Genomic DNA, 144179 nt, shown 5'->3' on the forward strand with positions numbered 1-144179 from the left:
AGAGCAACACCATGATAGTGGAGAAGAAGTACTAAGGTGTGGAAGAAGGGGGAAAGTGATGGTGGGGCAAGAGGAGGCAAAGGGAAACAGAGGCAAGCTCTAGGAAGCAAAGGCATAGATAGGGAGATTAACTGAGGTGTCCACTTATGTAAATACATCAATCCATAAAAATAGTGCTATTGGCCTATGTACATATATATATAAAGCATTACAGTGAAGCTTCAGATGGGCCTTGGGTCTCAGCTCATACCCTCCCTCAATACAAGAACACTTTGTTCTAACAAATTGCCATTCTGTGATGTTCACCCCCCCGCCCCCACCCTGCTACATGATCACTGAAGATAAAATGGGTGCATAAGCAGATGTGGTGAAGACAAAGGATGATTCCCAGCTATTAAAAGATATAGTGTCTGGGGTTTTAAGGCTTGAAATTAAACAAGCGGCCATCCAACAGTGAAGCAACAAGCCCATATGGAAGAAGCACACCAGCCTGTGTGATCATGAGGTATCATCAGAAGACACAACAAACAAACAAAAATGCATTGGTGAGATTAGAGGTGGGTTGGAGTGGAGATCCAAAGCCCATCTATGGACAATAGAACATCCCCCACACACACACACACACAGAGAGAGGAGTTGCAGGGAGGGGCTGAGTCAATCAGGGTGCAGTAGAGCATTAATGGGTCACACAATACACCTCTGACCCCTTAAGGGCTCCTCACCCCCACCCTCAATCCCGCTATCATGACCTCAGTGCCACCTCCCAAGCTAGACCAAATGGGAGCATGCACATAGGTAGAGGCAAGAGATAAAACTCACAACACATGGAACTCAGGCACAGGAATGGGAATAGAGATAACAAAAGGTAGGGGGATGAGGGGGGTGGGGGGAACAGGTAGAGAGGGAGGGGGGACACCGATCACAATGAATGACACATAACTACACACCCCCATCCAGGGGGAGAACAACAGAAACCAGAGGGAAAGGGAGAGAGTGGTCAGTGCGAGATTTGAAAACAATTAACACTCTACAAATCAAGGGATCATGAGGGGTTGAGTGTGGGGAGGAGGAAGGGGGAAAAGAGGACCTGATCCCAAGGGTTCAGTGAAAAGTGAATGTCTTGAAAAGAACCATGGAATATATGTATGAATATGTCGGATACAACTGATGTATGGATTGTAACAAGAGTTGTAAGAGCCCCCAATAAAATGATTATTTAAACAAAAAAAGGTGGTGGAGGAGTGTGGAGTGTTTTGCTCTAGTTTGCATAGGGGCACTGTGGGTGAGAGCTGGCTTGATAGCACCTAAGAACGACAGCAACCAAAAGATTTAAATTCTTAGGAATCAATCATACCAGCCAATTAATTATTCATTAATACAAATAAAATTATAAAACACTTCTTCAAGAAACCAAAAGAGACTTATACAAATGGAAGTATGTTCTAAACTCACAGATGAAAGACTTAATATCATGAAAATGTCAAGTTTAGTAACATGAAAATGTCAATGTTACCAAAAGAACTCAGTAAATATAATGCAATTCTGATCCAAATCCTAGTACAATTGCTAAAAGGAATGGAAAACTAATCACCAACTTTATATGGAAAGGAAAGAAACCCAAGATAAGTGAAATACTGTTTTAAAAAAAAACAAAGAGGATTGTCACTCCCAGATTTCAAAATTTATATAGCCACAGTAATCAAAACAGCTAAGTACTGGTACAATGATAAAGCTGTAGAACACTGGATTAGAACAGACAACCCAGAAACACAACCAGGTACCTATACCCAACAGGTATTTCATAAAGGACTAACACACACTAAGTGGGAGAGACAGCCTCTTCAAGTGGTACTAGAAACATTAGATCTCCAACTGCAAAGAATGAACAGGAGCCGTACCTATACCGTGTACAAAAACCAACTCAAGATGGATTTAACTAAGACCAAAGTTAAAACCCTAAACCATAAGGACCACCAATGAAAAGATAGGGACAAGCTTAAGGGCCCTTAAACAAGGTGTAAATACACGACCACACATAATGAAAAAAAAAACCACACTACAGAAGACAGAATAAAGAACGATTAATATACTTCTATAAATATGATACTTATATACATCAAAAGACTTCATCAAAAGAATACAAAGAGAATCTGCATTTTGGGAAATAACTACCTGGCAATGACAGATAAAGGGCTAATTTCAAAAAATCTATAGAAAACTTCATACTTTCATAAGAAAGATACATATAACCCAATCAAAATTGGACACATGGTATAAATAGACAAATTACTAAATATGACATCCAGGTGGCAACTGAAGAAATGCTTGGGTTCATTATCCATAAGAGAAATATAAATTAAAACAACAGTGAGATCCCACCTCATATCTACACTCTTACCAAAATTCAAAAAAACAGAAAACAATTAATGCTGGGGAAGATGTAGAGAGATTGGAACCCTCACACATCATGGTGGGATTGCAGAATTAAACAACCACTGTGGAAAATAGTACGGTGCTTCCTTAAATAAATGCAAATGCAAATACCTTATAATCCTGCGATCTCTTTATTCGGTAAATACCCTAAATAAATATCAAAACACGAACCAACATATGCCCACCCATATTTATTGCAGTAAGTTCTATAATAGAAAAAGATGTAAACAATCCAAAACCCTTTCTGCAGGGGACTGGATAAACACACTGTGGTACACACATACAATGGAACACTGTGCAGCCTCAGAGACGGCGATGACTCTGCCACTCATTTCAGCACATGGACAAAATAGGACATTTTGCTCAGTCTCATAAAGATAAATATTTTATCGCACAATTATTATAAAGCAAAAAGAAAACTGGTTTTCACACCAAAGGAAAAGACTCTGGCAAGGCCAGCGAGGAGGGAAAGGACAGGAAATTAAGGAGGAAGGATGGGTGGGAAAAGGAGGAGGAGGAACAGGAACGAACTGTATGTACAGGGGCTTATGGGATGCTACCATTGTGTTGACGAGATAGGTGGCGCAATCAAACGTGGCACCATTGAGGTGCCATTCTTCTCGAAGGAATTCCTAGGTGGTGCAAATGGTAAGCACCGAACTATTAGCCTTGGAAGTCACCTTGGAAGTCACGCAGAGGCATATTGGAGGTAGGGTAGGTGTGGCGTATGCCCTAGGCCCCACTTGAAGGGGACACCACTGAACAGTTCATTTCCAGCCCAACACACTACTGTGAGCACAGTAGACACAGAAGAGTAACCAGAGGGATGGAGTGCAGAGGAGGTGCCAAACAAGGCAGGAAATGACATTCCAAAGTGCCACCAATAGGAAGGCAGCCAGACAAGAAAGGGGAAGGCATTTCTGCTGACAGGCCACCACTATCAAAGTCCACTCATCTTGAAATGAGGATGGTGTTGCCCTGAGAGAGGCCATGACTTAGCAACTGTCTCCATTGGCTTCTGAAAGCTCTCAGCCTGGAGACCCTGTGGAGTGCTTTTGAAAAGGCATCTTTTTGCAGCGTAATTACCAACAACACCCCTTCTTGAGTCTGTCAACAGCCATTGTTTCCCTTCAGGCAAGCTCTGAAAAGCCAAAGCAGAGAATCCAAAATCAACTTTCCTCGCCAAACGATTGCATAAAAATGACTTCTTATCAGCCCTACCTTGTCTTAGATGTGGACCACCTACCAGCACCCACCGTGGCCTTCCGCAGCTCACATCCCTGCTCAGGCCCCTAACATATGCTTGTCTGCAAAGAATTGGGGCCAAAAATAAAAATAGAGGAGCATATGATTACACTTTTGACTGCTCCACATACAGAGTTTTTTTTCCAAATAGTCATATCTGACTATTTGTCACTGCACTTTGTACCAAATTGCGATTGTACCATTTTGTAGCATTGCAGCTACCAATTTTCTGCTATCTAGTTAAGTTTCGCCACCTCTGTAAAGAAAGCAGGCTAAAGAATCTCATCTCCAGGTGGCAGAATCAGAAACAGAATCCCAGAGCAGTCAAGCCAAATAGGAAGCCACCGCAAAACTCGAGCATAGGTTCCATAATCACAATTAAACCAAACAACTTATTCTATTATCGTCACATATTCACTTAATATGGATTCTACCATGTTATGAAATCAGTCAATATTTCTGACAAATAGATTTCACTTTCTAGAGAAAGGGAATTAATATGCACACACGGTCTTTTCAAAATTATCTATCAGATATGAAGAGCCTCTATAAATGCATATGTCTAATAAAGTCCTACCTAGAGACTTGCTAATAGCTTCATACTTTGGTCTGTGGATTGGATTTAATGCAATAAGCCTGTCAAACAGCTCGTCTTTAGCACTGCGCCCTGAATCCAGTGCACACTAATTCCACCAAAAGTCAGGTGCAAAGTAGAGTACACATACTCCATACTTATCAACATGGTTAGCTTCCAAAGAGCAGGTCATTATGTGAAAATTGGTGTCATATGGACATGAAGAATCATCACATAGGATCACAAAATGGAGAATGACTACATCATTATATAACTGCCAAATTGCATCATTAACTACTTGCCAAACCACCAAGAGTATGTCCCAGCCAAGTTGACATACAACCTTAACCACGGCCAGCATTACCCTCACTATATCCTGGCCTTCACTATTTTCAGATGTACATCATTACTACACAAAGTCTTCAGGTTTTGTACTATAACCATGAGAATGGATAAGTGAGGAATCGATACAGTATCAATTTGGAAGAGGTGGATGAATTGGAGAAAAGGAACCTTGGAAGGTGGGAAGGAGTAATGTTCCCAATGATCAAATTCAGAATCACCCATACTTCCACTTGTTCCTTCTCTCTCTCTTTCTCACTCGTTCTCTCTTTCTCTCTCTCTCTTTTCCCCCTCCTTCCCAGCTTCTGTGCGTCTCGGCTCTTAGTAATATCAGTTCATCCAGCAACGCCTGGCACCCAAGAAGCACACAAGCATTTTCACAAAGCGAAGAACCACGTATTCATCACATATGCTTTGTCTGCAACCTTATCTTCCCCACAGCTCCGCCAGACAGACAGGCTTTCCATGTAGCAAGTGGTACAACTCAGGATACTTTTCAAATATGCCCAAAGATTCTCTGGAAGCATATTTATCGAAGGTGATATTGGCGATGACTGAGGAAAGGAATGGATAACATATCTAAGTCTTAAGTGATTGGCATCTGCCTCTGTCATTGTTATATGAGGGGTACCATCCCCCCCCAAAAAAAGTGATGCTTGTTTGTTGTTTTTTATGTTAGCGGGATAATGCATTTGATGTTCTTTCCACCAGGTCAGACCATTAATCAAGCTTTCTATTCAGAGATTCTGAAAAGATTATGTAACCATGCGCAACAACAAAGACCTGATCTGTGGTTGATGGGGGACTGGCTTTGCCACCACAACAATGCACCTGTTCATGCAGCCATCTCAGTGCACCGGTTTTGGGCAAAAACCGCATGCCTCTCTTGCCCCATGCACTTTACTTACCTGACCTCGCTCCATGAGACTTCTTTTTGTTTCCACAAATGAAGAGGGACACATAGGACAGCGATTTTATGACGTCGAAGAGGTCAGGAAAGAAAACAAGGGAGCCTGGGGTGGCTCTCTCCTGCTTTGCTGTATTCAGTAACAGCAATGATTCACCCCCGTTTTCCATTTCTCTCACCGAAGTACATGCCGCAACCCCAAGGAAGATCTGATGGATATGGACATGAGCCCCCTGGGGCCCCCAAACTCTCTTCTTGGTTGTGAACTAGAAGCTGGCCAAGATGGTCACTTTCAGGTGGATAATGATGAAAATGAGCGCCAGTTCCCTTTAAGAATGGTCCGTTTAGGTGCTGGCACAAAGGATGGACTGCACACTGCAGAAGCAGAGGCAATGGATTGTGAAGGCAGCCCAATTAAAGTAACCCTGGCGACTTCGAAATGTCTGTGCAGTCAATGGTCTCCCTTGGGGGCTTTGAACTAGCACCTCTTATGGTTGAAGTGTAGCTCAGGGCCTGAGCATCGTAGTGGACGGCATTTAGTAGCTGTGGAGGAAGATACGGTCAGCTGATGAAGAGGAGGAGGATGCGAAACTTTTAAGTATATCAGGAAAGCGGTCTGCCCCACAAGCGGTAACAAGCTTCCACAGAAAAAGGTAAAATTTGCTGCTGACGAAGATGATCATGATGATGATGAAGATGATCATGAAGATGACGATGAAACTGGGGAAAAAAATCTCCAGCCAAAAATGCACAAAAATCAAACCAGAATGGAAAAGACTCAAAGCCATCAACACCAAGATCCAAAGGTCAAGAATCCTTAAAAAAAAAAAAAAAAAAAACCTCCCCAAACACTAAAAAGACTAGTTCTGTTGAAGACATTAAAGGAAAAAGGCAAGCAAGTATAGAAAAGGCACATAGAAAAGGCATTAGTGGTAAATTAAGCCCGAAGCTGGGAAGAGGAGAAGGAGAGACAAATATAGTCCACACGGAGTATCATCAACAATCCAGACAGAAATCTTCTGATATAATCGCCAGCCCCCTTTCCATCCATGCCTCTTTGCAGGTGGGAAGCAGTCTCACTCTACTTACCTAAAGCACTCTCCTTTGACTCAGTGCACCAAACTCTGTTTTCATCTACTTACCTCACCTTTCTGATAATGGTTTATAACCTTTATATCTCCTAGGTGTTCAATAAATACTTGCATTTTTTTTAAAAAGGGAGAGAAACGAGAAAGGTGCTGTCAGCCATCCAACCAGATGAGTTTGAAAAATGTTTCCAATAATACAATCGCAGATATGACAAATGTATTAAGTGTAATGGTGAGTACTTTGAAGGTAATAAGTTGGTTTGTTAAAAAAATAAATAAATATGTAGCTTTGAAAAACAACCTGGTTTTGGAGGGGTATCCCCTCAGACATATTACCATTCCATCCATAATCTGGTAAGATCGTTGAAAGTGGAAAGCATAACAAATAACACTTACTGCCATTGGATAATTTCTACTCAGAGCAACACTATAGAGCAGAGCTGCCCTGTGGGTTTCCAAGACTGGAAATGCTTATGGAAGGCTTTAAGAAGATCTCCCCTTTCCCTGCAGAGCGGTCAGTACCTTGGAAGTGCTGCCTTCCCAATCAACAGCCCAACTCTCCTGTTATAATCTTGCAGCGTGATTACTATCATGTATCAAGTGCTTCCTAATTACCAAGCACTATTCTACAAACACCATTATACTTACTACTCACAAGAACCCAATTAACTAGGTATAATACTTATCCCCCATTTTGCAGAGAAAAAACAAATGGGACATAAAAGAGTTTTAAACCCAGATCAAATAGTTTGGCTCCAGAGCCAACCAAACAGTAAATCATTCTTTTGTCTCTCTCTTCATCTGCCCTCAGAGTAGCGGCATACTCCTCTCATCAGTTTTTTTTTTTACATTTTATTAGGGGCTCATACAACTCTTATCACAATCCATACATATACATACATCAATTGTATAAAGCACATCCATACATTCCCCACCCCAATCATTCTCAAAGCATTTGCTCTCCACTTAAGCCCTTTGCATCAGGTCCTCTATTTTTTCCCCTCCCTCCCCGCTCCCCTCTCCCTCATGAGCCCTTGATAATTTATAGATTGTTATTTTGTCATATCTTTCCCTATCGGAAGTCTCCCTTCCCCCATTCTCTGCCATCCGTCTCCCAGGGAGGAGGTCACATGTGGATCCTTGTAATCAGTTTTTTACGGATGTTTCTCTTCCATTTGATTGATCGGTCTTTGAGTTTAATGATCAAATCTTAAATTTTATAGGTGTGTTCTCAGTATACACACACACACACACAATGTTTGACACCTGAAAGGTACCTAATCTCTGTTTACCTAGTTTGCACATTAGGTAGCCAGGTGGGTCAAAACCTTAAGTGTTCAGTTACTAACTGAAGGGTTGGACGAAGTCATTCGAAGATGCCAGGGAAGAATTCCCTAAAGGTCAGAACCACTGGAAACCCCACAGAGCTCAGTCCTTCTCTGACACGCAGGGGTCAGCAGGAGTGGGGGTCAACTCGATGGCAGGTAGAATCTGGTATCAATTCCACATAACCACACGCATTTTTCTCTTAGTACACTCTCATTTTATAATGAGAAAGTATGGGTAATTTTAGTTGCATCGTTTAGGCAACAGGTTACCTTATCTTTGCAACTAGTTCTCAAAATGCATAAAAAAATCAACAGAGTCCTAGTTGAAACAAAATGTCAGAATTCTTATCGCAGGACAGGCTCTTCTAAACACTGTAGGTCCTCAGAAATAATTTATGGAATCAATGTGGTGACTCAATTTCAGACAGTCTCATCAGCAATCACAGATAAACTCCACCTGTGGAAAGCCAAAGAAAGATATCGGAACTTCTCTCCTACAAGCCTTTAACAAGAGCTTGTTTCAACTCAGACTTTCACTGAAGCCCCCTATGGAGAATTAAAAGATGAGCTAATGCCTAGGGCTCATCTGATAAGTTCTGATACTCTGACACACCCATCTAGTTTTAATGAGGAGCCATGTCTGAGAACCATTGACTGAATGGTTGCTGTTGTCAATCCATCTCATTATGGGCCCAGCATTGTAAAAAAAAAAAAAAAAACACAAGAACTGACACATTAGAATTGTGGTATTAGCAAAGAACATTGAATAGACCGTGACTGACAAAAGAACAAACAAATCTGTCTTAGAATCTATAGCCAGAATGTTCCTTAGAAGTGAGGCTGCTGAGACCTGTGGACAAGTTATCGGGAAGACCAAACCCAGAAGAAGTCATCGTGTCTGGTCAAGCAGAGGGCTGCCTGGTTGAGGCCCAGTACTCTGTATGCAGCATAAGCAAGGTGTGTCAGTAGAAAGAGTCAAAGGCCTTTCCTGCCATCACAGTCCCAAATGTAGGATCTCTCTCTGGTGAAATGGTGCCATGTTTTCACGAAGTGTTTCAGGGGCCTGTCATGAAAAAGAATACTGTGAGTGGCAGACCCCGCCCAAAGAGAAGGCAGAAAGTTGAGTTAACTCCAAGGCAGAGGGAAACCAGCAACAGGTAAAAGCTCCCAAGAGGGGGGAAAGGAAAAAAACCACCAGGATAGACTGGGGAAGGGAAAAGCATGGTGTAAAGGGGAGCTGCTATCAACAAGTTCAAGAAAAAAGAGAATGTTTCAACACTGATTGGGGTCACAATTGTACAGTCCTGCCTGATGTGATTGAACTATATGGAATGATAAGGTATCTGTGTTAGCTCCCAATAAAATGGTTTTGGGGAAAAAAATCCAATACCCGTTCATAATACAAACACTTAACAAGCTAGGAGTAAAAGGGAAATTTCATACTAAAGAACATTTGTTAAATCTCCTTAGCTAGCACCATGTTCACTAGTGAGAGACCGGAAACTGTCCACCTGAGATCACGAATAAGAGAAGACAGCTGCTTTCACCACCTCATTTCAACATTGCACTTCAAGATCTAACCAAAGTAATTAGTCAAGAAAAAGAAAATATATATACAATTGGAAATCATTGCTAGCCTCTCAATATAAAAAAATCTCAAATCATCCACAAGAAATCTACTAGCACTAAAAGTATAAGATCAACAAATGAAAATCAGTGGTGTTATACACCAGCAATGAACAACCTGTAAGAGAAAATACTTCAACATTCAATATAGTCTAATAGACCTAGGGATAAATTGAATTATAGAGAAAAAAAGACTTATTCACTAAGACTATAAAATATTGCTGAAAAAATAAGAGACCTAAATAAATGTAAAGACAACTTGTACTCATGGAATAAATGTCACTACTACCCAAAACGATCTACAAACTGAATACAATCCCAATCAAAATTCCAATAGCCTCTGGTCAAAATGGAATGCCAATGCTGAGATTTAAATGGCATGAAAAGGTGCATTAAATAGCCAAAACAATCTACAAAAAGAACACAGTAGGGAAATACACACCCAAATTATAAAGCTACCATAATCAAAACAGGCTAATACTAAATAAAGATACCAATGGAAAAGAATTGAAAGTGTAACCCTTTCATGGGGTTAACTGATCTTTTAGGAGGATGGCCAGTCTATTCAATAGAGAAAGAACCATCTCTTTAGTGAATAATCCTGGGAAAACTGAATCACCACATACAAAAGAATAAAACTGGACCTACAACTCATATCATATATTGTAATTAACTGAAAATAGATCAATGACCTACATGTAAGAACGGAAAACCATTCAATTGTTAGATGAAAACATCAGGGGAGTGCTAGATTTTTAATAATAGATTTTTTAGGTGTGTTATCAAAAGTTTAAGAAAAGATGAAATAGATAAACCTGACTTCATTGAAATTAAAAACTTTTGTCAGCAAAATTGACAACCTACAGATTGGGAGAACATTTGGGGGGACCAAATGTTGGATAAGGGTTTAATATGCAGAATACATACAGAATGTCTATGCCTTAACAACAAAAAGTCAGACAGCCCAATTGAAAAATGGTGCTGAGGGCGTAAAGGCATTTCTCCAAAATATAGAAAGGGCAAATAAGTACCAAACAAAAAAGATGTCCACCACCCTTCATCATTAAGGAACTGCAAATCAAAGTCATAGTGAGATACCACTTTATACCCAACTAACAGCTATAGCAGGAAAAAATGGAAAATAAAAAATGCAAGTAGGTGAGGATGTGGAAAAATTGAAACCCTTATCCACTGCTGGTGTGAAAGAAAAACGGTACAACTTTGTGGGAAACAGTTTAGCAGCCCCTCAAAAAGTTAATCATAGAATGACCATATGACCGAGCAATTACCCAGCGCAAACAATCTCAGAGAGTTGTACACTTAGGTTCTTGCAGCATATCCTTGAGAGCCAACAGTTGGCAGCACCCCAAGCGTCCATGAACAAATGAATGGATGAGTAAAATGTGATACACCCACACAATGGAATATCAGCTAGCCATGAAGAGCAATGAGGTTCTGGAACATGCCACAACACAGATGGACCTACAAAACACTAGACTGAGTAAAATAAGTCAGACACAAAGGACACATATTGTATAACTCCCCTTATGTGACACATTGAAAGGAGGCAAATGGATAGAGACAACAGTTTGTTAGCGATCACCTGGAGCTGGAGAAAGGGAGTTAGTTATTATTTAGAGTATTGGGTCTCTATTTAGGAACCATTTGAAAATGAATGATCATGATGTTTTCACAGCATAGTGCATGTACTCGGGGCCACTGAATTGCACTCTTTACAGTGGTTTGAGTGGTTTTATGATTATAGTCTTACCACAATTTAAACAAATAAACAAACCTGGCAGGCCCCTGCAGGTTCATCAGCTACAAGGTCAACCAGCACTCACCCAGTCATGCCATACGGAGACAGCTTCTGGTCTCCAGCTCCATCCCACCGTAGCTGATAAAAACCAACCTGGCACAGCATACTCAGTCTTTGGGAAATTGAGGGGAACTCACAAGCAGGAACAATGTCCGAATTGTTGCCGCTGTACACTCGGGCCTAAGTCCTCAATAAATGTTTGGTGAATGAGTAAAGAAATTGGAAACACTGCAGGCAAGAGAGTCGACAAATCACAGGAAACTTGGCAGGAGAATGACTTCAGTGAGTCAGGCCACAAAGATTGCTAACGCACTTGTAAACATTTGTTTAAACCAAGAAGCATTTAATCAGAGCAACTAACAGCTCAATGGCCCATAGAGTTTTACACTTTCATATTATTTTGTGCAGGCCCATGCTCAGCACTGTGAAAAAGATGGTTTTTATGCATGACCTAAGCATCTGATAATCCACAAACATTGGAGCTAGTTAATTCAATTTTACAAATGAGACAACTGCGGCTTCCAAAGTTCCGTCACTTAGCCAAAGTCAAAAATCTAGTGTGTAATGGAGCTCAGTTTCAAAATCAGGCCTGCTTAATACCAGACCTGTGCTCTCCCAATTCCACATTCCCGCAGGATGATGTAGATATTCTGGAGAAAAGACTTGCCTCCTCACAGAGAATTAGGAGAAAAAGACAAAAGTCTCCAAACTAGATCACTTAGCCTCTGTGGTATGGGGAGTCGACAGTAACAACATGACTTTGTTAGAGGTTGAGAAACATACTCATAAATCTTCCAGGCCTATCAAGAGTTAGAAGATCATCACAGAGGCAGAAAGCTCATTATTTAGTTCTTCCTGTCTGGGAACTTGCTCAGAGCCACGCAATAGATGGGAGCTAAGCTCAAGACAAGACTTCTGACAGAGGATCCCCAAGTTTCTGAGGTCAGTCATTCCTGAGACCAGCCACTCTCCCCATGCTGTTGTGGTTAGCTCTCATCAAGTCAGAGTGACCCCAACTCAGAGTGACCCCAAGCCAAACAAATGTTCCCCTGGTCCTGGGACAACCAATGATTGGTTGTAGATCAGACCATTGTGAGCCATATGGCTGTTATTGGCTGGTTTTCAAAAGTAGATCACCAGGTCTTTCTTCCTAGTTCATCTTACTCCGAAAGCTCTGCTGAAACCTATTCAGAATCTTAGTCACATATAAACAACTGCCAGAGAACATGTGGTGGCAGGGCATGAGGTGCACTGACTGGGAATTGAACCCCGGTTTTTTGATGGAAGGGGAGAATTCTACTGCTGAATCTCACTATCCATAGTAGAATCAAATACCACTCGGACCACCAGCATGGTCAAATAATCCATGAAGGCTGAGACAGGGGCATGTGACAGTAGAAAAAAGAAAACAGTGTCAGAATTCAGGCTCCAACAATCGCAATAGACCTTTGATGAGATTCTTACATCTCACTGCTTATGTAGAGTATAATAATATCCCAAGCAAGTCCTTCCAACTAAATATGATCTGCACTAACACAAGTGGCTCACGTGTAGCCAGTCTGTACCTGTCATCTCCTCTACAAAGTCTTCCCCATCCTAAACCTCCTTGTGCTCCCTCTCCTCAGCACTTTGCAGCCATCACATGGCAGTGTGAATCATTCCTTCATGCTTCTATCTCTCGTGCTAAGCTGGCATCCCCTCGGAGTAGGGTCCAGGTCTTAAGTGTCAACCGTTCTCCAAGATCTTTCCCGATCTCTGGCAAGAGATTGGTCCTCAAGTTGATGATCATTGTTAAGATCCAACCTGAAGGTAAAAGCAAGCAACATTACCCAGGTCTTAGATGTCAGAGCCCCTCATGCCTTTACCTCCACCCAGCATAAGCTATTAAAACATAAGCAAAATATGTGGGATCTCTCTTGGCTACTTTTCCATCCCCCAAGTCCTCTGAGACACTTCTGTATTGTTCCTGCCACCTCAGAATCTTCATTTCCAGGTTTCTGACTCAAGAGACATGATGAAGTAATTTTATCATGGCAGAGACTCTTATTAACACAGACATGTAAATTGGTTTGTTCCTTAGTGCACTTGAAAAATTAGACCTGAGAAAAGAATGACTTGATCACAGGCCAAAGAGTGTGCAGAGCTCATTCATCTCACTTATCTTGCTATTGTTCTCATGTTGTGAAGTTTACAATACCAGAATATGGCACTCTGAAGATGGGCAACGTTAAGCCAAGAGCTGTTCTTGTAGCTATTTGTCATCATAACTCCCTGTGTCTGTCTGCAGCAAACTGCCCCAGAAATAGCCAGTGCTCCTCTTGGATGCTGTTACATCCATGCCCCTTCACATGGATTTGGTGCCTTGTTTTTGAACTTCTGATATCTCTTCCCATAAGCACTTCATAATCGCACAGGCTGGTGTGCTTCTTCCATGTGGGTGTTGTTGATTCCCTGCTAGATGGCCACTTGTTTAACTACAAGCCTTTAAGACCCCAGATGCTATATGTTTTAATAGCTGGGAACCATCAGCTTTCTTCACTATATTTGCTTACGCACCTGCTTTGTCTTCAGTGGTCGTGTCAGGAAGGTGAGCATCCTGCAATGCCACATTATTGGAACAAACTTTTCTTGTACTGACATAAAATTTAAGTAAAGGCCCAAATTCCATCTGCTTCCTTGGTGTATTTGCATATACATATATAAACAAACACATTTTTTCTTCTTTTCTCTTTTCCTTTTTATTTTCTCCTACCCAGCCATTATGGTTACCCATCGTTCACCTCTCAGTAATTCCTCTCAGGTACAATTTGATTGATCAAATATGATCAGAAAAACTATACCCTCAACAGCTGATATTAAGGGCTCAAGTAGAAGACAAATGTTTTGAGAATGATGATGGCAACAAATGTACATATGTGTTTGACACATGGATGAATGTATGGATTGTGATAAGAATTGTACAAGCCCCCAATAAAATGATTTTTTAAAAACTATACTCTCCCTGAAATCAATTTTAGAACACTTACTATGCCCCTGTACCCATCATTGTTGGCTCCCCAAACACCTCCCCCATTCCTCCCCCCTCCCATGCCTCCCAGGAACTGTCAGTCCAGCAACTGTCTTCATAAGATTTCCTATCCTGCCTGTCTTGTACAGATAAAGACCAAAAAAATAAAAAGACATGCAAATAATCACAAGTCTAACAGGAATCCTGACATGGAGCAGATGAGTATCTCTCTGTTAAATAGAGGGAAGGACATGTTATAAACCATCAGCTAAGTCCCCCTTTCTTTCAGGGCTACATATCCCGGTCCTACTTACCTAACAACACATACACATACACATTCATGTCCAAAAAGCAAGCATCCTGGAATTCCCCGTTGCTATTCCTGCAGTCAGGGATAGAGCAGTCTAGTGCCCCACCCCTCCCAAGTCATGCCTTTAGACATTCGTTGTGGCCCTTTTTGAGTAATCCCCAACCAGTTCATCTGGGATGGCAAGTGCTGCCCCCCAAGTCTGAAGGCTACAATCAGGATATTTCAGGGGCTTCATAGCTTTACTTCCATCCCTGGTCTACTGTGACCTCATGTGTGCGGATCAGACTGGTAATGCTCCCCAAGATGTATCTCCAGGGCTGTCCTCTCCCTCTGTCATCTAGGGAGAGAAATCACGTCCCCTAGGGGTGAGGCTGGCCCTGCAGTCCTCGCTGGGAACCAGCTGCTCTGAACAGAAACATCTCCCTCATGGATTGGCACTCCAGAATGAGGTCTACTCTCGCTCTCACTATCCTATGGAGATAGAAACAATACCCCCCTTTAGGTGTGTTAGTGCCCTGACCCCCCCCCATTGCTGTCACTTTTCTTCCCCCACCCCTCTATGGGCCTTACGGACATATAGTGGGGGTAGGGAGGGGAGATGTCTTTCAGCACAGCTGCTATGTGCATCTGTTTTTGATGACATACGAATCATTGGATTTTCTTTATCTTATTAATAAAACTAGATTTGTGTACAATGTGTTTTAAGCCCGTCTCTTTCGCTATGTATCAGGAGTTGGTTAAGCAAGGAATGCAAGAAGTGGAACAGGAGCTAGAGCTGCCACGCCACATGAAGATCCCCCGGGAGCCGAAATGCACCAGAGCCATGAACATGGCTCCATGGCTGACAGAGAGAGCAATCCTGCTCCTGGAGCCATTGAGCCAAATTCGGACCTGTCATCTACACTGCAAGAAAGAACCCTATCTGTGTTAAAGCCACCCATTTGTGGTATTTCAGTGACAGCAGCACTGGATCATTAAGACACCTCCTAAGCATAGACATGCCCAAAGAATGGAAACCAGGAATGCAGCAGGGCGGGGGAAGTCTCAGCATCCATCAATAGATAAATGGATAAACAAAATGCCTTACATACATATAAAGGGGCGTTACTCAGTTACAAGTCCAGGTGAAGTCCTAAGACATGCTGCCACATGGCTGAAGCTTGAAGACATTGTGCTGAGTGACATCATTCAGTCCCAGAAGTGCCAATACCGCATGCTCTCACTTAAGCACAAGGGGAAAGTATAGAAACCAAAGTTTAATTAGTAGTTTCTATTATTAATTAAATTATTATTATTTCAAAAGTACGACTAGTGATTAGGAAGAAAAGGAACAGAAGTAGTTGTGGCTCAGGAGGCTCCAAGTTTCCATTAATCGCAGGAGAATCATTTGAGGAAGGAGGGTGGTAAGAGTTACATAACATGAGGAATGAATCATTGATAAATTGTTGAATCAGCAAATGTTTTGATATATATATGTTTGACCACAATAGAAAAACAGGAAGAAAGGCCTTGAGTTCTTTGTGTGGAATCCAGTCTTCAAGCCTGACGGCCTCCAGTTCATTCCCTGTCATCACCTGCAGGCTTGAAATTTGGGGCGTGTCATCTACCTTCTCTGGGCCTGTTTCCTCACCTGAGACGTAGGGCACCGTGGCCCTGGTGTGATGGGACTGTCGTGAGGATGAAGCTCACTGACAGGCACAAAGATGCTAGAGCATAGGAAGTGGGTGAAGTGTTAGGCTCTGTCGTGCTCCGTGAGCCTTACTGCAGTCACCTCCATCCATTCATTTAATGAATACCTACTGAGTCTGCGAGGGAAGCCCTGGTGGCCTTGTAGCTACTGAAAGGTTAATTATTTGAACCACAGGCTGCTCCAAGGGAGCAACATATGCCAGGCTGCTTCCATATGGATTGACGGCCTTGGAAACCCTACAGGGGCGGTGCCATTCTGTCCTATGGGCTTGCCATGAGTCAGAATGGAATAGATGGCAGGCAGTTTGGGCTTTTAAGTTTTTCATGTAGTCCACAAACAAAGGCGGGGTGAATGAAGAAGCACTCGATTCTAGACCTTTCGCTGGAGCTGGTTCATAAAAGATGGACAAGGGGCCGTCGTTTTGATCCCCACAGAGTAACTGACCAGCTGTTACATGCAAGGCCCTGTGCAAAGCAGCACAAGATACTTTTTTAAAGGAGACTTACCCAATCCTTTCCCTGAAAAGCCAAATGATGAAGCAAAATGGAAGGCCTTAGTGCCCATCTCCAGCTCTGCCAGCTGGTCCCTGACCCAGTGCCATTCCAGGGCTAGGCAGTGACGCTACAGAAGTCGCCAAGCTTCCAGAGAACCCAAGCACTCCGCTCCAACCACACCTTCCTGAAGCTTGACTGAGGACATCACCTACGCGTGCCCGGACCCCTGGGTTCTAACCCGCTTTGACCCCTTCTTATTAACCTCAAACTCCCTCAAAGGCAATCATCTTACCTCACATTTTTCTATGACCTTGGGGATACCTAGAGTGAATGCCCCCCTTTCCCCTTTTTGTCCACATCCTCTGCTATGTGTCCACATCAGTAGGAAACCCCACCCCAGCCCCTCTCCTCTGCTCCTCTGCTCAGGACTCTCGTCTCTTATGTTCACCTCTCCAATCCTTGCCCCTTCCCTCCAACATCTTCCCTTCTAAGAGATGTTGCTCCTCTGCTCACCAGGTGCTCACCTGCTCGTCCCATGAGAAGCCTTGGGCAATCCACCTAAACCTGTCTCTTAGGGGAGCTAAAATAATTCAGACACCACCAGTCTGAAAGAGCTTTGAAAAACCCGCAAAACTCACTGCTATGGAATCAACTTCAATTCATAGCAACCCTACAGGGCAAAGAAGAGCTGCTCCTGTGGGTTTCTGTGTTTACAGGTGCAGAAAACCTTATCTTTCGCTCTCATATCGCCAACCTAACCCACCCAAGGTTAAACCCACTACACCACCAGGGACTACAAAAATGGTAGTCACTTTGGTATCTTCCATGAGGGCAGAGATCACCTGTCATTTTTTTTCTGCTGTGACTCTCCCTCGATCTCCTGCAGTGGCTCTGACACAGAAGGAAGTCAACAGAGATGAATATCCAATTAGTGAGCAAGTCCCAGTATGACTGATCTAACTCCCTGTTAATGACTGATCAGTTGATCTCTGAGAGTGTTTGAGCTCATCACCTTCTCACTTTCCATCAGGTGAGAAAGTCCCCACTGGACTCTCTCGCTAGGGAAAAGCCAGAAACCAGGAGAGGCAGCCCAGGTATATCGCTGGAACCTAGTCAGGGCAAATCCTAGTGTGATCCTAGAATCTGAAATCGACTTTCCACCCCTGGAAAGAGCTGAGAGCTGAGCTATTGGGAATACTCAAGGTCCAGTGGGGCAGAGTTGTCCTTGGAAGTTGTCATCCATTTGTGAAAGAATGACCAATGACAAGATTTCAAATGCCACCTGTACAATAGAGCTTTAAACAGACCCTCTGTCTTGAATCTCCCTCCTGGGCTCCCATTCTTCCCACTCCATTTCTCTGCAGCTCTATCCCACATCGTATGACCCTCAAATTCAGATCTTACACTTCTGATTCCCTTTGTCATCTTCTCAACACTGGTGAGGACAAACATCTCTAGTCTCTGCCTCATTCAGAAGGTCTGAACCCCTCTACCAGGCTGTCTTGCCCATTCAACAGATCAAAAATGAGATGTTTCATCATCTTCACAAAACTCATTATCCCCCTGACTCACATTCCCACACACAGGCTCTATTATCTGTTCATTTGATGATGGCACAGACTGAGTGCCCCTCTGTCTAGGCACCGCCCTGGGTCTGGAGAGGCAGCAGTGAGAAGACCAAAGCCCACTACCTTATACATGGTAAGAATTCAGACAATACTCAAATAAATAACTATGAACTATACCAGATAGTATGCATGCGACGAAGGAAAGGAAAGCAGGCTTAGGAGATTGCAGTAATAAGAGAAAACCACCAAAAAAAATCCCACTGTTATTGAATCCATTCCAACTCTTAGCAACTCTAGGAGACAGACCAGAACTGCTCATCTGGGTTTTTGAAACTTCAAATCCTGATGGGAGCATACAACCTCATCTTTCTCCCTTGGAACAACTGACAGATTGGAACCACCAAACTTGCAGTTAGCAGTCCAATGTGTATTACAACACCACCAGGACTCCTTTATAGGAGTTAAAACCCAGACCCAACCCACTGCCATCAAGCAGATGCCAACTCAGAGTGACCCTGTGTAGAGTCTGAGATGGTAAATCTTTCCATGAGGAGACACCTGATTGGTTTGAACTACCAACCTTGTCCTGAGCAGCTCTGTGCTTAACCCACTGAACCACCATGGTCCTTTAAAGAGATGCGTCATGCAATGGGACCAGCAGAGCTCATCCAGTCAGTGAGCATGGGTGAAGAAGCGAAGATCAGACCCTGGGGCACAGCAACATCCACTCAGCGAAGGGCAGAAGTTAAAATGGAAAGGCCAGACAGACTGAGAAGCGGCAGCTGGGGAAATAGAAAACAATCAGGTGCATGATCCCCAAAACAAAGGAAAGGAAACACTTTCAGAAGAAGTGTCCACCGTGTCCTGAGGTTCATTAGGATGAATACTGAGAGTTCTAGCCGTTGGACTTAGTAATATGTAATTCCTAGGGATGTCTGGGGACGGTGAGGTTTTAGGGGGATCATGGGGCTGGGGTAGTGTGTTGCTCCCTTGCTCACGGGGTCCCTGAGTCAGAGGCCAATCTGATGCAGCTAGTAACAGCATCAGGCCCCGGGAGACAAAGCCAGAGCAGTTTCCGTGGAGTGCGGAGAGAAGGCCATTTAATCTGAGACTGAGATGCTATAAAACAGTAAGGAGAGATCACTCTTGCTGGCAGCTTTGATATAAAGAAGAGCAGAGAAACAGAATCAATCAAAAAGAAGCAAGTCTAGTATGCAGTGGGGCGGGGAGGGGGGGCGTTTGTAATGGGAAATTACAGTATGTTTGTGTGCTGGTGGGTGGGCATAAAACTTGAAGATGCCTGAGACAAAAAGGAGTAAATTTCCAAAGCTGAGCCCTGATCAACTTCAGATAGACTGCTCAGTACTTACGTAGCTCACCGGCGATATTCCTGACATCGTCACTGTCAAGTCAATCACCTAATGCGGTTATTGATTCACCCCAAGATATTCAGCTCATTGATCATTTGTACTTCACGCCCACTGCCATCACACACAACTAAATTATCATGTCTTTTTCATGAAGATTTTTCATTTAAAATATGATGTTTCCTATACAATTCCAGCTATAATCATGATTAGCCCAGGTGAACATGGTGGCCAGTCTCTTTCCATGATTCCATCTCCACATACCTACCAGGTCTATGAACCAGCCTGTGTACGGGAAATTCCAGCTGTCCCCGTGAGGTCAGCCACACAGTCACTGCCACCTCCTGCCCTTTCACTGCCTCACTAAAGGGTTCCTGCTGGAACCCAGACAAGGAAAGCCAGGCAAAGACAAGTAAGTCCCCATAGTCCTTGCTGCTGGGTCTAGCTCTCTCCAGACCACCGGCAGAGACCAAGACAACTAGATGTCTTTTCTTCTGGCTTGCTCAACCCGTACAAGCAGCCTGGGCTTAGGGGCAACACCACGGCTCTTCACATGACTTCTTTCAAACACAGCTCTAGTGAAGCCTTAAAGGACAGACCTGGTCCAGGCATGGAAATTTGCTAACTGGCAGGTACAAATAAAGTGCTACTTAAACTGCCACAACCTGGAGTCATTCCATGGGGTCAAGGGAAGTTCATATCAAAGTTGTTTCAGACCCCTTGTGACATAGTTAAAGTTTACTGTGCCAACCTGGCCGATAAACACCTGTGTGTTTTTTAATTAATTGAAGGGCAGTGAGATAAATGGCAGAGAGAGAAAAAACATGTTTTTAATTAATTGAAGGTTGATTGAAGGGCAGAAAGATAAATAGCTCGGTGAGCCTCATCTTTCGAGTTCTCGAATCTCTTCCTTTCTGATGGTCGGACCAGGATGCAGCTACCTTAGCAGTTCCCTGCTTCGGCTCGCATGGCTCACTTCTTGCAAGACATCTCGAAAGAGAAGCCACATGGATCTACCCCAATGCAGCTCTGGGTGCTGGAGCACCCACGTGGAGACCCCTGCCAAAGTTGGGATGCTTACACATTTACTGATTCAGCTTTCTTCCTGTAGTCAGCATCATAGTGTGTTTTGTGAGATGGAGAACTTTGTGGATTGGTGTCGGACATATGAGTCAATGTTGGACTTATGGGCTTGGGCAGCACTGGATTGGGATGTTTTCTTGATGTGCACCTAACCTTTATATAAAACTCTCTCGTATGCATGCGTTTCTGTGGATTTGTTTCTCTAGAGTACCCAGATTAGCACAGCTGAGAAAAAAGGTGCTCTCTTTGCCTAGGATATGGCTAACCAATAAAACATCAGTTTCTCCAGTAGGAAAATCCCATCCCTACCCCTTAAGGATATGGCCTTGGTCTTGTAAGCCCAGTAGAGAGTCATAAAATATTTCAACGTGGGTACTTTTTCTAGGATCTAAACGACTCAGTCCTATTGCTTGTTTATTAATTAAAGTAATTATAGATTCACAATAAACCTAAAAATATCATTGTTGTCATAAAGTCTGGTGGGTGATTGGAGAGCTGAGCATAGTTCTGCGCCACATAGCCATTCAGGGATCCAGGATCTATAAGACCCTACCATTTTCAACACCTGGTTTCCAAGGACACCTTAGGTACCAATATCCAGTTGTCAGATAAAGAGTAGAAATTGCCTGGAAAGTTTTTATAAGTCACACCTGGAGTTGATGTGCCTAACCACAAGAAAACCTTGAAGGAAGATGCTATGAAAGGTGATTACACTGGGAACTTTACTAGCCTGGCGCTTGCCCTCTGGGGATATGCTGAAGATGGGAGATGTTACATACAAAGTTTCTAAGTATATTTTTAAAAAAACCTCCAAAATCAACCCCCCCACCACCACCACCACCACCACCACCATCAAGTGAATACTGCCTCATAGAGACCCTATATAGGACAAAGTAGCACTGCCCTTGTGGGCTTCCGAGGCCAACTCTTTATGGGATTAAAGCCTCATCTTTCTCTAAGGAGCAACTGGTGGTTTCGAGCCATTGACCTTGTGGTTTAGCAGCTGAACATGTTACCATTGCACCAGCAGGACGCCTTTCAAGGGCTGAAAGTCTGCTTTTTTCAGCTATCTTTGAAACAACTCGGAGTGTGAAAATTGGTATTGGTGGATCATTGGGGGGCTCTTGTTATGAAGAAGTAAACAAGGAGGGACTAAGACACTGAAACATTGTTGCCTCCTTTATGAAACCATTTCCGGGATATAGAGAAAAGTGAGGCAAGGGTGAGCTTGTATTGTAACTCATGATTCCAAAGCGCCTCGGGTGAGGGCGGAGACTCCTGCCGTGGCAAAGGGACGGAAGCGCAGTCCGGCTACCGACACCATGATACCGCGTCCAAGGTGCTTCCTGGTGTCTGGTCCTGGGGGGGCTGCCGCCAGGTCAGCAGTTGAGATCTGCCACCTGTTCCGCAGAGGAAAGGTAAGACTTTCTACTCCCGTAAAAACGGACAGCCTCAGAAACACACGGGGACAGTTCGACCTCACCTGTAGGGTAGCCAGTGAGTCGGAACCAACCCGATGGAAGTGGGTTTGGTTTGGTATGGTTTGGCATTTCCATTCCTGGACATTGCCACCTGTACGTTCCTAAAGCATGTCACAGCGCCCTGGGTGGGCAAAGAGGCTTCATCACCCGGCTGCTACCCGAAAGGTCAGCAGTTCAAACCCACCATCCACTTTGTGAGCAGAGATAAGGTTGTCGGCTCCGGTGCAGATCTGACAGGCCCAGAAACCCAAAGAAGCAGCTCTAGTCTGTCCTACAGAGTCTGGGAGTCGGAGCCAACTGGATGACAGTGGGTTCTTTGGAAGACAAAGCAAAAGAGTGCTGGGGTGGGAGGGGAGCGGTTAAGTGCTCAGTTGTGAACTGAAAGGTCCCGGGTTCAAAACCCACCAGCCACAGCTCTTAGACTGATTGCAGCTTCAGGAGCCCTGGAAGACCGTAATACTATCCTCTACTGCAGTAAACCAGCTTAGCAAGACGAACTCCCTTTTGTTTTCAAAGGTCTTCAACCCCCCTGCCAGCAACTAGCTGTCCTTACACACACCTCCCTTCTTCCCCTCCCCAATCTCCTGACTGACCTTGAATCTCTCCAGATGTCCTCGAACTGTTCCGGGTATCCTGCCTGCCAGCCAGGTAAACATGTAACCGCCTGCATGCTTCCCCTCCCCTTTAAGCCAGCCCTGTGCCTTAAGGGTAAAGAGTCCTGCTTTCTTTGTTAGGGGTCGAGAGTATTTTTGATAAAGGCTGCTTAATAAAGGCTTTAATTTTAACAGAGCGATCCCACCTGGTCCCACACTGTGGTGTCACTGGCAGTGGGGTTGGGGTTTGAGGTGGAGTTAACGCAGGTAGGGAAAGTCAGCCCTCTCCTGCTGATGAGAAAACAAAAACGCGAGGCTTGGACAGATGTGGGTGCCGCCCCGAGTGTAGGCAAGCCTGTCATGGTTCAGGTCAAGCTCACCGGGAAAGGAGGAGCCCTCCGAGTTAAATAAACAGCACATGGGTGCTCCTGTCTCAGCGCGCACCCAGCGCCGATGGAGATGGAGACAGCCAGGCCAGCCTCGCCGCGCTCCTCCCACCGGAGCCGGGCTACCCGGCTACTGCGGGGCCGCGGGTTCTCATTTGCTACCAAAGCCGGTGGGTTTCCTTCCAGTGCATCCCGTTCCCCTCTGCTCTCTGTGGCCAAAAGCCTGTAGCGGGTAAATGCCCCTTTCCATCCGTTCAAGCGAGAACATGCACCTGCCATGGTAGTCTGCGCTTCGCTGGGCTGCCGACTTACTGTGAGAACTAACTCTTTCCTGCTACTCTACCTTTCTCCCTGGGGGCTCTGAAGCCCAAGACGGCCTGGGAGAACGACCGCAGGAGCCTCTTCTCGTGGGAGTGCAGCGCCACCTAGCCACCGCGTGTAGAACAGCCAAATAAGTAAATATAAATACCAAATAAATAAATAAATGGTAACCTTGACCAACGGGAAATGTTTAGGGCTCTGAACGCGCATTCTTCTCTTCTGACGTCAGAAAGCTTGCCTGGCAGTATTCAAGACGTGTGTTGTTTTTCAGATAAATAACTTCAGACATAAGACTCCAACACACACACACACACACACACACACACACACACACACGACTGAGTTAGTGCTCCGCTTGCAGACTCTGTTTCTGTTTCCAAGTTTAGTGGCTGCCATTTATCAAATATGAGCTCATGAGAGGACAGCTAATGCAGCTCCCAGGAGCCCAAAACAAACGTGGAGAGACACGGGCTCCCAGCGGGACCTGACGCAATCGCCTTGTCTGTATGGAGACCTTCAGTCCTGCACCTCTAAGCATTAGGAGTGAAGTTACCCTCACAGCACCCCTAGGGAGTATAGGCCTAGTGTTATTATTACCTGTGGGTTGCCACAGTGGCTCCTGCGTAGAGAGGTGAAGAATCCTTCCACCGTGGGGACTCAGAGGGGGCTTGCACCCACCCTCAGGTCGGTGCTCCATGCCTTGCCAATATGCCAAGAATGGAGAATCCTGGTAATATCGCCAGCCAACAGTGCTGACCCCCACCCCACCAGTTCGTTCCCATTATCTAACCAGAGTTTCTCCCCCTCAGCACCACTGAGATCTGCGGTCAGGTCACTCCTGTGCACTGGGGGGGGGGGGTGGGGTGCTGTTCTGCAGCAATACCCCACACAAACTCTAAACCAAATTCACTGCCCCGAGCAATGCTAACTCATAGCAACCATAGAGGGCACAGTGGACTTTCCCTGTGAGTTTGAAAGACCATACTGTTGACGGCAATAGAAAGCCCCGTTTTTCTCCCTCGCAGCCGCTCGTGGTTTCGAATCACAGGCAACCCATAACCACCTCCCAACCCATGGTCATGACCAATAGGCCAGACATTGCCCAGCATCTCAGGAAGCTGTCACAGGACAGAACTACTCCCAGGTGACAACTACTCTCCAGGAGCAACTACTGCTCTGGAAAAGGTGCAAGTTGCATGCTAAGAGGGGGTCCCAGGTAACACAAACTGTTTACACTTACCTACTAACCAACGGAGGAGCCCTGTTTGTGGCAGGGTTGTGGCATCTCCTGACAACTTGCAAAGGTGTGGAGTCTAGCCTGACAATCAGGTCATAGCCAATGAAGCCTATGTGTGGGCATGGCCTCCTCCTGAGGATTCTGGGAACTCCTGTCTTCCTCTCTGGAGGCGGTACACACACTCTCTCTTTCTTTGGTCTTCCCGATGACAAACAGAGGCAGAGCCCTGGAGCTGGAGGAAGGAGCCACGTGGAGATTCATGCCAGTGCTGAGATGCTTCCACCACCACTGGTTCCTTAAGACTTTCCGCCCACTGGCCTGTGATCGTCCTGCATCCAGCATCATTGATTGTTTGTGTGAGTCTGAAGAGGAATATGTAGACTGGTATTAGACATATGGGCTAATATCAGACAGATGGACTTGATCTGAACTGGGATAGGATGTTTTTGTAGTATACAATTACTCTTTATATAAAACTCTCGTACATACATATGAGTGTCTCTGGATTGGTTTCTCTGGTAAACCTGGACTAACATACTGTTGGTGTAATGGTTACACATTGGGCTGCAATTCTCATGATCGGCAGTTCAAAACCACCAGTAGCTCCAGAGCAGAAAGACAGGGCTTTCTACTCCTGTAAACAGTTACAGTCTCAGAAACCCACAGGGGATCACTGTGCATCAGCACTGACTCGTGGCAGTGGGTTTGGTTTTTGTTTGTTTGTTTGTTTGTTACTAACTACTGGGTTGGTGGTTCAAAATCACCCAGTAACTCCACAGAAGAAAGGCCTTGTGGTATGCTTACAGAGATTACAGTCAAGAAAACCTGATGGAGGTCACATATACTCTCTAATACATAAGGCCTCAGACACTGGAGTCATTTCAGCAGCAACGTGTGTGTGTGTGTGTGTGTGTGTGTGTGTGTGTGTGTGTGTGTGAGAGAGAGAGAGAGAGAGAGAGACTCTGGGCAGTGTCCTGTTTGGTCTCCATGGCCAGGACACGTGACTGTGTTGGCTGTCTAGCAGAAATATTCACATTACAGATGGAAACCTGATGTCCAGGGATGTTAGGTAATTTGGCTGAGGTCACTCAGCTGTCTGTGGTAGAATTATCCCTTGAAACCAGGCTTGTGAGACTCTAAAACCCGAGCTTCAAATCACCTAGAAAACCACAGATCCTGGAAGCACAGGTCACAGATATTTCTGGAACATTCTTAACTGTCCACAGCTCACCCGACTAGAGTATGCTGCTACTGCTGTTCTTGTTAGGTGCTGCTGAGTCGGTTTTGACTTAGAGCACCCCCAAGTGACAGACGAGAAGCTCCCCATTGCATTTCTGAGGCTGTAGTATTGAGGCAGGGATGGTGAGACTTCATCTCACATACGCTGGACATGTCAGGAGAGACCAGGCCCTGGAGAAGGACATCGTGCTTGGTACCGTGGAGGGGCAGTGGACAAGAGGAAGGCCCTCAAGGAGATGGACTGCCCCCATGGCTGCATCCATGGGCTCGAGCACAGCAACAGCCGTGAGGATGGCGCAGGACCGGGACGTCTCATTCTGCTGACCAGAGAGATCCTGTAACTCAGAACCGAGTAAACAGCACTTAACAACAACAACAACATTTACAGGAGCCAAGGGCAGTCTTTTGTGGTTTGGGTTTTTTTTCTCCCTGGGAGCTACTGGATGGATTCAAACCATTAACCTTTATGTTTAAGAGAAGACTGAAAACCTGAGGTACCGTGAGGGCTCCGTTCTAGAGTATAGTGGCATCATAAATAATCTCTCCAAATTAGGCACTGCAGCTACTCGCTGTAAGAAGACCTGTCCGAAGTGTTAGTGCTGGGAAGCTTTGCTGTAGATCTGAGATGAGCGCCACCGCAAGCCTTGACTCTCTGGCTGTATTTTGGCTCAATTGCTTCAGCCTTTGGAGTCCCCGTGTATCCATCTGCAAAACTGAGCATTGGTCCTCAACTCTGGCTGCACATTTAAATCGCTTGGGGAGTTTTTAAAAGAGAACCCTAAGCCCTACCCAAACCAATTAAAGCAGAGTCTCACAGAGTGGGGAGGGGAGGGTCAGGGGGCTCCCAGACAGGGTCATGTTTAAAGCTCCCAGGTGACCTTGAAGTGCAGCCCCCATTGGGACTGAGACTCTGGTTAACTGGAAGTCATCTTTTCTCTCTCATGTGAACCGCGAGAGCCGTCCAAGAAAGTGGCTGGTTTCTCTGACTGATAGACTGTCTCAAAGACCTTGAAAACTTGCTGGGTAATCCCTCCATGCCTCATCAGCCTCCCAGTCCCTGAACTGGCTGCATCCGCATCTCATTAGGCCCCAAACACATTGGCATCTCACCCCTTCCCCCACCTGCCTGTGGTAGCTGGGGGTTAGAAGACCCTTTACCTTAAGCCTGCAAGGACAAGCGGCAGCTGTGGCAACTGAAAGACTATCCTCATCTTTCCCTGCCTGACTTCACTGAAGTTGATGCTGACTGACAGTGGCCCTATAGCTCAGGGGAGAATTGCCCCTGTGTGCTTCTGAGACTAACTCCTCATGAGAGTAGAAAGCCGGGTCTTTCTTCCTCCGAGGGTTTCAAACCACTGACCTTGCAGTTATCAATCCAACTGATAACCACTCCACCACCAGGGCTCCTTATTGGCTACAATGGATCCACAAAGGAATTTACAAGTCCTCCCCAGAGGTCGTGCTCCGTTTAGAGTATTGACATGTATCCATCCTTTCACTGGTCCTTCGCAGGAACTCCCAGGAGGTGTTAGCAGCAGCGGCAGCACTCCTATTACACAGATGAGAAAACTGAGTTGCCTTGTAGACTCGGGTCATCCTCCTGATCTCCCTCACAGTCTCCAACCTTGCCAGCCTATTGTCCCCTGACAGGAAGAAGCGCCTGGACCATGCCTGTCTGCCCTCCCTGTGTCAGTGTGCTGACTGGAGGACTTAGAGAAGAGCTTAGAGGAGTCCTGCTGGCAAACAGGCAAAGGGGACCTAGCTAGGGGACTAATCCCAAATGAGGTTTCTTTGACATGCCTTGTCTTACTTTGCCAAGTCTTTGAAGTACCTTGAGATTTACTAAACAGGACCAGAAGGTGGGCTTTTGACTCCTGATCAATGATCAATGGATGGCTGCAGAATTCACACTGCCAGTCCAGTGGTGAGTCTAAGGCTTCTGCTTTCCCACCGAGTAATAAATTTGCCAATCCTACCAAGAGAGGGCAGCCATGGGGGAAAGTCTGAGGACAAGATGCCACCTAGAGCAACACCATGCCTCCAGACCTGTGAGAGGAGATGAGCTCGTGGATTCCCCCTCCAGAAGACCTCAGCACCCCTGCTAACAATAACGACAGGACACCCAAGGAAGACGAGAAGAAAAGTCACCTCCCCCCTCTCCCCACCCTGAAGAATGAACAAACCTTTTGTAAGAAGTACAGACAGGATGTTTCTTAGGAGCAAGGGTGGTGAGATATGGTCTGACATCCTGTGGACACTCTTATCAGCAGAGACCAAACCAACACCAAACTCACTGCCCCTGAATGGATGCCAACTTCTAGCAGCCCTATAGGCTAGGGTAGACCTGTCCCTGCATGTTCCTGAGGCTGGACCTCTTTGCGGGAATAGCAAGCCTCGGGTTTCTCTGCAGAGTGGCAGGTGGATTTGAACCGCCCAGTGCACAGTCACTGCCATTCCGGGGCTCCTCGGGAGAGCCCGGTCCCTAGAAAAGGACATCTTGCTTGGTCAAGGAGAGGGGCAGTGACAGAGAGAAAGACCCTAAAAAGGAAAAAGAGAAAGGTCCTCTACAGGTTGGATTGGCACAGCGGGTACAACAAAGGGTTCAGACACAACAACAGTGGTGATGATGAGGATGGCACTTGGGGTAGGGGAGACTGCACAAGCTCCCTACGAGACCGAGTCCCCTCCACAGCACCTAACTACAGCAACAAACGTGGGCACTGGGAGACCAAGAGGGAAAGAAACACGGTCAAGTTCATAACCCTTGTAACTTTAGGAAAAGTTCTTGCCACTGAGGGGCCCCCACATCCACAGCTCTCCCTCTCTGTGGCTCGGTCAGGGCAGCAGTCAGGAGCACTACTTTCTGCCCACTCTCTTGGAGGAAGGCTTTCTTCAAGGACAACTTTTCTGGCGGAGAGCCAGCTCCCACCTTCCTCGTCTCAGGACCCCATCCTTCTCTGACTATGCTGATGGTCCAAAGAATAGGGTGAGTCATTCGCTGGATTTACCAGTTCACATGTCCTCAGCACCACGACTCGTCTGTCAGCCTGTTGCACGGGGGTGGCGTGTGTGTTGCTGGGATGCTGGAAACGTTGCCATTGGTATTTTGAATGCCAACATGGTCACTCACTGTGAACAGATCTCAGCAGACCTTCCAGACTGAGAACAGACAATAGAGAAGGAATCGGCTGCCCGCTTTGTAGGTTGCAGCAGTACATTCATAGGGGCCTGGCAAGGTTCAGGCCGGATGAAGAGGAGGATATGGAACAAGGGATATCTTTGTTGATGTCAGATGGATCATCGCTAAAAGCAGAGGATGCCAAAAAGGATGCTGACTTCTGTTTCATTGACTATGCAAAGAATTCAACTGTGTGGATAGAAGCTAACTATGGATATGAGAAGGATGAGAATGCCAGACTTCATTGTGCTCGTGTGGAACTTGTAGATGGATGTCAATGTCTTGACAGTTGTATGAACAGAGAAAGGGCATACTGCATGGTCTAAAACCAGGAAAGGTGCATATCAGGGTTGTATCCTCTCACCATATTTATTCCGTCTGTGCACAGAGCAAATAACCAGAGAAGCTGGGTCATAGGAAGAAGAATGTGGCATTAGGATGGGAGGAAGGCTTATTAACAACCTTTCAGTATGTAGATGAAACCTTGCTTGCTGATGAAGATCAGGGATTGTAGCCTTCAGTGTGCATGACAACTCCATGTAAGGATGACCAAAATCCTCACAAGTGGACCAAGAGGTAAAGTCACAATAAGTGACGAAAAGACGGACGTTGTTAAGGATTCAGTCTTGCCTGGATCTACAATCAATGCTCATGGAAATACCAGTCATGTGTTCAAATAGCTCATTGCATCAAATGGTACTGCAGACCTCTTTAAAAAGCATGGAGTTTACTTGGAGGACTAAGGCGCCCCTGACCTAAGCCAAGCATATGAGAGTTGGACATTGAATAAGGAAGATCACAGAAGAATTTATGTGTTTCAGTTATGGTGCTGGGGAAGAATATTGAGCATACTATGCACTGCCAACAAGACAAACAAGTCTGTCTTGGGAAACGTACCGCCTTGGATGTGAAGATGGCGAGACTTTGTCTTAAGTGCTCTGGTCATGTGGTCACGAGAGACCAGTCCCTGGAGAAGGCACGAAGGGGTGGTCACGAGAGACCAGTCCCTGAAGAAGGCACGAAGGGCACCATGCTCAATTAAGTAGAGGGGCAGCAAAAAAGAGGAAGGCCCCTGACAAGATGGATTGACACAGTGCCTACAAAGGTGGGGGCGCACGCATAGGAACAGTGGTGGTGATGGCATGGGACGGGGCAGGGTTGCATTGTCATGCATAGGGTAGCTATGGGTTGGAACCGTCTCGATGGCACCTAGCAACAACATGTCCTCAGCAGCCTCCCCAAGCTTTCCTGGAGCTCACAGGCTAGTCACAAATGCACTCTCAGGGGCAGTTACTCGGAGAACCTGTCATGAGATCGGGCTTAAACACAAAGGGCCAGAAAGACACTTGAGAGGTGTGAACAGGGTGAGGTCATTGTTAATTAAGCAGGATGGGAAGGAAAGGCCACTCCAAGTACAGGGAGCACATAGGCAGGAGGTGACCGTCATTACCGTTATAATAACTACATGCATCCCGGTGGGCCGCATCAGGCAGGAGGGCATCTGCCATCCACTGAGCAGCCCTTGCAAATCAGAAGCTCCCCACCCACCACCCACCCCCATCCACCCCCCACAAGGAGGCACAGCAGTCCTGAGGCTCGTGCATTTGAGGCGGACAGAAGGGTTGTGTGCCCTGGTGTGGGACACAAAAGAGACCCATCTTGAATAGGAAGAGACAAGTTTTTAAGTCTTAAAAGAGACAAAGACCCTGAGGCATCGTCAGGGTGAGGACGGCCCCAAGAAGGGGTTGAAATGGCACCCGAGGGTTCATTAAGATACCCAGCTTTTAAAAGGGCGTGGGTGGGCAAAGGAAGCTGTCCTGACTGGTGGCAGATCTGTACATCACAGTTACAGGCGGATGACAGAAGCAGGACCAGGACCTTGATTGGGACAAGTACATTGTTAGATAGAAGGGCTTATAAGATTGATCCAACCAAGGCAGACAGGGCCAAAGGGATAGGGCATGCCTCATGACTATATGACCCTGTACCATCCCCTGTGGGCTGACCCCCATGGGGGCCATCCACCCTCCAAGGCCTTCTGCACATCCTTGGTTCATGATCAGAAAGCGTTCAATGAGACTTCCTTTAGGTGTGGACTCTGCTGATGATTTGGGGCTGTCGCTGCCATTCGTGCTCTTTTGCAAACCAGGGTGCTCAGAATTTGAGCTCTACTACAACCCTGAGTCATGCTGGACAGACAGCCCCTTCCAGCAGGGGTTGAGGCAAAGGGGAACGGAAGTCCAGAGCCCCAGAATTCAAGCCTTGAGCCTCCTCTTCTGGGCTGGGATCATCCAGATTTCCTCCCTTCACCTCCAGGGGGCGATAGAGAGCTCTCTGGCTGCTGGACCAGGCTCTGGGCACTGAGTCTTTGCTCCTCAAATTTAATGATAACTTGGGAAGCTTCTTGAAGCAGGGAACACATCTATCTTGCTGGTCTTTAATCTCCTAGCTCAACAAAGAATCCCAGGGGTACAGCGGGTTAAGTATTGGAAGAGTAACCGACAGGTTGCTGGTTTAAGCCCACCAGCTGCTCTGGGAAAGAAAGACGAGAAATCCCCTCCTGTAACGATGTATAGCCGCAGCAGTCCTACCTCCAGGAGGTTTGTGAGTCCAAGCCGACCCGTGCAGTGGGTTTGGTGGATGTAGATATCTTGACAGATGTAGGCTGAAGAGTTCCCGACTCACAGAGCCCAAACCCAACCCAACGCAGGGCCTGTGCGTGGATTGACTCACAGTGACCCTACGTCGGCTTCTTCTCCCTCCTGATGCCACGGCTTCCTTGTCTTCAAAATGAAGTCTTGGTTCCTCCTGGCTGTGACCTCAAGGGTGTCTTTGGACGGTGTAAGTTCTGCTCCCAGGAAGGAAAGGGCCTGGAGGATTAGTCTCAGGAGAGAAAGAGAGTAAGGCCCTAGTGGGGTCTGTTGTGTATTCACACACATACACACACACACACACACACACTGTATAGCAGCAGGTCAAGGGGGTGGGCCATTCAGAGAATGGAGTCCAGAGAGGGAGGAAAGAATGCAGGCAAGAGCGAGGACATCTGCAAAGTGGGAAGAAGTCCCTTGAACACAGAAAAACCCTGCAGCGATTTGGTTAGCATCTCCTCCCCCTCCTTCGACCTCCATTGGACCCCAGGACGCTTCCCCGCCTTACAGAGCTGGAGTCTCTCTCTGGAAGGTTTTCTCCTCAGGGTTCATTGCAGCCTAGTAATCTGTCTGTAAAGAACAGCCCCTTCCATGCTTGTTCCTGACACTCTGTAATTCACTGGCAGGCTCAAGTTCATACTTGTGTTGAATCCCCAAGCCTGCTCTGAGAGACAGAGACACCAGATTAACACCTCCATGTTACAGGTGGTGAGAGGTGGCTTGAGCTAGGGCTGGAGGGAGGGGGGTGGGGGGTGGGGGCGGGGATGAGGCTCAGCTTTAAATATGGAAAAAGGCCACAGCTATGAAAGCTGCCCAGTCACCGCACTCCGGATGTGGGAAGTGAAGCCTTTCTAGAATGCCTGCCAGTCGTCTTTCTTTTATCTTGTCCTTTCATCTTTCTGTCTGTCCTTTATCCAGGAGAGAGTTCAAAGACAGTTCAGAAAGTAGAACTGAGAAGAGGAGTGGTCGGCTGTTCTGAGACATAACACCTTCCCCTGCCTGGAGACCATGGTCCCGAATACTAAAGGGTGGGAGGGAGGGACCCGGTGAAAGTCACTGGCCAGCATTGGCTTGCAGGAGGTAGTACAAGGGCATAGAATGAGGCACATCTAGGTTTACTCTTGGTTCTATCTTACCTGCATGCCTGACCTCCTCAGAAATCACCTCTCTGATGGAAAATCAGCCAGCTCTTGATGACTGACTCTTGGCAAGGCATGAGACATTATAATCAGGCAGAGGCAATCATGTGAGATAAGAAAGGATGGTCCTTGCAGGGTTCATTCGGGAGGGAGGAAGAGCTTGTACACAAAAAAAGCAAACCGACAGATGTGCCCGACCTTGATCCTGAGGATAAAATGCAGCCGAGTGAGGAAAGCTAGGCAGTAGGACGGTGACTCTCAGAAGCAGCAGTTCACAGCACGCGGAGAAAGCCGGACAGTCAGGGGAGCCCACAGGGTTTGCACGTTTCCACTGAGGCGGGCATCTAAAGCCACCTGGGGCCTGTCGGATGGCATAATAGCCTAAGACAATTCTGATTTCTTTCTTTGTAGTATTTCCCTTTTAGGATTCTTGGGAAACTATTGGGAGGGGGGTGGGAGGAAAAACACTGGTGGTGAGAAACCAGTTACAACCAGATCAACCTGCCTACCTCTGGCCAGGTCAACTTACGCTGTTGATGAACTACCACCAGCATGAGAAGTGGAGAAGACAACAAATCCCTACCTCTGTCCTCCCACTGGCCATCTTAAGCCTCCACAAGGCCTGAATGTATGTATATTTGTACCCCTTCCAAAGGAAGGTGACCCCACAGAATGTGCAAATTAGAGAGCGGGATCCTTGTTTTCAGGTGCACGTAAAATGTTGCTGAAGATCATCCAACAATGGTTGCCGCAGTACGTTGACAGGGAGCTGCCAGAACTGCAGGCCAGATTCAGAAGAAGAAGTGGAACAACGGATTTCATTCTTGGCTGAAAACCAGAGGATTTTTACTTGTGATTTGTTGACTATCCCAAGGCATTCATCTATGCGGATCATAACAAACTACGGATAACCTTGAGAAGGGGAATTCCAGAACACATCATTGCTGTGTTGCTGCAGAACTGGTAGGTGGTCAAACAGAGCAAGAGCACACTGCATGGTACAGAATCGGGAGAGGTGGGCTTCAGGGTTGTATCCCCTGCTCACCATACTTATTCAATGGCGTGTATCAAACATCAGCAATCATATCCCTTTGCCAAGTCCTCTTCTGAATCCAGCTTGATACTGGCAGCTTCCTGTCAAAGTCCTGATGTCACTGACAATAGGAACTAAAACACCCTATTGGGGGGCAATGGTTTTACATTGATGGAGGAGGCAACTGGAAAAGGGGGGGGGAGAATGGTTTCACTAGTGAAAGAATGCCCATTGACTGTCCATGTAGAAATTGTTGAATCCATGTATGTTTTGCTCTGGCTATTCTCAACAACAGTAATAAAACAATTTTTTTCATCAATAAGGCATAGTTCCTGACCCCAATCCTATTTTTCCCAACAGTTTTATTGGCACCTAACTCACATATCATACAATTCAATAGTTCGATCACATCAGGAAGGGTTGTACATGCATCACCATAACCAGTTCTACATTTCTTCATTCTTGTACTCATCATGATTAGCTCCCCATTTCCCTGAACCTCGCCTGCCGTGGTCCCCAAATCCCTGCCATCGAGTCGATGCTGACTCACGGTGAGCCCTGTGGGTTTGGAGACTAACTATTCATGGGAGTGGAAAGACCCATCTTTCTCGGGCAGAACTGCTGCTGGTTTCCAACTGCCGACCACTCTGGTAGCAGTCCAGCTCAGTGCCACAACACCACCAGGGCTCCTGGCAGGCCTGCAGGGAACTGAGCATCCAGTCTCTATGGCCTGATCTCTCCTGGGTTTCAAATACAGAAAAGCATTACACAGCAAACACACACACAAAACCTAACAAGAACAACAAAGTAAAACAGATAAATAACCTCAATTGAAAAGAAAGCAGAAAATATTAAAAACTAGAACGTATTTCTATCTCTGATGTTTATGCTATGTGTTAGTCTGGGTAGACTAGAGAAGCAAATTCGTGGACACTCATATGTGTATAAGAAAGAGCTTTATATAACAGAGCAATTGTCCATTGGGAAACATCCCAGCCCAGTCAGATCAAGTCCATAAGTCTGATATTAGTCCATATGTCCCATGCTACTCCATAAATTCCTCTTTAGATTCACATAGCCATTCAATAATGCTGAATGCAGGAAGATCGCAGGCCAGTGGGTGGAAAGTCTTGTGGATCCAGTGGCGGTAGAGGCATCTCAGCACTGGCAGGAGTCTCCATGTGGCTCCTCCAGCTCCAGGGCTCTGGCTGCATCAGGCTAGTCATCAGTAATGCCTCAAAGGGAGTGAATGAGTATCTGGCTTCCATGGGGCTATTTATCTCCATCACACCTCCAAACGAGGTCATCGCGCTGCAACCTGATTGACAGGCTAGACTCGACCCCTCCACAAGTTGGTACCAGATTATGTAACTAACTACCACATGCTGCATTCTAGATATTTTCGGGTTTTTTCAGACACTCACCAACATTTATTTATGTTCAATTTTCCTCAGTAAAGATACATGCTACTATAATAAATGTCATTTTTTGAACTCATAGCTTTCCGACCAGGCCTTTTGCTACTTCAAATAACAGTCAACACCTAATCCAATCCTATTTTTCAAAGATCAGCGCTGCACTTTCCAGTGTAGCCATATGTAAATACTCAGTAGTATGTGCTATAGCAATCAATTCATCCATCCACTCACGAAACAACTTCTTTGTAGCCCCAAACACAGCCCCCATCACTCACCTACTAATACCAATCTGATCAGAAACAAGATCAAAGGATCTTTAAGGCATTAAGGTATCACCTTGAATGACCGGAACTCCACTGTATTTTGGCATTTCGCTCCCCCCTTCTCCCCGCCACTTGCCCTCTCTGTGAACATAACTTGAGGTAGCTACCAGGTTGATATATTGTAATCATACACAGTTTTGAGATGGGGTTATTTTTCATTAACCATTAAGATGTAAGCCTTTTCCTCTGGTATTTCTTAGGTTTTCTAATTAGCGTTTATGATCAATGAATAGGGTCAATTATGTTTTCAGATGACCAGCTAAAGCATGCTTTTTCTCAATTACACCAGCTATGGCAGTGGGTAGCTAAAACGGTGCTCTTATAAACCTGGGGTCTCAAATCTAACGTAGCGGGGGCCTCTCTGTTTCTTTCAATTATACAGAATTGATACTCCATTACTTCTGGAAGAAATGAAAACTATTCCTTACTGGGATGCGGATAATGCTTTAGAATTGATCAGTAAGGAAGAACTGAACGGTTATAAAACGGGGGCGTGGGTCCTAGGCAGATGGAGACCGGCTCCCGCCTGGAGGCTGCGGGCAGGAAGCAAGCTGGCCAGACAGGAGGCGCAGCGTCTGCAGTTCCTGCGTGTGGCCGGCGGGCGGCGCTGAACCATCGGCTCAGGCTCCCCTCTGGCCACGACCTGCGTGCTCGCGTCCAGACTCCCTCCCCTAGCTGAGAGCTTGGCCAGCGTGGCCGAGAGCAATCCGATCTTTGGCCGCCACGTGGCAGCGGGTGACAGAGGACAGAGCCGGCTCCAAGACCCTGCCTCCTTCAGAAGGGCGGGGCAGAGATTCTAAAAATAAATAGCTCCGGGCTGCCAGGAAAGCGTGTTTCACAGCCTAATTCTTAGGAGGTGTTGCCTAAATTTCAGAATGCCGCGTGACTGGGGTCGCCAGAGTGCCAAGAATCTTTTTGCTGAATTTTTCCTGCCCCAAATTTCTTTGCCCAGATGTGAGGGCCAGAGTTTGGTACAATAGCCAAGAGTCCCTTGTGGTCACAGAGCACTTTCAAAAACGTAGCTGGTCTGATCTCAGAGATAGACTAAAAAGAGTAAAAATACACATCAGGTTTCTAAACCGACACCTGAAAAAAAAACCATATATATATATATATATTCATTAATATGTTTTTGTTTGATTATATGTTGAAACATTTCTATAAATTGGATTTTTAAAATATTAGTCATAGTGAAATCTACCTGTTGGCTTTTAACATTTTATAATGTGGTTACTAGAAATTTATAAATTAAACTACATCTCATTGTGCTACTGTTAGGTAGTGCACGTTTGGGCAGTCAGCCGGCATTCTGTCACCTTGATTTCAATTTACTTCTTGAACTTGACACAAATCAGGGAAGCAATGACAGGCCCAGATCACCTCTCTCACCCTGGGCTCTCCCCAGAGCCAGTACTGTGCCTGGCAGGCAGTAAGCATGGCATGAAATCTCTCTGCAGCCTAAGATTAGAGGCCACGAAGAACAAAGGTCTGTGTTTCTTAAATGGGATGCAGTTTGAGAGTTGAGGTGGGATGGGAGCAATGATGCTATTTACCCTTCTCTCTGGTTTGGGAGAGTAACTGGAAAAGACGCTCATAAAAGGGGCCTGCTAAAAGTCGGAGAAAATGGAATTAGAAGATAAAATAAAAATATATAAACTTTATTTCTCAAAATAGGCTTCACTGAGGTCAAGACACTTTCATAAGCGATGACACCAGTCACCTTATCCATCCGTAAAGAACTGAGGATCTTGGGGATTTAGTCATGTCAGTGCAGTCTTTTTTACATTATGAACAAAAGAAAACTAGGTGCCTTTCAAAGATTTTTTTTTAAGTAGGAAAGAAAAATAAGTTCCAAAACGCCAAATTAGGACCGTAAGGTGGATGCCTCACAATGTCACCTCAAAATGCTTTCAAAATGACCCTTGTTTGATGAGAAGAATGAGCAGGAGCACTGCGGTGACAGGGGCTCTTGGGAAGCCTTCCCAGGCCTCTCTGCTGTTAAAGCTTCCACCAACTTTCTCAAAGCTCTCTCAGAAAGAGCAGATGCTGTTGTTCCTGGGCCTTCTAGAAAGTCAGCCAGCAAAATAGAGAGCCCCTCCTTAGGGTCACTATGAATCAGCATGGGCTTCACAGGAGGGCGTTTGGTTTGGTTTGGTACCTGAGGGTTGTGGACCTTTTCAGAAAGAGAGCTTTTCTTCTGTTGTGTTAATGAGATCACACCAGTAGAAGGCGAGTCATAAAAAAACTACATTAAACACAAGGAGAAGGCAAACACCATGTGACGATCATGTATAAACCAAGGAACTCCCATAGCTTCCAACAAGGAGAAACCAACATGGTCCGGCCTTGATTTTGACTTCCAGACTCGAGAGCTGTGAGACAAATAAATATCTATTCTTTGAAGCCACCTGCTTCCGGTGCCTGTGTTGACGGCAGCAATAGGAAACCAACCCTGGGAATGGTAGTTACACAATCTGGTGTCAACTTGTGAAGGAGTGTCAATCCAGTCGCAGCTTGATGATTTGGAGGCGACACGGCTCCTGGAAGCCAAATACACACAGACTCGCTGCTGCTTCTTCCTGCTGACAAGCTACACGGAGCTATGCTGATTGCAGCCAGAGCCCTGGAGCTGGAGGAGCCACGAAGAGACCCAAACCAGCACTGGGATGGTTCCACCACCACTGGATCTGTTAGATCATTCTCTCATGGGAGAAATATACCTTGGTCCTTGGCTCTGCGTGAGAAAGAATTCACTCCGGAGCCTGGCTTGTGATCCAAGTGAGTTTTATGAAAGGTAAAAGAAGCTTCAGGTTTACACAGGCACCTTAGGGCACTTCACCCCCGCACCTGAGGCCAGAGAAGATGGATGCACTGCCTATAAGGAGCAGTTTGAGAAGCAGAAGAGGCCTCGAGGCTCTGGATTCTGGCTTTTCAGGTCCTCTGCTGGGAGGCGTGGTCGACAGTCCTGGCTGGCCCCATTGGCTGAATTGAATTCACCTGGCCCAAATGGGCCAATTAGGTGCAATGCCCACCTAGATGTCCCACTCCTTCCTGGCCAGAAGCTTGAACCTCTGAGCATGCGTATTGAATGCCCCAGTCCCTATGCTACCTAACAGATCCACAAGACCGCCCCTCAACCCCCACTTCCTACACTCAGCGTCATTGCATGGCTACTTGAGTCTAAAGAAGAATTTATGGACTAGTATCCACATATGGGGTCTAATATCAGACTTCCAGACTTGATCTGGACTGGGCTGGGATGTTTTCATAACAATTACTCCTTGAGATAAAGCTCTCTTATACACATATATCTGGTTTTGTTTCTCTAGTCTACCCATTCTAACACATTGGGCTATTTAGCCATCAAGCATAAGTTATTGAAAGGTGCCACCATGTATGTTCCAATGCATAGCAATCCTGTATGTAACAGAGCAAAACACGCTCGGCGAGAGATGGCCCTGCGCCATCCCCACAACGATGGCCATGCCTGGGCCCCTTGTTGCAGCTCCTGTGGCGCTCCATCTCCCTGAGGACCTTCCTCAATTTTACAGAGCATGATGTCCTTTTCAGGGGGCCTGGTCTCTCCTGATAACATGTCCACGTATGAGGTAGCAAGAAAGAGATGTCTGACAAGCCGCCCAATCCCATCTCCAGCAGCGCTTGAGCTTCCTCCCCACTCCCCCTTCTCCAATCTGTCTCTAAAAGGGGAAAGCACGTATGTATATTTTCAACGTTCTGAACTTTTCAACACCCTGGGTGCCAAGAAAATGAAATATATGTTGGCTTTTGCTATGGGCTCGCCAGGGTTGGTGCTGTCACACTGGGTGAGGCTGCCCAGGGAGCCTCCCTGCAGTGCACACCCAGGGCCCAGGGCTAGCCAGAGCAGGCTCCTGACATCACCCCTAGGGCTCCTCCCCCTTCCTCCATCAAAGGGGAAGCCCCTCCTCTGGGCCCAAAGGTAAGCACTTGACAACCCACAGGTGACTCGCTGGTAGATTTCCTAATAACAGAGCAGCATCCAGATGATGTAAAGAATAGATATCAGTTTGGGAAACGGTTCATTTATTGTTTGATGAGTAAGCATTTAAAAAGAAAATAGAGACATCAAGTGGGACTCCTGGCAGATTTACAGAATAACAGATAAGACGACCCAGGGGTACCAGCCCTGGACTTAGACTTGGACTCAGGGTAGATGCGCCCATTCAGAGCACACACTCCTGTTCTTTCTCATGCCCTTCTGAGTTCTCACAGGCTCCCTGCTGCTCTCCGGCGTGCATTCGGCTGCGGTGGCTTCCACGAGGCCAGCTAGTTCTCCTGGATGCCGACCCTTTACACAACAGGCAAAGGAATTCTCCTGCCAGGTCGTCTTTTTGCTGATGCGGCCATCCTGCCACCACCGTGGCGTTTCCGACTCTTCCTCCTCTTCTTCTGGGGGCCGGTGGACCCGGCGCTGCCTTTCTTCTTGGTGCAAGGTCCGCGCAGCGACTTCTTGCTGCTTTGGGGAGAAGCTGGATTCTTGGAGGAGGCGCGGTCAGGGCTGCAAGCTGAGGTTGTGTTGGATTCTCTTGTAGCCGCTTTCTCTGCTTGCTCCTTTAGCAAGTCCAAGACCGTCTCTGGGAAATCAGACTTCGGTTAGTGAGAAATCGAAGCCCTGAAATTGCTATCAGAGTAATACCACTCACTCAAGACACCCATGACTGCATAAGGTTCTTTCTTTACGGTGGGTTCTTTTTAAACTGGTTCTTTTCACCCCTTTCATTGAGGTCTATACAGTCTTAAAAACAAAGAAGAAGAAGAAGAAACCACCACCATGGAGTTGATGCCGACTCATAGTGACTCTGTAAGACAGAGTAGAAACTCACGACCCCTCTGAGTTTCTGAGATGGTAACTCTTTAGGGGAGTAGAAAGTCCCATCATATTTGTGGGGAGGCTAGTGGTCTCAAACTGCTGACCTTGGGATTAGCATCCCAGTGCATAATGACTACACCATATACTTTTAAAATTAGTGATATCCAATAATAAGTGGCTCTGGAATAAGCCTCTTCAGAAAGCATCCTTCCTCCACAAGCATCGCCCAACTCCCCACCCTCCCTCTAAGGCAAACTCACCACTCTTGGGACTCTCCCACACCCCTCGACACTCTCCTCCCATAGCCGCATCACTGGGCTGACTGCATTTCCTTATTTGCCTATATTCCCCACCTCACCATTTGACCCTGAATCCCCGCCACTCTGAGACTTGCCATGTTCACAGAGCCTACCACCCACCCGCTCAACGCCATCAGGGCGGCTCCAACTCATAGCAGTTTTGATAGTAGAAAGCCTCATCTTTCTCCCACGGAGCTGCTGGTGGGTGCAAAGTACTGACCTTGGAGCTAGCAGCCCAACACATAACCCACGACAGCACCAAGGCTCTTTGCTTCTCCTGCCACATGTTGTTGATGTTGGGTGCTGTCGAGTCGGTTCTGACTCACCACAGCCCTTGTGGGCAGCAGAATGAAACGCTGGCCTGCGCCATCCCCACAATTGCCGTCTTGTTTGAGCCCATTGTTGCAGCCATTGTCAATCCTCCTGCCACATAGTCAATACTGGATGCATGGATGGATGGACGGACGTGGGACAGGTAGCATAGAAGCAGGTGTTACCCCCGCTCACCCAGCATATGGGAGGAATTGTACAGACTGAGCCACAAGGGCAGTGCCCACCCCAGGGATAACCGCCAGGGAGAAACACACCATTCACCCTGGCAGGACTGTGGACCGTGCGGCCCCGGAGGCCAACTCACTGGCAAGTGGCCTGAACCGGATCCGCTTACTCTTGATTTTCACCGGCACCGGCTTGAATTTACACTTGCCTGGGGGTGCTCGCCTAAAAACACATACAAACAGACAAGGTAAGAACATACAACTCTGGAGATGTGGCTTGGGAATCTATCTCGCCAGAAGGCATAGGGGAGCGAGAACTGGGCCCAAGCCTGAGCTATCAGTGGGTGGGTAGATGGTCTCAGATGGAGGTGATCAAGGGCGTGCCCCATAATGGGCTCAAGTCCTGATCATCGTGGGCATTTTCCCATCTGTCAGTGAGAAATTGTATCCCCCTGTCAGGGAGATGGCGAGGGTGAGATGGGGCTTGTGTACCCAGAATAGTGATAAAGCAAGAGCTATCGATATGCATGTGTTTTACATACAGAGCATTGCCCGGTATGTAACAAGTGCTTCATCAGTAATGCGGACGAAGATGACGTTTCTGTTGCTGCTGCTGGTGGGGGTGGGAGTATCCGTTAGGGAAAATCCTTCAGGAAGTCTTGGCACCGCCCCTTACATAACCAGCATAAACAGCACGGGAAACTTTAACCTGCGGTGCCCTTAAAGGCACCTTGGAAAGAAAAAGGGCTTTGGAGACAGGGAGCACTGCTGGCCAGCATGACCGGAGCAGAGTTGGAACTTCCCAGCCAAACCACTGTTCCGCTCCAACTCCCTCGCCCACCGCCATTACCCACACCCAGGCTAATAGTAATCATAACCTCAGTTATTTAATAAACACTGATCTGATGCTTGGGTACAGTTTTAAATACTTCATAACGATGAAATCATTGACTCCTCGTAAGACTCTGTGAAGTTGACCCCATGTACAGATGGGGAAACTGATGCACACAAACACCAAGACACGGGCCCTGGGCTAATTAGTGCAAAGCCAGGATTCAAACTCAGGCTCCACAACCCACGCTCTCAACCGTTACCTTCAGCTGCCTCTCATGAAACAAGGGCAGGAGGGAGGGCGGGAGGACAGACCACACATCTGTAATGAACTGCTGGCCTCTCAGAATGCTGGGATCGGGTCATGTAGCGGGGAATTACACCAAATCAGAGCAGAACCTGAACCCACTGCTGAAGAAACAAAACACGTCTGTCTCATTCACAGGAACGAGGCTGAGCGGAGTGGGTAGGGCTGTCATGGCTTTCGTGCACAATGAAAACCACTCCTGGAGTTCCAATCCCGGGTCTCCTTCTTGGTTGGGCTTTGGCAAGTCACTTAATGCATCTAGTCTTCAACTTCCTTATCAGTAAACTGAGGGGCCAACCCTCCTTCTTGGGGTTTTTCCAGCCTTCCATGAGATGCGACCTTCAGAGCATTTAGCTCCGGGTCTGGTACACAGTAGCTACTCCTGTCAACCTGAGGCAACAATGAGGAATTAAAGGAGGTGTTATGGGTGCTTTAATGCGTGGCCTCTTGTGTCTGCTCAGGTGATAGAGGGGCATTAAATTACCCCCCAGCCAAATAGGACACTGTCAAAGGAAATCAAAATGGATCCACACAGGAAACTAGTCCAGGAAAGAAGCAGGAGACTTCCTGGACTGGGTATTTCCAGGCACACGAAGCATGTTATGACACCATGGGTCCCTCCCATCCCCTGCACCCAGGGGCTGTACCAGGAGCAGACCCAGGGTGGGAGATAATCCGGTTCCAAACTCACCCCTTGGCCATCTGTGCACTCAGCTCCTCATCGAGTGCCCCCGAGCACTGCCCCTGGGGGCCTCCGTCTGAAGCCAAGCCTTGGTCAAGGGCCCAGCCTCTTCCAGGAACACCTGAGAACACTGTGCACTGAGAGCCTTGTTGTCCACCAGAATTGAGCTACGCCTGTTCCCTGGAGCCTAATCAGTCGCAGCACCTATTTGCCTCCTGTCTCTTCAACACCAGATGTGAACAGCACAGACCACCGGGGGCCATCTCCCCTGTGGCCCATCTGCCAGCTGGTTCATGGGGAAACTTTCTTGTTGGGGCAAGAATCCTGAAATCAATCTAGTACACTGTCCAAAGTCCTCCGTGTTCTACGCTCAATCACCCTTCCAGTGGCAGGGATGCTGACCAGACTCGACCACCTTTTGCCTGATCGGATGGAGGTTGCCAGCCTCTGTGAGAAGTGGAGAAAGAAGCAGTAGACAACAGACAGTCCACCAGGTGAACAAATACTGTCGCAGCATTCCAGAAAGGGCAGGTAGAGATGCTGAGATAACCCACCCGTTAGAGGCATTTGCCAAAGACTTTAAGATCTCATGGAGCCCATGGGATAGGGCAGCAAGACTTCCCCAGGTGGTCAGAAGCATAGACTACTGGTTGAATGATCTCAGAGAGAAGTTTCCAGAAGCAGACAAACCTAGACTAGTCATCTGGAAAGACTCAAGATACTCATTTCTAACTGCAAGGAGCCCCTTTCCCAAATATGCCCTAAATTTTATGGACACATTGTTCTATCTACATATGCCCCCACTGCTTTTTATTGGCAGCATAGATTAGCGTCACTGATAAATGTTGGTCATTCTTGGGAACAGAGGACTGCGTGTGTCACTTGCCACAGAGAGAAGGATTGATTAGGTGCCTCCGCAAAGGAAAAAAAGAGGCCAGTTCTCACCTTGAGGGGTCGACAAATTTGTAAATAGATCCAAGTGGTGCGTAGGCACTTGGGTAAGAGGTGGCCAGGAAGTAGAGCTCCCCTGCGGAAACAGAACAGATGAACAGGGCATCAGGCGGGGGGAGCCACATAGCTGGATCCACAGCAGGACACGGCCCTGGTGCCCGGTGAGCTGTAAGATCAGAACCATGGTGGTCCACAGGCCTTCACTGGGCTGGGCGCTGCTCGAAGGGAAAGACCGTCTCTGAACTCAGCACAGCCCTCCCTGGCCCCCTCACCAAAAAGGCCAGGCCAGTGGCCAGAGAGTCAACACCAACAGACAGACCACCAGGTCTTCCTTCTTGGAGCCTTTGGGTAGGTTCAGCACCCCCAACCCTTGCTTAGCAAGCCAGCACTTAACTATCCGCACCTCCAAGAGCACCATTCATTGACGTTGATGGAGCCAAACAGCTCCTCCTTTATCACCTCTTTGACCTCAGCAGCTTGGCCTCGGTTTGCTCCCATGTCCTTTCCTAGCTCTTTTCCACGCATGGAAACATGGCAGTGGACAGTAGACAGTGGACGGTCATTTACTTTCCACTCTGTGCCTCCCCTTTCTTCAGGCCTTGACTTTTCCTTCAACGTCACGTTTTCGTCCTTCAGTCCCTGGGTGCCTTATTTCCTTAAGAGCCTTCCTTCTTCTTCCTCTCTTCTCCACCTTCTCCGATGCCCACAAAAGCCACTGCTACCCACTGATCACATTCGGCCTTCCTCTCATTCGGAAGGAGCCCCCCGTGTCCTCCCATTCCCACCAGTGTGAATGGTGCTCCTTTCTCACAGGGACAATCCCATGGCACGTTGCCAAGGTGTGTTCTCATGCCATCTGTGAAGGATGGTTCGGTGTTTGCTTCATGTTGGGGAAATGCTGATTCAACTCTCTACTCATCGGTCTTCTTGGGCAGCCTCTTCTTATGCATCACCCTGAAGGCGTTTAGTCATTTGTTGAATGGAGATAACCATTCCTCACAGGAGCAGTCCCTGGATGGAGCCAATGATCTATATGCTTGAACGAGGCACCCAGGAAGAAAGACCTGGCGATCTACTTCTGAAGAGTCAGTCATTGAAAACCCTGTGGAGCGCAGTTCCACTCTGACCCACAAGCGTCACCATGAGTTGGCGTCATCTTGACCTCAACAGGTTTCGATGTCTCACATGATTGTTCTGGATTAAATTAGAAAATATTCTAACATTATTAGTAACTATGACTGTCTTAGAACTCTGGCGGTGGGATGGTTGCGCTTTGGGCTGCTGACTGCTTGCAGGAGAAAGATGGAGCTTACTTCTCCCATAGTCACCACCTCGGAAACTCACAGGGCCAGCTTGACCCTGTCCTAGGGGGGTTCTATGATTCAGCATTGATTAAGTGACAGTAAATTCTTTGGGGTTTTTGTTCAGTTTATTACTGTCTCCTGACTTTAATCCTTAAAGGTCAATGCCGCATCATACATACCTCTGTAAAGCTGGTGTAATGTTTGCGCTCTTACACCACATATACTGGTCTCGATGTTGTGTGCTATACATAACTCTCTACGTTCATGGGAAAAAACACCTGTTCCTTTGTGCAGAGAGGGCTTCTTCTTCAAACTAATGGGTGACAGTGACCCATGTTGCTCTTTGTAGAGCCCCACAGGCAGGGTTAGAAACTACCCCAGAACTATGGCTTCATGTAGTAACAAAGTAAATTTATAATCTGCCCCTAATATCCACTGCCATGGAAATGATTTCAACCTACAGCGGCCCTCTATAGAGTTTCTGAGGTGGAAAATCTATGTGGGAGCAGATAGCCTCATTTTTCTCCCCTGAAACAGCTGGTGGGTTTGAACAGCCAACCGTGTGATTAGCATCCTAACACCTAGCCCACAGAGCCATCGGGAATCCTTTTTCCCCTAATGAAGGGCCTGAATAGATAGGACATACCCTACTGTAAAGTATACTTGCACCTCTGATTGAAAGCCCCAGGCAAAGTCAGAGGTGATTCTCTCATTGGGGTCTGGTGAGGGGCCAGGGAAACACAGGGTGGCCTGTATCAGAGACCCTCCAAATCTAGCATACAAGGAGAACTGACAACCCTACACACTGCATATCCCCAAACTGGAATCACATGCTGGTGTGAATCACATGCTTTAAGCATGCCATTGATTTTTCTTTGTGTTTGGGGGTGGTGGTGATTTTTTAGGGGCAACCATAAAGTTTGAGACGGTTTTCAACTATGGTATCCAGTTGACAAGGAAATCAGTGTCACAGTACTTAGGTACACAGTGACTAACCCAAAGGCCGGCAATGTGAGCAGGCCGGGTATCGCCCAGGAGAAAAATCAGACCGTCTGCTCCCCTGGGGAGACTGGTTTGAAACCCTGTGGGGCTGCTCCATTCAGTGCTAGAGGGTTGCTATGAGTTGGAACTGACTGGGCAACAATAGGTATTCCAACTGACATTGTTTACATAGATATTTTAGAATGTCCCCTGCCCCCCTCCCCCCCAAAAAACCCCTGTAATATACCACAGACAGCAAAGTTCATGCAATATGACTTTACTGCAAGCATTTTTCCTTTGACCAGCCTTCTTGGGAATGAGCGTCAGTCACTGACACTCAGAAATCCAAACCATGGAAAGCCAGTGATGGGCCTGTGGGTGGTCTGCTCAGAAGTCATGCAGTGACTCCAGCGAACACCTCTGTGGCTCTGGTGTCTACACTGTGGCAGATCTCGGTGAGTCAATCTGATCAAGAAAAAAGCCACTCACCGGGGGCTGGGAGCTGAGAAGTAAAAAGTGTAGTGGTGTTCCAAGTGTAAGATATGAAAAAATAATAATTTATAAATTATCAAGGGTTCGTGAGGGGGGGTGGTATAGGGGAGGATGAGGACCTGATGCCAGGGGCTTAGGTGGAGAGCAAATGTTTTGAGAATGATGAGGGCAACGAATGTACAAATGTGCTTTACACAATTGATGTATGTATGGATTGTGATGAGAGTTGTATGAGCCCCTAATAAAATAATTTAAAAACACCTCTCTACTCATGGGGAAGAATAAGAAAATATCAGGGAAATCAGAGCTGACATATGCATAAAAGACCAACACAAGCAACTGAGGAGACCGTGAACTGCTTGTGGAGACCTTGGCAAGTCCACACCACAAAACCCAGCCAAGGACGCCTCGTTTTGTTTGCCAGACGTACTGACTGATATTCAAAAATAGCCTGTTTGCTCCCAAGAGCAGCCGACAGCCAACCCTCACCCAACCACCAGAGCCAGGCTTTCCTGCAGCCACCTGGACAGGAGCCCGCCACATCGCATGATGGCACAGCGCCCGCGGACCAGGCTGCCTCTGGGGCTCCATCCTCCCAGGTGGGTGGTGCCAGGGTGGTCTAGCCTTGCTGGGGTCCCAGCAGGGGAGCAGCCTGTGGCTTTCCTGTCATTCCCTTTGCCCTAGCCAGCTGTGGCTTCTCTCCTTTTCTGTGTGCGGACTTCCAATTTGGAACTTAAAAATGCTTGGATTTCTCCAAATATCCTCTGATCATTTACAAGGCTCGTCTCAACCATGCATGAATAAGCTATGTGAACAGGAGGAAGGGTCCAGGGGCTGACTGGATCTCTTTAAATTCCACTCAAGCCAAAGCCTTGTACACGCACCCTCGGGCTCCAAGTTCTGTCTTGTTTTTCACTGCCAACGGTTTGATTCCCACTCAGAGCAGCCCTACCGGACACAGCACCACAGCCTCGGTGGGTTTCAAGACAACAAATCTGGATGGGAGTCGAAAGCCTCATCCTTCTCCTCCAGAGCACTTCATGGGTTTGAACTTCTGACCCTGAAATCAGCAACTCAACTCACAACCAACTATGCCACCAGGGCTCCTCCAGGGCTCAAAGTGAGGGGGAAATATTTATTATTATATGTAATTATGCTTAAAGTCAGGTCTGGAACTGAGTCACGTCTATGACTCCATTTGCCACAGGACAATAGACAGGCTTATAAGGAGGACAGTCCCCTGAGGGAAGGGTGCATGCCTTCAAATAAGCAACCAATTGAGATCAAAAGGGAAGCGCTTGCCCAGGGACCAAGTTCAGAATAGTCAGGAAAGGACCCCTGGAAGAATGTGGGATTCATGATGGCACATTGAGGGCACTTCAATCAATGACATGGACCAAAACATGCGTGAATTCTTAGATGTGAAACGAACGATCTCTTCTGTACCTTCACCCAATTCACAATGAAAGGGGTCTGGTTTGGTTTGGTTTTAATGGGGAAAAGGGTGGCTTTCAAAAGGCTAAATCTTTTCCCTCTACCTATCTCTGTCACTCGTGTGTGTACATGAATGCATTCCCTGCTTGGTGGTGCTCTGAACATGTCCCTAATCTAGCAACGGGGTAGCCTCCAAGCTGTCTGGCCTTACCTGCCCACCGTATCTCACCCTGGCTCAAGAGCAGCAGCTGCTCAGTAACTCTTCAGATCAGAGAAGTCTTGCCCAACCAGTGAGCTGACCCTTTCTTCTCCCAGCAAGACAAAGAGCCACCGCCCAGCTAGTCCGAACCACGATAAGCCCTGACCATGTTCCCATCTCGGCCAATTTGAATACAATCAGATTGAGGGGAGCACCAGGACCTCCTTCGCAGTCACATGGTCGAGAAAACTGAAGTGGAGACCCTGACTTGCCCCTCAGAGTGGAGAGTGCACTTTGACCAAGACAGGGTGGGGGATAGCATGTGTCCTCATGGGTGAAATGACCATAATAAATTACATCGTGGGCACATCGTGGTTGTTAAGTAAGGAGAATAAAGTGCTTAGAACAGCATCTGGTCCGTTATAAAAGATGACTTAATGGGAGGAATAATACCAGGAGTGGTAGTCACTATTTAATTTTTTTCCTTTTTAATCTTCAGCTAATGCCTGTGATTCTCTTCAGTCCCGTGAGTGGGAACTCCACAGCCTGCTGGGTACCTGCTTCGTCTTCGGCAAAGGAGATGATGAACTTGCTGTGGGTGCTGAGCAGCCCTGGGAAAGCGCACGCCTCAGTGTTGCCCAGGCAAACGTCCTGTTTCTTCCACTGCTTGGTTTGCCTGTCTTCCTGCAAAGCCATCAGCCGCCTGCAAGAAAACACAACCGTATGTTTTAGAAATCCAGATTTTCCATCTGCGGAATACTGTTCCTCCCAGAATCCGGGCACCCTAGAAAGCTAGGGTGGGGCTCCCATACAGAGAGTGATAACTAGTCTCCTCCAAGAGCCAGAAAACTACTTTAGAGACACTTAGTCGGGATGGAGAAGCTCATTCTAAGGGGACTCGTCTTATTTTGATTCTTTGTGTGACCTTTGGCCAGCTGCTCAATCTCTCTAAGCTGCAGTTTCCTCATCTGCGAAATATGACACTGTGAGAGAGCTCATCCTCGGGGAGAGTTGCAGAGTCAAATAGGATAATGTACATTAAAATCTCCCCAGCATGCCTGGCGCATCGTAAAGGTTCGGAACAATGAGCTAGTGTGATTAATGTAGACATAGCGAGTAACAGATAGATGCTTCAAGGCCCTCGCTCATCTATATGAACGGAAAGTAGGTTTATAGGAGGAAAAACTGAAAGAAGTTCAGTACACTAAAGGTGCTCATCAGAATCACTGAAAACGTTCACAGAATCACTGAAAACATTCATAACTGAAAAAGTCATGACAACAGAAATGGCCAAACCAGGTGATTCTGATACACACGCCCCCAAATAAGGCTGCCCACCAAGCAGTCATACATGCATGGTGGAATGACGATGAAAATGGAACAAACGAGGATTTAAAAGACACTGGACATCCAGGCCGTGAAGCCTCGTGATCCTTAAGAGACAGGAAACAGAGTCAGTCTTGCAGTTGCCTCTATTTACTGCGCTGAGAGCATTTCCCGCACAGGGAAGGGAAGTGTAGACAAAGTCCACCTGAGTCCTTAAATGGATGCAGAGTATCTGTGACATCAAGGCCGACAGAGTTTGTGAGCTGGGATGGTGGAGAGAAGGAGACTACACACAGAATGAACTTCAGAGACCGTCAAGTAGCCGTCAGGATACTCTACAGTACATACAGTGAAGGAACTACCCACAGGGAAAGACGTATTCGGGTTTATCTTAGAGGTGTTATGTCAATGGGGTCACCCTCTTGAAGTTGTATTATACGTTTTTTCTTTTTTGGGGGTATATGAAGCCCAGGATTGATGAACCTATAGGGACAGCAGGTGTAATAAGGGTTTCAGGGGAGGAGAGGGGGTGGGATAAAAATGAGACAACGTCAAGGAGTCCAGGAAGGAAGAATGGTTGGAACTGGATTGTGATAGCAATTGTACAACACTGCTCATCACGACTGAACTATCGAATGCTTTGATATCAGTATGAACTCCCAATTAATAATAATTTTTTTAAATAACTAAAGAAAAAATGTAAGTTAGATTGTTATTCCAGTGACAATATCTTTCCAACAAAATGAAAGCAAAATAAAGTCTGCTTCAGACAGGCAAAAGCTAGGGAAAAAAACCATCAACATCAGAGTCATTCGAAAAGAGATGTTAAAGAAGGCCCTTCAGGCAAAAGAAACACTTATATTTGAAAGGAAGATGCAGCTACACAGAAGGACCAAGAGCACTGGGTCTGGTCCCGCTCTTAGTTTCTTACTGCGATGGCAACAAATTACCACAATTGGGTGTTTTGAAATGACAAACATTTATTCTCTCGTGGTGTTGGAAACCCGAATTCTGAAAAACATTCTACTGAGCCAAAATCAAGATACTGGTATGGACATCGGGTTAAGAGGCTGTCCGCAAGCCTGAGCTGACACTCTATCTACTAGGGGCAGGTGGTGCTGTAGAAGGCTGCAGAGGCGGACCGGCCTCGTGGAAACCACGAAGTATGGAGGTGGACAAGCAGTAAAGCTCTACAATATGAAGTGAGGGGGATCCATGGATTCACAAGAAACCAAGGGCCCAAACTCCATAGAAACTCTCCAGGCTTACAGGGAAGCTGCTGGCTGGGCTACATCTGGAAATTTCACAAGGCAAGGTACTGAGGGAGCAAAAAGTTCCGTGTTCTCGGCTGTGGATGCTCCTGTTCTGCCTTCAGACAAAGGCGTGGACCATTTCTTGAATGGACTCGCTGACGAGGTAAAGCAGGCACATTGGGAACAGCTCTTTGTCGTCAGTCGTGACAAACTTATCGATGTGAGCAGCAAGTACCTTGGCATTGGGACGTGCACACAAGGCGTGGCTATTCTGGGACCAGGGAATGCAAAAAAAAAAATGCTAAGGATCCATCAAGATAACTAAACCTGTTAGCTAAATTTAATTTGGACCCTTAAATTGAAGGTGAGGAGTGTCATTAATCTTGGGAAAAATCTTATCACATACATGCTTAAGACTTTGCCAGAGACACACATCAATGCATGGGAAGAACTGGAGGAAATTATGCTAAGTGAAGTAAACCAAGCACAAAAGGACAAGTACATCCCGAGTCTGCTGAGGCGAGGGAGAGAGGGAACAGACTTCAACCCGGTGTGCCAAGACAGGAATACAACATACTGGCATGAAGCAGGGAACCAATAGAGAGGTCTGCTGGGCCAACCCTAATCCCAACTACATGGACCACACCACACACACACACACACACACGCGCGCGCGCGCGCGCACACACACACCGCCCCACCCTCACCCTACCGAAGAATGCACTTCAGAGAACAGGACTGCAGCTACAGCTCCGGGAGAGGGTCACACATGATCAGAGCACACAGGAGCAAACCAAGAGGGGAGGAGAGAGAGTGGAACACATCCTGGCCCTCTTAGTGCAGCCAATGCACTGAGGAGACCATAAAGCCGGCCCTACCATGAGACACAGACACAACGTCCCTCACTGACCCATAGTTCTACGAGGGACAACACTGGAGACACAGTGCAGGAATTGTGCCCAGGCTGACCCCAGCACACTGGGGTAAACACTAAGGGCATGCGACAGAGCAGCAAGGGGAGTTACGCAATGAAGGCTCTGGGGAATACCAAAAATAGACTTTGGGGCCAGGGTGTGGCACCCCATCAGATTCAACCGGAAAACACTCCTCAAGGTCAGCAATCCGACCTAGAACTATTTATAGGCTTTTCTTCTTTTGTCTTTGGTTTTTTTTCTTGATGTTGTTTGGTTTGGTCTTGTTTTTGTGTTTATTATTATCCCTCCATGTCTATGTAGATAAGATAGGTGGGATAAACAATCCTGAGGAGAAAACAACAGGACTGGCAGTTCCAGGGAGACATGGGAGAGGGGAATTGGAGGAAAGGAAGTGGGTTTTAACAAACCCAGGGACAAGAAAACAACAAGTGATCTAAAACTGATGGCAAGGAGGGTGTAGGATGCCTGGTGGGGCTTGATAAGGGGCAATGTAGCCAATAGGAATTACTGAAACATGAATGAAGGCTGAACATGATATTGGGGCAAAAGGTAAGTAATAGAAAATAGAGGAAAGAATTAGGAGGCAAAGGACATTTATAGAGATCTAAATACAGGCATGTACATATGTAAATATATGTATATATAATGATAGGAAAATAGATCTATATGCATATATTTATATGCTAAGTATTAAGGTAGCTGGCAGACATTGGGCCTCTACTCAAATACTCCTTCAACACAAGAACACTTTGTTCTAATAACCTGGCATTCTGTGATGCTCATCTACCCTGACATGATTGCTGAAGATAAAATGGGTGCATAAGCAAATGTGGTGAAGAAAGATGATGGTGCTCAGTTATCAAAAGATATAGCATCTGGGGTCTTAAAGGTTTGACAATAAACAAGCAGCCATCTGGCTGAGAAGCAACAAAGCCTACATGGAAGATGTACACCAGCCTATGTAATTATGAAGTTTCAAAGAGATCAGGTATCAGGCATCAAAGACTCAGAACAAAATATCATATCAATGCAAATGAGGAGGAGTGTGGAGTGGAGACCCAAAGCCCATCTGTAGACAATTGGGCATCCCCCTATAGAAGTGTCACCAGGAAGAGATGAGCCAATCAGGGTGCAGTACAGCACCAATGAAACATGCAACTTTCCTCTAGTTCTTTAATGCTTCCTCCCCACCCCCACCCCCCACTATCAATGACCTCAATTCTACCTTACAAATCCAGCTATACCAGAGCATGTACACGGGTACAGATAAGAGTTCCCAACACAGGGAATTCAGGACAGATAAACCCCTTAGGATCAATGCTGAGAGTAGAAATACCAGGAGGGGAAGGGGAAGGGGAGGGGAGGGGGCGGTGGAGAAAGGGGGAACCAATCACAATGCTCTACATATAACCCCTTCCCAGGGAGATGGACAACAGAAAAGTGGGTGAAGGGAGACAGTGGTCAGTGTAAGACATGAAAAAAAAATAATAATTTATAAATTATCAAGAGTTCATGAGGGGGGAGGTGGGTAGAGGGGGAAAATGAGGCGCTGATACCAAGGGCTCAAGTAGAAAGAAAATGTTTTGAAAATGATGATGGCAACATATGTACAAATGTGCTTGACACAATGGATGGATGGATGGATTGTGATAAGAGCTGTAAGAAGCCCCAATAAAATGATTTTTATATTTACTGGCAAATCAAACCAAAACTCTTTCGATTTAAAGGAGGATTAAATACTGTGGCCACAAAAAATGACATAATTGAAATGATCATGAGTTGAATAGCAAAGATACACAGATTAAAATTTTAAGTTTCTAATGATATAAATGCTCATTTTACTTTATTAACCCTAGGATATGACATTTTGAAAGCTTTGAAAAGGAAAGATAGTTCTGACCTTAAAAAATAATAAAAGGCTACTGGTATGGTTGTTCTCCCTCCAGGGACTCTAGTAAAGAATCTTTTCCCTTGCCTTTTCTAGCTCCTGGATTTAAATTAAATTGAATCAGTAATCACAGGAGCCCTGGTGGTGTAGTGCTAGCAATCTTAGGCTGTGATCCACAAGGTCAGCAGTTCAAAACTACCAATATCTTCTCAGGAGAAAGAGTCTCAGAGACCCAGAAGGGCAATTCTACCCCCTCCTTATAGGGACACCATAAGTTGGAATCGACTCTGTTGATGGCAGTGAGTTTGGGTTTGCTTGTTTGTTTGTTTGTTATCAATAATCAGGAGTGCCGGGGTGGCACACATTGATAAGCACTCAACTACTAGCCACTAAAGGTGCATTGAAATGAAGACCTAGAGGGTTGCTTCCAGAGGGCACAGCCTTGAAAACCCTCCTCTCACATGTGGGGCATGTGAGTGAGGCTCTACCCCAGGATAGCGTACAACAAGAATGTCAGTAATCATAATCAATAGACTCAAAATCTCAGTTAAGAAGCACAGAATATTTGGGCTAGAGATAAAAACAAGACACTATGTTCTGCCTACAAGAAACCCACTTTAAGTATAAGAAGCACAAACAGGTCAAAACTGAAAGAGTGGAGAAAAATATGCCATACCAACACTAATCAAAAATAGCATGGCTATAATAACATTATACTAAATAGACTCCAAAGCAAAGACTATAGCCTAGAAAAAAGTTAGAAGCTCATTTCAAAATGATAAAGCAATTAATCCATGAAGGATACATATTTCTAAAGATGTGTGAAACTGAAAACATGCTGTTGTTGTCAGGTGCCACCTCAAAGCGGCCCACGTTCAACCATCATTGAGAGGTTTGAACCCACTGGCGCAGCCATGCACGGTGTCAATCCATCTCCTTGAGGATCTCCTCTTTCTCACGGACCCTGTGCTTTACATTATATTCTTCACCTGAGACCAGGCTCTCCTGATTCTATGTCCAAAATGCATGGGATGAAACCTCACTATCCTTACTTCTAAGGAATCTTCTCTGCTCATTCCAAGACCGATCTGTTTGTTCTTCTGGGAGTCCACAGTCCTATGGACATCCTTCACCAACCTCACAATTCAAATGGGTGCATCCTTCCTTGGTCCTTCTTAGTCACTGTCCAGCTTTACACACATTGGGTCAGGTGCATCTTAGTCCTCAAAGCGACGTTCTTGCTCTTCAACACTTTTAAGAAATCTTGTGCAGCAGATTTACCCAGAGCAATACATCACTTGATTTCTAGACTGTTGCTTCCATGAGCAGTGCTTTTTCAAAGGAGCCAAGCAAAATAAGATAGTTGACAACTTCAATCGTTTATCATGATATTTATTGTCTATTGATTTTCAGGATTTTGACTTGCTTTACCCTGAGGTGTAATCCATACTAAAGGCTTCAATCCTTGATTTGCATCATCAATTGTCCCTCACTTTCAGCAAGCAAGGTTGGGTCATCTGGATAGTACAAATTGGTATGGTAATTAGTCTTCCTCCAATCTGAACATCGCTATATGACTATGTGAAGAAAATCTTCATCTAGTCCAGCTTCTCCGTCTATCTGCTCAGCATGGGGGAATGATACAACCCTGACACACACACCTTGCTTGATTTCAAACCATGTTGTATCCCTAGCTCTGTTTGAACAACTGTCTCTTAATCCATGTATAGATTCCACATGAGCACAATGAAGTGTTCTGGAATGCTCATTTGTGACAATGTTATCCATAGTCTGTTGTGATCCATACAGTCAAATGCTTGTGCAAGGTCAATAAAATGCAAGCAAATGTTTTTGTTACTCTCTGATTTCAGCCAAGATACATCTGACATCCACAGTGATAACCCTCAAGCCACGTCTTCTTTTGAATTCTGCATGAATTTCTGACAGCTCCTGTCAATGCATTGCTGTATCTGTTTTTGAATTATCTTCAGCAACATTTACTTGCATGCAGTAATAATTACATTGTTTGAAAACCTCCACATTTTTAGGTCACCTTTTTTTGGAATGGGCACAATATGGATCTCTTCCAGTTGGTTAGCCAGGTAGCTTTCTTCCACATTTTTTTTTTTTTGACCCAGATGAGTGAGTGCTTCCAGTGTTTCACTGACTCATGGAAACATTTCAATTGGTATTCCTTCAATCCCTGGAGCCTTGTTTCTCACTAATGCCTTCATTGAAGGTTGGGCTTCTTGCTTCAGTCTCATTGGCTCTTGGTCGTATACCTCTTAAAATAGCTAGATGTCAGCCATTCTGTTTGGTGCAGTGACTCTGTTCCTTCCATCTTCGTTTGGTGCTCCTGTATCATTCAATAGTTCGCCCATGGAATCCTTCAACATTCCAACTTGAGATTGGAATGTTTTCTTTATGCCTTCCTTCTTGAGATACGCTAAGCATGTTGTTCCTGTTTAACTTTCCAACTCCAGATCCTTTCACATTTCCTTAGAGTAGTTTCATGGAACTACTTTGTCTTCTCAAGCTGCCCTTTGAAATCTTCTGTTCAGCTCATCTGCTTTATCATCGCATCCAATTCATTTAGCTGCTCTAAATTCAAGAGCAAGTTTCAGAGTCTCTTCTGACATTCACGTTGATCTTTTCTTTCTCTCTTGTCTTTTTACTGACCTTTTGCTTCCTGTATGTGTTATGTTCTTGATATTGTGCCTCAACTCATCAGGTGTCCTGCCGTTGGGATTCAATGCATCTCACCTGTTTTACGATGTTCCCAAAATAGGGCGGTGTGTGCTCAAGTTGGTAGTTTGGCTCTTGTGAACTTGCTGCAACTTCCTTCAGCTTACTTACATTTCCTTCCGCTGAACTTACACATGAGCATTTGCTGCTCTGTTCCTGGGCCATCCCCTCGCCTGGTTTTAGCTGTTGATCTTGAACTTCTCCACCATCTCTTCCCACAGCTTTTGTCTGTTTGATTTCTATGCATTCCATCTGGGGAAGTCCACAGGTATAGTCATCACATATGTTGTTGAAGACAAAAAGGCATAGGCGATAAGGCTTTGGTCTTGCAAAAGTCTACCGTGTGCTCTCCAGCTTCATTACTATCACCAAGGCCCTATGTTCCAATTCCTGATCTTTGTCTTGAACTTTGAAATTCTAGTCACCAGTAGTTATCAAAGCAGCTTGATTGCATGTTCGATCAACTTCAAACCAAAGATAGAATTTCTTCATTATTGGCTTTAATTTGGGGCACATATATCTGAACAATAATTTTATCAACTGGGACTTCCTTGCAGACATATAGGCATCACCCCAATTACAGACAGCATTGTATTTCAAGATACATGTGAGATGTTCTTTCTCATAACTAATATGATGCCATTTCCCTTGGATTTGTCATCCCCAGCTTAGGAAATCATCTGATAATGTGACTCAAAATGGTTAACACCAACCCTATTTCAACTCACTAATACTTAAGATATAGATACGTATGCATTCAATTTCACATGAATTTATAGCAACATGCAGATATATTTTAAAAGATGACAAATTTCAAAACAATGCCCTCAGCTTCTATTTAAAGTAACTAGAAATAGAAGAGGAGTCCTAGTGGCACAGTGGGTTGCCCGCTGCACTGTTCCCTGCAAGGTGAAAGGTTCTAACCTACCTGCTGATTCTCAGGAGAAAGATGAGGCTAGCTACTCCCATAAAGATTTACAGCCTCAGAAACCCAAGAGGTAGTTCCATTCTATTCTTGAAGGTCACTGTGAGTCAGAATTGACTCTATGGCAGTGAGTGAGTGAGTGAGTGAGTGAGTGAGTGAGTGAGTGACAGAAGAGCAAATCTGTCCACAGAAAGTAGCAGGGAAGAAATGACAAAGAGCAGAGCAGAGATCAGTGCCATACACAACAGGTCAGGGGGCAGGGAGGAAAACAAAAATACAGTTAGAAAAAAATCATTAAAACCAAAAGCTGCTTCTTTGAGATCGATAAACTTTATTATAAACATGATTTAAACTAAGCAAAAGTGAGAGAGTGTGTGAGAAGACACAACTTACCAGGATCTGGAATGCGATATTGCACATTAATGTGGTTTTTACAGGTAATAAAGGAACATAATGAGCAACTTTATACCAATAAATTTGACAACGAAGAGGAGGTGAAATGGATCAATTTCTTGAAAGACTGAGACTACTGAAGCTTACGCAGGAGGGACCAAGGGTGGATGAATGGGATTGCCTTTATATCCTAAGGTAGTTGACTCTGCAAACTTATTTCTACAAAGGAAACTCCAGCCCCAAGTGGCTTCACTTATAAGGAAGAATCATCTAAGAAGAAATAATACCAGTTTTACACAAACTCTTCAAGATAGCTGAAGATGAGAAATACTTTCCTATAATGTTAGCAAATGGAATCCAGCAACCTATACAAGAACAATACATAATACTCCAGCGGTGCTTATTCCAGGAATGTGATACAGCTTTAACAATGGAAAATCATAGTGCAATTCACCACATTAACATTTGAAAAGGAAATAACTGCACAATCCTTTCAATAACTGCATAAAATCACTTGAGAAAAAAATCAATTTCCATACCTAATACATACCTTCAGCAACCATAGAAAGAAACTTTCTCAATTTTATAAAGGGCACATTCAAAGAACAATTTTAAATCATAATTATTCCTTTCTTTCCCTCACTGCTATTCAAACCTATACTGAAGGTTTAAATCTGAACATATAGCAATAAAATACATAATAAAAGTATCCCAATAAAAAAATTAATTACCTACATTCATAGGCAAAACTATCTTCTACATTAAAATCCAATGGAATCAACAAAAAGCAGCTAGAACCAGTGAGTTCGGCTAGGCTGCCAATCCTCTCTGTGTGTGAGTGTGTGTGCGTGTGTGTGTGCATGTGTGTGTGTGCGTGTGGGTGTGCGTGCGTGCGTGTGTGTGTGCGTGCGTGTGTGCTCGCGTATGCGTGCATGTGGGTGTGCATGCATGTGTGCGTGTGCATGTGTGTGCGTGTGTGCATGCATGTGCACGTGCGTGTGTGCGTGCGTGTGTGCGTGTGTGCAGGAGTAGCTGGTGGCTTCTAACTGCCAGCCTTTCAGTTAACAGCCAAGCACTTAATCTCCACATTCTATAAAGTAGCGGTGAATAACCAGAATCTGACATTTATCAAAACATCATTCACAATACCATCCCAAAAAATTAAATACTGAAATCGACAAGACCTATACATTGAAATCTATGAAAAATCATGGCACTTTATTTATAGCATCCTCAAACTGGATACAGTTGTCATGTCTATCAACAGGAGAAAAAATTTAATAAGTTGCAGTGTATCCATACAATAAAATACTACAAAGCAATAGAAAGACAAACTACTGATAGATATGATCATTGATGAATTTCATAGACATTATATGGAGTGAAATAAAAAACAAAAGCAAGTGTATAGTGTGTGATTTTGTACTGCACAAACTCCCCGATGCAAAAGCAATCAGTGATGAGAGAGTCAACAGAGGTTAACGCTTGCTGGTGTGTGTGTGTGTGTGTGTGTGTGTGTGTGTGTGTGTGTGTGAGGGGGAGGAGGTGATGGTGTTGACAGGAAATAAGTAAGAAGGAAGCTTCTAGAATGGGAGAAATGTTCTGTCTTAATAAGGTTTGTGACAATACTGTTGTGATTATTTGCAACACTTCATCCATCTCTGCCTTTAAAAATTTGGAACAGAACTCAAACCATAAAAGTGGTCAGGCTTATTAATCAGATAGAGGCTGGTAACACACACACGCACCAAGACTAGAACCATCAGTCCCCTTCAGGTCTGGCACTGAACTTACTTTCTCATTAGAACAATCAACTACTTAAGGTCCAAGGGGTAGCGTTCAGCCCAGGGCAGTGCTGGGAGGGTTAGCAAACGGGGAGGAATGGAAACCAGAAACTGGGTGGAAGTCGTGGAAGTAAAGTGGTAGCAGCCTGAGGGGACTCCATGGGTGAGTTAAAACAACGTGAGTATGAATTGTTGAATGTAAAACTGATGATCTGGCTCTGTGAACATTCACCTAACTCAACATAAAAAGCTTTGTTTTTAATATTTATAATGTGATAAGCCAAATTCTCGAAGAGGCTTCAAAAGTTCATGGGAAAATGAAATTAAAAGATAATGGAATTTTTCCACAAAGTTTTTAAAGATCCTTCATACATACGTTAGACTTCCATAAGAACATTTAAAATAAAGAGAAGCGGGGCACCAACCCTTCCATACCCACTCATGAAGTCTCCGAAGATGTAGAGGCCACTGAGGTTTGGGGATTCACAGCCACGATAGACATATCCTCCAGTGACCGACTTCCCCACCATATGGCCATATGCATAGATCGGCAGGATGTCCTCTGTCAGGGCACAAAGAAAGAGAATAATAGTCACGGCCAAAAGTGGGAGTTTCGAGAAGGAAGAGAGGGACTGTTGAATCCAGGTGCCTGGTACCTGAACCACAGGAGGTGCCTTAGCTCTTGATCTTCAGTAGAACAGGCAGCCAAGGTTATCTTACTCAGCAGACTAGCCACTGGTTGTGTGAGCTTCCCATGTGACTGCCATCTGCAGGCAGAGGAGAAATACAAATTTTCTCCCATCTGGGAGGCCAAATCCCAAAGGAAACCAACTCATAGCGTCCCTATGGGACAGAAGAGAACCCCCTGTAGGCTGTACATCTTTACTGAAACAGTCTCATCTTTCTCTCATGGGGCACCTGGGGGGTTCAAACTGCTGACGTTTCCACTGGTAGCCCTCTGCACCCCAGGGCTCTCTAATGGGAATCCACCTACCGAAGTTTTCCTCTAAGGTTGATATGGTAGCTACTCAGATGTGAGGCTCGGGGAAAGAGTGTGGGTCTGGATCCCTACTTTGTAACTTGGTTGCTGCTGGTTGTAGAAGCGTCGGGGTAACTTGAGGCAACCCTATCACCGGGGATGGGTTGTAGAAGTTCATGTCAGGTGGAATTAAAAGATCATGTCATTTTTTCATGAACGTTTTGAAGCCTTCTGGTATAACAGAAGGAAGCGCTCTCTCGTCCTAGACCAGCTTTGTGGTCCTCAGTCTGTTTCTGCCCATCCTTGAGCTTTATTCTGTGGCTTTGTAGCTTAGAATCCAGAGAAAGGCTAAATAATGTGATAAGGCAAACCCTCAAAAACCAAACGCCCTGCCATCAAGCTGATTCTGACTCACAGCCACCCTCTAACAGAGTAGAATAGTCCCTGTCCCCAAGGCTGTCAATCTCTGGGGACAGAATGAGCTTCATCTTTCTCTGCTAGTGATTGCCATTCCCCTGGCCTAGGGTGGGGAGCCCAAGGTGTAACTCACACTCCACCAGGCCGCCCTCTAACACGAGCCACTGGTTTTCCTTCTGAAGTAGCTCTTAAAACACTTGGCCTAAATACATGTGTAAGAAATTAAAATATTCTTAAATCCTTCCTCTGTTCTCAGTCCACCCAAGAACCAAGCCCAGCAGGTCTGAGGAGGTGCGCGGGAATCTACTTTTTAACAAGCACCCCCAGCGGTGATTCAGGGACCTGTAGTTGCAGGACCACACTCTGAGAAGCACCGGCCCAGAGCACTCGTAAAGGAACCCTTTCAAGAACCTGCCATGAGGCATTGGTGGTTCAGAGGAGCCCAGGTTCAATTCTTGTTCAATGCACCTTCAGGACAGCCACCGTGCAAGTTCCTATGATACTAAACGGGTCTCTATCGAGCTTCCAGACTAAGACTAAGAAGAACCACTTGGCAATCTTCTTCCAAAGCCAGCCAATAGTCCGATGGGGGTGAGGGGGCGGTGTCAGATGGGGTCTGGGACCCACTTGAACTCCAATAACAAATCTGGGCCATGGACACTCTCGGATTCTCCTCCCTTCCTCCCAGGGCCCACTCACTTCTCCAAGAGCTTCGAACTCACCCAAAGACGCATTGTGGCACAGCTTTGTGTCGTAACATTCAAACCCTTCCTTTGCTCTCCAGCCATAGTTTCCACCTTGAACAATGAGGTCGATTTCTTCAAACCTGTTTTGGCCGACATCCCCACAGAAGATCCGGCCGCGGCCCCGCCGGGTGATGGGGTCTCCGCGGTCCACGGCACAGCGCCACATGTTCCTGACCCCAAAGGCGTAGACAGCGGGGTGTGCCCCTGGCTCGGACACAAAGGGGTTGTCCGGAGGAATTCGGTATCGCTTGCCCTCTGAACCGGCCCCGTTTACATCGATCCGTAGCACCTTTCCCAGGAGGGAGCTTCTGAAAGGAAGAAGGTCACACAGGAAGGTTAGCCGAGGCACACACCCGGAGACTAGGGTCTTAGCTGCACCATGTCGGGCCGTATACCTTGTGCAGCCTTGGCAAGTTGCACTGAACACGTTGTCTGTCACCCAGCTGCACTGCTTCTGGGCTAAGCCAACTCGGCCAAGAGAACCTGCCCAGGGAAGGGAAAGCGCAGGTCAACGGGACTGAGGTCACCTGAGCCAGGGTTAGGATACCCAGTACATACCTTTCCTAGAGGACCACATTGGCTGGAGAGCAGGGACAAGTCCCACCGAGGTGTGGGAGCTGAGCAGGAAGGGGATTGTTAGCTTGTACTTGGGTCTCCATCACCACAGACGAGGAAGTAACCTGACAAAACTGGGCTCTGGCCTCAAGATGTGAGTCGGGGGTCCTGGCACTCAGACTGCTGGGTGTTCTGTCCATGGACGAACATGTGGTTGGATATTGCTCAATCAGATGTTAAACAACACACATCAGCATACATACGCTGTTAAGATAGAGTCCCTGGTTAACATATTTGTTGCTAACCAAAAGTTTGAGTCCACCCAGAGGTGTGTTGGAAGAAAGGCCTGGCTACTTCCCAAAAAAGTCAGCCATTGAAAATCCTTTGGAGCACAACTCTATGTTATACACCAACTCACCGTGAGTAGATTGACTAGACATACCTGTTATTTTTTAAGCTGTTAACATCCCTATCCTTGGCTCCAAGAGAACTAGGGTACAGAGGTTTGGTGTAATCCTGGTCTAAGGGTCCCTGTGCAAATTTCAGCGTCTATATTTGTAGTGTAGAAGCGGGAATGGCGTTCTCATAGGTTCCATCTCATACAATGAATGCTTTTGTTTTGCATGCCTACATTTGTTGCAGCACTATTTACAATATTTTTTAAAAATGCAAACCACCTAAGTGCCTTTCATCCACATGAGTGGATAAACAAAAAGTAGTATAGCCATTCAATGGTATATTATGCAGCCATAAAGAACAATGATGAGTCCTTAAACATATTATAACAAAAATCAATCTGCTGGGCATTATAACTGAGTGAACTATGAGAACATACATGGGCTTATTCTAAACAAAACATGTTTAAATATGTCTCTTTGTGATCGGCATATGGCTGCTGACAAGTTCTCCCAATAATGCATGTGTCTTAGCCTCCATAGGGTATCTTCAAAAAGAGAATAACTTTTGTACCATGGAATGAGGGGTGGAAATTAATTTGAGGTCAAGGTTAATACCAACATTTTTAACAGAGGTCAAATGGAAAATCATGGAAGCTTAGCAACTACTTTAAGGGCATGTTACCCCACATAAAACAACAGTGTTTGGATGAATCAGGCACTTTGGTGAAGGTGGGGAAGACCTCAAAGATGAGGCAACCTGGATGAAGAAACTCTGGCTGAAGCCCAGCAATGCGTGGAAGAAGGTCATAGGATCGCCATTGCTGTGCTAACTGCTACAGCTGGAATTGAGCATGGTTTGAGATTTTCAAGGTTAGCCAAACATCATGGCGTCATCAAGCTTTCAGCTTGATGAAGGCCCAGAGTTAGCTCAACAGCTGATCTTTCCATCAGTCTTGAATTCTGAAACTAATGAAGCCAATGTTATGGAATGAATCATAACCAAGAATGAATCTTGGATTTACTAATGTAGCCCAGAGATCAGGGCTCAATAAATCATATCCTGACTTTTTAAAAGCTGTTTGTCCTGGGATCAGCTATCAGGCATCAAAAACCCAAAACAAAACAAAACAAAAAATCATATCGATGTGAATCATATTGGGAGGGCAGAGTGTAGACCCAAAGCCCATCTGTAGTCGATTAGACATGCCCTTTCAGAAGGGTCCCAAGGAAGAGATGGGCCAGTCTGAGCCCAGTATAGCACCAATGAAACATCCTTTCCTCTAATCCTTAAATGTTTCCTCCCCCGACTATCATGACCACAATTCTACCTTACAAATCTGGCTAGACCAGAGCATGTACACAGGTACAGCCGAGATCTGGAAACACAAGGAGTCCAGGACAGACAAACCCCTCAGGACCAATAATGAGAGGGGAAGGGGACCAGGAGGGAAAGGGGAAGGTGCAGGGAGAAAGGAGGAACCGATCACAATGATCTACATAAAGCCCCTCCCTGGGGGATGGACAACAGAAAAGTAGGTGAAGGGAGACATCAGTATGTCTAGACATGAAAAAATAATCATTTATAAATTACCAAGGGTTCGCAAGGGAGGGTAAGCGGGGAGGGAGGCTTAAAAATGAGGAACTGATACCAAGGGCTGAAGTAGAAAGAAAATATCTTGAAAATTATACAACAAATATACAAATGTGCTTGACACAATGGATATATGTATGGATTGTAATAAGAGCTGTACAAGCCCCCAATAAAATGATTAAATATATATATATATAATAAAAGTGTAGATAATAAATAAATAAAAATAAAACAAAAGTCTTTAGGGATAATTTAACAAAAAACAGTTTGTCCTTATATAGCATTGTAGTCAGCAGAAAGAACAGAAAGCTTTTATTTATTTACTTACCTCAGTGGTTCTCAACCTTCCTAATGCTGTGACCCTGTCATACTTTTCCTCCTGTTGTGGTGACCCCCCAGCCTTAAAATTATTTTCATTGCTACTTCATAACTGCAATTTTGCTACTGTTATGAATCAGGCAACCCCTGTGAAAGGGTCATTCAACACCCAAAGGGGTCATGACCCACAGGCTGAGAACCACCGACTTACTTCTTACTGGCTCAAAGTGACTTCATTATTTTTTTAGTCATTTGATTGACATATAATTGACATCTCATACACTTCCATAGTTCAGTCATATTAAAGGATTGAGTAATCACCACTGCAATCAGTCCTTGGACATTTCTCATGTTGACTCCCCCTTTCTCTCCAATATCTACTCCATATCCTCCATAAGCTACTAATCCAGCTCCTGTCTCTATAGATTTACCCATCCTGGATTTACAACGGGCCAAAAGGTAGATCAAATGATCCAGGAATACATGTCAACCTAAGTACATCTGCCATAATCGAGTCTACAATACTACCTGATATTAAGGCTATTCATGTCCCTCGACTGTGGTCACAGGGGAGTCACCAGAGGCTCTATCCATGCAGGGACGCTGCAAATGGATGTTGGGCTCCCTCCGTCATCCACAGCCTAAGAAGAGGGGGCTTCTGTCAATGGCAAGGGTTTCTGGGCCGCAGCTCCCTCGTTTATAAACAGAGGAGAGTGACTCTGCTTGGCAGTGTGATGCTGATGTAAGCATGAAAAGAGTTATTTGCTTAGAGTTGTCCATGCAATTCCTAATACACATACTGTGTTGGACAGGGTTCTCTAGAAAGACAAACCAGATTGCTAGTAATTATATATAAATATATTCTTAAAGATAGATATATAATACAAGAAATGAACCGTTAAATTATATACAGATAGATAATATAAGAAATTAACAGTTAAATTATAAAGCAGTGAGACACTAGCAGTCCTTCAAGGCTTGAGAGCCGCCAGTTGCCAGTCCCCTTCTGTAGAGAGAGCTGGGTTATAGATACCCAGGCAGCAAACAGCAAGGCAGGTCCCCAACTGTCATCAACTGTCGGTCCCCAGCTCCAGAGATGAACATTCCAATCTTGTGGGCTTAAAGGGACCTCAACTTACAGCGACACAGTCCACAAGCTAGGCATCCCACAGGTAGTGTACCCCTTTAAACTGAGGCACAGAACAACCAAGGTGAGGCTCACCGAGCCATTTATCCCTCTGCCCTTCAGTTAATCCTACTTGTGTTTGTCGGCCAGACTGGCACAATAAACTATAGCACATACGCATTCAGCAAATGGTTGCTTTTTATCATGATTAACCTCAGTGTTGTTATCACTGGGAACAATATAACCCAGGTACTCTTGGGTGCAAAGGCAGAGAGAGGTTCGTTTACCCTTGATCTAAGCAATACAGCATCATTATATAGCATCATTAGGCTCTGGTGCCAGAGCATCTAAGTTTAAAGTCTGGTTCTACACTTATTTGTGGGAGACTCTGCACACACTCTTTTACTCCTGTGTGCCTCAGTGTCCTTGCTGGGGAAATACATATCGTGATACCTGCGCCCCATAAGAGCCATCCACTCTAACACTACTTATTGAGTGACGTTCTGATACTGACATTTAGGTGACTAGGGTGTATGTATCCAGGAACAAAGCAAATAAAAAGTTCTTAACCTCAGGGGCAATGAGAATCGCATGATTGAACACATGTCTAGTATTTAAAATAGCAGCTCGCATGAAGGAAGCACCCACTGGGCACTACCTCTCCCAAGCATTCCTCGCTTTAATGTCCTCTGTGTTACTGCCCTTCCCAGACAATGTCCTTTTTACAGACCGAAGAAAGGTTCTGTGGCAAACCTGCGTCTCTCAGTGCCATGTTTTTCCAACAGCATGGGCACGCTTTGTGTGTCTGTGTCACGTTTTTGGGAATTCTCATACTGCTTCACACTTTTTCATAATGCTTTTGCACACTGACCAGTGCTGGTGGTATCATGGTTACACATCAGGCTACTAACCACAAGGTCAGCAGTTCGAAACCACCAGCCACTTCAAGGGAGAAAGATGAGGTTTCCTACTCCTGTAAAGAGTTACAGTCTCAGAATCACACAAGGGCAGGCCCATCCTGTCTTACAGGGACTCTCTAGTCAGAAGGACTCAATGGTGGTGGGTTGGGTTTGGTTTTATTGCACTTAATACAATCCTCAATAAACAAACCAAAAAACCCCTCAAATGGGTTGCCATCCACTCAGACAACCCAATGACTTGGATAGTATGCTACAGTTTAGTGTAAGCATAACGTTTCTATGCTCTGGGCAGCCAAACAATGTGTGTGGCTCACTCTGTGGGGATATTCAATTTCTTTCCGTGGTCTGTAACCAAGCCCAGGAGCCCTGGTAGCACAGTGGTTACACATGGGGCTGACTTTCAAACCACAAGGTCAGTAGTTTAAAACCACCAGCCACTCCGAGGGAGAAAGATGAGGTTTTCTACTCCTGTAAAGAGTCACAGTCTCAGAAACCTCCAGGGGCAGTTTTGCCCTGTCCGGTTGGGTCCCTATGAGTCAGAATCGACTCGACAGCAGTGAGTTGGGATTCTGGAGGAACCAAAGCCACGAGATCTCTGATAAACCCTCTCAAGTGTCCATGGGGTCTACTACAGTGCCTGGCATACAGCAAGTGTCAATAGCATTGCTGACTTGAATTGGATGATCACATCTTGCTTGGTGTATCAAATAACATCTTAATAATGCGGGCTTACCTCAAAGCTATTGTGGGCTCAGTCCCATATCACAGCAATAAAGTAAGTCTTCTGCTTTCCCAATGTATTTCAAAGTTAGGTTGACAGTCTGCGATAGTCCACCAAGGAGCCCTGGTTGTGCACTGTGTCAGGAAATTGGCTGCTAAGCTCAAAGCCGGCAGTGCCGGCAGTCCACTGCTCCGAGGGAGAAAGAGGAGGCTCTTTGTTTCTGCGGAGAGTCGCAGACTCACAAACCCCGCAGATCAGCTCTCCTGTGGCCTACAGACTCGCTATCAACTCAGTGACGGCGAGGGGGTCTATTCAGTGTGCAGCAGCACTAGGGAAAGGGTGGACATAATATGAGTATTATGAACATGTGACAGAGGCAGGAAGCGAGCACACGCTATTGGAAAATGGCACCAACCATCCTGCTCAACGGAGCAGTTCTGAAAGCCTTCACTTTGTTCAAAGCAAAATATCTGCCAAGCACAATTTCGTGGCGCAATGTAACAAGGTTTGCAGTGTACGCAGAGTAGCCTTCGGGTAAGTGCTCGGCTGCTAACCAAGAGGTCCGTGGTCCCCTTTACAGTCTGCTCCTGTAGCGTGTCTAGCCTGGGAGACCATATGGAGCAGTTTTACTTTGTCCTATAACAAAAGTAAATAAAAGTAACCCCACTGCCATTGAATCGAATTGGACTCATAACAGCCCTCTAGGACTTTGCTGGAAATGAATGGATGGCACGCAACCATATTCACTGAAATTTCTGAGCTCTTATTGGCCTGGCACGCTGCATAACATAGAGCAGTTCTAATCTTCATTCGTCTATACCCGAGATTTATAGAGAGAAAACCCAATGTCCCTCCCGCCGCCTCAACAAAGGGGACAACATGTTGCAGGAGGTGAATTGGGTTTGGCACGCGAGTGATCCCCATCTCAACTGAAATGTCCCAAGAGGGCAGGTACCCTGCTCCACCTTACGTACTTGTTCTGAGCATTTCCAAACTTGCCAAAGGGGTCTCCAGCCTGTCCTCCATCCCCAGTGAATATGTACATGTAGCCATCCAGGCCAAAAAGAAGCTGTCCACCGTTATGATTGGAAGCCGGCTCGTCTATCTCCAAGATGATCCTGGAAGAGGAAAAGAAACCATGTACGAGGCTTTGACACAAGCTGAAGCGGCAGCCACTTGAGACGCCAGACCTGATTTGTCCAAGGCAGCCAAGAGCGGTTTCCAATTTCCAGGGCTCGGCCTGTAGGTAGGTGGGGACTCCTTGTCCCCTGCATGACTGGGCTTCTCTTTCAAACAATGGCTCCATGGACCTTAGACTCCACCATGCTAACAACCACCCTTCTTCGGAACTTGGCCTCGCTCTCTGCTCCATCCGAACTCTCTGTCCCCGCCCCTGAGAGGCCGAGCAAAGGTTAGTCAATCGGTTCTTCATGTTCTTTTACATCCTGTCCACCCAGGAAAAGAAAGACAAAGCAGAAGGCAGGAGGGGAGGGCAGGATGGGGGAGCAGAGAGAGTATGAGGTGGGTCAGTCAGGTGTCCTCAAACTGGCCATGATGCCACAGCTTTATGGCCTTGTGCCTGGAAAGATGAGTGTCCCTACACAGGAGGTAACAGGCCGGAGAGCTAATGGCCACACAATAATTAGAGGCTGCTACTGTAAGGGAGCCCTGGTGGTGCTGTAGGGTGAGCATTTGACTGCTAACCCTAAGGTCCAGGGTTCAAACCCACTGCTGCCCCGTGAGAGGCGGATGAGCCTACTTGCTCCCAAAAGATCTGCACGCCATGAAATGAGTGGTTATCTGCTTCTAGAAGGCCTTGGGAAGTCTATATGGAATTGGCTGGACAGCGCTGAGTTTTGTTATATTTGTATTCGATGAAGTCCTGGACCACAACAGTGCTAGATTTCTAACCAAAGGTTCGTGGTCTAAACGCTTCCAGCGACTCTAGGGAAGAACATCCAAGAGGTCTGCTTCTATAGAGATTGAAGCTAAAAATTAAAAGTCAAAGTTTGGTCATTTTGAGACAGATTAAAAAAAAAAAGATTACAGCCAAGCACACCATATACGAAGTTCTACACTGTCACGTGGGGTGGCTGAGTTGGAATTGATTGAGTGGCTTCCAACAACGGCATACAAGTAAATAAAAGAGTTGCGACAAAATGGTTGATTACACAACAACATCAAAAGGTGAAACTATTGTCCTTAACATATGTTTCATCCAGGTCGGTATCCTCCCGGAGGCACTGATTCTGGCTCTCTAATCTTTATCTGAATGGAGCCCTGGTGGTGTAGTGGTTACGTATTGAGCTGCAATTCCCATAGTCAGCAGTTCAAAACCACCAGCAGGTTCACAGGAGAAAGACTGGGCTTTCTATTCCCGTAGATAGTTACCATCTTGGAAAGGCACTGGGGGTCAGTATGAGTCAGCATCGACTAACGGCATCAAGAACTCTTCCCTGAACGACGGTGTTCTCTCCCATTTCCGCCCTGTCTGACAGCAGTTTGCACATTCTCATGGGCTCTGATTATCTTCTTTCAAATGTTCTCTGAATTTAGGGAACAAAAAAAGTCTGAAGTGGCAAGAGCAGGGCTTTAGGGTGGATGAGTTACGATCTCCCAAGGAAACGCTTGTCTGACAGCCCTTGCTACCCTTGCAGAAGGCACAGATGCATGGCCATGACGCGAGGCAATTCCTCAGCACCACTTTCCTGGCCTTTTTCTCACCAGTGTAGTTGTCCACTTTCTTAACCGTCTTCATAATAAATCCCTGTGGTCATCTTATTTCCTCTGAGAAAAACTACCAAGATGATCCCTTGATACATCCCCCAAATAGTTACCACATCCTTCTGAGCTGACCTCTTTGCCATGAACTTGAAAAGACCCAGCTGACGCCCTGAGACGCGACTGTCTTAATAAGAACCTTTGCTCTTGAAGACATCTTCCTAAAGAGACTCAAGACAAGGATATAGCTAAGAGATGTATCCTGCAGCCAACCACTGATCGCAGAGGCACGTTTAATCACATGTTGTTTGTAATAAACAAACCCATGCCCATATGACTAGGACCGTAGCAGCAATCCTTTGGGACTCACCCTCATATTTCTGTGAGGGTCCTGGAGGGCCCATGGCCACAGTCCTGCCCTCTGTGGGAGACCTGATCTTGATTTCTAACCAGTGCGCCTCGTATGTGCATTGCGATGATGCTAAACACGTTGTAATAGACCTTCCAGACTAAGCCGAACTAGGAAGAAAGTCCTGGTAACCTACTTCCAAAACTCAGTAAAAATCGTAGATGACAATGGTCAGATCCCTAGCCAATCATGGGTATGGCACAGGACCAAGCAGGATAGGGTCCCAGTGTGCACAGAGTCACCATAGCGCAGATGCTGACTCAGTGGCAGCTCATAACAAAAACACGATATTTAAATGTCATGAACAATACATCGACACGGACTAGGATAACTGTCACATAAAGGCGATAGCTCATGATGACTTTTACCCAAGAGTTTAACTTAGGTCGTCCTCATTTATCAGCAACGCTCCTTTGTCAATATATAAGCTAGAGGCTTTAACACCAGTAACTTTCCTCTGGGGGGTGGGAGGAGGCACACAAGTCCGCTGCCATCCAGGCAATGCGAACCCACAGCGATCCAACATAGGCTTTCCGAAACTTTTCTCGGTAGTAGCCAGCCTCACCTTTCTCCTGAGGAGCAGCTGCTGGCTTTGAAACGCCACCCTGGTGGCTTACCGGTCCAAGACGTACCCAACAGCACCACGAGGACTACTTAAACCCAGTAAGGTTCCCCTACCTCAAAGGGTTGGTTGGCATCAGAGAGCAGATACGATTCTTAGGGGTGTGTCTCACCTTTCTGATTTGGGGTTAGCTTTGTTGGGATCGCCCCGAGAAACCTTCAACTCGCTGATGCGGATCTTTTCCAACTTCTTCTCGCCCAAACAGGAATAATAAATGTAGAACTTGCGGTTGTTGCGAAAGTCAGGGTGAAAAGCCAACCCCAAGAAGCCTCTCTCATCCCCAATCCATGGAGTGGTCAACACGAGGCTCTTGAGGTCCAAGAAGGGCTGTGCCAGGCGGCTCCCATCAGGCAGGTAGACCCATACCACGCCTACCTGCTCTGCCACAAAGACGCGATGGGTGCCGTCCCCCGCGTGCACCATGGAGACGGGGTTCCTCAGCCCGTTGGCCACCTCCGTCAGGCAGAGCTGCAGGCAACCCTGCGGGTCTTCGGCCACCACGCCCAGGTTGCGATTGAGATGGCCGTTCCTCAGGACGTTAGGGAAGCAGTAGTCCTGGTCAGGAAGCTTGAGGAGGCGACAGAAGTGGGCTCCATCCTTGCCCAGGGCCGCCTGGAGGCGACGCTCACCGGTCAGCAGGGAGATGGCAGAGTGGCAGTTCGAGTGGAAGGCCGAGCAGTAGTCGGAGCAGAGGCCAGGAAGGCTCCGGAGGGCTGTCTGGGGGTTCTCGGCATCGTAGAGGTGGGCTGCGTAGGGCGAGCACTCCTGGAACATAAAAGGAATGACCTCTAGAAAAGATGCAGACTTCTAGAGTTTCTGGTAGCAGCTTCTGATAAATCGCTTCTCTTCTCAAGCCCCCACATGGTCTGTGCAGCCAATGCCCCTAAAGAGAACCAACCATCCGACCCTCTCTCCCTTTCACGATCCCACTGTAGCTCAGTTCTTGACACACTCCTTGTTTGTTTGTTTGTTTGTTTGTTTGAATAATGAATGAGGATATCTTTATTACAGATATGGCATCACATTTCTCAATCTTTTCCTGTGTTATAAATACCGTCTCTTTACCATTTTATTTCTTTATACAAATAGGAAGATGTGTGGCAAAGTTTCACGTGTGTGGCATCCAGTGCTGGCTATGTAGAGTGTTCCTTAGGAACATTCCCACCCCTTTCTCTATGTGTGCAGTGTTCTACGGCGAAAAATAAAGTACTTAAAATGGACCTGGGATGTAGTACTTCCAGAGATGGCGCTTTAGCTATTTTGTCACTTATCAAATCTATTTTGTTAGGTGTTTAATGCATGTAAAGCAGCCTGCTGGACGCTATATCAATGTGAACTGTAGCCATTGGGAAAGATGGCTGGGCTTCACACAAGCCTCTGAAGACTATGTTTCTGCTACGTGGGCCTCGGTTAACTATAGCAATTTTAAAGGGAAAATGTGATCTGATGGGCAGATAACCAACTCCCAACCCCCTCCTACTAATGATGACAGAGACAACCACAGTGAGGAACAAAAGGCAGGCAGGCTTAAAGGCTGTAGTTGGAGTGATGGAGAATTAGGGTACACTGGCCCCAGAAACCCCCTGGACTGAGCAAGAACCCTCTCCCTGATGGGCTCCTTCACCTCCATTCGCACATCAATTAACACAGGAACCAGCAGCATTCTTCAGACATCGCTGAGCTCAGTCGTATCAGTGTTCTCTCCTCTTATTTCTTGATTTTAGATCACAGAGCGAACTTTTGGTTATCAGGAAGAGGAGATATTATAGGATGAGTTATGTCACCTCAAAATAAATGTGTGAAAATCCTAACCCCTACACTTGGTGGCGTGGTGGTGACACGTTGTTGGGCTGCTAAGCACAAGGAGGTCGGTAGTTTGAAACCGCAGTCACGCCGCAGAAGAAAGACGGCTTTCTACTCCTGTAAAGAGTGACACCTTTACCCTCTCCCATAGGGTTGCTATGAGTAGGAATTGACTCTACAGACTCTCTGAGTTTCGTTTAGATTTGTACCTTTGGGGAATGAGCCCTGGTAATGCCCTGGTTAGGTGCTTACCTGATAACTGAAAGGAGAGTGATTCGAACCCGCTAGCCATGTAGCAAGAAAAAGATGTGCTTCCTTACAGAGTTACAGCCTTTAGCAACGTCTGGTTGAGGTAGAACTGAAGCAGATTTACTCGGTCCTGTAAGGTCACTGTAGGACCCCTGGTGGTACAGTAGATCCGCAAGGTCAGCAGTTCCGACCCACCAGTAGCTCCGTGGAAGCAGCTCTGGACATTCTACTCCCATAACCAGTTAGTCTCAGAAACTCATGGGCGGTTCTACCCTGTAAGGTCGCTGTGGGTCAGCATCAACTCAGTGGCAGCTAGTGGGAGTGTTGCGCAATGTCACTGTGAGTCAAATCCGTGGGAAAGCATTGGGTTAGAGCTGTTTGGAAGCAGGGGCTTTCTTTTGTTTTATCAATGGGATCATAGGACGGCAGAAGAGACTCGGGAAATGTCCCGTTGTTACCCACCAAGGACGGCAGAAGAGACTCGGGAAATGTCCCGTTGTTACCCACCCTGGATAACCCTGCGGTTGTGCCGGCGCGGAGGGTCTGCTGCTCCCTACAAACCCTAACTGCACTCTCTCCTCGCGGCAACCCTTTCATCAGCCTCTCCTGGTTCCCTAAACGCCAGAAGTTGGTATCAGGGGTCATATGTCCATGCTGCGCGGAGCTGAGGGGATGCCTCTCCAGGATGCTGGCCCCTGGAGAGCCAGAAGAGACCTTTGTACGTCACCACCCTTCCGTGGCTGGCAGCTCTCTCTGGCCTGCTCTGGAAGCCTAAGCAGAGAGGGGCCTGGGAGAGCAACCCCACTGCCCCCTCCAGCCCCCACACCCCGGCCCCCACAACCCTGCGATCACCATGATCACACCAGTGGCCTCCATCAGAACAAGCCCCAGCAGTGGCCACCACTCCTTCCATAGGCTCTGTTGAAGCCACAGGTGTGCACTGTGGCTGGAAGCCAGTGCACTTGGGGCATGATAAGGAGGGCCACAACAGCTGCCCCCAGCTCTCCAAGAACATCCTTCCCAGCCTCCTGGGGCCCGAGAAACCCCCAAAGCACCAGAAACCCCAGGGCAAGCTTTGAGGAGCCCGTGGAAATCTACTCAGCACCCCTCACCTCAGCATGCCTGTGCAGACCCACGGGGGGAGGCGAGGCAACAAGTAGGTGAGCTTCTATAGGCGCAGGGGGTGCTGTCCACAACCCACTGAACCACTAAGGTTGGAAGACTGGTCGAACCGGCTCCCTCCACCCCACCTCAGGGTTGTGCTGAAGCCCACCTGGCATAGGATGTCTTTGATGTAACTGCCGCAGAGCTGGTAGCCCTTCGCGTCAAAGTAGTCCATGATGTCCCAGTACCGGGCAGCGATGCGGTCATCTTTGCTCTGGTCACAGCAGCCGAAGGCCTCGTAGTCGGAACAAAACTCAAGGTGCATGTGGGGCTGGAAGGGGGGCCCGTAATCCAGGCACTGGGGGTGCCCCTGCAGCAAGTCCACCAGGCCCAACAAGAATGTGGAACAGAGACACAAAATGCCAGAAGGAACAGGGAGCCAGGGGCCCCAGCGGCTGCATGGCCGCATGTTGGCCTTGGGAACACTCCCGCTGCTGTGTTTGCTCAGGTTGGCTTCCCTGCCTGGCCCTAGTCCCCTCCTCCCACACCCCCCTTTTCTCTTCCTTCTTTCTCTTCCCTCCTCTCATCCAGTTCCCTGACGTGGTTTCTGAGCAGTGCCCTTTCTGTGTGGGGGGTGGGGTGGGGTAGGGTGTGCCCTGGGGAGGTGGGGAGGGAGAAGCTGTGGGGTTTCATAAAAACAGTGGGAAAGGCCACCACAGATCCTTTTCAACAGGAAACTGGCACCAGTCTCAGCCAGACGCATCGAGTCATTGGGGTGCAGGGCTGCTTAGCAAAAGGTGCAGTGGTGTTCATGGCAGGGCTGCTGTAATCCATTAAAAGTGCCAAGAAGCCCTGCAGTGGGGATGGGAGGGGGAGTCAGGGAATTCACGTGTTGTTTACTGCTTTCTCCCCAGGCGGAGCCACCCGGAGTGGCAGAAGGGAAAGCCACAGGGGACACTACAGCAGTCAGTGCTGGAATTCCACAGGTGAAGATCTGGGAAGAGCATGGTTCCTGTGACCAGATTACCTATGTCTCAGGGCTCAGACAGAGTGTATTGGGAGTGGTAGGAGGAAGGCAAATTCCCAGAATCTTAGATCCACAGCCGGGAGGGAGAGAAGAGACAGTAACGGAACAGGAGACCATGGGGCCAAGTCCAGAGTTGGCAAGATGTGATGGAGCAATTTTCTGAGGAAGCACAGGGCAGCTGGGTTATTCGTCTTTTTGCCAGCTGCGTAGGCTCACGACAGACACTCTTCCTCACTTAGTGTGTGTTTGCCAACATTGGCACGGAAGCCTGGGTTTTGCTTTGTATATATCTCTTGCTTCTAAATACTGCTCGAAGGACAGATCGAGGATCTGGGATCAGGCTCACATGGACCACACCTAAGTGGGGCCTTGAATAGTGGGCACCAGCCCCTCAGGGGATGGTCGGGAACTGAACTCACTTTCCCCTGGCAGTCTATTTCATCGGCCCACTCCAACAGGACATCTCTTTGTAATGCAGATAAAATGGGTTTTTCATCCAAATGTGCTTCGAAGAATTCCCCCAACAGGCTCTCTTACTGAAGGCCAGAAACAGTCTCTGCCTACTTATCAAGATGGGACAAAGAGCCACACTCTTGCCATATCTGTAGAGCACGCTCTGGATTATGGACGCACTAAATAGCAAGAAAAATGCAAACTAAAATGCCTGTAACAAAGGAAAGCGGAGGGAGAAATAAGAGTGACTGTCAACACAACCTCTGCTTTCCTCTTCGTCCTGTCCCTGATCCTCCCCAGTACTTATTAAGTCCACTAGGGCGCCCACAATTCAGTCATGACCGGGCTGTTTCTGAAGGTTGTGGGTTCAAAGGTTCTGGAAGCCTTGGCGGGAGGCATAACACTTGAAATCATGTCAATCAGTGAACTCACAGCTACCACTACCTTTTCACGGGGGGGGGGGGGGGGGGCATCATGCTGGGTGAAGGCCATGGAAAGCAAGGGGCTGCTCAAGGAGAGGGGTTGCTACGGTGGCTCAGTGTGCTCAAACGGCCTCAGTTGTGAGGACAGTACAGGACCAGGCAGTGTTTCATTCTGAGACATGCAGGGTCACTATGAGCCAGAGCTGACTCTGATGGCCCCGAGCACTCTCTTCCTTGGAGATCAGAAGAAGCCATCTGGCCTGTGATGTGAGAGAATGCCTGTGTTCCTCATTCCACGTGGGACGTGTGAACAGCTCCAGGTTGGTGTTTTGACACTAACAGTTTCCCATTTGCCATGAAAAGATCTGAGACCAAGAAAAATGTCTCCTTATTGGAATAATAATAATAACACATTTTAAAAAATTATAGCACATTAAAAAAATCACATTGGACAGAATAAAACACAAATCTTATCTACCTAAGACATGGGAGTGGCCGTTTAAGTCACAGCTTATTTTTAAGCCCAAGAGTCATTGCAAAATTAGGTAGTGCGCTCTTTCCAGACCATGACATCATGAGTTTATGATTATTAACATACGTTGCATGTCGTAGTCAGCCTGTACTTGTATACTTTCCTTTTCCCAACAGTGCTTTAAATTCTGCACCATTGACTAAATTAATGACAGTATCAATAGAATTGCCTAATGCTCCAGGGGAATGATTGACAACGTTCTCTCACATAAACTTTATGCTTTTGATGCCCTCATGAAGACATCACCAAAGATATGGGTGCTATTGCAGTGTGGTGAAGAAACTAGATGGTGCCTGGCTATCAAAAAGAAGTGTGTGGGGTCTTAAAACCTTGACTTCAAACAAGCAGCCACCTAAGGGAAGCATCAATTAAGTCCACATGGAAGAAGCACACCAGCCTGGGTAGCCCAAGGATAGTAAACAATAAAATCCAAATCTGGTGGAAATAGTCTAAGACAGTAGTTCTTAATCTTCCTAATGCCATGACCCTTTAATACAATTCCTCATGTTGTGGTGACCCCACAACCACAAAATTATTTTCGTTGCTACTTCATAACTGTAATTTTGCTAGTTATAAATTGGGTGGCTCCTGTGAAAAAGGGCCATTCGACCCCCAAAGGGGCCGTGAGAACCGCTGGCCTGAGAGCTTAAATTGTTAGCATTGGGTTTGCATGCTATGGGCGCCAGCGGAAGACCAAAACCCTTTTGCAGGGTCCACACGTACATTCAGCCTCCATGGAACCACCTCTGACCACAGCTGAGAGATGTGAATAGCCTTGTTATCAGAAAACATTGTAGTCAATTATGGCAGATGTAGTCAGGCTAAAATGTTCTACCTTATCACTTGATCTCCTTTTGGACCCATCTTACAGTTGTTCCAGTTTCTCACAAACACACACACACACGCACATGCACGCACGCACGCGCGAGCGCGAAGGGGAGATTCATGTGGATTAAGCCTCCAGTGGATTCCATCCGACCACAGAATGGGAATGTGGATAGCCTTGCGGTCATGCAAAGTACAGTGGAAAGTGAATTACAGATGCAGGTAGGTTAAAACTTAGCCCCATATCATTAGACCTCCGTTTTTATTAGTTTTCAATTTTCTCTAGTTTTTAATATATATTTTTCCTATTTGACTGAAGTTTTTCATATGTTTTTCTATCTCTGAAATCCAGGATAGGTAAAACTGTAACAACAGTAACTGGATTAAAGGTTCCTTGGATGTATGGAAGAGAAGGTTGAGGGGAAATAGAGAATAACAACGAGTCCAAGAAAGAAGAAAATGTTCTAAAATTGATTGTGGTGAAGACAGTACAAGTATTTTTAATATGATTGAACTATTGCTTGTATATGTGAATTATATGCCAATAAAACTTAAAAATACGTAACAAGTCAGAAGGGACTTTAACATTTCAGATACACATAATATATAAAAGATGCAACATATAATGATGAAACAATTTTGAGATAGACATCTGTCAATTTAGTAAATGTGTATTATTGCATGCAAAATATTATTTTGGAAGTGGAACATTTAATAGAAAACTGATACAATGTAAATATACCCTATTAGATTATATTTCATTTTTTCTAAGGTATGATTTGATGAACAAAATTTCTTAATTTTAAGTCAACCCATGTTTCAGAGCAGAACGGCATATTATAGGGTTTTCAAGGGCTATTTCTTGAAAGGATCTTTTGGAACTAGATTACCAGGCTTTACTTCCGAGGCTTACTTGGCAGTTAACATTTACAGCATTATTATATCCCAACCATTAATTATATTTGATTTTTCAAAGCTATCCAAAAAGATAAGTTCAACTGTCTCCATCTCATAGATAAGGAAATTAAGATTTGACTATCTTGAAATTGTGAGCCTACACTCTTGCCCCAAATCACTGATTATCATATGACCCAAGATTGAAATCCAAGCCAAGAGAAATGAAGAGGACACAGGAGCTCTAGAGCATTTCTCGCCTTGGGTTGCTGTGCCAGACAACAAAACATTCTCCAGTACTTTCAAGTTAGGCCACGGCCTACCAAAAAACCTGCCCACTCCATCCAATCCATTCTGACCAAAATGATTTCTCTAGTCAAGAATATCTCTTAAGGTCAGTTGACCCCAAGCTGCCAGATTTTTACATTAAAAGAAAACGAGAAACTTTTTCTAAATTTCTTTTTCCGAAGTTCCCGAACAGAACTCATTCATCAATGCATTTCTTCACAGCGATATACTTTGGCAATTAAAATTTTTTTAAAAGAATATAAATTTATTTCACAGTACTGCATCATATTTAATACACAAAAGAGTCGAGAAAACTATGTGAAAGCAGCAGTAACTTATGTAGAGCTATGGTGTTCGATAAATTAGAAACACATTACAGAAAGGTAGCGGGGAGATGAGTCAGTCAGGGGCAGTGCAGCAACGATGAAACATCCAACTTTCCTCTAGTTCTTGAATGCTTCCTCCCCCCCACTATCATGACGCCAATTCTACCTTCAAAATCCGGCTAGACCAGAGGATGTACACTGGTACAGATAGGAACTGGAAACACAGGGACAGATGAACCTCTCAGGCCCAGTGGTTAGAGTGGTGATACTGGAAAGTGAAAGAAAAGGGGGGTAAAAGGGGGGAACCAATCACAAGGATCTACATATAACCCCCTCCCTATGGGACAAACAACTGAAAAGTAGGTGAAGTGAGACATCAGACAGTGTAAGATATGACAAAATAATAGTTTACAAATTATCAAGGAGTTGTGAGGGAGGGGATAAAATGAGTATCTCTAGTAGAAATCAAATGTTTTATCTTTTAAAGCAAATATTTTGAGAATGATGGCAACAATTATACAAATGTGCTTGACACAATGGATGGATGTATGGATTGAGAAAAGAGTTGTACGAACCCCCAATAAAGAGATTTTTTTTAAAACCTTTTATTAGGGGCTCATACAACTCTTATCACAATCCATACATATGCATACATCAATTGTATAAAGCACATCTGTACATTCTTTGCCCTAATCATTTTCTTTTTTTTCCCTCCTCTTTTCTTTTTTTACATTTTATTAGGGGCTCATACAACTCTTATCACAATCCATACATATACATACATCAATTGTATAAAGCACATCTGCACATTCCCTGCCCCATTCTCAAAGCATTTGCTCTCCACTTAAGCCCTTTGCATCAGGTCGTCTTTTTTTTTCCTCTCCCTCCCCGCCCCCCAAAAGATTTTTAAAATAAATAAACACATAATTTTTATTTGAAGAATATTCTTTAATATGTTACATTTAACAGTACAAAAAGAAATTTGTGTGTATGTATATATTTACAAATAAAGTAGGTGAACTATTTCTGTAACTAAAACTGACAGCAAAAGCAATACAAAAAGATTTAAAAAAAGAACTTTTTAGAAGTCATAAAAGCTATCTTATAAAAACTATCTTTCACATATGAAACATTAATTTCACTATAGTTTCAGGTTAAATATATCCATTTTCTCTGTGAAATTGTTAGAATATAGAAGTAACTTCAACAAGTTCAGAGAAAAATTTCACTTTTTAAATAGAATATATGAACACATTCAAAACTATTAAGCTATCACACTATTCTAGGCAATGTAAATAAAAATTTGAATTTAATATCAAAGTCCTGGATTGACAATACTATGTCTTTTCACTGATTTGTTCATCTGCTTAATTTTCTTCCTTAAGATTTGATGACCTTGCTTTGAAACATAGCGAAAATATCTACAACCTGAAAAATAAAATAAAAAGAATTTTAGTATTATCATCAAATTCTTCTAGAAGTTTTCATTTTTCCTCAAACTCTGGTAAACTTATGATTATAAAAATAGATTGATTTGTATACTCTATACCAGTGTGTCATGTATATTCCAAGATCAGTCAACAATGCTTATTTTCTATTCTGTCCCCAAACCCCAGTTCCAGTCATTGTTTTCTCCAAAAAGAACAAATTATTATGGGTTCCTCCAAATATTAACTGTAAGTTGGCCTAAAGGGGCATCTATAAAAATAGTAAAGGACAATGTGTGGTGTGTGTGTGTGTGTGTGTGTGTGTGTGTGAGAGAGAGAGAGAGAGAGAGAGAGAGAGAGAGGAGAAAATACTATTGTAAAGAATTAGAAAAAAAGGAATCGTAGGTTAGAAAAGATTAGCATCTAGCTATTCATTCTAGTCATTTAGCAAGCAACTAGATGGTGGTTCTTTAGCTTCGAAAAAGGTACATAGTACCCCATATAAATCCTCTTGCTTCTCACGGCCTTACAATGCTAAGAGAACCATTGATCAAACATTGCAGAGAAACAAATGAAATTCCTATAGGGGAACCATAAAGTAGATACTGTAAGTATCAGAATTATTTTATTTAATAAATGAATTCAGGGCTTAACTCACACTTGAATTAACTGTAATTTTCATTACAGTTGCAGGATATATATATATATATATATATATATATATATATATATATATATATATATATCCATCTTATCTGGCAAATTGCTAGGATATGGAAGGCTACTTCAAAAAGTTCGTGGACAATTTTCTATGTTTTTCAATTCCATTTTCCACATATTTGTTTATGTCCTCTCATATATATACATATAATAAGCATATTATTATTCCTAAAAATAACATGTCAGGATAACCTTACTTTATTAGCTGGGAAGAGCAAGTTTCCATAACATCATTTACAATTATTTGTGTGTCTTAACTCAGAAGAGTTTAGCAAAAAAAGCTTATGTAGATTTCTACTTTCCCTTAAGGCAGCAGTTCTCAACCAGTGGGTTGGGACCCCTTTGCGGGTTGAACGACCCTTCCACAGGGGTCACCCGATTCATAACAGTAGCAAAATGACAGTTATGAAGTAGCAACGAAAATAATTTTATGGTCAGGGGATCACCACAACATGAGGATCTGTAAGAAAGGGTCGCGGCACTAGGAAGGTTGAGAAGCACTGCCTTACGGTATAGAAAGCTAGAAAGAACTCTCTCTCATGGCAGCAACCTGAGAAAAGGCAAGCACAGAATCCTAACTCTCTCTAGCTCACTGCAGAGTTGACATCACAGGGCAACCAAGAAGCCTGTGTTCCCAGAGGGAAAGGGCCCTTCCAAGGAGAAACGGGACACGAACTGGCTCAGCTGCAGCAGAGCGCCGACAGAAGTCTGTGCGCACACGCAGCTCCTACTCTAAACATGTAACAACAACACAGCACAACTACAAGAATCTGAATCCTGGACTGTTGCAGTAACAACCACAACAACAAATCCAAGTAGAGATTCCCTCCACCCCGCACTGCCAACTTGCCAGGCCAGAGGTGGCATTTTCAGGTATAACCCTATCTGATACTCATGTAATACTGTAGAAGTTTAAGTAGCATTCTGACATCACGTCTACTTGATGTTTACACAATCTTGTACGCAAATCAGGACAATGGCATTTCAAGGGAGGCTTACAAATGTCACATGGCAAGTGAGGGACAGCACTGAGTAACAGCATTAGGACCCCGCTCAGGCACACTACACTGCAAGCCGCTGTGTTTATCAAGGAGCCCTGAGAGCATGGGGATTACACACTGGGCTGCTAGCTACGAGGCCTGCAGTGTGAAGCCATAGGACTGCCTTGGGGTCACTACAATGCCACCGACTTGATGGCAGTGAGTTGGTGGGATTTTTAATATTTATGAGGCAGTAGGAAAATCATAGCCCAAAGCTCACTTCTGTCTCTCATCATCAGTGTATTTTAAAAATTTATTTATTTCCTTTGTTCTCACAAATTTTCAGGTTTGTTCACCATTGTACTCTTTGGGATTGCATTGTGGCCCTGCTCCCTACAAATAGGCGTTATAAACCCCAGCCTCTATGCCTGTGATGGCCATCTTATTTGGGAATGGTCTCTTTTTGTTAAGTTAATGTGTAGGGTATCTCTGGATTCGACCCCTTTCGAGATACGAGAAACTAAACCAGCAGGTGGGCGAGCAGGTAAGATGGGCACCAACACAAACAGCTCAGATCGCCCCAGAAGCACAAAGCAGAAGTGGCAGAGGCAGACCTTCCTCAGGGCCAACAGAGAAAGCCTTCCTCTAAACTAAAGCAGCGGTTCTCAACCTGTGGGGATCCAACGACCCTTTCACAGGGGTCGCCTAAGGCCATCAGAAATTTCCGATATTTCCCACCCACAGACAAAGCCACATACAAGTACCCGGCGTGAAGACTGCTACCCATGCTACACCATGCTTCAAGACGAAATTTCAGTTACTTGTCATTAGAAATAAATATTTCATAATATATAATTACATATTGTTTTGGGATTAATCACTGTTTCATGTTCAATTCGTAACAATGAAAATACATCCTGCATATCAGATATTTGCATTACGATTCATAAGAGTAGCAGCACAATTACAGTTATGAAGTAGCAATGAATATAATGTTATGGCTGGGGATCACCACGATGAACTGTATTAAAGGGTCGTGGCTTTAGGAAGGTTGAGAACCACTGCTCTAAAGCCTGCAACTCGGAATTAGAACTTCTCACCCTAAAGTTTGAGAAAATGCATTTACAAGGAAGAAGAAAAAGTTCTAGAATTGAATAACAGTTGTACAACTCTTCTTGATATAATTGAATTATTGAATTCTATGACATGTTGATGAAGTGCTAATAAAAACTGTTTAAAAAAACAAAACATTTGTTTGTTACAGGCGCTCACTTGTAGTATTTCTGTTCTAATAGTAGTACTAGATGACTACCTCACACATTCATTGGGAATACTAATTCCAAGTAACACAAACTATATCTAAAACTGAACAGGTAGTAGGTTATCTTCACCCCCGGACCTATTTTTCAGCAGATTAGTATCAGCAGTTCCTACAGTCTCACATTTTAGTGGTATAGAGCAGATGAGAGTTTTATTGGTCAAAATAGTCCACAAAGAAAAGATCATCCTCCCAAGGGGGAGGAACAACAGAAATGTGGGTGTAAGATATGAAAATAATAATAATTTATAATTTTCCAAGGGTTCATGAGGATGGAACGGTGGAGGAGGAAGGGGGAAAAAGAGGAGCTGATACTAAGGGTTCAAGTAGAAAAATGTTTTGCAAATAATGATGGCAACATATGTACAAATGTGATTGATACAATTGATGTATGGACTGTTATAAGAGCTATAAGAGTCCCCAATAAATTATTTATATACAAAAAAAGATTAATTCCTCTTTTCTTCCAAGAGACTTTTCTTATAAGTTAATGGGAGGTATTATTTTTTTGGGGGGGTAGGGGGCAACAGAAGTAGAATTCTTTCTCTTCCAGAAACAAGATAAATAAATATAGGTATTGTATGCAACAATGAGGCCAACAAAGATTATTATTCTTTTTCTTAGAAGCCAGGCAATCTTAGTAAATTTTCTATACAGAAGTCCAAACTGACATTGGTTGTGGGATCAGTCTGTATCATATACTGAAGTACCAAATACACTGATGCTAGAACACACAAAACCATCACAATCACTGTGAGATCACCATTCCCAAGCCATGGATACACCTTACAAACCAGAATTGCCTTGTGCCACCTTGGGATCCTTCGTTCACTCAGTAGTTACTTCTGGAGCCGCTAAAATCCCTAGGTCCTGTGCTGGATGTGCTCAAATAGGAAGAAATGGCATTCCTTTTTCATTTCAAAATTGTCTCAAAACTATACCTACAATAAACAAAACACACACATGTACCTTTTCCTAATAATATTCCAGCTACCAAAGCTTTCTCACAAGCCAAAGCCTTGTCTTCCATCCAATCACTTTTTGCCCAAAAGTAGCTGAAGTGAAAGTTTGGCCACCAATTTTTCCTGGAGTTCCACTCTTCTTGAACCCAAGCCAGATGATGTCTGGGGGACGAAAAAGTGTAAGAGATCACTGAGGAGCTAGATCTGTGCATGCTGTCAGAATGTGAATGTAAGTAGAGTCTACGAAAAGAGGTCAAGGAAGACATTTCCAAACAAAATTCTGGGTATGGTCAGACACACGATTTAAAAAAAAGTATGAATGTAAATTGTTTTCATTTCCACATCATTTTCTCTTTCATTAGCTGGCAAGTTCAGTATAGCACAATGGTTAGGAGCATAGAGTATGAAGCTAGAATCCTGTATTCAAATTTCAGTTCTTTCGTTTATGATCTATGTGGTATTAAGCAAGTTCTTAACCTCCTGACCCTAAGTTTCCCTGAGAATAGTAATGATACGTATGCAAGTGGCATTGTTAACAAAAGTAAACAAGTCCATCAGTACAGTGGGTTTCACATAAATTTACTGCCAGCCAATGCTGACTCAGTGACCGACCCTATACGCACAATATGGCCTAGTGGTTATGTGTTGGGCTGCTAACTGCAAGATCAGCCATTTGAAGCAACTTGCTGGCCAGAGAAAGACAAGGCTTTCTACTGCTGTAAACAGTCAGTCTTGGAAATCCACAGGGCCGTCCACTCTGTTCTATTGGATTGCTGTGAGCTGGAACCGAATCAAGGGCAACGAATTTGGTTTTCCAGGTTTTTTTTCTTCTTATTATTATTACTTACATGTTACATTAAAACCTTACTTTTAAATTATATGCTATCAAGAATTACTGTCCAAATCAAGTTGCCATTCAGATTATACAAACACACCTATGTAATTCAGTTTAAATAAAACAATGTTAATTTCTCTTCCATAATTTAATTTAGCAAATGCTCAGTTAGCACCAATGTGCTCCCTCTGGCAAAATGTCTAGAAGTTCAAAAATAGATGATACATTTCTTTGACTTCGAGCACCTTATGGTCTAGGTTAAGAAGTGCTTTCAACTTAAAAACTGGTTTACAGTGAGTCCACCAACATACACTTGCCATTGAGTCGTCTCCAACTTACAGCCACCTCACATAGGATTCCCCAGGCTGTAACTCTTTACAGGGACAAACAGCCCTCTCTCTCACCTACGGAGCCGCGGATGCTCTCAATGGCCAACCTCGAGGTTAGCAGCCCCGTGCGGACCCAACAAGACGCCCTACAGCACTTTGCTTGCGGCACTTTTCTCTCCATGGTCAAGCCAGATATGAAATCTGGAGTAAGTGTCCCCTCACAGTGAATTTTCTAACCAATTAAAATGGATATAATTAATGAAAGAAACTTAATTTTGTGATATCTTTTTTTATACACAAAGTAAAACTGATAAGAGACACTCCTTTCTTACTCAAAATGTGACACTAAAGCGATCAAAGCCCCCAAAAAATGATTTTAAAAAATGATAAGGTTCATAACCCTAAAAAGAGAAGATATCAGAGGACAAGAAGCAGTACTGCTTTTTAAGAGTTTCTGATACTGAAGATCCTTATGGGAGCAGCCAGCCTAAATCCTTTTCCAGTGGAGTGGCACTGGGTTTGAGCTATAGACCCAGTGGTTAGCAATTCAATGCTTAATGACAGATTTTTTTTTATACCCAGCTCACAGGTATTTAAAAAATATTTACTGACTGAATGACCAATGATTATTGCCTCGTATTGTGCTCTTAAAAGCTGATAACACACTTGACTATCATGGAAGAAATAAGTCTTTACAGAGCGCTTTACAGTCTTTAGCAAAGATTGGTAGTGATTCCTCTTTCTGATGTGATAATATATGCAAGGGAGCTTCAAAAAGTTCATGGACAAATTCCACTCCAAAAACGTCCAGCACATTGTTTGAAGTCCCCTTGCACGTATTCCCCGGCTGCACAGTATTAAGACTGAGTACTTATTTTAATAGCCCAAGCAAAATTTAATGGGATTTTTTTAAGTTATGCTTAATATTTTGCATTTATTTCCTTGCTTCCAACATACTCATAAAAAGTCGGTCCAGTAATAAATACTGTCTGTTTCTTACTTACCCCATTAAGGTCTCTTTCAGATATTTTGCCAAGTATTTCCATGCAGTTATATTTTTAGTGCAGCCAGAAAAATCCAATATTGCAAATAACACCTCTAGCCCCAGTTTACGGTGTTCTTCTTTATCTGCAACAATCAAACCAGTTCAAGTTATAAAGTTTGTGAAATGGACAAAGCTAAAAATACAAACAGCTGATACAATATTAGTGTGGTTAACAGTTTAGAACAACTCATTATGTTCACCCCCTCCTGTGATGAATCTGAAGAATTCACTAATTTATTCCACAAAATAAAGGAACTCTGGTGACTCTGCAGGTTAGGTGTCAGACTACCAACCACAAGGTCAACCATTCTAACCTACCGCCACTCAAATGGGAACAATGAGACTCTCTGCTCCTGTACAGATGGACAGTTTTAAAAACCCTATAGAGGATTGTTTTTCATAGAAACTAACTCAGTGGCAGTAGGGTTTTGGTGGCACTGTGGGTTTAACAGTGGGCTTCTAACTGCAAGGGCGATGGTTCAAACTCACCAAGTGATCCATGGAAAAAGATACAATTCTGTGTTCCCTTAAAAATTAAGAATCACTCCCCACCTCCAGCCAGTCCTGGGACTTTGGGGCTCGGCTCAAGGGGAGTCCCTCTGGGTCCTGGGGGTACAGTGAATGGTATGACCCTTTGCATGGGCTCCAATAAATGTCTTCCCTTTTGCTTAAAAAAAAAATTCAGTTGAAGATAAACAAGCAGCCATCAGAAGCAACAAAGCCCACATGGAAGAACACACCAGCCTGTGTGATCACGTGGTCCCGAAGGGATCAGTTATCAGGCATCAAAGAACAAAAAATCCTATCATTGGCTGCACACCTCCATGATACGATCGCCGAAGACAAACGGGTGCATAAGCAAATGTGGCAAAGAAAGCTGATGGTGCCCGGCTATCGAAAGAGATAGTGTCTGGGGTCTTAAAGGCTTGAAGGTGAACAAGCGGCCATCTAGCTCAGAAGCAATAAAGCCCACATAGAAGAAGCACACCAGCCTGTGCAATCACAAGGTGCCAAAGGGACCAGGTATAAGGCATCATGCAAAAAAAAAAAAGAATATATATATATCATAGTGAATGAAGGGGGAAGTGCAGAGTGGAGACCCAAAGCCCATTTGCCGGCCACTGGAGATCCCCTCACAGAGGGGTTTAGGAGAGGAGATGGGTCAGTCAGGGTGCGATGTAGTACCGATGAAGAACACAGCTTTCCCCCAGATCCTGGATGCTTCCTCCCCCAACTACCATGATCCGAATTCTACCTTGCAGGGCTGCATAGGGCAGAGGTTGTACACTGGTGCATATGGGAGCTTCAGGACCAGGGGTGTGAGGGGCGATGCTGGGAGAGTGGAGGGTGAGTGGGTTGGAAAGGGGGAACTGATTACAAGGATCCACATGTGACCTCCTCCCTGGGAGATGGACGGCAGAGAAGGGGGGAAGGGAGACTCCAGATAAGGCAAGATATGACAAAATAACAATCTATAAAGTATCAAGGGTTCATGAGGGAGGGGGGAGCAGGGAGGGAGGGGAAAAAAAAAAGAGGACCTGATGCAAAGGGCTTAAGTGGAGAGCAAATGCTTTGAAAATGATTAGGGAAAGGAATGTACGGATGTGCTTTATACAATTGATGTATGTGTATGTATGGATTGTGATAAGAGCTTAATGAGCCCCTAATAAAATGTAAAAAAAAAAATTCAGAATCACTATGTATCAGAATCATTTGACAACAGTGAGTTTGACTATGGATGATAGTGGACGGCCCTACATCAGCCAATTCTCAACCTGTGGGTTGTAACCTCTTTGGGGGGGGGGGGGGTCAATCGAGCCTTTTACAGGGGTCACCTGATTCATAACAGTAGCAAAATTACAGTTGTGAAGTAGCAACAAAAATGTTATGGTTGAGGGAGGACACCACAACATGAGGATCTGTATGAAAGAGTCGCAGCCTGAGGAAGGCTGAGAACCCCTGCCTTACATGGATGAACCCATAGGAATCTGGTGAATCTCCTCTGACCAGGGTCAACAAATGTGAATTACCTTGCTACCAGACAGAAATCTTTTTAAAGTTGATTATGGCAGATGTAGTTGGGCTGAAATGTAATACCTTATCATTTGTTCTCCCTTTTGACGGTTTTTAAGTTGTTTCATATAAAAAAAGAAAAGTGCAGAGAAAACACACATGGATTAAGCCCCCAGTGAATTTCCTCTAGTCATGGACCAGGGATTTGAATAACCTTCACCCTGCTATTGTGCAGAATATACACCAAATGTATTGTTGCAGAACCAGTTAGGTTAAATTCTAACACCTTATTATTTGAACTCCTTTTTGGTTAATTTAAAATTTGTTCTAGTTTTTAATATTTCCTGCTTTCTTTTCTATTGAGGATTTTCCTCTGGTTTGTTGTTTTTGTTTCATTTTGGGGTTTTGGGGGGGTATGTTTTCCAGTATATGAAATCCAAGATAGTTAATTGATAGAGGCAGTAACTGTATTAGTGGGGGCACTGGGAGCGGAGGTTGGAAGAAATGGGGCACTAATGAGTACAAGAAGGAAGAAAAGTCCTAGAGGCACACATAGAAGCCTAAATACTGACATGTACATATGTAAATATATTTATGATTATGGGAAAAATAGACCTATATGCACATGCTTACAGGTTCAGTAGTAGGGTAGCAGGTAGACATTGGGCCTCCTCACGCACACTCCCTCAATAGCACATTGCCCAGCTAAACGGTCATTCCATGATACTCACTTTCCCGACATGATCACTGAAGACAGATGTCTGCATAAGCAAACGTGGTGAAGAAGGCTAACGCCAACATGTGTGATCATGAAGGGCCAAGGGGACCCGGTTTCAAGAAACAAAGGCGGGGGGTGGGGGGGGAATCACATCACCGTGAATGAGGGGAGTGAGTGATGGGGACCCAATGCCCATCTGTAAACAGCTGGACATCCCTTGCAGAGGGGTAGTGGGGAGGAGATGAGTCACTCAGGGTTCAGTGTAGCAACAATGAAACTCAAAACCTTCCTCTAGTTCTTGAACACTTCCTCCCCACCAATTATCATGATCCCATTCTCCCTTGCAAACCTGGTTAGATCAGAGAATGCACAGCGGTGCAGTAGGGATCTGGAAACACAGGGCATCTAGGACAGATGAACCCCTCAGGACCAGCAGTGAGAGTAGTGACACCGGGAGGGAAGGAGGTGTAGAAAGGGAGAACCGATCTCGGGGATCTACATGTAACCTCCTCTCTGGAGGATGGGCAACAGGAAGGTGGGTGAAGGGAGACGCCAGGCAGTGTAAGATAAGATGGGGAGCAGGGAGGGTTGGGGAGCGTAAAAAAAGGAAAATGAGCTGATTCCAGGAACCCAAGTGGAAAGTGAATTTTGAGTATGAGGGCAACAAATGTATAAGGGTGCTTTACTCAATTGATGTATGTATGGATTGTGATAAGAGTTGTATGAGCCCCAATAAAATGAATTATTAAAAAAAAAGAAAATGTCCTAGAACTGATTGTAATGATGACTGTACAACTTTTTGTTACGACGTAACTATTGAAGTGCATAACATTGAATTAAATGCCAATAAACGATTAAAAAACAAACAGTGGGTTTGATTTAGGGATATGTTATATACTCTTCTCTTTATACAATACTGAAAACATGATTTAACATAGCTGCCCTAATAGGTGAGGAGCGCTGGTAGCATAGTAGGCTAGCATTGGACTGCTAACCACAAGGTCAGCAGCTCGAAACCACCAGCCACTCCAAAAGAGAAAATGGAGGCTTTCTGCTCCTAAAACATTTTCAGACTCTAAAACCCATAGGGTCAGTTCTACTTTGTCCTATAATGTCATTATGAGTTGGAATCGACTTGATGGCGCTGAGTTTGGTTTTGGGGTTTTATGACCTATTTGTTCATATTCTATGCTCTCTTCCCTTAGGAGATGGACATGGACCATCCCAGTACAATCAGGCTTACTGAGCTGATTTAATTCAGCGAAGGAATATGATCTTTTCTGTGCTGACCTGAAACCCCTAAGGATTAGTGAGGTAAACTTTTGCTAACAATTGCCTAATATTCTACAACAGGATCAGCAAACTTTCAGTAAAGAACCAAAGAATAAATATTTTAGACTTTGGGTCCACATGATCCATCAAAAGTACTAGTTTACCATACAGTGAGAAAGGAGTCAGATAATAAATGCATGAGTGGGCGTGGCTATGTTCCAACAGAACTTTATGCAGTGGGTGGATTTGACTGACTGGTGATACTTTGTCAGTCCCCTGTTCTGTGACTTATCTGAACAAACAATTAGAACACAAAATATTCTTACCTGAACTTCTAAGAATTCTATGGAATTCTAACATCAATTGATGAGATGGTACAATCTGATACAAAATCTGAAAGATAAAATAACTCATTTTCACACTCTATATGCATTTTCAAATTTCTGCTTGTTTTCAAGAAAAGCTCTTGTCTATTATGCTTTTGCAAATAAATAAAGATTTCAGTGGATAATTTTATCTTATCTGCTTTCAATTTGGATATAGAAAAGTGTTTACTATAAAGCTTTTAAAAAAAATCTCACAAATAACAAGATCATTGTTAGATTTGGAGGAAATAAATGAGGATCTGATACACTTTTATATTGTTTACTCCATTTAAAAAATTTTAATTATTTTTAGAAGTCAGGACTGAAGACAATTGGTAAAACATCATTATCACATGGGTGAGGGGAGTCGGAATTTAATATACTGATTAGGGAAGCTACAGAATATTTTTGCAAAACAAAAAACTCAATATGATAAGTTAGCTATTTTGGAAGATTATATTAAGAAACACAGTGTAATTTTTTAATAGTTCAAGGTCTGTTTTACACAGTATAATGAAATAAATTTTTTTACATACTAGAAAGTCAAATTTTCTCTCTTTAGGAAAAAATTGACTATTTTTATATATGTGTAAAAATTTAAAATAAAATGTATTGTATCAGCATATATAATTAGTAAAAATTCATTAATTCTGTGTTTATTGGAGGTACTTTGACCATACACTGGAAAAATATCCAAAACAACAGTTAAGCTTTTTCATTTCTCTTAAAAGTTTTTAAAACTCAGCTCTAATAAAAATCACATTTGTCTGATGATTTACAGAATTCTACACAGAGCTCAATAATTTGTCATTTTCTATTGTATAAAAATAAAACATATCTAAAAAATATATACAAACATTCAACAAATTTTTCTAAACTAGATAAAACCAAATTGTCAGTAACCAGATTAAATAGGAAATTGAACATTAACTCAAAGTCTTTCATCAGTTTCGAAAAAATGTCATCATTAAGTACATGTAAAGTATTACTGCAAAATTATAAACTTTTTTAAAAGAAATATCAAAATATAAAGTGAATGTTTCTCGACATAGCCTCCATCTAGGTCTACACACTTCTAAAGGTGGTTTTCCCATCTTTCTAACCCTTCCCCAAAAACTTCTGCACTCTTCCATTAACACCCAACGAAACGAAGAGCGGGCACCCTCAAAGGACTCAAATCATGTTCCTTTGAAATGACCTCTACCCCAGAGGGATGATTGACAATGTTTTTGTTGTCTGTTTTGGGTTTTTTTGGGGGGGGTGTTTGTTTTCTGGGGGTTGTTCTTTTTGGGTTTAGTTTTCGTTAAACATGACTCCAAAGTAGACCAGAGTTGTTCATATCCTGTAGACAAGCAGTTGGATTCTTGGTTCCCACTAAACTCTAGCTCCAATGCAAGAACAGTGAGTTCTTATAACATGGCCCTGCTCAATACTTGCTTTTCATGAAGAGATTACTGAAGATGAGGATGCTATGGAAAAGGGTGAAGAAAGCAGATGGTGCCTGGCTATCAATTGTAATAGTGTCTGGGGTCTTAAAGGCTTGTATTCAAACAAGCAGCCATTTAAGTGAGAGAGTCAACTAAGTCCACATGGCAGAAGCACACCAGCCTGTGTGATCCAAAGAGGACAATAACGAAATCCAAATATGAGGAAGGAAACATATCAGAGCTTAAATTGTGAACACCCAATGTATGCAAGTCTATGGAAGGCAGCTGGAGTCCAAATCCATCTGCAGAGTCATCTAGTCAGATTAAGCCTCTGACAGGTCCCGTCTGGCCACAGGCGAGGGACCCAAACAGCTTTATCAGACAGAAATTACTATAAATTTAATTATGATGAATCGAACTATAGTATAATATGATGTATCAGTTGATGTCCCTCTTGACCCAACTTGAATTTGCACTAGGCTTAAGTATTTCTTGCTTGTTCCATGACAAAAATTTCTCCTCTGGTTTTGAAAAAATATTGCTGGTGGCCTTCCTTGTCTTTCTTTCTTTCTTTTTTTTTTTTTTACATTTTATTAGGGGCTCATACAACTCTTATCCCAATCCATAATCTTTCTTACTTTTATTTTTATTCTTAATCTTTATATTATTATTTTCTTTCTGTTCTGTTTTTGTTTCTTCTAGGCTTCCCAGTTTATGAAGCACAGGAGTGGACACATAGATACAATGGTTTGTACAGGGAAGGGGGAATCAGGGAGAAGCAGATAATGAATGCAGGAGGGGGTAGGAAGCACTCAAACCGACTGTGATGATGTATACACAACTCTTTAGAAAGCAACTTAACTCAGGATGTATGTGATGTGAATTTTATATCAAATCTATTAAAAATAAATAAGTAAATGTTCGCTGAGTTTGGGGAGCAAAGAAATATGAAAGGGCAAGATCGGGGCTGTAGGGCAAGTGCGGCTAACTAAGCAACACAATTTTTGGAAGACAGCCTTTGGTACCCTCAAAGAATGAGGAGGTGCACTGTCATCACCCTCAGTGCAACTTTCCTGACCTTTTTCTCACTAATGAAGTTCTCCATGTCCTTCAAATTTCTTTGTGAAAATCTTCAGAGTACCCATTTGGAATCTCAATAAACTCCCATAAATTCCTGAGCTAATCTCTCTGCCTTGCATTTAACTAGCCCAGTAAGAGTCTTAGTTTTTATGGGGCCTTGTTCTCTCTGGTTCATTTTGGTTAAGTCCAAGACTAACCCCTGGTAACAATTTGTTCCATAAAAGTCTCCATAATTAGCTTCTACCTTACTTAAAAGACTGAGGGAAGAATGAGCTTAGAGTTAGCTGATCTTCATGCAATGTTTTTTACTCAGTATCCTTTTTGATTCTTAAAGCTATCATAATAAGGCTAAGGCAAGTGTATTACTGAGAACTGGGGTCTGAAATACATTTTTAAAATCTTAGTTGTTTCTTATAGCATTTTTAAGTGATTTTAAAAATTTAATTAAACTAAGTGAAGATACTATTTACCTTGTATTAATTATCCTTAATATTTTATTGTATTAATGAGTCAAAGAGATATCTTGAAGAGTAAAATTAAAGTAAAACCATAACTCACTGTCACTGAGATGATTCTGACTCATGGCGACCCTCCAAGGCAGGGTAGAACTACCCCTGTGAGTTTCAGAGACTGTTCAGTATTTACAGCAGTAGAAAGCCTCAATTTTGCTCATAGTGGTTGGTGGCTTCAAACTGCTGAGCTTGCATTTAACAGGCCAACTCATAACCACTTAAAGTAGTATACGTAATAAAAGAGTCTGTTAGAAAAATTTATAAGCATACAGCTTCTATCTTTATAGGTTTGGCTGGTGTTTTGGACAGGGTTCTCTAGAGAGACAAACCAGATTGCTAGTAATTATATATAAATATATTTATAAAGATAGATATATAATTCAAGAAATAAACCATTAAATTATATAGATAGATAATACTATAAATTAACAGTTAAATTATAAAGCAGTGAGACACTAGCAGTCCTTCAAGGCTTGAGAGCTGCCAGTTGCCAGTCCCCTTCTGTAGAGAGAGCTGGGCTATATATATCCAGGCAGCAAACAGCAAGGCAGGTCCCCAACTGTCAGTCCCCAGCTCCAGAGATGAACATTCCAATCGTGTGGGCTTAAAGGAACCTCAACTTACAGCGACACAGTCCACAGGCTAGGCATCCCACAGGTAGTGTACCCCTTTAAACTGAGGCACAGAACAAGCAAGGTGAGGCTCACCAAGCCATTTATCCCTCTGCCCTTCAATTAATCCTACTTGTGTTTATCGGCCAGGCTGGCACAATAAACTATCGCAGCTGGATAAACAGATTTTGATGAATATGAAAGTATACATTAGAGCTATTAGGTCTTAAAAGTAGCTTGACAAGAGGATTTCACTCAGCCTAACTTTTATAATTTACTCTTCTACATTTAAAACATGAGAAATTGTTCTGTTACTTTAGCAATTTAGAGTCAATATATATTTCCAGTGTGTTTACTCAAAATATTCAATGTTTTACTCTTCCCAAAGGAAATAGCAAAGTGTTTTACAGATTTCCAGTTGTACAGGCAAGAGATAAAAATATGGTATGACAAAAAATAATCACTGGAAACTCCAATATGCTACATGAAATCAATTTTAAAATCCAGAAAAGCACAGCAGTCCTCCACCATGACAAATATAAGAAACACCGAGGCTGACCAGTATCTGAAATCTAATGATATGGAATTTTTAAAAACAGCCACAGGAAACAAACATAATATGTAGAGGGAATTCAGAGGTGAATAGTGGCTTATTGTCACAAAAACACCAGTTCCACCAGCGAATAGTTAAAGAAATAAAAAAAAAGTCAATAAATAATTCTATAACCAGCAAAACTATCCCTCAAACTGCAGATAAAATAAGATTCAAAAACTCATTGCCAGCAAACTGGAAATACAATAAATGCTGAAAGATGTTCTGCAGACTAAAAGAAAATGACATCACATGGAAACTCCAATCTAGAAGAAGGAATGACAAGGGCCAGAATGATAAATATACAGGTGAAAATAAATGAGTATCTGTGTACTTTTTGTTTAACAATGTACTTTTTAAGACATGAGAATACATGTTTTTAAATATCTACCATGGGATTTCTGCTATACATAAAAACATATATCACTGTAAAATAAGGGAAAGGTTAGTAAATAAAACTGTACCGATGAAAGGATGCTGTATTTTATGTAATGTACAAAAGTATTAACTCTGGAGTAGAATGCAATAAATTAAAACATACATGTTATAAATACTCAACTCCTACAAAATCCAAAAAACGTAGAACAGATAAATGCATCAGGAGAGACCATAGATCAGAGGCTACCACGGCCTGGGGAGAGGGCGAGCATAGGCACAAACCTTCTATGTGGGGTAATGAAAAATTATGGAAACAAATACTGCTGGATGGTTACACAAAGTGCAAGTATGACTAATTACCAATCAATGAACTGGCAAACTGTGTGTGATGGACATTTTACCACAAAAAAATTAGTGAAACACCTATTGAGTTAGTTTATTGTGCCAACCTGGCCGATAAACACATGTGGGATTAATTGAAGGGCAGAATGATAAATGGCTCGGTGAGCTTCGCCTTTCTAGTTCTCGGGTCTCTTGCTTTTAATAGTTGGACAAAGGTGCAGCTGATTTAGCAGTTCCCAGCTTCAGCTTGCAAGGCTGACTTCCTGCAAGACATCCCCAAGGAGAAGTCACATAGACCTACCCCAATGCAGCCCTGGGTGCTGGAGCAGACATATGGAGACCCCTGCCAGTGCTGAGATGATTACACATTCACTGACTCGGCTTTCCTTCTGCAGTCAGCATCATTATGTGAGCATGTAAGATGGAGGAGGACTTTGTGGATTGGTGTTGGATATATGGGTTAATGTTGGACTTGTGGGCTTGGGTGGCACTGGGTTGGAATGTTTTCTTGATGCACACTTAACCTATATATAAAACTCTCTCTTATACCTGAGTTTCTGTGGATTTGTTTCTCTAAAGTACCCAGACTAATACACCTATCCTTAAAAAGGAAGAAAAAAAATCTCAGAGAAAAATTAAAAGCCTAAATAAATAGAGAGATGTACCATGTTTGCTGTTTGAAAACTTCAATATTGTTAAGATGTTAATTCTTTCCACAGGATATTTTTTGTAACAAAAGCAGGGTTTTTTTTTAAACAGCAGGATATTTTGTAACAAAAGCAGGATTTTTTTGTAACAAAAGATATGCAGGATATTTTTTGTAACAAAAGATATACAGATACACAAAACAGAAATTCAAAGTAACTGTAAAATTCAATTAATTTTTTAAAAGGGAAGGCAAATTTACACGACCTGCAGGTCATGATTCCGGAGTTTGTTATAGTAATCAAGAGACATGGTATTGGTACTATAGAGGGTCAGCTAATTTTCAACAAAATTACCAATCTAATTCAATGCAGAAAGAAGTCTTTCCAATAAATGTTGATGCAGCAATCTTGAAAAAGATGAATCTTGACCTTATCTCACTCACAGAACAATTAGCTAAAAATCTATCATAGACCGAAACATAAAACTTCAACACTCCATATGGTCCAGTAGGCAGACTTCTTAAACTAAAAACGCATTAACCACCACCCCCCACCTCCAAAAGAGGTAAAATTGCATCAATTGGATTTCATCATAATTTTTCAATTCCACTCTGTTAAAGAAACAAACAGACAAGCCACACATTGGGGGGAAATATTCAGCACTCACATAACTGAGCCCTCACCACCACAAACGCCCCCATCCCCCACTAGCCCCCCCCCCGTCCTGTTCTTATTGTGCACAGGGTTGCTAAGGGTCGGAATTAACCCAATGGCACCTGACGACAACAACAACAACACAACACACACACACACACCCTGTTATATTAAAAACACTGAAACGTAAAAAAACAAACTCAACTCCTCCAAATCAATGTGACAACTCCTCCCAAAAGAGATAAAATAGTTGAAAAGACCCGTCACAAAAGAAGACAGGAAGAGGCTGGGCTAACTGCTCTTCAAAAGACCCTGAAGATTATTTGTAATAATGGAATGAGAATGAAAACCACAATGAGCTACTACTACATACGCACTAAAACAAAACACAGAAGCCCTGTGGGACAGAGAGAAGGAGCAGAACTGCTCCAAAGGGTTTTCTAGCACGAAACTCTTTAGGAAGCAGACCGCCACGGCTTTCACCCACAGAGCTTACTGTTAGCAGTCAAGTGCTCTGCCCACTGCCCAGACAGGACTCCCTTACACACCCACTAGAACAGCCATGACTTAAAGTCTGTGAACAAGGAAACGTGCCCTCTGTGCGGTGGGCTGGACCAGGGCTGCTAACTGCAAGGTCCATGATTCCATGTCACCAGCTGCTCTGCAGGAGAAAAATGAAGCATCTGCTCCCATGAAATTTAAAATATAGGATCACTATGAGTCAGAACTGACTCAATGAAGGTGGGTTTGATTTGAGTTAGTTGGCAAGGATGTAAAAAAACTGGACTTTCAGACAGTGTTGGTAGAAATACCAATAGTACTGTTACTTCAGAAAGCAGATGGTAGTTGTTTTTTTAAGTTAAATGTATACTTTAAACATATAAGCAAAAGAATTAAGAATATACATGCACACAAAGACGTATGCTTGGATGTTTATCGCAGCATTATTCATAATAGCAAAAAGGTAAAACTCATCCAAATGTCCAATAAGAAGTGAAGGTATAAAATAAGATCACTACTAAGCAACGATAAGGTATAAATTACTAACACATGCAATAACATGGAACAATCTCAAAAACATCATGCTAATCAAAAGATTGTGACAGGATTCCATTTATAAGACATTCCAGAAGTAGTGAACTAGGTCTCCGTGACAGAGAGCAGGTCAGTGATTGCTGGGGTCAGGAAGGTAGGACACATTGGCTGTACGGGGAAGAGGGGAACTTGCTGAGGTGATGGAAGTGTCTTCTATCTTGATGATCCTGGTGGTTACATAAATACATTTGCCGCAATGCCCCCAACGATGCCTTAAAATAGGTTCATCTGTCTGCAAATTGCATTTCAAAACATTGTCTATTAAAAAAATATCAACGTAGAGCTTTCCAAGCAGGGTGGCAAGGAGCTGCTGAAATGCTGATGTTTTGCTCTGTTTCCCATGGGAAGGAGGGAGGGCTGCCTACCGCCTTTGGCTGTGCCCTCGGCTTACCTCAGTAAAATGCTCTACAGAAGGTGAAGAGCACTGACCTAAGGACATTTTAAAGCAGACTCTCGGCCCCGTTCAAAGCCTGACGTAAAAAGTCTATACCTTAAGCACACTGATCAGTTTATCTCTGGGTGCCTTCTCCCTCTTTAGAAAGTTGTACAGGTAGACATGGGCATTCGGATTTGCTGGGAACTTCTCATCATATGCGTAATTGGTGAGGATCTCCCGGGCTCCGTCTTGATCCCCATAGAACTCCAGCATCTATATAAAGTAAGTCAGAATTGCTTAGCTAAATTCTGTCAGAGACCTAGACAAAGGATAATAAAAAGCTTTACTGATAAATACCAAAAAAACTCTAAACTGGCAAGCAATAACGCACAGGCAATAACAGTACTGCCATACTGTTTGTGTTGACCAGCATTATGTTATAAGCTGTGTGGAACTCAGAACATGGCTTGTTAACACGCCTACAGGGTTTTCCATTTTTCCCCTTAACATTTATATACTATAAAAATGCAGTGCCTTCAACAGAAAAACTGTTCCTAAAAGAAACTGATTTCTCAAAGCAGAGCCTACTAATAACTGGAAAAAGATCACGTGAAGCAACTAACCTCAGTGCCCCCATAGCTTCAGCCCTCAAAAGAGTGCACAGATTACACTTTTTCTGTTGGCTCCCATCTTTACACAGGAATCCCCAGAGCCACTGGCATTTCGTTTCAGAAGTTATTTTTGGCAGCACAATTCAGCACTCATCAAACTGACCCCAAGCAATTTATTGTCCAGATTTATTCCTAGAGCCCAGTGCCGACGACACACCTTTCACAACAGCTCTGGGATGAAAGAGCACCATTAAGAACCTCCTAAACACCAATTACACTTCCCCTCATGCACTGTGACCTAGTTTCAGATTTTCTTCTCTTCCTTTATATTAATCTCATCAAATCATAAAAAATCCTTCTGCTTTCCTTTTAACCTCAGCAAGAGTCCAGCACGATAATTTACAACTACACTTCCATTTATCTACAAGCATCTGTAACAGATTATCTAGTGATGAAAACAAACACAGTAAAATTAACAGTATACTCATAAAATAAAATTATTCAGACAGCTGAACAAGAGAAGCTATATTTCTTTGTAATTGTCTCCATTAGTTTTAGGCATGGGCTTAGCAAAAAAATGAAGCTAATAACACTTTATGAAAAGTCTTACCTCTACATAACTTTTTACAAAAGGGTCCCAAACTCCAGGAACTTTAATCAATGCAGAAAGATTTACAGACGTCTTCCAGCTGTGGTTGAGCATATTCTGGGTTGCCGTGCTATATGCATAATCATCCTCATCTGCACAAAAATAAGATGTTTAAACCTCATTCAGCGTGAGGACTACTGCTGGATTAGTCATCAACAAATTCCCCATGAAGACAGGCGTAGTCATGGTGGCTTCACTGTTGAATTCTAGCCACCAGTTAAAGACAACACTATTCATTATTATTAAAAGACATCCCACAAATTAGAAGAAGCTACTTGCAAACCATATATCTGATAAGAATTTAAGTGGCAACATAGGTTACGCCTTGGGCTGCTAACTACAAGGCCAATGGTTCAAACCCACCAGCTGCACCTTGTGAGATGAGGCTTTTTGTTCCCAGAGATTTATAGCCCCAGAAAGTCACAGGGGGCTCTTCTACTAAGTCCAGAGGGTCGCGGGGAGACAAAATCCACTCAGCAGTGAGCTTGTGTTTTTTAATCTAGTATCTATAAAGAACTCTTATATTTCCATAATAAAAAGACAAACAGTTCAATTAAAATATGAGCAAATGGTCTGAATACACATTTCTCTATGGAAAGTATGCAAACAGACCATGGACACATGAAAAGATGCTCACGGAAGTCCTGCAAATCAAAATCATAATAAGAAATACTCCACACCCACTACGATGCCTACGAACTAAACAAGCCTAGTGCTGGAAAAGCAGAGCCCGCAGGCACAGCTGGTGGAGGTAAAGCGGTGCAGCCGCTTGGAAAGCAAAGTTCTTCGAAAGGTGAAGCAGTTACCATATGACTCAGCAAATCACTCTCAGGTACATATTCAAAAGATATGAAAATGTATGTCCATTTTAAAAATGGAAAGTATAAGGTGGACATGGCTTTAATACAGAAGAAGGCTTCTAGTCACCAAGTGCAGCCTCCATAATAATTTTTACCTGATCTTGAATGCATTCCTTATAATATCCAACAGGCAGAAACGCACTGATGTGTGTAAAAGCAAAATGTGGGATAGTCACAATGGAATACTATTGGCCATAAAAAATAAAGTACTGATACACACTACCACATGTTCAAACCTTGACTGCTAAGTAGATAAGCCAGCCACAACAGACCTCATATCATAATTCCTATATATGAAATGCCCGTAACAGGCAAATCTATAGGCACAATAAGTAAATCAGTGATTGCTTAGGGCTAAGGGGTCTGTCTAGGCAGGAGAAAGATGAGGCTTTTTGCTCCTGTGAAGACTTACAGCCTTGGAAACCCTCCTGAGAAGTTGTACTCTGTCACTGTGAGTTGGAATTGCTCAGTGGCAGGGAGTGAGTGAGGCGGTCTACCAGGGGAAGGGGGATCGAGAGGATCTGTTTAAGTTTCTATTTGGGGAGATGAAACTGTCCTAAACCTACGGTGATAGCTGCACAGCCCCGGAAGTACAGCCCAAAGGAGCTACACACGTGAAATGTGTGACTTGTACGTAAATGATACATCAATATACAAAACTATTACAAATGCTATCACAAGAAATGAGACACTACTATATGCCACAAATTGACTAATATGAAAAATATAGCAATAATGAGTGTTGGGGAGAACACAGACAAAAGAAAACTCTTATTAAACTACTGGTAGGGCTCTATCTATTGGACCCACTTTGGACTATTTAGCACATTATCTACGACAGCTGGGGATACACTTTCTACTCCTAGAGCACATGCTGGGTGCATAAGCACACATGCCCATGCGTGCCAAAGCAGCCCGGAGTTACGCATAACTCAAATGGCCATCAGTAAGAGAAGAAATAAGTACTGAAAGGACCGCATAAAACATAGTCATACAAACGAACAAACTAGAGCTATAATCAACATGAGTGATTCTTAAAAACTGGTCATTAAACAAGGGACACAAGGTCCAGGAAAATGCAGATGACGCTAATTCTTTACTATGCACAATTAGAGAAAGACAATGTAAGTGAAAGAGACGTGCAGAGAATCATACAACTCCAACCACATGAATCTGTGGGTAGAAGACCATCATTACTGAATGTGAGAAAAAGAGCATCAGGTTTGAGAAAGACACACAAAATAAACGACTTTATCTTGCCACACTCTTTAAATATATTACTTGGTAAAACACTATGAAACAAACTAAACACCATTCTAAACGCATAGCGGGAGATGTTTATTATATGTAATAATGCCTACTGTAAAAAATTTACAATTTAGGGGGAATCCAAGTTTTAAAAAATAATATACAATGCCACGAATTTAACTTATGAAAAATCTAAAAACTTGGGGAAATTTTTGAGATATTAAAAGTATACAATCTATCTCACAATAAACAGGTGGAAGCATAGATAGTTGGAGGGAGGGCAGGCCACACCTTGGGAGGTACATGAGAGTCCAACATAAAGAAGGGGAAGTGGGGCAGGTGGAGGGAGAAGCGGAGTGGGGAGAAACCGAGTGGATGGTATGGGGGGGAACAGGGCACTAACCCACCCAGGAGAGAGTATTGGTTGTGTCCCCACAGAACTGGAACATGCATACGGACCCCACCATGACATACCAAACTAGGAGGGCAACGTAAAGTGCAGAGGAATACACAAAGAGACTGGCCCGTACGCCAGCCCAACCAGAATTAGCCCAACCCCCACCATCGAAGGGGGTACCACAGAAAATGAAAATAGATCGTCTGGTGTGGGAAAGGAACTGACCTACCACACCACACCCAGAAGGAAGCTGAAGCAAAGCAAGGAGGAAGAACAGAGCGGAGCACACCTGGGCCCACCAAGTTCAGAGGACAATAGCCCGGCTAGAAGGGCCCATTGTACAGAGGACCATACAGCTGGCCCCACGGCAAGATGCGACATGCTGCACTGACCCATGGCCCTACACGGGACAGCACTTGAGACACAGTGGGGGATGTGCAGCTGAGCTGACCCCACCACACTGAGGCAAAACACTGGGGGCGTATAATGGAGCAGCGGAGGAAGCAGAGCATGGAGGTCCTGATGGAGTATAAAGGATGGACTTTGGGGCCAGGATGTGGCACCCCATCAGACTCAACCGGAAAACACTCCTAAAGGCCAACAAACAGACCTCGAACTACTAACAGATATAGTGTCTGGAGACTAAAAGGCTTGAAAGCAAACAAGCGGCCATCTAGCCCAGAAGCAACAAAGCCCACATGGAAGCAGCACAACATGTGTGATCATGAAGGGCCGAGGGGACCAGGTTTCAAGCAACAAAGGCGGGCGGAAAAAAAATCATATCATCATGAATGAGGGGAGTGCATGATGGGAACCCAATGCCCATCTATAGATAACTAGACATCCCTTGCAGAGGGTTAGTGGGGAGGAGATGAGTCACTCAGGGTTCAGTGTAGCAACAATGAAACTCAAAACCTTCCTCTAGTTCTTAAATGCTTCCTCATGATCCCAATTCTACCTAGCAAACCTGGTTAGACCAGAGGATGCACAGCAGTGCAGTTGGGATCTGGAAACACAGGAAATCTAGGACGGATGAACCCCTCAGGACCAGCGGAGAGAGTGGCGACACCAGGAGGGAAGGGGGTGTAGAAAGGGAGAACCGATCTCGGGGATCTACATATAACCTCCTCTCTGGGGGATAGGCAACAGGAAAGTGGGTGAGGGGAGCTGCCGGGCAGTGTAAGATAGAATAGAGTAATAATTCATAAGTTATTAAGAGTTCATGAGGGAGGGGGGATCAGGGAGGGAGAGGGAAGGAAAAAAGGAAAATGAGCTGATTCCAGGAACCAAGAAGAAGGCGAATTTTGAGAATGATGAGGGCAACGAATGTATAAGGGTGCTTTACTGAATTGATGTATGTATGGATTGTGATAAGAGTTGTATGAGCTCCATAAATAATTTAAAAAATAAATAAACAACAAAAAATATAATACAGAATGGTCAAAAAGTTTACATTATTAAAACTGTCCATTGTAATACCTAAGAAAGTCAGACTTGGAAGCAAAGAGATTAATAAATTCCTTCTTAAAATTCCTTCTGCACCTATGCATCAGTGTCATTGCCCTAAGAAAAAGTTCACTCATTTTCACTCACCAAGCTTAGATAATTCCATCTTCTTCTTAGACCAAGTGTAATACTGCAAAAGTCCTTTATAGGCCTGAATAAAGTTGATTAAGATTTCCTGGGAAGATGACTTTTCGCCATATCTCCATGTCTCTGCCTGGCTTAGATTTCTGTTCGCATCCTCAAGCATTCCATGATGTAGAAGGTACAGTGCATGCTGTAAGGAGATCTGCAACAACGGCAAGAAGAAGTCCACCAACCTGGAGGTCATTAGTGAGCATTGTCCAGAAGCTCCCACTACCTCCTGAAGGGTCAAACTGTGCTGCACTGAGACCCAACAACATGATATCTGATCAAAGTTTTACATAGCCTGGGAGAGAACACACATGAGACAAATGACACAACTAAGAAATAACTTGCATAAACTTCCAGAAGACAGTGTGATAAACAATGACTGACTGAAAGATCTGAGGTATGTCAGTGAACATGGAAGGAAACTAGAAGCCATGAAGGAAGAAACAATCCTACTAGCTTTCAGCTTCTTTTTTGTATCTAGCTGTCTTATTTTTCTGCCCATGCTTTTTACATTATTACCTGCCTGAAACAAGGAATTAAAAAACTTATCACTACAAATATAAATCAGCAAAGCCCGAGCTCACCTTTAAGTAATTCATGACACCAATATTTTTCATTCTGTCCGCAAAGGTGCCGAAAGTCTCCACATTGCTCTTGGGATGATAATATAGAATCTCACTGCCAAGCCTCCAAATAATCTGTCACATTAGAAATCACAAACAAAATGTAAAATTCTTGCCCCAACCAATTTCTTTATTTTTTCCCAGCACCGTGTGTTCGCAGCCCTGCACTCGCCCCAACCAATTTCTAAGAAAAGTAATTTTAAATTTATTTTCATTGTTATACCATTTAAAAGCTTATCATTTACTTTCCTCAGTAATTCTGTTAATATTTTACTGTACTTTATCCAGTGAAACTATTAAACTTTGTGAGATTTAATCTTTTCAATAGATAAAATTAGTATTAAAATATCCCATGATTTATGAGAAACTGCACTCAAAACCGTTTAGTGAGTATAGGCCTTCCTTTTTGGTATATTTTATGTCCCTTTTAACATACACTATGTGCATTATTATCCTTCTCACATGTTCACTCCCAATTGTTCAATGTTATGATTTACTATTAAAAGGAGTTAGATAGCAGACTATGGAAATAATGAATGAAAATTAAAAACAATAAAATGTGGTATTTGACTTGTACCAGAACCAACCTATACCAGGGTCGTTGGAAAAGAACCCCCTTGTATGCTGGCAACAAATCAACCTTGAATCCTGACAACTAAGTTCCATGGGATTTACAATGGCTGATTTGGGGGAAGTATGTCACGATACCAAAATTCTGAACTATCTCTAAGTGGCCTCAAACGGCAGTCAAGAAATCAAATGAGGTGTTGGACTAGGCAAATGTGCTTCAAAAGACCTCTTCAGGAATATCAAAGGGCAAAGATGTCATTTTGAGGACTAAGGTGTCCTGACACGCCTAAGATATTTTCACCTACCTAGTTCTGAAAAGGAACGCTGCATAATGAACAGGAGACACTGAAGTAGAACAGATGCCTCTGAATTACGGTGTTAGCACAAAGTAACAAAGACACTCTGTGGACTGCCAGAATAAAACACCTGTCTTTGAAGAAACACAGCCAGAACGCTCTTGCTATGTGGCAGCGACAGATTTCCTCTTACATCTTTCGTATCTATTGGCAGGAGGGAGGGACCAGTGTCAGGAGGAGGATTTCATTTTGGTACAGTAGGCCGGTGAAAAGAGGAAGACCCTCCATGAATGGATTGACCCCATGGCTGTGATGGTGAACTCCAGCAAAGTAATGGTTATAGGGGTCTCTCTGAGTGAACGGACTTGATGGCGCCTAATAAGAAAAGTGGTTGGAACATTGGAACCTATATTTTCAACAGAAAGTCTAGAAAATTCAAATACAGATAACTTGTAAACCACTGATGAATTCCTTCATCTTATGAAACAAAGTATATAAATGAAGAGCCAATAACTAGCTGGATACTTAGTAGACTTTAACGCTCAATCTAACTTTAGTCCTTACACTTTCCTAAGGATGGCTAAATTTTTTTTCTTGGCTGTATTAGATATTTAAGTGATGCTGTCTATGATTACTACACAGGTAAGTCAAAAAGTATTACTACTACAGTTCTAATTCATACATGCAATGGTTGATTCCAAACATGTTTAACATGTCTCCACAATCAACAGATTGCTGCAGACAAGGTTTTCAGTAATACATTTAAGACTTGTTACAAGGGGGGAAAAAAACAACCACCTCACTGCCATTGAATTGATACTGACTCATAGCAACTATAGGATAGGGTAGAACTGTCCCTGTGGGCTTTGAGACTGTAACTTTCATCAGGAGTAAAAAGCCCAGTCTTTCTCCCTCCGAGCAGCTGGTAGTTTCATACCACTGACCTTGTAGTCAGCAACCTAACAGGTAACAACTACACCAGTGGAGCTCTAGGTCTTATTAAGAAGGCTTCAAAAAGAAAGTCCAATCAAAATAGTGGCCAGTTAAATTCAAGACAGAGAGCTCAATCCAGAAGGTTATAGCAACTGATTTGAGGAACACTCCAAAGGTATAATCTTAACAGATTTTCTTAAAAGATAGGACCATCATAGGAGCACATTATAAAGAAGCTTTAAGAAAATGGTAAAGGTCCTCTTTTTTTGATGCAAAGGGCTTAAGTGGAGAGCATATGCTTTGAGAATGATTGGGGCAGGGAATGTATGGATATGCTTTTTACAATTGATGTATGTATATGTATGGATTGTGATAAGAGTTGTATGAGTCCCTAATAAAATGTAAAAAAAGAAAAGAGGAGAAAAAAATGATTAGGGCAAAGACTGTACAGAAGTGCTTTATACAATTGATGTATGTATATGTATGAACTGTGATAAGAGTTGTATGAGCCCCTAGTAAATTGTTAAAAAAAAAAAAAGACCATCAAAAAAACACATATTCCGATTGTCTTAGGAACTGAAAAAAAAAGAAAATGGTAAAGACACTAGATGCTATGTCTTTTGATAGCCGGGAACCATCCGCTTTCTTCACCACATTTGCTTATGCATCTTTGTTTTTGTCTTTGGCAATCGTGTTGGGAAGGTGAGCATCATGGAATGCCAGTTTAATAAAACAGTGTTCTTGCATTGAGGGAGTACTTGAGTAGAGGCCCAATGTCCATTTGCTACCTTAATACTAAGGGTATAAATATGTGTACATAGATCTATTTCCCCATCATCATATATTAATATATGAACATGCCAGGTTTGAAGATAAGCAAGTGGCCATCTACCTCAGAAGCAACAAAGCCCATATGGAAGAAGCACACCAGTCTGTGTGATCATGAGGTGTTGAAGGGATCAGGTATCAAACATCAAAGAACAAAAAATCATATCATTGTGAATGAGGGGAATGCGTAGTGGAGACCCAAAGCCCATCTGTAGGCAAACATCCCCTTACAGAAGGGTCGTGGGAAGGTGGGGAGGAGATGAGCCAGTCAGAGTGCAGTATAGCAACGATGAAACAAGCAATCTACCTCTAGTTTTTTAATGCTTCCTTGCCACCACTATCATGATCCCAATTCTATCTTACAAATTCGGCTAGACCAGAGGATGTACAGTGGTATAGATAAGAACTGTAAGCACAAGGAATCCAGGACAGATAAACCCCTCGGGATCAATAATGAGAGTAGCAATACGAGGAGGGGAAGGAGAAGGTGGGATAGAAAAGGGCAACTGATCACAAGGGCAACCTCCTTCCAAGGGGGCAGACAACAGAAAAGTAGGTGAAGGGAGGTGTTGGACAGTGTAAGACATGACAAAATAATAATAATTTATACATTAACAAGGGTTCGTGAGGGGGGGGGAATGAGGAGCTGATACCAAGGGCTCAAGTAGAAAGCAAATGTTTGGAGAATGATGATGGCAACAAATGTACAAATGTGCTTGACACAATGGATGCATATATGGATTGTGATAAGAGTTGTATGAGCCCCCAATAAAATGAGTTTTAAAAAGAAAATGGAAAAGTGCAATACTGAAAGAAAAAAAAGGCCAAGAAAGTTGCACTGAGGAATTTTTTCTAGTATTGTATTTGCTCAGTCTTCGAGGGCAGCAAGGACTGGCCTAAGATCGTTTTCCAGGGAAATCTTACCCGTCCACTCACTGGACAGCCCTCATCCTAACGAGACGTTTTATTCCCAAACCTCACAGAATACTTAAAAGGAGCACGACCCGACTCTCGGAAGGCTGCCCAAACTGCTGCTTTGAGTCTGAGGTGGTGTAAACTGAAGAGCTCAGAGTTCTTTGGGGAAGGATTAGAGACTGAAACACAGGCTTCAGAAGTGTACAGACCTAGATGGAGGATATGTGAAGAAGCAGTAGTATCACATTTTTATATTTTTGTCTAATAAAGGCTTCTATTATTTGGTAACCTTTTTTTTACTTACCCTCGCATTTCAATAAAGCTGATTTGAAATGGATGAAAATTTTTCTGGATGCTGTTTTTAAAACACAATGGAGACAGAGACAGTTAACTGGGAGAGATGACAATGGCTTGGACCAAGGTCTAGCAATGGAGGGAGTAAGAAGTCTTCCAGGTAAAGAAAATAACTGAGGAAAGGAAGATTTGGCTTAAGGGTAAGACTTAGCGTTTCACTTTAGACATAGTTAGGACAATGTGATCACTAAATAACTAGTGATGTGTTATAGACTGCGACAAGTAAGAGTGTGGAAATAAGAGATCCAAGTCAGGACCACATATATACAATTAGGAATCACAAGCGCTGCACTTAAGGTGAAATACTTAAAGAAATTACTAAAAGTAAGTAAAGATAAAGAAGGTGACTGAAGGATTGAACTCTGGAACAGTCCCATGGAAAAAGGCCAAGAGCAACCAGAAAAAGAAACTGAAGAATCATCCTTAATGTAGGAATAAAAAGAAAAACAAATCATTGTCCTGAAAATCATATAAAAAAACTGATTATAAAAATGGAGTGATCTGTTAATATTATTGACAGATTGACTTAGATGAGCATCATCATTGAAGTGCAATATCTCGATGTTTGATAGCTGTGAGTCGGAACTGACTCGATGACAATGAGAAGTTAGTGAGGGAACGGCTACTATATGGGAACACTGGTGGCAGAGTGAATTACTCAATGAGCTGCTGCCTGCTACCAGAGTCAGCAGTTCAACTCCACCAACCACTCAGAGGGAGAAAGATGAGGCAGTAAAAGATTTACTACCCAAAGGGGCAGCTCTAATCTGTCCTACTAACAAGTTGATGGCCACAGGTAATAGCTATGATAAAGAGCTCTGATGATGTTGTCAAGTAAGCATTGGACCACTAACCTTAAGTTCAGCAGTTCAAACATGCTAGCCACTCTAGGAGAGAGAGATGAGGCTTTCTACAAACATTGATGCACTCTTCTTTGCGTCCTCCCTTACCTTCATCATTTTTCGCTAATTTCTTAATGTATGTGTATATTGCCTTCACCCGTGATTTAACCTCTTTCCAATTCCCACCCAGGCAACCACGAGAGAATGTCTCTTTTCTGTGACATTTTTACAACAGTCGTCTACTACAGTATTTGTTCCTTTAGGATAATTCATTTAACTCAGCATGTATCCTCCAGGCTCATCCACACTATGAGATGTTTCACAAACTCGTTGTTATTCTTTAAGATGGCACAGTATTAGATTGTGTCCGTGCACCATCGTTTGATGATTCTTTTATCTGGTGAAAAGCATTCATGTTGTTTCCATCATCTATAGGTGTGCATGTATCTGTGCCACAGCTCTTCTTTATCTAGGTTAGTGGGAAGCTAGGTCAACAGTATTTCTATTTCAAACACTCTAAGGATGTGTCACACACACTCTTTTCCACAGTGGTTGTACCATTTTACAATCCCACGAGCAGTGTACGAAGGTTCCAATCTTTGCACACTTTTGCCACTCAATTTCAGAACAGGAACTGAACTCACACCCCCAATTTTAGCCAAACAATACATAGGTGAACAATACAAGGTGAACAGTAAGACTGGGGAGGTATCCACTCAAGAACAAAAGGGCAGCATTTGAACAAAGACAAAGTTCGGGGGGTGAAGTTAGAAAAGAATGGATAGAAATGAAAAACAGTTTTCTCATTTCAAAAAATTGGGTGAGGGATTACAAATAATGTTTCATTGATATACGGTAGTTAATTCTTCTAAAGTGGAAAGTCTTTTGGACTTAGCCACACTGAGGCCATTGCTGACCTGGACTAAGCAGTTTTGTTCAAATGGTGATGCTGGGCATTGGGAGTCTAAATGGAAAGGGGTTGATAGAACAGGTATATATAACTCTTGCAATGGGTTTTGCTGCAAGGGGCCATGGAAATGAAGCACAGTTGGTGAGGGGTGCAGGGTCAAGAAACAATTTAAACACGGAAGAAATAACGTGTAGGTGATGACGCGAAGCATTCTGTTAAAGGGGAAATTACTGGAATGAATGAATATTGGAGAATCTGAGGATTCAAAGTTCAATGCACTTTCTTTTTTCTTTTGTTTTTTTAATCATTTTATTGGGGGCTCGTACAACTCATCACAATCCATACATCTATCCATTGTGTCAAGCACATCTGTTCAATGTACTTTCTAAAACTCACTGCTATCCAGTCAATTCGGATCATAGAACAGAACAGAATGGGTCCTGGGGTTTCAGAGACTGTCCACTGTTATGGAAGTGAAAAGCCTCCTCTTTCTCCCACCACAGTACTGCCAGTCCCCTTTAAAAAATAAAACTTTTTATGAGAGTACAAAAAATATCCTGATGTAAATTATCCACCTTAAACTACTATAAGTAGTTTATGGTAATATTAATTTTTGATTTTACAAAGCTATTCTAGGCAGAGAGAGCTCACGAGACAGAAACTTGCTGGCATACAATTTCTCCCAGCACACTTAAACTTGGCTTACCTCAGGGGCAGCCTGCCTTTTGTTGGTGTCTGTATCTTCCAAGGTCTGAAAGTAACTATGCATATATTCCGCCGCTTTCTGCCACTGGTGCTTCAGCAGAGCCTCTTGAATCAAAGCTAAACATGCACTTGTTGTCTGCGCAAAATCCTTCTTTTTCCCTCCAGTCACTATAAAGATGAAGAGAAGACTCTTTATACACCATGACCCCAAATTCAAAGACTCAGTCATCTTAACTTTAGCAAACATACATTTTAAGAAGTAGAATAATAGAGTACTTAACCCAGTCCACCCTCAATATCAAAGTAGGTTCATATGAAATAAGCCTTTCCATACAGCTATTAGCTATTTTTACCAAATCAAAAGAATACCTTGTTTTTCATAGAGTAATCTATTAGACTTCTTAGGCTATTTTGCATATCAGAATCAATCATCCTTTCATTCTTGCCCTAAAAAAGTCTTAGGAGAGTTTCCTAAAGAGTCCTTCAGTAGCACAGTTCTAGGTCCTTCGAATGGGTATTAAAAGTCAACAATATGTAAACATTGCAATTATTACTTGTAGATGTTCTGATAAGACAAGAGTTGAGGTTTTACATTTATAAAGAGACTGAATTTCACTAACTCAATGACATTAAGAGTAAATTAAATTAAAAGAGTTCTAGACATCACCATTCACATCTTAGTATTGGCAATCCCCTTGTTAAGACTATTTCGGTTTGGGTACAGTCCTAATAAGAGTGACTTCCCACATCACCACAAGCCTACTCTAGACCAGAAGTTTTCTATCTCATGTGCCCTGAACCATGGGAGTACACAAAGACCATGGGCACCTTGCTTTAAAATAATTTCATAGCAATCAACTTGCAGTCTGCGAACTTTCTTATAAGAATTCTTATTCTTTCTTAAAATGAATTTTCTATGCAAATAATCAAATCTACACAATCACACTCGCTACATGTTGTCTTAAGTTGAAACTGCAGGTAAAAACATACATGTGAGAAAGTGAACAGCTCAAACATGTCCATTTGCAGGTCAGGTTATTTCCAAATATTTGCATATCCAAACAGAGGAGAAGTAAGTATTTTATAATAAATTACTGTAATTTTTTTCAATGCGTTATTTAGTTCAAAGAACTGATACACTGCAATAACTAACGACCATCTATTCCCTTCTTACTATTCCCATCTTACTATATAACTATGGTTTCTCCAAATTTACAGTGAATTAAAATAAAATAGAATTGGTACTCTCTTCTCTTTCTAGAAATATATACTATTCGATCGTAGCAATATGAAGGAGCCCAAATAAAAGTGTTAACAATGAGATAAAAATAATAAAATCTTACTCCTTATGCTTAGTATTTAACAAAATTTATAACACAATATTTTGATCAGGTGGATACAACTAAGTCTCTACTCAAAATAAATACTAGTATTTAAATGCTTATGATTCTAGGGTAATAAAACAAAAAGTGTAAAAGAAGACACATTATTTTTGTCGCAAGGAGTGAAATAGGAGAAAATATAAAAGTATAAAAATGGATGATAGAAAGTATCACATTGCTATACTATTTAGATTACTTTTAAAAGAGTAATATAATTTTGTAAAATGTGAACATATGCTGGAAATTTATCTTTTGCAACTATTACACTCATAATAAAAATTTCAGATAGCATCTTAAAACCATGCAAACAGTACATTAAAAAAAAAAGAAAGAAAGAAAGCAGCCTGTCTGTTTCACATACCCTAAGAAACTGCCCTAGTGGTGTATTACTGGCCTACGGTCCTCAAGGTCAGCAGCTTTAACGACCAGCTGCTTCATGGGAGAAATATGGGGCTTTCTACTCCTGTAAAGAGTTACAGCCTCAGAAACTCACAAGGCAGCTCTACTCTGTCCTGCAGGGTTTCTATGAGTCAACATCAACTTGATGGCGGAGTGAGAGAAACGGCACCCACTGTCTGCTAGCCATAACTCAAGACCATCGAGTAGAATCTGACTCATAGGACCCCTACAGGCTAGAGTAGACCTGACCCTTTGGGCTTCTGGGGGATGTATGTATGTATATATGTATGTGTGTATGTATATATATATATTTTTTTTTTTTAAATGGGAGCAGAAAGCCTTATCTTTCTCCCATAGAGCAACTAGTGCAGTGGTTCTCAACCTTCCTAATGCCGAAACCCTTTAATACAGTTCCTCATGTGTGGTGACCCCGGCAACCATAAAATTATTTTCATTGCTACTTCATAACTCTCATTTTGCTACTGTTATGAATCGGGCAACCCCTGTGAAAGGGTTGTTCAACCCACAAAGGAGTCAAGACCCACAGGTTGAGAACCGCTAAACAAGTGTATTTGAACTGCTGACCATGCAATTAGCAACCCAACACATAAGCCCCAAGGGTACCCATCACCAAAATAGCTACCACAAAATCCTGTAGTTAAAAGGACTCTAAGGTGCTACTAGGTTCCCTGATGGCATACTGGGTTATGTATTAGGCTGTTAACTGCAAGGTTATCAGTTCAAAATCACTAGCCACTCTGCTAGAGAAAAATGAGACTTTCTACTCCTATAAAGGAACAGTCTTGAAACCCACAGAAGCAGTTCTACTCTATCCTAGAAGGGTCACTATGGGTAGGAATTTAATCGATAGCTGCTTTTTTGTAGTTAGGAAGTGCCCCTGCTTTTGGAGTCCTGACTCAGAGACTCCCCACTTTGCTGCAGGACAACACCCCAAGGATATGAAAGTTTTTCCTCTCTCCCTCTGTGCCCCAGGGCTCTTCATGCCCTTTCCACTTCTGATGGCTCTCTGTGCCTGCAGCGTACCAAGCAGCTTGTGGTGCCACAAGGCTGTATCACGGTCACATCTCCTTCCTTGGTCAATCCCAAAGTTCCTCACAAGTCCACAACATGGGCTATTTGCTATTAATTCAAAAGGGAAAAAAATATCTAAGAGGGGGGGGGGGAATCAACTTTTAAAAAATGTATTGTTTTGATTGCAGCTCATAAAAGCCTTTACTGCCACAGAGTCAAGACGTATTCATGAAAAAAAAAAAGTCTCAATCGTGGCGATCCTTTAAACAAGGAAGAACTTCCCCTGTTGATTTCTGAGACTGTAACTCTTTGCGAGAGGAGAAAGCCTCATCTTTCTCCCAAGGAACAGCTGGTGGTTTTGAACTGCTGAATTCTAAATGAATGCATAACCACATAACCAGGACTCCCTAGTTTAAAAAAAAAAGACACACATATTCCCATCTTTAAAACTAAAGCTGTTCCCAACTCCGTTCTTAATTCTGTATTCACACTGAGTTGTATCATGTCCTTTCATTGTTACAATGGCTCTGTATTTTACTTACCCACCATGTCCATTTGCTTTCGGAGCCATGGAATATACATCCCTGTACCAGAGAGCACTGATGTTTCCACTCCTTCTGCCTCTGCCACGGGGCTTAACAATTCGTCACTGAAAGCACTCATACCTATTTCACACAGAAAAGTCATCACCTTTTTTCTAATAAATATAATTTAGATCAGAAAAATTCATTGTACTTGGTAGCTCCTTTAAAGGAAAAACATTCAATTATGCATAACACAGCAAATCATTGCCCGGTCCTGTACCATCCTCACGTGTTATGTTGAGCCCACTATCACAATGTGTCAATCCATCTCACTTAAGGTCCCTCTTTTTGGCTGCCCCTGGATTTTACCAAGCATGATGTCCCTTTCTATGAACTGGTCTCTGTTCTTAGTAAGTGAGACAGTCTTGCCATCCTCACTTCTAATGAGCATTATGGTTATATTTCTTCCAAGATACATTTGTTTCTTCTTCTGGAAATGCATGGTACTTTCAATATTCTTCCCCACACCACAGGCGTAGTAGCTGCTACTATGTACATAAATGAACTAACCTAATGTCAAAGTAACTAAGAGTAATCTAATCCTAGAGAGGGGATTAGAAACATATTTGGAGGTAGTATCACTTGTGCTTAACAAGTGGAGGTGGGAATTAGGGAAAGGGGTCTGTGCATCTCTGGAAGCAAGTCCAAATTCAGCCTGGCATGAACTTCTCTCTAGAGCCCTGCCCTCCTCACATACACTCACACTCTAGCCACACTTCTATTTCTAGAAGTATCCCGTGGGTTTTTCAACATTAAAATGGAGGGAAAAGGGGCTTCGTGAAGGTAACTAAACCGCTCATGGTTAGAAAGCTGAGGGCAATATTCTAGGAAAGAAAAAGAACAAAATACAGTTTGACATGGATGAAGAAATGCAGTTGTAACTGACGTTGCTTGCTGAAAGTGAGGAAGACTCTACGAACCTGCTGATGAAGATCAAGGATTGTAGTCTTCAATATGTATTACAGTCCAGTGTAAAGAAAACCAAAATCCTCACAAGTGGACCAACTGGGAACATCAGCGATAAATGGAGAAACACTTGAGGTTGTTAAAAGATTTTGTCTTGCTTGGATACACAATCAATGTTCATGGAAGCAGCAGTCAAGAGATCAAAGTACACACTGCATTGGGTAAATCTGCTACACAAGGCCTCTTTAGAATGTTGAGCAGCAAGGATGTTACCTTGAGCACTAAAGGTGTGTCCAATCCAAGCTATGGTATTTTTGAACACCTCATATGCATGTGAAAGATTGAAGCTGTATAAATCAGACAGAAGAAAAATGGATGTATTTTCATTTTGGTTCTGACAAAGAATACCGAAAGTACTATGGGCTGCCAAAAGAAGTAATAAATCTGTCTTTGAAGACGTACAGCCAGAATGCTCCTTAGAGGAAGGATATCTGTCTCACGTACGTGGGATACATTGTCAGGAGACCAGTCCTTGGAGAAAGACATGAGTTGGGTAAAGAAGTAGGGCAGACAAGGAGAAGAAGGCCCTATACAAATGGATCTGACATGGTGTTTGCAACAATGGGCTCAGGAGTAGGAACAATCATGAGACTGGAGCAGGACCTGGCAGTGTTTTGTTCTGTTGTGTTCTATGGGTCCAAACCACCTCAATAGCCTCTAACAACAACTGATGTTGAAAAATGAACCCATATTGGACTTAATCCCAAAGATGCCCCAGGGCCCCCTCTCCCTTATCTACCATACCCAATGAATTTTTAGTTATTGTTGATAACTCACCCAATCCACCACCATTCAGCCCATTCCAACTCCTTGTGACCCCACAGCACAGTACATCGGCTCCTTCGGGTTTTCAAGACTATAAATATTTCTTCAACTATTGATGGGTTTGAATTGTTGATATTTATTCTCTTGCACGAAAAAGTAATACCTCACTGGCATCGAGTCAATTCTGACTCACAGCAACCCTAAAGGGCAGTGTAGAACTACTCTATATGGGTTTCCGAGATAGTAATTATTTTTATAAAAGCAGAAAGACTCCTCTTTCTCCCCAGAGCAGCTGGTGAGTTCGAATTGCTAACCTTCTATTCCAAACTAAGAACAGGAGCAATTAATCCACAAGTATCTGAGTTATGCAGAATGCAATCACCTACTGCTCCACCTATTTCTCCCATCTTCCCTCTTCCATCTTCTCTACGCCTGCTTTTAAGTCACGTTCCCGCTTTGCCTTGACTACCACAGTCGCTCTCGCTACTTTGCCTCAAAGTTCGCCTCTCCTCTTACACCCAGAGCAAACCTTGTAAAACCAAATTCTATGGTTACGAACACGGTTTTATATCTGCATCGGAATCGGACCACCAATGTATTTTAAAGGGGTGGTTACAGAGATTCTCCCTTACCTAACTGGCAAGTCCGAAATGGGTGTCACGCAGTTACCACGGTAACCAGAGCTTCCCCGCTACCTCACCTTGTTCTCAGAATTCAACATTCCGGAGAATCGAGAGAAAACAACAGCACGAATGAATCCTACCACGGGCTTCCCGTCCTACTTTGAACGCGAGCGAAGAACAGAGGCCGACATCTGCGGCACTTGCCCGTCTAACGCGGGCGGCTCCGCGGTAAGGCTAGACCAGGCACGGGAACCCGTCCGAACGCCGGAGGAAACCCCCGCCGGAAGCGACGACCGCCAGCGCTTCCGGTGAGCATGCGCAAAATCTACATCCGGCGCCTAGTCGGCGCGCGGACGGAACCCAGCCTAACCCCGCCTTCGGCCGTGACGTGGTCGTTAGTTATTCGTCTACCCCGGAACTGGGAGAAACCTGCTCTCTCCTACTGTGCATTCTGCAGATTTATGTTTGCATCTGTGCCGACCTAATTTTCAGGAGAGGGAGATACGTCTGGACTAGTTAAAAATGGATTATCACTTTACTGGGGTTATACTAAATGACTGCTCCACTGGAGGCGTGGCTGGTGGCACAAATGAGATAGGTTCTTGCATGCTCTTTAAATTAGAGCCCTTTTTACTCTGGGATTAAAGGTTTAGCTTTGACCTGGGGTAAATGTAAGTCACTGGCTACCTCACCATTATTTGACCGGAATCTCATTTTTCTCCTCAGCGCAGACTGTTCTGTCTAACCCCCCCTTGGCCACCTTTCACGGGGACATTGACAAACCTTTATGGAAGAGGGATCAGATTGGAAGTGAAGTGGTTAATCACGGTGAAATGATAGAGGAAGTTGGAAGATCCTTGAGATGATGGTCCTGGAATATCAGAACCACAAGAGAACACGATATATACCTGTAAGGAGCCCTGGTTGACGAGTGGCCTGCGTGTTGGGCTGTTAACCTCGAGGTCAGCAGTAATCTACCAGCCACTCCCCGAAAGAAAGTTGAGACTTTCTACTCCTGTACAGTCTCCAAAACCCACCGGGTCAGTTCTGTAATCATTAGGGTTGCTGAGTCAGTGTCGATTGCGTGGCGGTGAGTTTGGATTGATAAGACCTGTGCAGGGATTCCTTGAGATGCTGCAGTTACTTGAATGCTGCAAATGTTGTCTTAGTAGCCATGCAATGGTTAATGGATTTTCCAGAAAAGTTCCTTCTCCTTGTCTTAAGTATGGCTAGCCCACCACAAGTCTGTGTCTGAACTTCACAAGCAGATAATGACCGAAATCACAGTGTAGACTGAGAGCTCATAGACAAAAGTACATAGTCATGAATTTCTAGTCTATATGCTTGGTGAGACTATATTTACTCCCTTGTTCGGAGGTATAATTTCCCCAAACTGTTGCAAGGAATTCAGGATTCCCAAAATGAAGAAGGAATATCTGATTTTCCTTAAAGTTCTCCAACAGCTTTCAGCAGCAGTAGATAAGGGGAAAGTGAAGGGTAAATGTCTTTATGTGCCCTGCCTACCGTATGCCTTTTTCATAACTGATGAAAATGTATTAAACTGAAGAAAGTTAAAAGGCTTTCCATATTATGTCAGACAGTAGCAAAAACAAAGTTTACCGGGACTGACACAAGAGGAATGTCACTGCAGTTATAGTCAAAAGAACATTTCAAAATCTAATTTGAAATACAAGGCAGTCTGTGATAGGAATCTATGTATCTGCTTTGGGAGAAATCCAATCAGTAAAACTTATTATTCAAATACATGCACCAACCACAAAAGGTAGTGATGAAAAACTTGAAGAATTCTACCAAAATCTTCAGCCTGGAATTGATCAAACATGAAATCAAGATATATTGATAAGTATTGGCTATTGGATTGCAAAAGAAGGAAACAAAGAGAAAGGAACGGTGGTTGGAAAATATGGTCTTGGTGATAGAAATGAATCCTCACTCCTGAACCAGTAAGTAACATCATGATAAAGAGAGAAAAGATTGAAGTTGTCAAGTATTTGGTCATGCTTAGATCCACAAATCAGTGCTTATGGATGCAGCAGTCATGACATCAAAGGACACAGTTTATTGGGTAAATCTGCTGAATGAAAACTCTTTAAGGAAGGTGACAGAAGGACATTGGGCCTCCACTCAAGCACTCCCTCAATGCAAAAACACTTTCTTCTATTAAATTGGCATTCTATGATGCTCACCCTCCTGACACAACCACTGAAGACAAAGCGGTTGAATAAACAAATGTGGTGAAAAAAGCTGATGGTGCCCAGCTATCAAAAGATATAGCATCTGGGGTCTTAAAGGCTTGAAGATAAACAAGCGGCCATCTAGCTAAGAAGCAACAAAGCCCACATGGAAGAATACACCAGCCTGTGTGATAATGAGGTTCCGAAGGATCAGGCATCAAAGAACAAAAAATCATATCATTGGGTAGACACCTCCATGATATGATCGCTGAGGACAAACAGGTGCATAAGCAACTGTGGCGAAGGAAGCTGATGGTGCCCGGCTATCAAAAGGTATAGCGTCTCAGGTCTTAAAGATTTGAAGGTAAACAAGCGGCCATCTAGCTCAGAAGCAACAAAGCCCACAGGGAAGAAGCACACCAGCCTGTTGCAATCACGAGGTGTGTCGAAGGGATCAGGTATAAGGCATCATCAGAACAAAAAAAAAATCTTACCATAATGACTGGGGGGTGGGCGGGGGAGTGCAGAGTGGAGACCCAAAGCCCACTTGTCAGCCAGTGGAGATTCCCTTACAGTGGGGTCTAGGGGAGGAGATGAGTCAGTCAGGGTGCGATATAGCACTGATGAAGAATACAGCTTTCCTCTAGTTCCTAAATGCCCCCCCCCATCATAATCCAAATTCTACCTTGCAAGTCAGGCTAGACCAGAGGTTGTACACTGGTGCAGATAGGAGCTGGAGGCACAGGGAATCCAGGGTGAATGATACCCTCAGGAACAGGGGTATGAGTGGAGATACTGGGAGGGTAGAGGGAGAATGGGTTGGAAAGAGGGAACTGATTACAAGGATCTACATGTGACCTACTCCCTGGGGGACGGACAACAGAAAAGGGGGTGAAGGGAAACGTCAGACGGGGCATGACATGACAATAATTTATAAATTATCAAGGGCTCATGAGAGAGGAGGGAGCGGGAAGGGAGGGGAAATAAAAGAGGACCTGATACCAAGGGCTTAAGTGGAGAGCAAATGCTTTGAAAATGATGAGGGCAATGAATGTACAAATGTGCTTTACACAACTGATGTATGTATGGATTTTGATAAGAGTTGTATGAGCCCCTAATAAAACGTTTAAAAAAGAAAATACAATTCCCCCCCCCCCAAAAAAAGAAAGCTCTTTAAGGTGTTGAAAACCAAAGATGTTATTCTGAAGGCTAATATTTTCAATCACGCATGCATATGAAAGTTGGGCATTGGATAAAGAAGACTGACCAATTGATGCATTAGGACTGTGGCATTGACAAGATATTGAAAGTACCGTGGACTTCCAAAAGAACAAAGCACAGTCAGAATGCTCCTTAGAGGCAAGGACTGGGAAACTTCATCTCAATTACTTTAGACATGTTTCAGGAGAGGAGTAGAGAGGTAGCAAAAAAGGGACAGACCCTCAACTAGATGGTTTAACACAGTGGTTTTAACCGTGGGCTCAGACAATGTAACAATATTGAGGATGGCTCCAGACCTGGCAGTGTTGTGTGTAGGATTGACTTGGGTCAGAATCAACGCGACAGCATGTGTTAGTCTGGGTGCTTTAGAGAAACAAATCCACAGAAACTTGTGTATAAGGGAGAGTTTTGGATAAAGGGTAAGTGTACATCAAGAAAACATCCCAACTCAGTGCTGCCCAAGCCCACAAGTCCAACATTAACCCATATGTCCAACACCAATCCACAAAGTCCTCCTCCATCTTACAAAACACACACGTTGACACCGACTGCAGGAGGAAAGCTGAGTCAGTGAACGTGTAAGCATCTCAGTGCTGGCAGGGGTCTCCACACAGCTGCTTCAGCACCCAGGGCTGCATCAGGGTAGGACCATGTGGCTTCTCCTCGGGAATGTCTTGCAGGAAGTGAGCCTTGCCCACTAAAGCAGGTAACTGGCTAAGGCAGCTGCACCCTGATCCGACCATCAGAAAGCAAGAGACCCAAGAACTAGAATGGGAAGGCTCACGGAACCATTTATCCCACTGCCCTGCAATTAACCCCACATGTGTTTATTGGCCAGGTTGGCACAGTAAACTTTATATCAATCCACCCCTTGCCAACTTGGCACCTAGACATAATTCTTTAACCCCACAATTGAAATTAAGTAACACCTACACCTTAATCCTGTGAATATGTTTTCCCACCTATGAAAGTTGGTAAGCCAACCACTTTATGCCTTTATCTCCCCAATTTTGGGTATCCAATTTATCCACTGCCCACTTACATCAACCCAGTTCTCTGAGAAGACAATCATTTTTCAGCATGAAGAGTCTTTATTCCCATTGGAACCTTGTGAAGTCTGCATCCATAAGCATAGTCAGATACGGACAAGCCATCCATAAAGCAGCAACCATATGCACCAGTTCACAGGCTCAAAAATTCTCCATCTGGTCGGGTTCTGGTCAACTCAATATGGGCTGCCTCACTTAGCCTCCACAGGGTGCTCATTGGTCACCTTGCCTTTTTAGACCACGGGCTCGCACCAATCCTCAACATGCCTAACTCCCTCATGCTAGGTCATGAACTTTAGACTAGTCAACCCGCTCTCATTTTCTCTTTTTCCTGTAAACCAAGTCCACAGGTGTCAGTGGCCAAATTCGACCCATCTCTTTATTGCTGCATTTCTCCCACTTCCACTCAACAAGTAGATCCAGGTGTTCACTTAGCAAGCATGTCAGCCTGTTCACAGGCTCCCTTTAACATTCAGTCCTAGAGAGAGGGGAGTTTTCTTCATGGTTCCAGATTTTTTCCAGCTCTGACAAAGACCATTGGCTCCTGAGTACTTCAAACCACTGGGTGGGGGCATATCTTTTCATAGATTTCTTTGCAGGCATGGCCTAAACCCATCTAAAGATCAAATTTTAATAGCTGAAAGCAAGTTGACTTACAAACTTTCTATTTTCCTACTTCCCATATTTTCCCCAGAAAACAACCGAGTAAAGTGTGGCTTTATCTGACCTCTGGCTAGACAAAGAAAATCTACCACGAGGGAGAGGTGAGACAAACATCTACTCTCCATCTTATGATTTGTTTCTCTAGAACCGCACTCCCAAGGTACCATAATGTGATAGTCTGGGTACAGATGTGACAATGGTATATGGTTATGTGAAATTGATCCCAGGCACTCAATACATATGCAGCCCATCTACCATGTGTCAGGTCAGGTACCTGCCTGCCTGCCTGCCCCTATCGGACCAAGACAGCTAACTTCAAAGGGCCTTAGATCAATGAGCCATCAGCTGGGCATCAAATAGAACAATCAAGGCACCATCTTAACCTCGGAACTTTAAAAAATCATTTTATTAGGAGCTCATATAACTCTTATCAAAATCCATACATATATCAATTGTGCAAAGCACATTTGTACATTCATTGCCCTCATCATTCTCAAAACACTTGCTCTCCACTTAAGCCTTCGGCATCAGATTCTCATTTCCGCCCCTTCCTCCCCAATCCTCCCTCCCTCATGAACCCTTGATAATTTATCAATTATTTTGTCATATCTTATACTGTCCGACGTCTCCCTTCACCCACTTTTCTGTTATCGGTCCCCCAGGGAGGAGGTTATATATAGATCCTTGTAATTGGTTCCTCCTTTCCACCCCACCCTTGCTCCACCCTCCTGGTATCGCCACTCTCACCACTGGTCTTGAAGGTATCATCTGCTCTAGATTCCCCGTGTTTCCAATTCCTATCTGTACCAGTGTATACCCTCTGGTCTAGCCAGATTTGTAAGATAGAATTGGGATGGCGGGGGAGGGGGTGGGGAAGCATTTAAGAACTAGAGGAAAGTTGTATGTTTCATCATTGCTACACTGCACGCTGACTGGCTCATCTCCTCCCCAAGAACTTTCCCTAAGAGGATGTCCAATTGCCTACAGATGGGCTTTGGGTCCCCACTCTGCTCTCCCCCTCATTCACAATGATAGGATTTTTTTGTTCTTTTGGTAGTCCGTGGTATACATTTAGTAATCTTCACCACAAACAAAATTTAAATTAATAAATTCTTCTTTGGTCCTCTTTATCCAACTTTCACATGCATGTGAGGAGATTGAAAATACCAAGGCTTGGGTCAAGCACACCTTAGTCTTCAATGTGACATCCTTGCTCTTCAATGTTTTAAAGAGAGTTTTTTTTAATAAATCATTTTATTGGGGCTCTTACAACTCTTATCACAATCCATACATATATGTTGTGTCAAGCACATCTGTACATATGTTCCACCATAATTTTAAAAGCATTTTCTACTTCAGCCCTTGGTCTTAGCTCCTCTTTTTGCTCCCTCCCCACCCTTCCTCCCTCATGAACCTTTTTCATGTCTTATACCAACCGCTGTTTCCCTTCACCCACATTTCTGTTGTCCATCCCCCTGGGAGGGTGTAATATGTAGATCATTGTGATTGGTTCTCTCTATCTCCCTGCCCTCATTCCAGTAACTACCTAATATCACTACTCTCATTATTGGTCCTGAAGGGTTTATCTGTCCTGGATTTCCTGTGTTGGGAGCTCTTCTCTGTACCAGTGTACATGTTCTAGTCTAGCCAGATTTATAAGTTAAAATTTGGATCATGATAGTTTGGGGGGGCATTAAAAAATAGAGGAAAATTGTGTTTCATCAGTGCTATACTGCACCCTGACTGGCTAGTCTCCCCCTTGTGGCCTGACAGGTTGAACAACTGAAGGGGATGCCCAATTGACTACTGAGGGGCTCTGTGTCTCCACTATGCCCCCCCCCCACTCACATCAATATGATTGTTTTGTTTGGGGTCTTTGATACCAGATACCTGATCCCATCAACACCTCATGATCACACAGGCTGGTGTGCTTCTACCATGTGGACATTGTTGCTTCTCAGCTAGATGGCTGCTTGTTTATCTTCAAGCCTTTAAGACCCCAGATGCTATATTAAAGAGGGCTTTTATAACACATTTATTCAAAGCATTGTGTTGTTTGATTTCACGCCTCTTGCATCTGTAAGCATTGATTGTGGATTCAAGCAAAATTAAATCCTTCACAATTTTTATCTTTTCTATGTTTATCATTGTTGTATTGATCCAGTTGTGAAGATTTTGCTTTCCTATACATTGCATTGCATCCATATTGAAGGCTTCATCTTCATCAGCAAGTGCTTCAAGTCCTAGACACTTTCAGCAAGCAAGGTTAGACCATCTGCAGATGGCAGGTTGTTAATAAGCCTTCCTCCAGTCCTGATGCCACATTCTTCATATGATCCAGCTTCTCTGATGATTTGTTCAGCCCCCAGATTGAGTAAGTATGGTGACAGGATCCAATCCTGACATACACCTTTTCTGATTTCAAGCCATGAGGTACTCCCTTGTTCTGTTTTCACAACTGCCTCTTGATCCGTGTACAAGTCCTGCATGAGCACAGTGCAGTGTTCTGGAGTCCTCACTCTTCTCCAGGCCGTCCATAGTGTGTGATGATCCACAGAGTCAGATGTCTTCGCACAGTCAATGAACACAAGTCAACATCTTTCTGGAACTCATTGCTTTCAGCCCAGATCCCTCTAACGTCAGAAATGATATATCTTTTTCCAAGGCCTCTTGCTAATAAGGTGCATGGCATTCCCTGGAGTGGGGCCAAGCAAATAACATAGATAGAACCCTAACATGGGGATTGCTCAGTTTTGCCATCCTGCTAGGCTTAAAATTAGAGGTGAAAAGGGGATCTCACTAATATCAGGTAAGAGATGGGGATGTCTGAGGATGTCCCTTTGGATCTGAGACTTCTACACACTCAATCCAGGTGACAGAGACCTCTAACACCAGAGGTGACAGACAAGGGGCGGTAGCAGCAGCAGGGTCAGAGTGGCAACAGAACCAAGACTCCAGCATGAGGCTGGGTGTAGGTTTCCCAGCCCAGAGGGAAAAAGCTGAGTGCCTTTGAGGAGGAGTATTGCTGGCAGAGTAGCAAGCAACTCTTCGGTAAAGAGCAACCATCCTTTCTCCAACATTTGTATCTTTAAAAAACATTTCTTTGACAGGCCAGGGTAAAACATTCATAAAACACATTTGCCAATTCATTTTTGCATACATAATTCTGGGACACTGACTACATTCTTCATGTTGTGAAATCATTCTCACTATCTTTAACAGAAACTCAGCATCCCCCTGGTGCCAACGACTTCACTCCTCCCCCCACCCCCATTCCCCACTCTGTAATCCCACAGGCTTTCTTTACAGTTGCCTGTTTCACATGTGAGCTCATACTGTGTTTTTTCTTAACAGATTTATCACATATACCTTTATTTTCATTCCCTTTTCTACAAGTTGTAAAAATTGTGAGTTGATCTCCTGGGTGCCCTGACCGGATTCCCCTCCCTGGGACACCACCCATTCTGCAGCTGCTGTGAGGCTTGATTGCTTAGAGATGTCCTGCAATGGAGAATTGCCCTCAGTCAGCAGGGCGACCTTCCTGGAGAAGTAACAGTCACATTCTACTTTGGACAAGCTGCAACCAATGATTGACTTGTACTCAATTGGGCAGACCTTAGACTGGTGGATGGGACCAGCTTTGTGATGTCATGCCTGCCCCAGAGCTCCCTGGGATCAGACTGGAGGGGGTGCCATATCCTAGCTTGGATGTGCTCTCACTCCCCCTGCTCTTCCTCCCTTCCCAGAGAGCATCCCCTCAAGAAAGGATTTGTGCTAGAATCTCCACCTCAGGCTCAGTTTGTCGGGCACTTGATGGAAGGCAGTTCTTATTTCCTGATCTTTAAGATTCCTTGTGAGTAGATCCTGTGTAGATGAGGGAGGGGAGGAGTAAGGACAGCTGTGGGGGAACAAAGACCCTTTTTCCTTTTATCCCAGGCTGAAGGAAAGGCAAGAAGGTGATATAATTTGGGGACTCAACTTAACTTTGATACAAAGGGTAGTCCAAGGCCTTGCTGCCATGAACTCGATTGTGACTTATATACACAGGACAGGAGAAAACGGCTCCTTAGACTTTCTAAGAGGGTACCTTTTGATGGGAGCAGGCAGCAGCATCTGTCTTCTGAGGATGCCTGACGGGTTTGAACTGCTGGATTTGTGCCGGTAGTCTGATTCTTAGTTCTGTGCAAACTTAAAAAACAAAACAAAATGGTTTCCGAAATTCATTCGTATTTTTTGCTACCACTAGAGGCTCAAATGTTTTATTTTAGAGTCAAGAGTTATTAGGAAGAAAATAATACAACTTTGGAGCAGAAAATCTGCAAAATTAGGCTTTAAATCTCCAGTTTTGTTTTGTTTTGTTTTGTTTTTTTCAAGACTCTCACTCTTCAAGGGCTTTCATTTTGTTTTGTTTTGTTTTGTTTTGTTTTTCCCATCTAGTAGTTCCAGGTCTCAGGGTTGAAATACCTGCTCTTGCTCCTGGAAGTCCCCGCCATCAACAGACTAGCCTTGTTTATTTTATTTTTCTGCAAAGGCAATGGTTCTTCATAGTAACAGTTGAGCTCTGTCATGAGCAGGCTACTGGAATACATTAATTAGTATTAGACAAGCCACTGCTGCAATGTATTTGTACCATCATCGAACTCATTTCTAAAAGGAGGCTCCTCTGTTTCCCTATGTACATTTCTAGAATATGATCACATCTGGAAAGTAGCATTGCTGCTGAACTCCAGCCCTTCCTCCTTAGGCCTCCATCTGAAAGCACAGTGTTGCATTAGCAAGACCAATCATTTCAGATGCAAGTCATTGAGTTCCTCGGTAGCTAGGCATCAATTTAAGTCTTATAGATTAACAAAAACAACAAAACATAACTTAGATATTGCCAATAAAGGGTCCTGGTGCTGAATTATTTAAACAATATCTCCCCAAATCATGTTTAGACTTTCCAATCCATTATTGGAATGGGGCTTCTCAGATTAACATTCGATTTCAATAGTTGCTATGGAGATGAATGGCTGTGTCTCATCAATGAACATTATTTTCATTAAAAAGATGATAGGTTCATGAGCAAATGCTTTTGAAAAAGTTGAATCACTACATAGGTTTTCAGGATTGACCAAACCCTGTCAGTGGGTCATATAGTGATGCCACAGGACACATCCCGGGCTGGCCATTTTCCCTTCTTCAAGCCAAGCTAGTGAAGCATCATATTACCAAGACATTGTTGTGACCCCAAGTTTTAAATGCTCAGTTAACCCTGAGGTAGGTAGTATTCCAATGATGATCTTCTAGACCCTGATTTTATGAGAATTAGCTTCTTAAGTCTCCTTCTGAGAACTATCATTCCCTTGAGTGGAATGAACTGTTTGGGGGGGAACCAAAAAAAAACAGAGAAAGAGAGAGAGCAATAAATATAATCAAGAGTTGCCACTAAACAATGGATCCGGAACATCAGTTTTTCCTGTTTCGCCTTTCATTCTTGCCTCTCAGATATCTGATGAAAGCGATTGATACACTCTCTTGGCAGCTCAGACTGCAATAGGAGAGGGGAAATGGATTTATAGAAGTGCCTTGGACTCCTGAGGAGCATCTTTGAGCTCAGAAACACCACACACCACTTGTGCTTAAGCCTGAGACAATCACACTTTTATCTATCCTTTCTAGGGAGATCGGTAGTTGCATAGCGCCCTCTGAGCACCACCTCCTACCAAAACAAGTGCACAGAGGCCCAAAAGACAGCCCCCGGCCAACAGGCACATACACTTCTGTGGAGGATGTACTCGTGTTGCTTTTCAACATTCTCAACACCTCCTCGGGCCTCCATTTGTGGGGCTTCGAGAATGGGCAAAATGTCAGTAAGACTTTGGGAGTCCAGATGAGGGTCTTTCTGCCTCCTCAAACGTGCCTTGAGCACGTGTCGCCTTTTTTCCCCTTATTCTTACTACGGGCACCATGCTGTGAGTCTGCTGCTTCCGCCTGGCAGTGCTGGTCTCTTCTTCCTTTAGGGAACAAAGAGCAAGAAATGAGGTCTGCTCTCTCCAGAGCCATCACATGACTATGGTCTTTAACGTGTGAGGTGGGAATGGAGTGGAGGACATTAGGGCACGAGGGGAAGCTTAAATCCAGCCGTCACATGTGAGTGAGCCAGAGCAGGGAGCACAAAGAGTCCGTGACGGATTTTACATCACAGGCTTGTCCTGAGTTTTCAATGAAGTCGAAACACTTGCCAAGTAGTGACATATAGTAAGTACTCTAGGAAGACAAGCTACGGTTACTATTCTTGTTGGTAATTTTTCTGGAAGGAGTCTGTTTGAGCTGCATTTACAAGCAAAAAAAAAAAAGGTGTGAATCAGGAAAATATAGAGGAGGTTGCCATAGACACATCTTGGGGAAGGTCACTTAGGAAAAATACCCATATGGTTGGAGCAGTAGCACGAGACCAAAGAGGAGAGAGAGATGTATACAGGGGGGGTGGCACTCACACTAATGAGGCCCCAGAACCCTTGTAGGCCTACATCATCAGTAAAGTTGGAGACAGGCGTCCAGGATACATCAGTTTTGCTCCCTGAGGGTTGGTCTGCTTCCAGGCCATCTCAAGATTCTTTGGGCTCCTAGGCAGAGAAGGAGAGGACAATTTGGGGCAGAGCATCTCACGCAAAGCTCAACTTCACAAGTCACCCTGCCTATCCTTGATCTTCTTAGAGAGTCAATGATAATATCATAATGCCATGCTTATTCATCATCATAAACTTCTGTAATCAGTGTATATGTCTAAACCAGGGGTTCTCAACCCGCCTAATGCCGTGACCCTTTAATACAGTTCCTCATGTTGTGGTGACCCCAACCATAAAATTATTTTTGTTGCTACTTCATCACTGTAATTGTGCTACTGTTGTGAATCATAATGTAAATATCTGATATACGGGATGAATTTTCATTGTTACAAATTGAACATAATTAAAGCATAGTGATTAGTCACAAAGCAATATGTAATTATGTATTGTGAAATATTTATTTCTAATTACAAATAAATGAAATTTTGTCTTGAAGTATGGTGTAGCATGGGTAGCAGTCTTCACACCGGGCACTCGTCTGTGGGCGTGTCTGCATGTGGGCGGACCCTCTGAACCTCCTGGAGACAGATAGAAGAGTGGTGTCTCGGTTCCTAAGACCATGGAAAATATGTGAGTTTTCTGATGGTTTTAGGAGACCCCTTAAAAGGGTTGTTCGAACCCCCAAAGGGGTCGTGACCCACAGATTGAGAACCGCTGGTCTAAACCAACACTAAAAACTTCCATAATTCCACATCATGAATCACTGAATACATCTAAACCAAATCCCCAAACTTGAATAACTCAATATCATAAGCCTCTATAATTTATATATATATATATATATATATATATATATATATATATATATATATATATATATATATATATATATATACCTAAAAAATTTTTATTAAACCTTTCCTGAGGAGTGGCCAGGGGGTTAGGACTGCTGACTTTGGGGTTAGCAACCCAATACATAACCATTATACAACCAGGGTTCTCAGGCAAGTCTTAGTCCTCAAAATGATATTTCTCTTCAACATGTTAAAGCAATCTTGTGCAACAGATTTGCCAAAATGCACTGTATCCTGTGAGCTCTTGAATGCCGCTTCCTAGAGCACTGACTGTGGATTAAAATCCTTGAAAACTTCTATCGTTTCTTTTGTCTGTTGGTCCAGTTGTGAGGACTTTGTTTTGCAATTCATATTGAAAGCAGCGATCCCATATCTTCATTAGCAAGTGCTTCAAATCATCCTCACTTTCAGCAAGCAAAGTTGTGTTACTAATAAGATTTCCTCCAATCTGAGGCTGAATTCTTCTTCATATAGTCCAGCTTCTTTGATTATTTGCTTCAGCGTATTGATAAAATAAGGATGGTGGATACAACCCTGATGCATACCTTATCGGATTTTAAACCAGTCATTGTTCCCTGGTTCTGTCTGCAGAACTCTCTTGATCCATGTACAGGTTCCACAGGAGCACAGCGAAGTGTTCTGGAATTTCCATTCCTCTCAATGCTATTCTTACATGATTATGACCCACAAAGTTCAATGCCTTTGAATAATCAATAAAACAAATGTAAACTTTTCTTTCTCCTGTTCCTTGCTTTGAGCCAAGAGCCATCTGATGTCGGCCATGATTTTCTTTGGTATAAATCCTCTTCTGAAGCTGGATTGAATTTCTGAAAGCTCGCTGTCACTATTATTGCTACAACTGCTGTTGAATGATCTTTAGCAACATGTTACTTTCATGGTATAGTAATGATATTGCTCTATAATTTCCACATTCTGTGGGGTCACCTTGGGAATAAGAATAAGAATAAATATGGGTCTTCCAAATTTATTAGCATAGACTAAGTATGCTTCCTGAACTTCATTAGCATATTGAAACATTTCAATTGCTAGTCCGTCAGTTCCTGGAACTTAGTATTTTGCGAATGCCTTCAGTGCACTGTGATCTTCCTTCAGTACTATCGTGCATCATGTAGTGTCTCCTGAAACAGCTGAATGTCAATCAGCCATTTTTCCCATAATGACTCTGTGTATTCCCTTATATCTTCTTCAATGCTTCCTGAATCATTCAACATTTTGCCTGTAAAATCTTTTCATATTACAAATCCAGGCTTGAATTTTTTCTTCAGTTCTTTCAACCTGATATATGTTAAGTGTGTCCTTGCTTTGGGGTATTTTGACTTCAGCTACTGGCACATTTCATTTTGATACTGTGTCTTCTCAAGCTGAGATTTTCTGTTTACTTCTTTGACTTCATCATTTCTTCCATTTGCTTTGACTACTCTATGATCAAGAGCAAGTGTCAAGTCTGATGTCCACACTATGATCTGTTCCTTCTTTCCTATGAAGTGACTTTTTGCTTTCTTCATGAGTCATGTTCTTGATGTCCTCTCACTGCTCATCACATCTTCTGCCCTTCTTTCAACAAGTCAGACCTATTCTTGAGATGTTCTCAGAATGCAAGGGCAGTATCCTCAAGGTCATATTGTTGTTCTCATGTACTTATTTTCATTTTCTTCAACTTGAACTTAAACTTACATATGAGCAATTGATAATCTATTCTGAAGTCAACCCCAGTCTCATTTTAGTTGATAATGTTGAACTTCTCCAACATCTATTCCCACAGGTATTTGATTTGATTTCTGTGTATTCCATCTGGAGAAGCAACATCAATTATGTTGTTAAAAATATATTTTCATGAACAAGTAAATGTGGTGAAGAACGCTGATGGTGCCCGGCTATCAAAAGAGATAGTGTCTGGGGTCTTAAAGGCTTGAAGATAAACAAGCGGCCATCTAGCTCAGAAGCAACAAAGCCCACATGGAAGAACACACCAGCCTGTGTGATCACGTGGTTCCAAAGGGATCGGTTATCAGGCATCAAAGAACAAAACCATATCATTGGCTGCACACCTCCATGATACGATTGCCGAAGACAAATGGGTGCGTAAGTAAATGTGGCGAAGAAAGTTGATGGTGCCCGGCTATCAAAAGAGATAGTGTCTGGGGTCTTGAAGGCTTGAAGGTGAACAAGTGGCCATCTAGCTCAGAAGCAATAAAGCCCACTTGGAAGAAGCACACCAGCCTGTGCAATCACAAGGTGCCAAAGGGACCAGGTATAAGGCATGCACACACACAAATATCTATATCTATCTATCTATCTATCTATCTATCTATCTATCTATCTATCTATATATATATATATATATATATACCATAGTGAATGAAGGGGGAAGTGCAGAGTGGAGACCCAAAGCCCATTTGTCGGCCACTGGAGATCCCTTCATAGAGGGGTTTAGGAGAGGAGATGGGTCAGTCAGGGTGCGATGTAGTACGGATGAAGAACACAGCTTTCCCCCAGATCCTGGATGCTTCCTCCCCCCAACTACCATGATCTGAATTCTACCTTGCAGAACTGGATGGGGCAGAGGTTGTGCACTGGTGCATGTGGGAGCTGGAGGCACGGGGAGTCCGGGGTGGATGATGCCTTCAGGACCAGGGGTGTGAGGGGTGATGCTGGTAGAGTGGAGGGTGAGTGAGTTGGAAAGGAGGAACTGATTACATGTGACCTCCTCCCTGGGAGACAGACGGCAGAGAAGGCGGGGAAGGGAGACTCCGGATAGGGCAAGATATGACAAAATAACAATCTATAAATTATCAAGGGCTCATGAGGGAGGGGGGAGCGGGGAGGGAGGGGAAAAAAAGAGGACCTGATGCAAAGGGCTTAAGTGGAGAGCAAATGCTTTGAGAATGATTGGGGCAGGGAATGTGTGGATGTGCTTTATACAATTGATGTATATATATGTACGGATTGTGATAAGAGTTGTATGAGCCCCCAATAAAATGTAAAAAAAATATGTTTTCAATGAGCAAGTTGCTGGTCTTACCAACTCCCATCATGTGAGCGGCAGCATCATTTCTATCACTAAGGCCATATTTTCCAACTACTATTCCTTCCACTTTGTTTCTAGCTTTCCCGTTATCAATTTCACACTGAAGAAGTTGGTAGAATTCTTCAGTTTCTTGCTCACTAGCTTTGGTGGTTGGTGTGTAAATTTGCATAATAATTATAGTGACTGGATTTCTTTATATGGGGATAGATACTATCCTATCACAAATAGCACTGAACTTCAGTGCACTTTTTGATAATGAATGTGACGCCTTTCCTCTTGAATTTGCCATTCCTGGCATAGTAAATCAAATGATTTTTTTAAAATTCAAAATGGCCGATAGCAGTCCATTTCAGCTCACTAATGCCTAGGGTGATATTGATCTTAAGCAGTCCATTTCAGTTTTGGCATATTACATACATTCCAAGTTCCAATGATTAATAAATGCTTGAGGTTGTTTTTTCTCATGTTGAGTCCTGAACCATCAGCAAAATGAAGGTCCCAAAAGTTTTATCCCATTCACATCACTATGGTAGACTCTACTATTTTGCTCTTCCTCAGTCATATTTTGAATACCTTCTGACCTGAAGGGGCCCTCATCACATATATGACAGTGTTTTGCTGCTGTTGATAAAGCTTTCAATACTTAACAATGTTCCACTGTTATTCATAAGGCTTTTAGTAGCTAGTGCCTCAGAAGTGGACAGCCTAGTCCTTCTTCGTAGTCTGTCCTTAGTCTGGAAACTCTGTTGAAACCTGTTTACCTTGGGTAATCTGCTAGTACTTGAAACATCAGTGACAAAACTTCAAACATCATAGCAACATGCAAGCCACCACAGTATGACAAGTTGACAGGCAAGTGGTGGTTTAATGAGAACAGATTTTTGGTAAAGTATTGACACATAGTAAGTATTCAATAAATATCAGGTATATTGCTATTCTTGGTGGTGATTGTTGAGAATGAGTTCACTTGAGCCCTATTTACAAGAAAACTACTGAAAATGTGAATTGGGAAAACACAGAGAAGGTAAACAAGATTACCATAGACACATCCTGGGGGAGAGTCCATGAGCTAAATGTCTATATAGTAGTACAGCTAAGAGTACAAGACCCCAGAGGAGGGAGGGACACAGTGGCAGGGTACTCACGCTGGTCAGGTGCCAGCTCCTTGGTGGGGGGGGCGGCTATATTATTGGTAACATTGGAGACAGCAGTCTACCATACATCAGGTTGGTTACTTGAGGGCTGGGTGGCACTAGGGCTTCTCAAGCCTCTTTTTACACCTACACGAGAGAGAAAGAAGAGGTCAAAAAGAGTATTTCACACCAAGCAGAACATCAGAAGTCACCCTATCCTTAATCCTCTTACTTTGAGATTCCATGATAAAATCATATTCTCATGCTTATCCATTATGACAAACACCTATAATCACTAAATATCTATACAATCTAAAATATTACTATAATATCTAAATAAACCAAACTTTTCTATAACTCAGTATCATAAACTTCTATAACCACTATATATACAAGCTTCTATAATTCTTTATAAAACCTTGCTCTCCTTTTGACGCTTGGATACAGCAGTAATGGGCTCTTTGTCCTTTGGGGCTCTGAAAGTGAGAAGTGAGGCCCACGCTCTCCAGTGCTGCCCTGTAACTGCTTATGCAGAGGGAAAACTTAAGCACAACACCCACTGTGTGTGAATCCAGAGCAGTGAGAGTAAAAGGTTTTCTCCACCATGCAGGAATATTCACTTTAATTTTTTCTTTTGAAAAAAACCTTCAAACCAGCATTCGCCCTAGGTACCTGGGCATTTTCTGAGTACACTAGAGGGGCACTCATCATTTAGAAATGATCCTGAGGTCAATACAAAACAAAAACAAAAAACCTGAACTAGCATTTAAGCTCTTAAACAAATACTCAAATAGTTCATATATCCAGTGTGTGTCGCAGCATGTAAGTGTTTAAAGGATACCATGGAAGATGAGAACTCTCGAGCGCTTTACGAGGCAGTTGTGTGTGTGAGCGCTGGAGTCCGACAAAAGGAGCTCAAACTCTAGCATCTCTGCTTCCTACGTATGTGCAATTAGGAGTTACTTAATTTGACTGTGGCTCAATTTCTTCATCTGAAAATGGGGATAATGGTGTACTCTACATCACTGAATAGTTTTGAGTCCTGGTGGCACAGTGAATTATTAGTTGAACTGCTACGCGCAAAGTCAGCAGTTCAAAAACACCTGCTTCTCCAAAGAAGAAAGAAGAGGTATTCTATTCTAGTCAATATTTACAGCCCACAGGGTGTTAGATTTGGTCCCATATGGTCGCTATGAATGGAAATCAATTTGATGCCAGTGAGTTCAGAGTTGGGGAGAGGGGTGTTGTTATTCTTGTTATTGTTGTTTTTGTGAGTTTTTAATGACATATAATAAGTACTCAATAAACACAAGCTATAATTGCTATCATGTTGGTAATTTTTCTGGAAGGAGTACCTTCAAGGCATATTTACAAGGAAACTATTAAGGTGTACATAGGGAAATATAGGGAAAGTAAGAAAGGTTGCCAAAGACACAACGTGGGGAAGGTCAGTGAGCTAAAATAGCCATGGGGTGGGAGAGCAAGGAGTACAAGACCCCAGAGAATGGAGGGATGCAGGGTGGGCTACTCACACTAGGCAGACACCAGCTCCTTGTTGGCCTATACCTTAGGTCAAGTTGGAGACAGAAGTCTAGCATACATCACGTTTGTTCAACGAGGGCTTGTCTGTTTCTAGTGCATCCCAAGCCTCTTTGGGTTCCTAAGCAGGAGGAGAAGGGAGGTCAATGTGGTTGGAGCATTTCACACCAAGCAGCACTTCAAAAGTCACCCTGCTCTTGATCCTCTTACTTTGAGAGTCCAAGATAAAGTCATATCCTCATGCTTATTCATTATCACAAACTTCTATAATCACTGCACAAATCTAAAAGAAAACCAAACTTTGCCATGAACCTCTATAATCAAGATGTACATCAACTTCTATAATTCTATATAAAACCTTGCCCTACTTCAGACCCTTGGACAAAGCAATAGTAGAATCATATTCCTTTATGAAAACAAGCGTGAGAAAGGAGGCTTGCTCTTTACAGAGCTGCCTTATTACTCATGGGGCTCGGCATGTGAGCCAGAGTCTGAGGGAGAAGAGAGTTGAGACTGAAGGGGAAGCTTAAGCCCTGCACCCACTTGTGTCTTAACTCCAGAGCAGGGAGTCAAAAAGTAAAATATTATCCTCATCTTGAAGGAATATTCACTTTAAAAATTACTACGGAATAGCTATCAAAGAGCATCTGCCCTAAAAGCACAGGTATTTTCTTTCTTTTTTAATTAGTTGGGATTTAATACATATATCATTCCATTTTTCAATCACATCAAGTAGAATTGAGCATTTTTATTTCTCTGTTTATAGGTAAATGAAGCCCAGGGACATTGAGCGTATAGGGAAAGCAAAAAGAATAAGGGTTTGTTTGTTTGTTTGTTTGTTTGGGGGGGGCTGACATACAGGAGTGAGGGAGATAAAAGGGAGATGAAGTCAAGGAGTCCAAGAAGGAAAAGTATATTTGGACACTGATTATGGAAACAATTGTATAATTCTGTTTGATGAGATTGAACTATGGAATGATATTACATATGTATTAAGCCCCAAGTTACAGCAAATTAAAAGAAAAGGAACAAAACATAGATCCAGGAATGGGTTTGGGGCTCGCACTAAACCCTAGCTCCACCTTGAAAAACAATTAGTTCCTGTATCATGGCCCCAGCTTGATACTCACCCTCACGAAGGGAACACAGAAGATCCAGGTGCTGTAGCAAAATGTGGCGGAAAAATTTAGATGGTGCCCAGTTATTAGATAAAATAGCATCCGGGGTCTTAAAGGCTCGTCTCCAAACAAACAACCCTCTAAGTGAGATGTCAACTAAGTCCACATGGAAGAAGCACAGGTACCGACGAAGGAAGCTCGTCATTCAGGAATGATCCTAAGGTATAGGGTTAAACAGACTTATTTTGGAGGGCAATTACTTGTTCCCTAATTCATCTGTGCTAAAAATTCCGGTTGCTCATATTTGGTTGTGAGAATATAGGGTAAATGATCACCCCCACATGTTCTGTCCATGGTCTCCCCCAAAGACTACTCCACCCCTTGGAAGCCTAGTGCGAGTTAACCGAGAAGTAAGGGGACAGTTTATCATGGAGGCTGTTTCCAGCTGCCTACCATGGGATGGCCTAGGAGGATCAACTCCCAGAGTGTTCATGCAGGTGATAGCCAGTGAACGGACTCACGTCCCCTTCCTTACCTTAAACAGTAGGAAGCCCTTGCTTTCTTGAAGGGGGTCACAGTCCAATCCAATTATCCAGAGGTCATTCTGCAAGTAAACCTCCCATAAGTGACCTAGTACATGCCTCTCCCGGTGACTCTCCGTTTTCCCGGCTCTCCCCATGCCGTATGTGGGAAGGATTGTCCCTGATGGGGGCATCTCCTAGCAGCTGAGAGCTGGCCGTGCTCGTGGACACTGCTATCGAGTGGCTGCCAACCCCTAGCAACCCCTCTGTAGGGTGCCAAGACTGCAACTGTGTAGAGAGTAGAGAGCCCTTCTTTTTCCCGCAGAGCGGCTGGTGGTTCTGAACTACCGACCACACGGATCTCAGCCCAATTTGAAAAAAACACTCTGCCACCAGGGCACCTTTGAGAGCTGCCAGTAGCCCTAAAAACTCTAATATGGTTGGGGGGAGGGGCGAGAGAGAAGGTTTGGGGAGCTGTCTCAGGATAAACCAGAGGTATCTTTGTACCCCTAGGTAGGCTGCTGGGGAGCTGGGACAGGGTGGGGGTGGGGAGGGGCGGGGTTTGCCCGTGAGTGTGGGGAGGTGTAGAACAGGTGAAACATTGCTAGAAACTCTGTGAGCAGTGGGAATGGACAAAGGCAAGAAACAGGGCTGGGTGCTGGCGGCCGCGGCCCCGGGTCTTCTTGGCTGTGGTCCGTTTTGCCTCAGGCCCTGGAAGAGGAGCGCGCATAGAGCTCCATCCAGCAGGTGCCGGAGGCTCTGCGCCGAGAGGGAAGGGAGGTGACACAGGGTTCGGTCACAGTGACCCTGGTCACCATCTGCCGACCTCTAACCGCACGGTAGAGACTTTGGTTTGCAGCCTGGCAAGGAAAAGTAGAGGGGAATTACACAAACAGCAGACTGGGGCAGGAACGACCAAGGCCCGGTGGGGCTCGACGCGCTGGGATGGCCTGGAATCTCCGAGGGAGTCCGAAGAAGACTGGAAAGAAGGGGGCAACCCGGCCATGGGTCTGCCCAGTGTTCGTCACGATGATGAAGACGGATCAGCCTCGACCAGTTGGGAGGGGAGGATCCCCCAATCTACCGGCTCCCGAGGCCAGGCAGAGACCATACGCAGCTCTGGTCCACACGGAGAGGGGCTGTGGCACGTGGATTATACGCTGGCTGTGGGACAGTGGGAGGGACGGGGTCTTCCTGCCTGGGACTGAGGAGACAGAGACAAGCCATCCCATTCCTCGTGTGGGTATGGCCGCCAGTGAGGGGCAGGAGCAAACAAAGGGGACCGGCCAGTTCCCTGCAGAAGCTGGCGCACGCCCCGGGAGCGGTTGCAGATCACTGGGGTCAGAATGAAGCTGCGGACGGGAGGGGCTCACAGACAGGGCGAAGATGCTGCCCTCAGTCCGCCCTCAGCAGTGGCATGGAGCCTTGGGGTCTCTTTTGACCATTATGGGAATAGCTGGTCCTAAGCCCTCCAGGCACCTGGCCTCAGTGGGAGGAGACATTGGGGCGCCAAAGTCTACCTGCAGCGGGGTGAAGAGCGAGTGGCCGTGAGCGCCAGGAGTAAGAAGGAACCCAAGGGAGGGCCCACTCTTGTCACCAGGAACAACCCGGGCGTGAATTGATCCTGGCCGGGGCCCGGGGCAGAAAATCGATAGACCACCCCACACGGTGCCCCTCCAGCGTTGGCACCAACGACCTTCCGCACCGGGGTTGGTAAAACGCAGGGGCAAGACCGTGGCCTCGAGCGCTTCAGTTCGGGAGGAACCAACTGCTCTGGAATAGCGGGAAGGCCGAGTTCCAAGGGGCCGAGTGAAGTGACCGCAGTGGGCCACTGTGAACCAGACAGACTCCCTGCCCAGAGACACATTCTCAGAAGGGGTGGGTGCGGCACCTGTCTGTAGCTCTCCCTGACCTTGGCAAACGCACCCCAGCACTCACCATCTGTTAACTCGAGAGCCCCACAGTGCTTTGCTTACTCAGCTCCAGCCCCACCTAACCAGATGCCCCTCTCTTCCTTAGGGGACAGGATAAGACCTACTGTGCTTTTGCCAGGAGACCTAGTTAAGCCCCTTGGTCCTTCCCTGTGGAGCTGGCAGCAAAAACCCCAGCGGTTTGGCTTTCCACACCCTGAGAACCAAGGCAGGAGGCCTTCCTTTCTGTTACTGGCTGGCTACACACCAAGCCTCCCTTCTGGGTTAAAGGTAAATAATCTTGGATGCCATGCCAAGAGGAATCATGTGCTTCAGCCTGTAGAGTGGAATGAGGCCTCCTACAGAGTCTCTGATACACTGGTCTACACCAGGGACCCCAGGGGCCACCACCCCACCCCCTGGGACAGCAAATACGGTCCTACAAACCAGGGCAGAAGCCCCAGCCTGAAGTAATGCTGAGTGCTTCCAATCTCCATGCACAGGTGTTGCTAGAAAAAAAGAACTCACCTTTGCTTGAACCTCTCACCTCTTCATCATTTGGCCTATCCGAACATCTTCACTAGCTGGGCCCACATTATGACAGATGTGAAGAACCAGTCTCCCTGCTGAGCGTATGGCCAGATCCCCATGTCACCTGCCACTGCGTACCCTGGGATATACCCCTTGCCAACCTGGTCACACACAGGCCTGACTCACTGACTGGCAGGAAATCAGGACCTTTCTCACGCTTCAACTCTTAAGTATGCAAGAGGTCTGTGCTGCTCCTACCCTTTGGGTCCAAAAAGCACCAAGTTCAACAAGATGTGAACACTCCCTGACTCTCAGGCTATGCCCTCCGTGATGGAGTTGGGTGGCTGAGAGTTGTCTTAACACAGCTCGTCCACCCTACGTAGGATGCCTTCTCTCAGGCACCCAAGAGATGGCTTGGCTGACCAGAGAGGCATGCGGACAGGTACTCAGACTCCCTGACTCTATGTGGCTGGGTAAGCAAAGCTCCTTTCTTGAGGCTGAAGCATTCTCCCTGCCGTGAAGTTGGCTCTGGTTCTGTGGGACACACGGCTGCCCCTACTTATCTTACAAGTAGACTGGCCACTACACCTGGGGACGACCCTGCGTTCCCAGCACCATCTTTTGTACTTTTCAAATACACCCTAGCATCTGGGACACCTTGTATAGCCCACTTCACTGCATTTGCTTGATGGCTGGGTGATTTTACTTCTTGTCCATACTCTTCGGGCAGCCTGTACTGACACTCAGTGGCAAGAAGCTTTAGCCAACCATGTGGCGGACCCACCCTGAATCAGATTCCTCGAGCTCTCACTCTATTATCTCAAGAAACCACTCACGTGTAAAAAGAGGTCCTACTAAATAAAATGATCCTTGATTTTGCCTACCGTTCACGAGAAACGTGTGCTTTAATTCATACCAAGTGCTGTGCACACATACCCAATTACCAACACATTGTACCCTAAGTGTTAGAGAAGCCGCAAACCCATACATCAGCAATGCAGCAGCTTAGTATTTCCCGCCCCCCATGACTCCAATCCATCCTTCGTACATAAAGGAAACTGTCCTTGAATCTGTACACATTTGAATATTCCTCTTGATTTTGTGCTGAGTGTATTGTTGCTGTGGCCTTGGTTACAATGGTCCCGCGCTCAGGTTGGCAGACTAACCAGGAAGACAGTTGACAGATTTCACAGGCATTTCATAGCCTGGGCTGAAGAGTCGGGTAAATGAACACTCCCTCATGTCCTGGTCATGGCCTCCCCCGTCAACCGCACTTAATAATGTGTGTTCAAAAATTTTGTTGAATTCCATTAGCTAGGATTTTGGTGAATTTTTTTCACATCTATATTCGTAAGGAATATTTGTCTGTAGTTTTCTATTCTGGTAATGTCTATGCCTGGTTTTAGTATTGGGGTTATACTTGCTTCATAACATGAGTTTAGTAAGTATGTTGTGCTTTTCTGTATTCCAGAATGGTTTGTATACTATTGCTTGTGTACCATTAGTGTTAACCCTTCTCTGAATGCTTGGTAAAAGTCCCCAGTCAACCCATCTGGTCCTGGCCTTTTGATTCTTGCAAGTTTTTTAAGTTCCTTATCTATTTCTTGTGTTATAGTTCTATTTAGGTTTTCTCTAACAGTCTGTGTTAATTTAAGCTTCTAGAAATTTGTCCATTTCTTCTGGGTTTTCAAATTTGTTGGAGTACCATTGATCATATTTTGTGATTGTCTTTTTAAGATTTCAGTTGTTTCTGTTGTGATGTCACCCATTTCATTTCTTATTTATAATATTTCATGCTTCTTCTTTCCCTTTTAAAAATTTCCCAGTGGTTTATCAGTTTTGTCAATTCTTTCAAAGAACCAACTTCTTGTCTTGTTGATTTTTCTATTGTCTTTCTGTTTTTCAATTTATTTATTTATGTTCTACTCTTTATGATTTATTTTCTTCAAGGGCCTTAGGGTTTATTTTGCTGCTCTTGACCTAATTGTTGTTAAGTGTTGGGTGAAGATGTTGACTTGGATTCTTTCTTCTTTTTTGATGTGTGAAATTACTGTTATAAATTGCTCTTTGGGTACTGCTTTTATTGTGTCCCAAAAGTTTTAATATGTTGTATTTTTGTTACCATTTATTTTGAGATTTTAAAAAAATTGTACTCTTTATTTCTTTAATTACCCAGTACTTCTTAAATAAGGTGTTGTTTAATTTCCATGTAAATTATTTTTTGCTTGGTCTTCCTATTATTAATCTCTAATTTTATAATACCTGAAAAGATAGTGTGTAGCAATCTGGCTAGAGAGAAGATGTGTACTGGTACAGACAGGAACTGGAAACACAGGGAATCCAGGACAGATGATCCCTTCAGGACCAGTGGTGAGAGTGGCAATACCAGGAGGGGAAGAGAAGGGTGAGTAGAAAGGGGGAACCGATTACAAGGATCTACATATAACCTCCTCCCTGGGGGATGGAAAACACTAAAGTGGGTGAAGGGAGACATTGGACAGTGTAAGATGTGAAAAAATAATAATAATTTATAAATTATCAAGGGTTCAAGAGGGATGGGGTCAGGAGGGGATAAAATGAGAAACTGATACCAAGAGCTCAAATAGAAAGAAAATGCTTTGAGAATGATGAGGGCAACAAATGTACAATTGTGCTTGACACAGTGAATGTATGCATGGATTGTGAGAAGAGTTGTACGAGCCCCAGTAAAATGTTTTTTAAAGACTTTCAGTCTCAAGGGCTCAAATAGAAAGTAAATGTTTAGAAAAATGATGATGGCAACATATGTACAAATATGCTTGATACAACTGATGTATGGAATGTTATGAGAGCTGTAAGAGCCCCCAATAAAATGATTTTTAAAAGATAGTGTGTAGTATTTCAACTTTCCAAATTTATTGATGCTTGCATTGTGGCCTCAGATATGATCTATTCTGGTTTGTCTGCAAGATCAAGTTGGCTTATTGCATTATTTAAATCTTCTTTATCTTTGCTGATTTTCTTGCTAGTGGGGACCTCTCTTTCTTTGAGGTTGGTGTATTCAGGTCTCCTGTGAGTGTAGCATTTCCATCTGTCTCAACCCTAGAATTTGACAGTGTTTTCTGAGGATCTCTCATTGTTTTTATACACATTTATTATGCTATGTTTTCTTGTTCAATTGTGGATTTCTTCATTATATAATGGCCTTTTGTCTCATGATGGCTTTTACTTCGACACCTATTTTATCAGAAATTAGTATCGCTACTCCAGCTTAAAAAAAAATACTGTTACTTTGAAATTTTTTCCCAGTCCTTGATTTTTTATCTGTTTTTAACTTTGTGTCTAAGGTTTCTTTCTTGTAAGCAGTATAGTAATGGATCCTATTTTTAAAATCATTTTATTGGGGGCTCATACAACTCTTATCACAATCCATACATAGTTCATTTGGCCTAGTGTTCTCTAGGTCCATCCATGTTGTGGGGTGCTTCATCGCCTCATCACGTTTTTAATGGTGTATAGTACTCCACTGTGTTTCTTTCTTCTTTTTTTTTTTTAACAATTTATTGGGGCTCATGCAATTCTTATCACAGTTCATACATATACATACATCAATTGTATAAAGCCCATCTGTACAGTCTTTGCCCTAATCATTTTTTCTCCTCTTTTCTTTTTATACATTTTATTAGGGACTCATACAACTCTTATCACCATCCATACATATACATACATCAATTGTATAAAGCACATCCATACATTCCCTGCCCCAATCATTCTCAAGGTATTTGCTCTCCACTTAAGCCCCTTGCATCAGGTCCTTTTTTTTCCCCCTCCCTCCCCTCTCCCCCCTCCCTCATGTGCCCTTGGTAATTTATACATCGTTATTTTGTCATATCTTGCCCTATCCAGAGTCTCCCTTCCCCCCTTCTCTGCTGTCCCTCTCCCAGGGAAGAGGTCACATGTGGATCATTGTAATCAGTTCCCCCTTTCCAACCCACTCACCCTCCACTCTTCCAGCATCGTCCCTCACACCCTTGGTCCTGGAGGTATCATCCACCCTGGATTCCCTGTACCTCCAGCCCTCATATGTACCAGTGTACAGCCTCTGTCCTATCCAGGCCTGCAAGGTAGAATTCGGATCATGGTAGTTGGGGGGAGGAAGCATCCAGGATCTGGGGGAAAGCTGTGTTCTTCATCGGTACTACCTCGCACCCTAATTAACCCATCTCCTCTCCTAAACCCCTCTATGAGGGGATCTCCATTGGCCGACACTTGGCCCTTGGGTCTCCACTCTGCACTTCCCCCTTCATTTAATATGGTATATATATACATATACACATATATACACATACATACACACACTTATATCTTTTTTTTTTTTGCATGATGCCTTATACCTGGTCCCTTGGCACCTCGTGATCGCACTGGCCGGTGTGCTTCTTCCATGTGGGCTTTTTTGCTTCTGAGCTAGATGGCCGCTTGTTCACCTTCAAGCCTTTAAGACCCCAGACACTATCTCTTTTGATAGCCGGGCACCATCAGCTTTCTTCGCCACATTTGCTTATGCACCCATTTGTCTTCAGCGATCCTTTCATGGAGGTGTGCAGTCAATGATATGATTTTTTGTTCTTTGATGCCTG

At 43.9% G+C, this 144179-nt stretch overlaps 2 protein-coding genes across 5 annotated transcripts; both read right to left on the minus strand.

Moving 5' to 3' along the window:
• Positions 1-40086: 40086 nt before the first annotated feature.
• HHIPL2 (HHIP like 2) lies at positions 40087-75103 on the minus strand. The gene is made up of 9 exons (XM_075542644.1): positions 74804-75103; positions 71591-72243; positions 68701-68844; positions 62074-62405; positions 60391-60517; positions 49264-49409; positions 44291-44372; positions 41666-41748; positions 40087-40493 (listed from the first exon to the last, which is right to left on the minus strand). The coding sequence occupies exons 1-9, from the start codon at positions 75101-75103 to the stop codon at positions 40210-40212; spliced, it is 2151 nt and encodes a 716-aa protein (XP_075398759.1). The 3' UTR covers positions 40087-40209.
• Positions 75104-80412: 5309 nt separating this feature from the next.
• On the minus strand, positions 80413-117517 carry TAF1A (TATA-box binding protein associated factor, RNA polymerase I subunit A). 4 transcript variants are annotated; one of them, XM_075530478.1, is made up of 12 exons: positions 117307-117517; positions 116619-116715; positions 114834-114956; positions 111480-111646; positions 105087-105200; positions 104458-104656; positions 100321-100451; positions 99214-99372; positions 91347-91413; positions 86977-87100; positions 84816-84970; positions 80413-80829 (listed from the first exon to the last, which is right to left on the minus strand). In XM_075530478.1, exons 3-12 carry the CDS (start codon positions 114952-114954, stop codon positions 80717-80719), a joined length of 1350 nt encoding a protein of 449 aa, XP_075386593.1. In that variant the 5' UTR covers positions 114955-114956; positions 116619-116715; positions 117307-117517; the 3' UTR covers positions 80413-80716. The 4 variants fall into 4 exon arrangements, with proteins under 4 accessions (XP_075386593.1, XP_075386594.1, XP_075386591.1 ...); XM_075530479.1 differs by lacking the exon at positions 116619-116715 and having other exon boundaries at positions 117370-117515; XM_075530476.1 differs by lacking the exon at positions 116619-116715 and having other exon boundaries at positions 80414-80829; positions 117239-117517.
• Positions 117518-144179: the final 26662 nt, after the last annotated feature.

This window comes from Tenrec ecaudatus, chromosome 1 (assembly GCF_050624435.1).
Source record: "Tenrec ecaudatus isolate mTenEca1 chromosome 1, mTenEca1.hap1, whole genome shotgun sequence".
NCBI lineage: Eukaryota > Metazoa > Chordata > Mammalia > Afrosoricida > Tenrecidae > Tenrec > Tenrec ecaudatus.

Coding starts and splice junctions, on each gene's coding strand:
- HHIPL2 (XM_075542644.1), bottom strand. CDS start 75,103: ATGCGGCCATGCAGCCGCTGGGGCCCCTGGCTCCCTGTTCCTTCTGGC. Junction 62,406..68,700: donor TTTGGAAATGCTCAGAACAA/GTACGTAAGGTG, acceptor TCTTCCTTTCAG/AAGCTCCCTCCTGGGAAAGG. Junction 44,373..49,263: donor CTTTGCCGAAGACGAAGCAG/GTACCCAGCAGG, acceptor CTGTTTCCGCAG/GGGAGCTCTACTTCCTGGCC.
- TAF1A (XM_075530478.1), bottom strand. CDS start 114,954: ATGAGTGCTTTCAGTGACGAATTGTTAAGCCCCGTGGCAGAGGCAGAA. Junction 105,201..111,479: donor AAAGGCAGGCTGCCCCTGAG/GTAAGCCAAGTT, acceptor CTAATGTGACAG/ATTATTTGGAGGCTTGGCAG. Junction 80,830..84,815: donor TGGAATATTATTAGGAAAAG/GTACATGTGTGT, acceptor TTTATTTTTCAG/GTTGTAGATATTTTCGCTAT.